The sequence below is a fragment of the Natator depressus genome, chromosome 13 (assembly GCF_965152275.1).
Source record: "Natator depressus isolate rNatDep1 chromosome 13, rNatDep2.hap1, whole genome shotgun sequence".
In the NCBI taxonomy this organism is placed as follows: Eukaryota; Metazoa; Chordata; order Testudines; family Cheloniidae; genus Natator; species Natator depressus.
In genome coordinates this window covers 1593690-1736548 of record NC_134246.1, presented here as the reverse complement: position 1 = coordinate 1736548, position 142859 = coordinate 1593690, and the positions used below count along the sequence as shown (strand labels likewise).

The 142859-nt window shown below is 48.0% G+C and overlaps 3 protein-coding genes and 1 long non-coding RNA gene across 4 annotated transcripts; 2 read left to right on the top strand and 2 right to left on the bottom strand.

Annotated features, from left to right (window-relative positions):
- Window positions 1-5376: 5376 nt before the first annotated feature.
- Window positions 5377-45232, top strand: TGM2 (transglutaminase 2). Its single transcript, XM_074969953.1, has 13 exons — window positions 5377-5502; window positions 18508-18687; window positions 27990-28232; window positions 29810-29928; window positions 33458-33586; window positions 34732-34909; window positions 36477-36612; window positions 36987-37090; window positions 37701-37940; window positions 38363-38635; window positions 41984-42144; window positions 43241-43377; window positions 44045-45232. The coding sequence occupies exons 1-13, from the start codon at window positions 5493-5495 to the stop codon at window positions 44199-44201; spliced, it is 2067 nt and encodes a 688-aa protein (XP_074826054.1). The 5' UTR covers window positions 5377-5492; the 3' UTR covers window positions 44202-45232.
- Window positions 45233-67818: 22586 nt separating this feature from the next.
- On the bottom strand, window positions 67819-111886 carry RPRD1B (regulation of nuclear pre-mRNA domain containing 1B). The gene is made up of 7 exons (XM_074969637.1): window positions 111699-111886; window positions 108717-108846; window positions 106939-107072; window positions 94227-94339; window positions 91202-91328; window positions 89628-89803; window positions 67819-70579 (listed from the first exon to the last, which is right to left on the bottom strand). The coding sequence occupies exons 1-7, from the start codon at window positions 111847-111849 to the stop codon at window positions 70430-70432; spliced, it is 981 nt and encodes a 326-aa protein (XP_074825738.1). The 5' UTR covers window positions 111850-111886; the 3' UTR covers window positions 67819-70429.
- Window positions 111887-112155: 269 nt separating this feature from the next.
- Window positions 112156-135164, top strand: TTI1 (TELO2 interacting protein 1). Its single transcript, XM_074969636.1, has 8 exons — window positions 112156-112371; window positions 115017-117373; window positions 122182-122385; window positions 123321-123469; window positions 123983-124123; window positions 125085-125289; window positions 126047-126134; window positions 132779-135164. The coding sequence occupies exons 2-8, from the start codon at window positions 115057-115059 to the stop codon at window positions 133038-133040; spliced, it is 3366 nt and encodes a 1121-aa protein (XP_074825737.1). The 5' UTR covers window positions 112156-112371; window positions 115017-115056; the 3' UTR covers window positions 133041-135164.
- Window positions 123475-131388, bottom strand: LOC141997330 (uncharacterized). Its single transcript, XR_012641712.1, has 3 exons — window positions 130776-131388; window positions 127201-127398; window positions 123475-123683 (listed from the first exon to the last, which is right to left on the bottom strand). It is a non-coding gene; the product is annotated as an uncharacterized LOC141997330 (long non-coding RNA).
- Window positions 135165-142859: the final 7695 nt, after the last annotated feature.

Below are 142859 nucleotides of genomic sequence, written 5' to 3'. Positions count from 1 at the left end.
AATAAAAAGATTAAATAAGATTGGTCCCAAAACCGATCCTTGAGGAACTCCACTGGTAACCTCCCTCCGGCGTGACAGTTTACCTTTCAGTAGGACCCGTTGTAGTCTCCCCTTTAACCAGTTCCTTATCCACCTTTCAATTTTCCTATTGATCCCCATCTTATCCAATTTAACTAATAATTCCCCATGTGGCACGGTATCAGATGCCTTACTAAAATCTAGGTAAATTAGATCCACTGCGTTTCCTTTGTCTAAAAAATCTGTTACGTTCTCAAAGAAGGAGATCAAGTTGGTTTGGCACGATCTACCTTTTGTAAAACCACATTGTATTTTGTCCCATTTACCATTTATCATTGACTTCAATGTCCTTAACTGCAGAGAGCTGTGCCCGGTGGGACGCAGGGGGAGGTCACATTGCTCACTCCCTCACTCCCTCCAAACCCGATTGTGTCACCCCAGTACAGCTCTGTGACCATCAGTGTCCCTTGGGAACTCTTCCCACACTCAATTTTTCACCCGTGTTGGAACGTAAGGCTGTCAAAACTTGCATTAGGTACTCAAAAAACTCAAGGAACATGGGCAAAGCCTCAGATGCCTCAAAACTGACATCGCTGGCTTTACACTCTCAATGCCTGGCGTCCTGTCAGTGAATTTAGTGTCCACAAATGTCCCTAAAAACTCAAGTCCTGATATGCCAAAATGAAAAGGCTACCCTACTAGGCATGAGAGAGTAGCTCAGAGTCCCACCCATGCAGTCCTTAGGTTGCCAATCCGCTGCTCATTTGTCTGAATCGGTGACAGTGGTTGATGGGGTGTGGACATGGACTGATGCTAGTAAACTCATTTCATATAGGCCACCAGTCGGCATCCAAACAGGAAGGAGGGCCCAGTGGTTAAGGCACTAGCATAGGAATTAGGAGCTAGGGGCTCAAGTCCCAGCCCTGCCACAGCCTTCCTGTGCAACCGGGGACAAGTCACTTGATCTCTCTGGGGCTCAGTTCCCCCTCTGTACAATGGTGATAATAGCTCTGTCATGCCTCACACAGGTGTGTGGGGACAAATCCAGTCTCGATTGTGAGGTGCTCAGATACCGCAATGATGATGACCATAGACGGCCAGAGGGTAGAGACTGCTGGGCATTGCTGACCGAGGCGATGTTTGACCCAACAATCGAAATAAAGATGAAATTCACTGTAGTCAGTGAATAGTCCTCACCACCATCCAGTCCTCCTAATTTGTTTTCCTTCAAGCAGATACACAAATACACACACATTATGGGGTAATGAACAGCTTGGGTTTCTGAGCAACATGAAAGCAGAGTGAGAAAAAGCCGTTCGATGTGTTTTAGATTTGCCTTGCTGAGATGCTCATTACTGGTCTATTTGCTGTACATGACAAAAAGCACATCCCGAGCACAGCATCTCAACGCGATGAGCATGAGTAAAGTTCAGAGACAGGGAGCAGGATTGAAATGCCGTGGCAGTACAGACTGCCTGTCATGCTCTGCAGCAGACAGGGCCAACTCCTGCCTCATGACTCTGGTAAAGGGGTAATCAATTATTTTTCATCAAGGTCCACATTTCTTGGTCAAGGTATAGTCAAAGTCCAGACTCCAGAGAACAATACAGAAATTAAATAATAATAAATCATAATAATAATAATAAAATATAAAGAGGTTGTGGTCTGTTCAAAAGCTCCTGGTGGTCCGGATTTGGCCTGTGGTCCACCAGTTGACTACCCCTGCTCTGATATTCCTTATATTCCCCTTGAGGCAAAACAGCGAAGTCAACAGGACTTTGCCTGAGAACAGACATGAAGCATGTGGGCTGCACCGATGCAACAGCCGTAGTGAGCTGCATTCTCAACCTGATTTGAAGAGACACATTTTCAAAAATGTGCCTAAAAACCTGGGGGGCGGGGGGGGGGAGGTGCCCCACGCCCTGGCAGGTGCAAAAGCCTGCATTGGTGTGTGCTCAAATCATCATGAACAAGAGAAGCTGGCCGCTTTCAGACACAAATGCTTTATGAACGGGTTCCACTTGCACGTGTGGGGGCGTATTTTTGGAGAAGGCTTTGAAAAGTTGGCCCGATGTTGTACTATGTGCAAGATCGAAGACCACGCAGGTGTGTGGATTCTCTTACCTAGGAGGGTAACTAAAAAAGGCTCAGCAACCAAGGAAAGTACAGAGGGGAGACAAAATGCGAGCCCTAGTGAAAAGATAAAGTGCAATGTGAGACATTTCAAACCTCTAGTAAATCCCATCAGCACTGTCTAGGCAGGTGCTCAAACAGGGAGGCAGTTGACCATCCAAAAATAGGATTTAATTATCAGTCTGGTCTCTAATCCCAACTGCGTCCCAGAAAACAGCCCCCACAATGGCCCTATGCTACCACCGTGCCCTAGGAGACGCTTGCCATATTTGCTCTTCTTTCTGCACTTCAGGATGGTTTGTTCCTGCACCCTCAATAAGGCTTCTTTAAAATACAGCCAGCTCTCCTGGCCCCCTCAGGACATCCTGTATTGTCATTCCATGTGCACTAAACGAGCTCTGCAGCCTAAGGGCTCCTGTATTGTTCTTATTTCACAGAGTCATAGAATCATAGAAGATCAGGGTTGGAAGGGACCTCAGGAGGTCATCTAGTCCAACCCCCTGCTCAATCCCCAATTTTTGCCCCAGATCCCTAAATGGCCCCCTCAAGGATTGAACTGACAACTATAGGTTTAGCAGGCCAGTGCTCAAGCCACTGAGCAATCCCTTGGTATGTTCCGAGATGGGAAGATAAGGCAAATATTCTCGAGGCAGCTGATTTACATTACACAGGATGAAAAGTGCAGACCATACGCCATGTGTTCCTCCTCAGGTCCATCAGCAGTGCAGCTCAAGACATGGCTCCCCCACTTGATTCACCAGGATGCTGGAACTAACCACATCAGGTCCTAACCACAAGGCTTCCACTCAGCCAGGATTTATTGCACATTTAACCTTGTTCCCTGCCTCCCCTCCTCCGGGTTATGATGAATGGCCTGGCTCTTCCCAGCCACAGCTGGGCAGCTGGAACATTAAATCAATGCTAGGCTCTGCTTGCCTGCTTCATTTCATGCGCTGGGAGATATTTCATTTCCAGAGAACCCAGCCGGCTCTCTGCTGTATGAGACAGAACAGTGCCATATCTCTAGGACAATCAACTGCAAAGCATTTGTGAATACGAAAAACTCAACTGGCTGAGCCCTAAATCCATCAGAGTTCATTTCCCAGTGGCTGCTCCTCCCTCCATTGCATGTGCCAGAACATGGTATTGACCACTAGAGCAAGGATTTCTTTTTGCAGAAAAAGAGAACTGGATAAATTCATGGAGGTTAAGTCCATTAATGGCTATTAGCCAGGATGGGTAAGGAATGGTGTCCCTAGCCTCTGTTTGTCAGAGGGTGGAGATGGATGGCAGGAGAGAGATCACTTGATCATTACCCGTTAGGTTCACTCCCTCTGGGACACCTGGCATTGGCCACTGTTGGTAGACAGGCTACTGGGCTGGATGGACCTTTGGTCTCACCCAGTATGGCCATTCTTGTGTTCTTATTTTTGCAGAATCCCGCACACGGACATGAAAACAACCCAGCTCCTTGTGTGTTACTGAATCACTCATTTTGTTTTCTCCCTGCTGGAGCGCTTTCCTCCCATCATCAACGGAGAGCATGCCCGGCCTCCGTCCACCTGGCGCCTAGCAGAGTAGCCATTTAGCGGGGAGAGACTGGATGCCAGTGCTGTAGCCAGGTCAATTCATGGGCCACAGGGGCTGCAACAAAGTCATTTTTCAGCTTTGCAGTGGCAATGCAATTAGCTGTCGGAAAAGGCCAGGGCACTGACTCAGCACAACTTTTGTGACGGGGGGTTCTTCCACCACTGGAGAATGAGGAAAATAGTCCCTCTATTGCATAGCTTCTGCAGGAGGCCCATGGCTATCTGCCATTCTGCTTGCAAAGGGGCCTATCAGCCTAGCGCACAGAGGAGCTGGTGGAAGTTACAGCGGAACTAGATGGCATTTTGGTCGGTTTCCATTGCAGGGCAGTTCAGACATTATGGACAATAGCAAAAGTGTCAAATGTCAAAACCTCTCAACTAAAAACATGGGACACATTTTTCATGAACATCTTCCAGTTCCAGTGGCATGGAGCAGGCCCCTTCCCGCTGGGCTCCCATGAACTGCCTCCCAGTGCTGGGATTGCCCAAATGAGAGGGAGACAACAATACATAAAATATGGTTGTCTGGTCCCAGGCGGCTTGTGAGCAAAATGCCCCAAAGCGCTGATTGGTTATGAATGATCCTGGACCCACGGAGCATGTTCATGAAGGGCCAGATCTGGAGAGGATTCAGAAAGGGGTGTAAATTACCCATCAGTGAGGGAATCCAACCATCTCATTTCATGGATGGATTCTGGAGCTGCCACTTGTGATTGACATTCAGCACCAAAGTGCAGGAGCGGCAACGCCTCCCATCCTGGGGAACCACCGAATGTTTAACCTTCACCCCCTCCTGGCGAGGACTCAACTCTGCGGGGAGTTCCCTCCCTTCCCCAAGAGCTCAGCACCATAGATTGGTCCCAAGCTCCCTTCCCTCCCCCCTCCCCGCAGATTTGCCCACTACTTGCAAATGGTTTTCCTGAGGTACCAAAAGCTGCCAATTCCCACAGTCAAAGGCCACAGCAACTGGCCCAAAGGATTCTGGGTTGTGGCTCGGGGGGAGAATGTGGGGTCGCAGTCTGAAAAGGGCACAACCCCAGCGCTTCACTCGCTGACCCATCCTCCCGGTTAGCCCGTGGGGTGGTGGGTGGAGCAGGGTCTGACGTGAGGCATACAAGGTGACCGCCATGGTTTTCCTGAGGAGAGCACATCTCCTCCCAGTGTGCTGACAAGAAGGGAGTTTCCAAGAACTCTGCCTTTCCCTTTAATGGCCTGTGCAGATTACGGGTGACACAATCTCCGGGCCAGCTAACTAAAAGAGAACGTCTCACCCACCCAGGTTTGTGACGAGCCTCCTCAAACACTGCACACCGAGCCCCGCTTTCAGAGGATGACATTAGAAATTCCCTTCCCTGAAACAGGGGAAGGAATTTCACAGTAGTGACCAGCTAGAGGGGTTATTCAACTGCAGTGTCCCTGCATTGGCCTTTTCTGTATGTGTCCCTTATTCATATATTTTTAGCATGTGTGGGGGGCACTGAGCTATTACAGACCTGCTTGTGTCACAGATCCAGGCTCAAAGTTGGTAAAAAAAAAAAAAAAAAGGTGGATTTAGTTTTTCCTGGAAACAGTGGGGTTTTTCCAGTTCTTGCTAAGGTTGCTCCATCCACCCAGATGAGGGGGTGTGTGCTGTGTCTGCCTGTATAAAGGGAGAGAACAACTAGTGAGGGTGGGAGGAGATAAACCATCAGCTCTTTTTTCGTAGCTGCAGGCACTCCAAGCAGAGTAAGAGGGATTCCAGGGCTGGACACCATGGCTGAAGGTAAAGCTGCAGAATGGCACATTGCTAGAGGCTGCATTTCAGCAAAACTTGACAACTTTTTTATATTCTTCTAAATCAGGAAGGTTTTGCTTGGTTACAGGGAACTTTGCAGCGTGTACATGGAAGGGGGGGGTCACGGTATGTCTCTGTGTGCGTGAGTTCTACTTTGAAAGTTGATTACAGTTGGTTCCTTTAGCTCAGGCTGGAACACGAAGCAAGCTTCCTTATCTCAGCTGCACTTGTTTGTATTTCTGGAATGTATTGAAACTGAATGGCAATCCCTTGACTCACGTGCAGAATAATCAGACACGCAGAAGATTAAAATAGAAGATAGTTTCCTCCTGATCAGAACTATTTTGAGTTAATTTTTTTCTTTACCATAGCTTCAGTAATTTGCTATTGTTGTAAGAACACCGATGCTGTAAAGAGTGAAATGTTAAAATACTGTTTTAAAATGCAAGCTCCCTTTCAGCAGGACTCAGCAGAGAGCTGCTCTAAAAATATTTGTTCTAAGTCTCGCTCTATTTTTAAAGAGAGTTATCCAAATAAAGCCATAAAAAAACCCTTTTAAGCCTTTAGAAATCCCTCTGACACATAGCTGGCTTTTCTGTGCAGTCTTTCACTGGGGAAAGAATACTTTCTTCTCTAGAAAAAACAACGAGGAGTCCTTGTGGCACCTTAGAGACTAACAAGTTTATTTGGGCATAAGCTTTTGTGGGCTAGAACCCACTTCATCAGATGCATGGAGTGGAAAATACAGGAGCAGGTATAAAAGATGGGAGTTGCCTTACCAAGTGCGAGGTCAGTCTAACGAGACAATTCAATTAAGAGTAGGATACCGAGGGAGGAAAAATAACTTTTGTAGTGGTAATGAGAGTGGCCCATTTCAAACAGTGGACAAGAAGGTATGAGTAACAGTAGGGGGAAATTAGTATGGGGGAAATTAGGTTTAGGTTTTGTAATGACCCAACCACTCTCAGTCTTCATTCAGGCCTAATCTGATGGTGTCCAGTTTGCAAATTAATTCTAGTTCTGCAGTTTCACTTTGTAGTCTGTTTTTGAAGGTTTTTTACTGAAGAATTGCCACTTTTAGGTCTGTAATCGAGTGACCAGGGAGATTGAAGTGTTCTCCGACTGGTTTTTGAATGTTATAATTCCTGATGTCAGATCTGTGTCCATCTATTCTTTTGAGTAGAGACTGTCCGGTTTGGCCAATGTACATGGCAGAGGGGCATTGCTGGCACATGATGGCATATATCACATTGGTAAATGTGCAGGTGAACGAGCCCCTGATGGTGTGGATCCTATGATGGTGTCCCTTGAATAGATATGTGGACAGAATTGGCACCGGGGTTTGTTGCAGGGTTTGGTTCCTGGGTTGGTGTTTTTGCTGTGTGGTGTATAGTTGCTGGTGAGTATTTGCTTCAGATTGGGGGGCTGTCTGTAAGCGAGGACTGGCCTGTCTCCCAAGGTGTGTGAGAGTGAGGGATTGTCCTTCAGGATAGGTTGTAGATCCTTGATGATGCACTGGAGAGGTTTTAATTGGGGGCTGCAGGTGATGGCTAGTGGTGTTCTGTTACTTTCTTTGTTGGGCCTGTCTTGTAGTAGGTGAATTCTGGGTACCCTTCTGGCTCTGTCAATCTGTTTCTTCATTTCACCAGGTGGGTACTGTAGTTTTAACAACGCTTGATAGAGATCTTGTAGGTGTTTGTCTCTGTCTGAGGGATCGGAGCAAATGTGGTTGTATCTTAGAGCTTGGCTGTAGACGATGGATCGTGTGGTGTGGTCTGGATGAAAGCTGGAGGCATGTAGGTAAGTATAGGGGTCAGTAGATTTCCGGTATACGGTGTTGTTTAGGTGACCATCGCTTATTAGCACTTCTCTAGATCTTTCACAGTGGAGAGAGGTAAATAGAGGCATCCCCCAAGGATCTAAACCAGTGCTGTTTAACCTATCCAAAAATGATCTGGAAAAGGGGGTAAACAGTGAGGTGGCAAAGTTTGCAGATGATACAAAATTATTCAAGATAGTGAAGCCCAAAGCTGACTGTGAAGAGTTACAAAGGAATCTCACTAAACTGGGTGACTGGGCAACAAAATGGCAGATGAAATTCAATGTTGATAAGTGCAAAGCAATACACATCGGAAAACATAATCCCAACTATACATACAAAATGATGGAGTCTAAATTAGCTGTTACCACTCAAGAAAGATCTTGGAGTCATTGTAGATAGTTCACTGATCAATGTGCAGCGGCAGTCAAAAAAGCAAACAGAATGTTAGGAACCACTGAGAAAGGGATAGAAGAAAACATCATATTATAGTACATCCCACCTTGAATACTGAGTGCCATTCTGGGCACCCCATCTCAACAAAGATATATTAGAATTGGAAAAAGTGCAGAGAAGGGCAACAAAAATGGTTAGGGGTACGGAACAGCTTCCATACACGGGGAGATTAAAACACTGGGACTGTTCAGTTCCGAAAAGAGATAACTGAGGGGAGATAGAGGTCGATAAAATCATGAATAGTGAGGAGAAAGTAGATAAGGACATGTTATTTACCCCTTTGCATAAGACAAGAACCAGGGGTCACCCAATGAAATTAATAAGCAGCAGGTTTAAAACTAATATAAGGAAGTACTTCTTTACACAACAGACAGTCAACCTGTGGAACTCACTGCCAGGGGATGTTGCGAAGGCCAAAAGTATAACTGGGCTCAAGAAAGAATTAGATAAGTTCATGGAGGATAGGTCCGTCAATGGCTATTAACCAAGATGGCCAGGGAGGTAGCCCCATGTTCTGGGTGTCCCTAAACCTCTGACAGCCAGAAGCTGGGACTGGACAACAGGGGATGGATCACTCGATAATTGTTCTGTTCATTCCCTCTGAAGCACCTGGCATCAGCCACTGTTGGAAGACAGGATGCTGGGCTAGATGGACCATTGGTCCGTTCTTATGTTCTTATGAAATAATATTTCCCATGTCAGATTCTGATCACTGTGTAGCCCTCTTTGTTCAGTCTATGGTCAGGGAGCCAAGGCAACACAGTCTCAGCATTATATGGCATCACAGCCCATCCTAAAGCAAGTGACTGTGCCCTATGGCTGCGTGTGGAGGTGCAGATAGGCAGTTGAGAGACATGCCAAATCCACAACAGTGACAAAAACAAACAGGGAAGTTAATTCAGTTCAGCCACCTGGGATCTCAGTGACAAGACCCGGTTTTATTCAATCAAATTCCAAGACAAAATCAACGTGAATGAAAGAGGAGGTGCCAGCAATGGCCTTGCAATGGCTGCATCCTCGAGAAAGCAGGGTCCCTCTGCTGGCTGCCAGGACGGACTGTGACGCTGAGCCTTCAGAGCACCCCTCCGACGGCTCATCGCTTTAGGGCAGCAGTGGGATGCTGGGAGGGTCGGAAGACCCTAACCCTTCATTTCCCCTCAGGGTGATAAAAAGCAGGATCCCTTACATCAGAGACTGGACCAAATTATATGCACACGTAAATGGGGAAAACTCCACTGAGGTCGATGCATGGTGCTCACTGCCATGGCCGGGGAATGCTGCTTCTGGCATTTCTCTTCCATGAGGGCCCTCACCTGGGCCTTTGGTTTGGGCTGTTCCTAGGAGAAGATGGAACTGAAGTTTTCCATGAGCTCCTCTTCCCCTGTCTTTGTTCTCACAGGGCCCTCCCATGCTGTGTCCAACTTCCAAGCACTCCAACATCTTTCAAAATAGAAACAAACACTGACAATCTCTCTCTGCGTCTCCTGCTGCTAGATGCCAGGAAGAGCTTAGTTCAGAGCTGGTTTGTGTATGTTTAAAGTGCAAGTATGTCTAGGGAAAGCAAGGGTGAAAAGGGGAGTTTTGTTGTGAATGCAGCAAGGCCTGTGGCCATTCTTATCTCTCGCAGGAGTGAGCACCAGAGTCTAGGTCTGACTCTCCAATGCACAAAGCAAAGACAACTCAAAAAACCAGAAGAGAAAAACCCTTCTAATCTCTTTCATGGCAGCTGTCCTAGGGGTTAGTTATAACAGTAGGAAATAGAAGTCTGGCAGACAGAAATGTGACAGTTAAACTGGTGTCCCTGTTACATTAAAGGATTTTAAAACACAGGGAAAATGGAAATGGAACGTTAAGATATTTCATTCCACTCGTGGCCTTGTGAACGTTGTAATACCTGCAGTGACTAGCATGCAGACTTCCAGGAAGAGCTCTGCAAACATCCTACTATATGTTTTCATCAATTTAATAACTAAGGAATAAACTGGTTGTTACTGATCAAAGAGGCCAACAGAATACAACAAGTTTGGAGTTACCAGCTCGGGCTGGTTTTTTGAGCCAAAAATCATTTTTTAGAATTCCTCTCTCAAACACACTTTTTCTGATTTGGCCCAAATTTTCTGGCAAAGTCTAGCTTGAAATAAGATCATACACATGTAATTGGGTGCAGTTTTTGCTAAATCAGGGGTGAGATGTGTAAAATGGCAGTCTCCCTTCAGTTTGTTATATGTTGGTCACACCCCTGCAGCTCGGCAGCCCAATGGAATCATTTTGATTATGGGTAAGCTATGCTTTCTCCATAACTCCATCTATCTAGATCTCTTAGGTCTTACCACAATAGCCTCTCACCAGTGAAAGCAATTATTTCTCTCTCACACATCCTTCCCTTCTGGCAAGCAACAGGGCTGACTTTGTGGTGAGGTTTTGGGGGCATATCCATAAGCACGAACGTGAGGGCACTATTGCAAGAAAGCCTTTTGCTCTGGATGCGGCAAGGTCAGTGGTCTTCCTTTTTTCACCTGGCATCATTCCTATAGCAACAGGTTTCTGCAGCTCCCTCCCTTCCTCCTTCTGGCCAGCATTCAGCCCCTTCCCTAGGGCAGTGGATCTCAACCCTTCTGGACTACTGTACCCCTTTCAGGGGGCTGATTTCTCTTGCGCACCCCCACGTTTCACCTCACTTAAAAACGACTTGCTCATAAAATCAGACATAAGAATACGAAAGGGTCACTGCGCACTAGTAGTGAAAAATGGCTGACTTTCTCATTGTTACCACGGAATTATAAAATAAATCAACTGGGCTATAAATACCGGTACTGTGCTTACATTTCAGAGTACAGTGTAGAGCGCTTGTGACAAGATAGCCGATGTTAGTATGGTGGGTCCTGCGCTTTTCTTGGCAGGGGGCTAAGACGTCACCCCATGCCCCTGCTCTTGGGCCGCCAAGGTCCCCACTAGTGGCCCGGGAAGGTGGTAGAGGAGGGAAGCGGGGGAGGGGTCAGGGTTTACTCCTCACTGAGCCCCAGCCCCTCTCAACCCCTGCGGGCTCTTCCCCCTTGGGTGGGGAGCCTTCAGTCCTTAGACGCGGGGGCAGGGTCTCCCTTACTTCGGTTCGCTGGTCTTTCAAATCTCACAACACACCTCCAAGCTCCAGTCCTCTCTCCTTCCTCCTCCTTCTCTGACTGCCTGAAGCAGGGGATTTTATTAGGTTCCTGTCAGGGCCTTAATTGACTACAGGTGCTTCAATTAACCTATAGCAGTGGGTCCCAAACTGGGGTTCGCGAACCCCTGGTGGTCGCAGAATGTTACAGGGAGTTCGCCAGAAAAATTTCACTAACGGCGGCCAGAGGACCCCGGGCACTGGAGGCAGCAGGTGGGACCCGGTTGCAGGGCAGACAGGCCGAGCCCCAGGGAGAGTGGGGCCGGGCAGTTGGGGCTGGCAGCCCGAGCCCTGCCCCCATCAGCGGGGGAGCCAGCAGCCCAAACCCCAGCGCTCCACGTGGGGCTGGCAGCCCAAGCCCCAGGGAGAGTGGGGCCGGGCAGTTGGGGCTGGGAGCCCGAGCCCTGCCCCCATCAGCGGGGGAGCCAGCAGCCCGAACCCCAGCGCTCCACGTGGGGCTGGCAGCCCGAGCCCCAGGGAGAGTGGGGCCGGGCAGTTGGGGCTGGCAGCCCGAGCCCTGCCCCCATCAGCGGGGGAGCCAGCAGCCCGAACCCCAGCGCTCCACGTGGGGCTGGCAGCCCAAGCCCCAGGGAGAGTGGGGCCGGGCAGTTGGGGCTGGGAGCCCGAGCCCTGCCCCCATCAGCGGGGGAGCCAGCAGCCCGAACCCCAGCGCTCCACGTGGGGCTGGCAGCCCGAGCCCCAGGGAGAGTGGGGCCGGGCAGTTGGGGCTGGCAGCCCGAGCCCTGCCCCCATCAGCGGGGGAGCCAGCAGCCCGAACCCCAGCGCTCCACGTGGGGCTGGCAGCCCAAGCCCCAGGGAGAGTGGGGCCGGGCAGTGGGGGCTGGGAGCCCGAGCCCTGCCCCCATCAGCGGGGGAGCCAGCAGCCCGAACCCCAGCGCTCCACGTGGGGCTGGCAGCCCAAGCCCCAGGGAGAGTGGGGCCGGGCAGTTGGGGCTGGGAGCCCGAGCCCTGCCCCCATCAGCGGGGGAGCCAGCAGCCCGAACCCCAGCGCTCCACGTGGGGCTGGCAGCCCGAGCCCCAGGGAGAGTGGGGCCGGGCAGTTGGGGCTGGCAGCCCGAGCCCTGCCCCCATCAGCGGGGGAGCCAGCAGCCCGAACCCCAGCGCTCCACGTGGGGCTGGCAGCCCAAGCCCCAGGGAGAGTGGGGCCGGGCAGTTGGGGCTGGGAGCCCGAGCCCTGCCCCCATCAGCGGGGGAGCCAGCAGCCCGAACCCCAGCGCTCCACGTGGGGCTGGCAGCCCGAGCCCCAGGGAGAGTGGGGCTGGGCAGTTGGGGCTGGCAGCCCGAGGCCCCGGCGGTCAGCTGGACCTGCAGCCCAAGCTCAGTGGAGCTCAGTTGACCGGGGCGGTCAACGGGGTCCAGCAGCAGGAGCCTCACGGAGTTCGGAGGAAATTTCATAGAATCATAGAAGATCAGGGTTGGAAGGGACCTCAGCAGGTCATCTAGTCCAAGTCCCTGCTCAAAGCAGGACCAATCCCCAATTTTTGCCCCGGATCCCTAAATGGCCCCCTCAAGGATTGAACTCACAACACTGAGTTTAGCAGGCCAATGCTCAAACCACTGAGCTATCCCTCCCCCCAGCTTAAACTTAAATCCCTGGAAATATTCATTTTTAGGAGGGGGTTCACGAGATTTCACAATTTAGTGAAAGGGGTTGGAGGGCTGTTAAAGTCTGGGAACCACTGACCTATAGCAACCCTCCCTAGTCTACAGGGAACCATGCCTTAATTAGCCTAAGGCTTATATATTTCCCCTCTCCCACTGCTCCCTGACCCTCCTGTATCACAAGGTGTATAAACAAGTCATTGTCTGTATGAAATTTTAGTTTGTTCTGACTTAGCTAGTGCTTCTTCTGGAGCCTGCTGTAAAACTAGGCAAATCTCTAGATGAGGGGATGTATACTCTCTGGAAGAGCTCTGCGTGCGTCCCCCCTGGGGTAGGCATACCCCCGGTTGAGAACCACAGCTCTAGGTGACCGATGGCTGAGAGAGGATGGGACCGAAGCAGCAGTGAGCTGAGCAGCCCCAGCCCTGTCAGCACTTGCTCCATAAATCAGGCCCTGGTTTTCCGGCTCAGGTACTCTGGCACTGAACTCGCTATGTGTTCTCCTACATTAAATACTTTCACTTATTCTGGCAACTAATCTGCCTGACTGCAATGCACTCACGGGTCGCTAGCCTTGAACAATGATGAATGATATCACATTGCCCCAGGAAACCATGCTGAAAGAACGGGTAATGGTGCTGTCTGATTATCACCGGCTGCCTACACAGGCCCTGCTTCCATCAGTGTCTCTCTGCCCTACTGCCACAAGAGCATGCCCCACAGAATGCCTCAGGCCACCCCATCCGACATCCCTTTTCTCAGCACGTTTATGGTCAGTCTCTCCGATTTGTCAAGGCATAGGAAATAGGAAACTTCCTGTCAGCCTGACGGAGGGCACAGGGAACATCCAAAGCCAAGCACTCCCCGAGCTCAGAAATGCTTCTCTCTCTTGGGAGGGAACAACCAAAACAACTTGGCAGCAGAAGCCTGAAGCCAAACTCCTCCAGAGGTAGGAAGGATGAGCACTGGCCTTCTCTGCTGCTGGCCCTCTGCAAGCCTCTCCTGCCCTTAAATCCTGATGGACCCAGCGCAGCTCTGCGACACACCTGAGGCCTGGCCTCAGGCCTCGCCGTCGTTGTATCATTAAGAGCAGAAGCCTAGTGCAAGGGGTCTGGCACAGAACTGAGCATGGGAAGCTCTACCGCTGCCTGGCTGCGTGACGTTAGGCACAGTGTTTTCTCTCTGTGCGCCTCAGTTTCCTCCCTGGTGGAACGGGGAACGTAACGGGCGTCAGCTCTGTAACGCTCTTTGAGATCGACGGTGCTACCAAACCGGGGCTGCCTTCAGCATTCAGAGCTACAGCGACTGTGTCACACTTGTCTGTGTCTTGGGAAAAGGGAGAGTGGGGAGGAGATTAGCACACGCATCCCCCGGCCCCAGTGATGATCCAAGAGAGATTTTAGCCCAGAGACAGCCAGGATGCTACTTCTCTCTCCCACACAAGCAGGTTGCTTAAAATATTAATTAGTTTCAGTTTGCTCCTGGGAGCTTTGGCCACGGTGAAAGAACAGTGGTGAAGGAACAGGTTAAGGACTGTCATAAATATAAAGGGAAGGGTAACCACCTTTCTGTATACAGAGCTATAAAATCCCTCCTGGCCAGAGGCAAAACCCCTTCACCTGTAAAAGGTTAAGAAGCTAAGACAGCCTTGCTGGCACCTGACCAAAATGACCAATGAGGAGACACGATACTTTCAAAGCTGGAGGGGTGGAGTGGAACAAAGGGTCTGTCTTTCAGTGTGATGCTTTTGCCGGGACCAGGTCAGGAATGCTCTCCAGAACTCCTGTAAAAAGTTAGTAAGCAATCTAGCAAGAAATGTGTTAGATTTTCTTTTGTTTAATGGCTGTAAAATAGCTGTGCTGAATGGAATGTATATGCCTGTTTTTGTGTCTTTTTGTAACTTAAGGTTTTGCCTAGAGGGATTCTCTATGTTTTGAATCTGATTATCCTGTAAGGTATTTACCATCCTGATTTTACAGAGGTGATTCTTTTACTTTTTCTTTAATTAAAATTCTTCTTTTAAGAACCTGATTGTTTTTTTCATTGTTCTTAAGATCCAAGGGTTTGGGTCTGGGTTCACCTATGCAAATTGGTGAGGATTTTTATCAAGCCTTCCCCAGGAAAGGGGGTGTAGGGCTTGGGGAGATATTTTGGGGGAAGACGTCTCCAAGTGGGCTCTTTCCCTGTTCTTTGTTTAAGATGCTTGGTGGTGGCAGCATAGGGTTCAAGGACAAGTCAAAGTTTGTACCTTGAGGAAGTTTTTAACCTAAGCTGGTAAAAATAAGCTTAGGGGGTCTTTCATGCAGGTCCCCACATCTGTACCCTAGAGTTCAGAGTGGGGAAGGAACCTTGACAAGGACTATTTAGAAAAGCTGGACATGCACAAGTCCATGGGGCCGGATCTAATGCATCCAAGAGTGCTGAGGGAGTTGGCAGATGTGATTGCAGAGCCATTGGCCACTATCTTTGAAAATTCGTGGCGATCGGGGAAGGTCCCGGACGATTGGAAAAAGGCAAATATAGTGTCCAGATTTTAAAAAGGGAAGAAAGAGAACCCGGGGAACTACAGACCAGTCAGCCTCACTTCAGTCTCTGGCAAAATCATGGAGCAGGTCCTCAAGGAATCCATTTTGAAGCACTTGGAGGAGAGGAAGGTGATCGGGAACAGTCAACATGGATTCACCAGGGGCAAGTCATGCCTGACCAAACTGATTGCCTTCTATGATGGGATAACTGGCTCTGTGGATATGAGGAAAGCGGTGGATGTGATATATCTTGACTTTAGCAAAGTTTTTGCTGCAGTCTCCCACAGTATTCTTGCCAGCAAGTTTAAAGAAGTATGGACTGGATGAATGGACTATAAGGTGGAGAGAAAGCTGGCTAGATTGTCAGGCTCAACGGGTAGTGATCAACGGCTCCATGTCTAGTTGGCAGCCGGTATCAAGCAGCGTGCCCCAGGGGTCAGTCCTGGGGCTGGTTTTGTTCAACATCTTTATTAATGATCTGGATGATGGGATTAATTGCACCCTCAGCAAGTTTGACACTAAACTGGGAGGAGAGGTAGATATGCTGGAGGGTAGGGATAGGGTCCAGAGTGACTTAGAAAAATTGGAGGATTGGGCCAAAAGAAATCTGATGAGGTTCAACAAGGACAAGTGTAGAGTCCTGCACTTAGGAAGGAAGAATCCCATTCACTGCTACAGGCTGGGGACTGACTGGCTAAGCAGCAGTTCTGCAGAAAAGGACCTGGGGATTACAGCGGACAAGAAGCTGGATATGAGTCAGCAGTGTGCCCTTGTTGCCAAGAAGGCCAACGACATATCGGGCTGTATTAATAGGAGCATTGCCAGCAGATCGAGGGAAGTGATTATTCCCCTCTATTCGGCGTTCGTGAGCCCACACTGGAGTATTGTGTCCAGTTTTGGTCCCCGCACTACAGAAGGGATGTGGACAAATTGGAGAGAGTCCAGCAGAGGGCAATGGAAATTATCAGGGGGCTGGGACACATGACTTATGAGGAGAGGCTGAGGGAACCGGGGTTATTTAGTCTGCAGAAGAGAAGAGTGGGGGCGGCGGGGATTAGATAGCAGACTTCCGCTACCTGAAGGGGGGTTCCAAAGAGGACGGAGCTAGGCTGTTCTCAATGGAGGCAGATGACAGAACAAGAAGCAATGGTCTCAAGTTGCAGTGGGAGAGGTCTAGGCTGGATATTAGGAAAAACTATTTCACGAGGAGGGTGGTGAAGCACTGGAATGGGTTACCTAGGGAGGTGGTGGAATCTCCATTCTTAGAGGTTTTTAAGGCCCGGCTTGACAAAGCCTTGGCTGGGATGATTTAGTTGGTGTTGGTCCTGCTTTGAGCAGGGGGTTGGGCTAGATACCTCCTGAGGTCCCTTCCAACCCTGATAATTCTATGATTCTATGATTCACGGTGGGAAGCTATTTTCCCAACCGCTGAGGCAATTGACCCTGGTTAGGCAGGCACCCTAAAAGGACAGATAACCCAGGACTTCAGACAGGTTTTACTGAAGCCATTTCCAGGCTAGAATGCAGGGGAGATGTGTGCACGCTGCGTGTGCATGTATGTACGCTGTGCGTGTGCACAGATTCACAGATTCCAAGGCCAGAACAGATCACTGCGATCAGCTCGTCTCACTTCCTGCACAGAGCAGGCCATAGAACTTCCCCAAAGTAATTCCTAGAGCAGGTCTTTTAGAAAAACGCCCCAAATGGTCAGTGATAGAGAAGTCACCGTGACTTGGTAAGTTGTTCCAATGGCAAATTACCCTCACTGTCAAACACGTACACACTATTTCCAGTCTGAATGTATCTAGCTTCAACTTTGTTCCCCATGTAGGTACTTACAGAAAGTAATCAAGCCACCCCTTAACTTTCTCTATGTTGAGCTAAATAGGTTGAGCTCCTTGAGTCTATCATTATACGGCTTGTTTTCTATTCATTCTCGTGGCTCTTCTCTGAATCCTCTCCAATTTATCAGCCTCCTTCTTGAATTATGGGCACCAGAACTGGACCCAGGATTCCAGCAGCCGTCGCACACGTGCCAAATACAGAGGGAAAATCACCTCTCTGCTCCTACTGGAGATTTCCCTGTTCATGCATCCCAGGATTGCATTGGCTCTTTTGGCCACAGCTTCCCACTGGGAGCACATGTTCATCTGATTATCCACCACGACTCCCAAATCTTTTTCAGAGTAACTGCTTCCCAGGATAGAGTCCTCCCATCCTGTAAGTATGGCCTGCATTCTTTGTTCCCAGATGTGTCTCCTTACATTTAGCCATATTAAAACATATATAGTTTGCTTTCACCCAGTTTACCAAGCAATTTAGAACGCTCTGAATCTGTGATCTGTCCTCTTCATTATTTACCACTCCTCAATTTTTTGTGTCATCTGCAGACTTTACCAAGGATGATTTTATGTTTTTTTCCAGGTCACTGATAAAAAGATTAAATAGTGTATGGCCAAGAACTGATCCCAACTTCCTTGATGAAGTTTCCCCATTTACAAGCTACTTTTTGAGACCTATCAGTTAGCCAGTTTTTAATCCATTTCATTGTGTGCCATGTTAATTTTATATCATTCTAGTATTTTCATCAAAATATCATGTGGTACCAAGTAAAATGCCTTACAGACGTCTATGTGTATTACATCAACAGTGTTACCTTTATCAACCAAACTTGTACTGAGTATTAGCAAATGACTATTCATGAGTGTGGGGTGTGGTGGGGGGAGAAGGGGGCTAGATCCAGTCCTGTGTTACACCGACATACACCAAGGTAAAGATTCCCACCTAGTGAATCCCCTGGGGCTCAGTGTTCCCTGCTCATGCACGGAGATGCAACCTGCATTCCCTAAACGCAGCAGAACAATGACCTGGCCGCGTGTGCGTGCACATGAGAAACACATGGTAGTGAAGCCAAATGCATGAGCTCTGTAGGAGTAAAACTGATCTCTTCTCAGTTGGAGCATCAGAGTTTGGTGCCTAGCCTCTGAATCACTAAATGGTCATTACACATATTGAATCTATTTCCCTAAGTTAAGTATCCTCACGCCTTCTTGTCAACTGTCTACATGGGCCATCTTGATTATCACCACAAACGTTTTTTCTCCTGCTGATAATAGCTCATCTTAACTAATTAGCCTCTCACAGTTTGTATGGCAACTTCCACCTTCTCTGTATGTGTGTGTGTATATATATATATATCTTCTTACTATATGTTCCATTCTGTGCATCCGATGAAGTGGGTTGTAGCCCACAAAAGCTTATGCTGTAATAAGTTTGTTAGTCTCTAAGGTGCCACAAGTCCTCCTGCTCTTTTTAAATGGATTCAAAGGAAGAGAGGGTGGAGTCTGGGTCAGTTTGTGCTCTGTCTTTGCTGCCTTCCTGAAAGAGAGCTTTAGATGCTGTTGGTTTTGCAGATCTGGTGCTGGAATCATGCAACCTGGAGTGTGAGAGCAACAATCTGAACCACATGACGGCTGACATGGGCAACCAGCAGCTCGTTGTGAGGAGGGGACAGTCTTTCACCATCACACTGCTCTTCACTGGAAGGGGTTATGAGGAAGGAGTGGATAAACTTGCTCTCAACGTAGAGACAGGTAAGTCCAGAGCTATTCACTAAACTCAGCTGTGGTCAGCTTGGAGAGGAGCCACCTCCATCCCCTCATTCAGAGACACACACAATATCCTCCCCTGTCACATCACCTCAGAGATGAGCCGTCCTACCCCTTCACCTCAGAGACAGACATATTCACCCACCCTCCCCTCAGAGAGAGGCCATGCCCAGCTAAGCCACCTCAGCGCCATCACATCCAGGAGGGGCACTTTCTACCCCAGGCATCACGGAGAGAGCCATCCCTGCCCCAGCCCATTCAAAAAAGCACTTTCCACACTTGTCACTCGTATACAGATTCCCCCTCTCCCTCCATCATTTTATAGGCAAGCAGTCCTCAATTTCCACCCCCATCACCCCACCTCCCCACCCCTCACCGCAGTAAGAGGCCAACCCCGCCCCATTCCCCGCAGACAGTCCCTCCGGGGTCTGTCACCATCCAGATAAGCAAGCACTACCACATGAATGGCCCTCACATTTTTGTTCAAGAAAACAAATTGCTTCCCCCGTGGCTTATCTTTGCTTGTTTTTACAACTCACAAAGTGAATCTAAAAGCCCTTGGTCCAAACTTTTTTTTCTTTGTTTTACATTGTGGGATCTGAGAGGACGGCTTCCTCTTCCTGTCAGGAGCCTGTTATCTCAGTCATGTTATTTCCAACATTAAAGTAAAATTTCCCTGGCACTGATCCTGATGTCATAGGTGGTTTTTCCTCACAGTCCCAGACAGAAAGATATAAAAACAGAGGCTCCACAATATAATAATAGTTGAAAGAAAGCCCCAGCACTTGTGAATGTTATTTGCTTGAGTGTAACACTAACTCCCCATAGCCAACAATGTTCATTGTTGCCACGTTCCACACGTCTTAAGTGTTTGGGCATGAAGACAAGTCAATCAGTCTGTGCGAAGGATTATTTCAGACGAGCTGACAGGGTTGGGCTTTGCCCAGCTATTACCTTGGAACGTCTGAGTTGGAATCCATAACATCTGTAGGCTCCTAATGCGGCATTCCAAAAATCCAAGCAGTCACTTTCACGCCTGGGATTTGCATTACCATAACTAGAAAAACAAACTACTACTAGGAATAATAACAGGTACTTTAGCCAGAAGGTTTCAGAAGCCAAATAAGAGTTTCATTCACAAGCTATTTTTATGGTACTCTAAGGTTCCAGCTCAAGGAATTCAGAATAAAATAATGATAGCAAGTATAAAATAGTCATATCCCTTAGTGGCATGGACCCTCTGTACATGCACATAGTACCTTCCACTTGAGAATCTTAAGTACCTAATAAATATTATTTAACTGAGCATCATGTCACCACCATGACAAAAGGCAGTAATATTATCCCCATTTTACAGATAGGAAACTGAAGCACAGAAGGGAGCTTAAGTGAGAGTCCAAAGTCACACAGAGAGTCTGTGGTAGAATCAGGAATGTAGCCCAAAATTCCCAATTCCTGGTCCCACTGTGCTTCCACCCTCCGTAGACTAAAGGCTTGTTTGCACACGGAAGCTGTAATTGTTTAATGTAAATCAGTTTAGTTAAATCCTACAACTTGTACGTGTGGACTCTCGTAAAATGATTTAAAACTGGTTCTATGCCTTTAGCTTGCACCTGTACATTTACCAGTGCAAGCCAAACTGATATAAGCCAGGTTCAAATTGATACAAGTGTGTCCGCACACAAAACTGTACCATTTTAACCAAATCGGTATAAAAATCACACCTTTAATTAAACCGGTCTAACTTTCTGTGTGGGCCAGGGCTGGTTCTGTGTAAAGATCCCAGTTCCCTTCTAGTGACTAGGTAAGGAGATACCCTCTGCTCAGGGTCAAGGTACAGCTATTCTCCATCTTGGGAGAAATCAGACATGCAGGAACAATAGTGGTGGACCCAGCCCAGAAAGATGTGGGTTTGGTTCTGAGGCTTTGGCTATGAACCATCTCAAAGTCTGGGCACATTTTTTCTCTTGGGGTTGGGCCAATGTCTGGGGAATTTCCATCTTTCAATTGCTGAGTAAAATTAGACCTCCAAAGAGAGGGACGTCACCAAGAGAGGCCAGGTGTGCTGGTGCAGTAGTGTTGGGTGGGTCAAGGTTAGCCAGACCAAACTCCTTTCCCAGCAGAGCAGAGCATGAGCCCCAGGCCTGTCCAGGGACAGAACACCATATGGAAGCCCAGCAAAGGGACAGCCTGACAGAAGGTTTATTTATCTCGGTCCTGCCCAGGTGACCGTATAACCCAGGAAGAAAGACCCAGCCCCACTGTCAGTGCTTGGGATGGGCCAACTCCACTACTCATCCCGCTACCCACATTGGATCGTACTTCCACCAGCTGTGTACGCCACTAATCCAGTCCTGCAGGGGCTACCGGGGAGAACGCAGCTAGGAGGCTGCTGTGACGGGTTAGATCACAGAAACCCCCCTGGGACTGCCACCTGATGTGCTGGGACTACCTCTGAGCCCATTTTCCCTGCCATCTTGGGACTTCAGTGCCCTGCCTGGTTGTGCCAGACATGCTAGCCTGCTACAAACACAGACCTAGGTCTGAACCACGTCTCCCAAAAGCTGCAGGTTTAACTGAAAACAGCTTAAGAAGTGCTCCTGTCTCCAACACCCAGATACCCAGTTTCCAATGGGGTCCAAACTCCAAATAAATCCGTTTTACTCTGTATAAAGCTTATACAGGGTAAACTCATAGATTGTTCGCCCTCTATAACACTGATAGAGAGGTATGCTCAGCTGTTCCCCCCCTCCCCCAGGTATTAATACTTACTCTGGGTTAATTAATAAGTAAAAAGCGGTTTCAGAGTAGTAGTCTGTATTCGGAAAAAGAACAGGAGGACTTGTGGCACCTTAGAGACTAACCAATTTATTTGAGCATGAGCTTTCGTGAGCTACATCGGATCCGATGAAGTGAGCTGTAGCTCACGAAAGCTTATGCTCAAATAAATTGGTTAGTCTCTAAGGTGCCACAAGTCCTCCTGTTCTTTTTAAGTAAAAAGCGATTTTATTAAATACAAAAAGTAGGATTTAAGGGATTCCAAGTAATAACAGACAGAACAAAGTGAACTACCAAGCAAAATAAAATAAAACACGCAAGTCTAAGCCTAATACAGTAAGAAAACTGAATACAGATAAAATCTCACCCTCAGAGATGTTTCAGTAAGCTTTTTTCCCAGACTGGACACCTTCCTAGTCTGGGCCCAATCCTTTCCCCTGGTACAGCTCTTATTCCAGCTCAGGTGGTAGTTAGGGGATTTCTCATGACTGCAACCCCCTCTGTTTTGTTCCACCCCCTTATATAGCTTTTGCACAAGGCGGGAATCCTTTGTCTCTCTCTGGGTTCCCACCCCTCCTTTTCAATGGAAAAGCACCAGGTTAAAGATGGATTCCAGTTCAGGTGACATGATCACATGTCCCTGTAAGACTTCATTACCCACTCGCTGGCGCACATGTATAAAGGAAGTCTTACAAGTAAACAGAGCCATTTACAACCAATTGTCCTGGTTAATGGGAGCCATCAAGATTCCAAGCCACCATTAATGGCCCACACTTCGCATAATTACAATCGGCCCTCAGAGTTATATTTCATATTTCTAGTTTCAGATACAAGAATACAAATAGGATGACCACACTCAATAGATTATAAGCTTTGTAAAGATACCTTACAAGAGACCTTTTGCATGAAGCATATTCCAGTTACATTATATTCACACGCTCGCAGAACAAAGCTAGGATGGAACGGAACTTCCCGCCACACAGGAACGGAACTTCCCGCCACCCCACAGCACTTCAGGGGCTGGAGGACTCCTTTAGCTGTCCGTGGTTATAGCAGCCTGCATGGATTGGGGGGCTTTAATTCATGCCTGATTATTCCCACCCAGGTTTATCTCAAACACTGCCCCGCCTTCAGTGTCACACTAGGGTTATTTATTCAAGACCTGGGCTGCTCCAGGCCTGGGTGGGTGAGGGGGAGAAAGATACTTAGATCTTGGCTCCCCGTGTTATCTCTGAACATCAGGCAGCTGTTTCCCGCCAAGGACAACCAAAGAGGGCTGGGGAGGGGAACAAAACCAGGAAGCTTGCAGGCGGGCCAACACCCACCTTCCTTAGCAATACAGTATCAAGGAAGAAAAGGTCCCATCCTCCCCAAGTATGTGCATGGAATTTCTCAGGAGTTAGTCACAATGGGTACATCCACACAGCACAAAAAGTCTCCGAGCCCAGGTCAAATGACTTGGACTCGCAAGGCTCGCGCTGCAGGGCTATAAATAGCCATGTAGACGTTCAGACTCGGGCTGGATCCCAGGCTCTGAGACCCACCCCCCTTGCCGAGTTTCAGAGCCCAGGCTCCAGCCTGTGCCCGAAGTGCTACGCTGCCATTTTTAGCCCGGCAGGACGAGCGCAAGCCAGGTGACCTGGGACCTAGACTCACTAGACTCACAAGGTATTTCTGACGTGCGGATGCAACCTGTGTGCCTTCCCTGACTCCCAGTCCCTCCCACCTCCAAGCAGAAAGCCATCCTCCGGCAGCCCAGAAGAGCTGCCAAGGGCAGGGAGGATGAGACAGCTCCCTGCAATGCAGCACAGATTCTATTAATAGTTTCAGCCACTTTATGTCTTTCCAATCCTTTTACTGACAAACTTTTACCCGGAGGGACACCAATTGGCCCATGGGATTGTGAATGAGCTCTGGGGCCTTCTGCTCCAGCTTCATACCTGCCCCAGAGGAGGAGGCATTACCACGCGCTGGCCTGGCTGGTTCGGTGAGACTCCATCCAGTCACTTGTGTCCACATCACAACGCCGTTGCGCTGTCTAGCATACGAGATTTGACTTGTCGGCAGCTTCCGAAGAGAGGCTGAACTCTCCGGGCACATTCGCTACCCTCTCCTGCACAGCGGGTCCCACCAGGACAGTGCAGAGGGACTTTGGTTGGAGGAATTGGGAAAATCTGCCCGGCAACTGGCTAAAGTGTGACACTTCTGGGAATAAATAATGCCTTTTCTCCAGCCTGGTCTTGTCTCAAGCAGTTTTACCAGCCTCCTGCAGGTCCTCCTCCATGGTGGAGGGTCCTAAACAGGGCCAGGGCCCAGGACAGGAGAGCTTATGACTGACATTCAAAATCATGAATCCTAGAGTTGGCCGGAATTTATTTTTCCCAATGAGAAGTTGCAACAAAAACATTAAAACTTGGTTTTGTTTAAAATTCTCCTAGACATTTTTCAGATTTGCAACAAAAAAAGTAAAACTAGAGACGGGGGTGAGGAGGGGAAGGGAAAAGGGGTTGGCACAAAAGCCAGAATGTTTCCATTCTGTTGAAAATGGAAATCTTTCATGAACATTTCCATTCTGTCAACAACAACAACAACAAAAAAACGTTTTGGTCAGAAAAAAAAGTTTCAACAAAAAATGTCAGTCATCTTGAATGAAAATGTAATGAATAAAAATGACCAGACTTTTTGTGTTTCCCCATCTTGGAATACAAGAACCAGGCATCCCCATGGGTGGATGCCTAGAGGACACATGACCCATTCTAGGTGTCTGACGAGTTAGATCCCAGAGCTGAGATGCAAAACTAGGGCGAGAGCCACACCTGTAAGTAATGGCATCTCCCTTGGGGGGGAAAACCCTAAATTCTCCAGAGAAGTCATTGAATCTAGAGCCTCCACAAGGAAGGGCTCGCTAGCAAGCCAGAATTAGCCCTGGAGTTAGGCACAGATGGTGGAATCCTGGCTCCTCTGAGGTCATTGGGATTTCTGCCCTTGGCTTTGATAGAACAAAGAACTCCCCAGGGAGTTTGTCTTCCTGCTGCATTTGGGAACAGATCCTTGGGGGAGGGTTTTTGTTTTTTGAGACACATCCTGAAATTCCAGGTGAGGAAGGTTAGTGTCCCTGGTTTTGCTGGGTTTCGTTTAGGGGAGAGCAGCCCTGGACAGAACATTTCTGAGCAGCGCTGGAGGAGGGGAGTTTGTGGTCTGTGACTTTCAGAGCAGTGCCCTAGTTACACCCACTGGGCCTCGTCAAAATCAAACAGCCGATCAGTGTAGAACAAATAAGAAACCCTACCCCAGTCAGCTTGTGCAGTCCAAGCATACAGGAGGCCACTGAGTCAGGTACAGGGGCTAGAAGCAATTTGTGATGGTGACTATGAGTTATGAGTGGATGGGCCGCACCTCTGTGTCCCATCGAACCAGGGCTGTGACTAACATTGTAGCTTTTAAGGGTGCCCCCACGGAGCAGGGGAAAGAGTGCAGCTTTGTCTCAGCCCTGGAGAGAGAAAGGCACCAGCTGCAAAGTTTGGATCCTGATGTACAGTTCCGGGGTGTTTGGAGCTGGGGCTTTGGTGCAGGCCTGTCTCAAAGATCCAGATAATCAACCATCAGGCTTCAGGGCACAAACTGACATTCTGCAGGGGCCAGGAGGGAATTCCCCCCTCCCCCCGAATTGCCCATCTGGGTCGATGCCTTTTAGCAGTTCTCGCCGTTCTCTGAAGCTCCAGGGATTTACTCAAGCCTGCCCTTAGAAACGTGCCCTTCCCTAGAAACGGTTTTTTGCCCTGGTGTTTCTTGCCTCTTTACAACATTTCTGTTTTGTATATCTTCAAATTCTACAAACTGACATAACAGGCTGAAAGCCCAGAATCAGTGACCCTAGCTTCATGCTAGGCACACTCACCCCCAAGACCAGCACTCGCACCTCCTGGGGCCCTCAGGTCTCCACCCGCTCCCTGCAGCCACACAGGTGATACACACCTGCTGCGTGCCGTCAGTAAATGTATGCGGAAAGACACGTTCCCTGTCAGAGTGACCCAGGCCATTCTGGACACAGACGCAGCAACCACTGACCTGCTGCTCGCTGCCTTCACCCCAAGTGATCCCAAAGGGTGTTCCAAGCGACAGTGTGTCCATAGAGCACAACCGAACGCAGTTACCTCTGGGGTGGAGGGTGGTGGGCAACTGACATTTTGGCCACAGGGACGAACATGTCTACTGTTGCAGAAAAGTGCTAGGGGTCCTTTAAAACCTGCACAGAGCAGGAAAGGGCTCAGCGTTTGGGGGCCTAAACTGCATGGACCTCAATTTACCTACCTGGCTAGCAGGACAGAGCTGTCTCTACCTTGCCAGCTTCAAACCTCGGGTTCCAGGCAGTCCATGTAGTCCAAACCTGAGCCTTTGCCACCAAGTCATCCCCACCCTGAGTTCTTGCTAATAGCCCTGTCCTGCAAGGAAGGGGAGTTATATCAGTGCAAACAGACAGTGTCTATTTTTAAAGCAGTTCCAGGCGGGTACCTTGTGTGGACAGATCCAATAACAGACCTACGTCCCCACCCCTCTGCTCTTCGCAACACTGAATTAGCATCTCTGTGGAGGGGAGGCAGAGCTTTCCCCTGGCTCTTTTCCGGAATGGTTTGGGGGCAGGGGAGAGCAAGGGAAGGAAGCAGTTTCCCTCCGCCTGTCTGGGGAGGGGGATTCCTTGGGAACATGAGTAAGGAGCAGGGCTGAAAAGGGAAACTGCTCAGCCAGCTGCGTCTGAACAAGCCAGGTCAGCTCTCCCCGGGCCTCGCAGATGGAGCAAGGAGGAGAAAGTGTGTCACTCTCATTAGTTCATGTGTATTTCTGGTCATGAAGTTCTACTCCCCAGCAAGGGCAGGGCGCTGGAGCGGTGGAGTGTGGGCCCAGGACCAGCATAACACAGAGTTCCCAGTGTGGGAGGGAAGCCTGCACACAGAACATCACTTGAAATGAAATCTGCCAGTCACTGCAGCTGCCTGGACACAGGGCGCAGTCACAGGGGAGGGCCAGGTCCGAGCTGTTCTCTCCGTTTCTGGGAGGAGCAGTGTTTGGCTCCAGGACGGCTCCTTGCACTAGGAGTAACGCTCTGAGCAGAGTGAAAGGACAGCTGTGTGCGCACTGCCGCGTGCTGTTCTGAGGCAGCACTGATGTCACTGCTAGACGCTGGAAGTGAAGAGTGCTAGGTGGGGCCCAGGCTCCGTGAAAGGGACACGGGCTGTCGTCTCACGGGGGTGTATTGTACGCCCAGGGACCCGCCTGCGGTTCCAGAGCGGCTGGCTTTGGAATGAGAGCTTGGATGGGCTTGGCCGTGAGTGGAAACGCAGCGTGACAGGGGCTTAGTGATGCTCAGCTGTGGAGCGCTGCTATGGGATGTTTGGCGGTAGCTGGCAGAGATGCTTTCACACAGTCCTGGATCTGGGTGCTGTACCTGGCACTTACTGCAGACCCAGAAATGGTTATTTGGGGAGCTGTTAGTTTGAGCTTACAAGGCCCCCAACTACACAGACAGCCTGGGGTGCCCCAGTCTGAACACTGGGCTCCCCAGGGTGCGTCCCTTAGGGTCTCCATTGGTGTGTCCACAGAAGGGTGGGGTGGGGGGCATGAACCAACCGTTCCCCCCATACACCACTCAGGAGCAGAAGCAGACTGAATCACAGACAGAATCACAGCCAAAGGGGCGTGCAGACCAGGGACAGGCTGATGGGCAGCGACTGGAAAGGACCCTGGGTCCCCAGCTGTTACTACTGCACATGCAGCCAATGCAAAGCACACAGGGCACCGCATAGCTTGGAAACTCCAGTCCCGTGCATCTCCTGGGGCCTGAATGTTACCCATGGCTACAGGCCCCTGCCCGCCAGGGTCTCGTGAGACATCCCCCCATGATAGCAGGCAGGGGATCAGCTCATCACATACCAATCCAGCCCACAGAGCAGTGGGGTCCCCATTGTCTGCCTGCCACACTGACAAGTCCCTCACGTGCATCAGCCGCATAGGAAAGAATCAGGAGAATTCTGTCCCCCCGTGAATCGCCCATCGAGTGGCTCCTCTGTCCTGGGAGCAGAGAATCTTCTGCAGGAGGTGCAGTCCCCCCCACACAGCACGCCAGCCACTTAGCCTCACCTGCCCTCCGCATGCTGGTCTGCTCAGGACACCACCGCCCCCAGCCTCTGCCCTGCTGTGGGGCCAGTGAAGGCAGACGCAGTGCCAACACTGGGCCTGAGCCTCAGCTGGTTCAATAAGGGGAGCTACCTACAGCCAATGCAGGGAGAACGGGGGCCAGCGGGACATGTCTGCAAAGGGTGGGGGGTGCTGCGCCACGGGAGGCTGGAATAGCCCCTGGTGCATCCTAGGGCTAGTGTCTCTCGAGCGGTGCTCACACAGGGTGAAGCTACAGAAGCATTGTCCTTCCCCTGGCCCCAGAGGCATTGTCCCCAGGACTATCCGAGCGAGAGGCCAGAGGCAGGGTGTGCTCATGAGGCTGTTTGCTCCGGCAGGGCCGTGCCCCATCGAGTCGTCGGGAACCAAGTCCCATTTCCCCGTCTCCGATGCCCTCCAGGCGTCAGAATGGAGCGCAGTCGTGGACCATCAGGACGGAACCTCTCTCTCCTTGTTGATTTACTCCCCTCCTGACGCCCGGATCGGCCGCTATACCCTGACTCTGGAGGCCTCTATGGGATACCAAGGCACCAGCTTCAGGCTCGGAGAGTTCATCTTGCTCTTTAACCCTTGGTGTCCAGGTGAGATTTTCATTCATCCATTTAAGTTGCAGGGATCTCTCCAAAATGGAGATGGGACAGACTCGGAACAACAGCCTCTGGCTGGGACTGCACAAGTCTGGAGCTGAACGGCCCACGCCAGCCTCTCTTGGATGGGCTGAACCAACACCAGCTCCAAACACCCAGTACTTTGGGGAGGTCTGACTCTGAGCTTCAGCAGCAGGCCCAGCTGTGCTCCAAGCCAGGATCCCTCTAACTTCACCCTAGAGCCAGCAGCCCTAGAGACCGCTGGTTCCCCTTCCCAGGCCATAGGAATGCACACATGGTTGGACGCCTGCGTCCCTCTCCAAAGGCTGAGCAGATCTGCTTCCTCCCTGGAAAATCCCTGACAGTGGGTGCAATCCGGTGCATGGGGAAGAGCGCGGACTGGAGGTAGGAGCCAGCCTTGCCGCTGAATCCAGAGGCGGGATGAACTCTGCCAGATGCAAGGGGACATCTCAATTCCCACCCCTTGCCCACTCGCTGCCCTGCTCCCAGCTACCATGGCCATCAGGACACAGGTTATGGGGCAAAACACACAGCTCTGAATGCCACTATGTTAACGAGCCAGCCAGGGTGCAAATAAAGCCACCACTATCCCTGCTGAGATCAGACAGCAGCATGTGGAGGGAGGGACCAATGTCTGGCCAGTGATCAACCAGGTTGCTTGCCCACCCCTTGTTCTTGTCTCCCACTGCTCTCCCCATCAGTACGAGGAATCTGTCCCCACCGACTCCCCCATCCAAGTGCAGCCTGATGTCACCCACGTGAAATACAAGGCCTAAAATTACAAACTTCCTGAATTCCAAAGCATTTTGTGCTGACTCTTCAGAGATAAGGAGTTTAGAAAGTTTCACTTGGCCACTGCCCCCATGGAACACCAGGGCTGGCAGGAAGTTTTTGCAATGAACAAATGACACAAAACATTTGGCCACGTTGTTCAATGTTTTTCACTGAAACAAGAAAAACCAAAAATCTCATCGACAGGAATATTTTTCAGTTTTCATTTTCTTGCGTTTCCCTCCCTCCTCCTCTCTTCTTTTTTCTTCCTCCCCCTTTCCAGTGGGAAAAAAGATGGGGGTGGGGGCGGAGAAGAGCACACAAGCAAAGCCAACCCCCCCACCCACCCAATGTTACATTTTAATTCAAATCTAATCGCATTGACATTTTACAGCAAATTCCATGAAAAATGTTGTCTGCAGCGCGCACGGTTTCATTTCCTTCAGCACTGCTCATGGGAAATCGTGGCCATTTTCCACAATGGCCCAGATACTCAGCAGCTGTGGGGCGATGCCAGTGCATGCCAGCTGAGGATCTGACCCAGTGGGGTCAGAGCATCACCACACAGGGCCTTTTCTCCTGCATCCCTGGGCCGTGAGTCCTAGGCTTGGTGCTGCTCCGGCAATGGCCCGAACTCTGTGTTATTGAGTTATTCCGTGGGTTTGCGGCCGCCCACCACTGCTTTTCCCAGAAGTCTCGGCTAGTTCGTGGGTGCTGGAATGAGAGGATCAAGGGGGGAGAGCGTCTCACCCTGTTCTCTCCCTCCCTTCTCCCCACAGACGACTCTGTCTTTCTCGAGTTTGAAGACCAGCGGTGTGAGTTCGTGCTGACGCAGCAGGGCCTCATCTACCAGGGATCTCTGAAGTTCATCGTCCCTATTCCCTGGAATTTCGGACAGGTGAGTCTCCAGCCCTGATCTTCTGCCCTGTATTGGCAACACGGTTACAGGGACTTGGGGCCCAGGCTGTAATCTCTGCCCAGGAACCTGCACATGGAGTTCCTCCAGGTGTAGCATCACAGTGCAGCTAGTCAGAGTCTATTATGCAGGATATCACCTCAAAGGGGCCTGCAGGATCCCTCTGGAAACACAGCAGAACCCACCCGCTACTGCCAGATAGCTTCATGAATGGCAAGGTACATCCCTCCCCCTGCTCCAAGTCACCATTCCCCCTTCAGGCTCACTTAACGGCCTGGAAGAATGGAGACAGCAATCCCGACCCAGTGACCGGGCAGTTCTGTCACACGTGGCCAAGCGGGACGGTGCATTTCCGGCGTCAGCCCTGGTCCCTCGCTGCTGGGGGCTGTGCTGTGCAGAGGCAGCATTCTCCACCCCAGCCGTCTGCCGTCCGCTCCTGCCGGCATTGAGAGTCCAAGGGGAGCAGTGCCCAGCACCCCTCCTTCCCCCGAAGGATGACGATCCGAGATGCTGGAGGGGCAGGAGGGGGAGGTCAGAGCGGGAGAGATGAGAAGATTCTGGGAAGAGTCGCTAGTGGGGAAACACATAGAACCCCCATGACCACACCAGGCTGGCTTCCTCACCGGGCCCAGGCTCTGCTCAGGCACAGTGGAGAGGGGAGAGCGCCGGGGGCTAATCACTGCTGACTGGGTCCTGCATAAACGAAAGCTTTAACTTACACCACTGGGCCCTTCTGCCAGCAGATAATCAGGCCCATCGGAGCCTCTCCTTAACACGTGCCCTCTGCTGGTGTCTCCGCTGGCACCGGGAGAGGGGTCCTAGAGCAGGAGGAGATGCGGCTAGGTGGTGGAGGTGGAGCGGCTTCATGCGGGTGGGGAGTCCCCCTACACAGGAGGAGGACCCCCAATGCAAAGCTGCAGCCTGTCTAATGTCCCTTTATCTCACGTGGGTGGCAGTAGGTAAACCTGGCGGTTCAGAGCTCCAGCCCCAACACACAGAACAGGGTTCGCTGCTCCCCCAGTGCGTCCCATCCCATGTGCCTGGCAGCAGGTGTCAATTTCTGTGTCCTCTGATAACACCTCAGTGGAAATCTCACTCCACCTGCCGCTGGAGGCAAATTAAAATCTCATTTCTGGAGGCGAAAATGCTGCGTTCAGATCCCAGGAGCAGCCCATAAATCCTTAACCAACGAGGCCTGGGAGAGGGGCCAGGACAGAACATTCCATAATAATGACAAAAACACCCTCTGTCTGGGAAACATATGGAGGGGCCTTTGTAAGATAACCAGCTCCCCTCCCAAGTTACAGTGCTGATAAGGGGACTGCCAGCGCCATGAGCTCTGCCCAGGTGTATTTTGGTCAAGAGCATGTCATGTCTGCATTTCACATGCCTTTGGTCATATTGGGCCTGGGGCTGCAAGTGGCTCCCAGCAACGTTCCCCCACCCGTGAGCTCGAGAGGGCTCCTCTCTCTTTGGGGCTGATTCTGAGTGGGGTGAGTGACCTGCAGTTCCCAAGGCAGACAACAGAGCTGCAGATTTCTGAGCACCTCCCAGGAGAGGGTCCTGTCTGGGGTGGAGCTGAATCAGGAACTTTCCAACCGCTTAGCATTCACCGCCACTGCACCCCTGAATGCAGCAAATTCCTCCTCCACCGTTACAAAAATCACCCTGGGTCACCAGAGTTCCCTGGCTCCTGGTCGGCTGTGCAGAACAGCAGCTGTCACTCAAGCCCAGCTCCTCCAAGGCACTTCCGCAGCGCAGGGCTCAGCATTACAGCGCCGGCTGCCTAGGGCAACCCTCAGCCCCAGGCTCCCTACACAACGCAGGGGGAGAGTTAGACGCTGGCTGAAAGGTTTGTCCACACAGCACGTTAGTGCACGGCAAGCTGGGGTGCGAGACGTTCACAGCCTGCCTTGCCAGGCACTGCCTTACCGTGCAGCCAAACCCTAAGTAAGGACTCTTCAGAAACCAGCGGGGTGGGGAGCTGCCTAAGCTAGCCAGGAGTGAAAGGCAGGGAACGTGGTGGGATTAGGCACCTAAGCAGCTGGTTGGCCAGAGACAGACACCTCCCTCCACTGGGGATCCTGAGCCAAGAGCCCTAAGCCCCATCTGCAGACAGAAAGAGACACCTTGCCCCCATATCCAGTGTTCTGGGGGGTAGGATGTTCCCCTGGGAAGCGGGACACTGACACTCAAGTTCCCATTGCAGACGAGGGACTTGAACCTGGTCCTCCCACCTCCCAGGTGAGTGCTGTCGCACTCGGCTGCGCTGGGGCAGGGGAGACACGCACTCATCCGGGGCGCTCAGGTGTGCTCTGGGCATACCTAAGGACGGGGCCCTGCTGGCGAGATGGGTGGGGACCCCCAGAGCTCGGACTCTGAGTGGCAGGGTGGGGCAGCACCAAGGGCGCTGTGTGCGCACCCAACGGTACAGTCAGGTGCCGAGAGCAAAACCGTGGGTGCCGAGGGAATTTGGGCAGCTGCTGCGGATGTCAGTAGGGCCCAAGTGGTGGATTCAGGCTCCTAAAGAGGCAAGAGGCAGCCAGGCCCATGGGAGGATCCGAGCCTCTTCAGGGAAGTCTTGTGACTCCTGTGAGGATGATGGGGCTAAGCAGCTGGGTTCCCACAGATGCGTGGGGCCCGGCGATGACCCGGCTTTCCAAGAGGCATCCCAGCTGCACGCCAGCAGTCTGCTCAGTGCTGAGGGTGGGAGGCTCAGTGATTTCATTTTCCATTCTTAGCCTTGAACTTTGCACACACCAGCTCCTTATCTGCACAAATGGACAAAAGCATCCAGACTCCCTGTCCCCCTCCCCCCTTTGTACAAGCCCCAAGCTGTCAGATAAAATTGCTCTGAAATGTCAATGCCGCCCCATCGCAGAACTGCTCTCACAGGTGCTTTGAGGACTGAGCCCGTCGGGCTCTCGCTTTCTCCTTCCAAGTCCCCCGAGCGGCCTCCCTAAGTAAACATGCCAAGCGTTTCTCAGAAGCCTTGGTACGGAGCTGGGTGCGAACACAGCAGAGCAACAGCCAGGAATGCGCATTCTCACTGACGTTTGAACCAGGGAGACAGTCAGTGCCTGATCCCCCTGGGCTGGTCCAAGCTCTTGTGGGTCCTGGCCGTGGCCCGCACACTAAGGGGCAAACTCCTGGGTAGCCCCCAGCTACCAAGACAGCTGCAGAGCCTCTGCCCCCTAAAGGGGTGGGTCTGGGGGCAGTCAGCTGTAGAGGATGCCCCCTCCCGCCTCCCCGGGCTCTCTCACACCCTCGCCATGTGTCCTCCTTGTTACACTGGAACAGTGAGACAGACCTAAGGCGAGGGAGGGGCTGGGTCCCCCTGCCACATCTCCCGCCCTGGGATGTAGCTATTTTCTATCCCTCCCAAACCTAGTCCCACTGCTGGGCACGCTCGCCCGCCCCGGGGGGACAAGTAGCCTGCTGTGCCAGCGCCAGCTCCCGGGCTTCACTGCGCTCTCTCCCTTTTCTCCTCTCTCTCTCTCCACCACACCAGTTTGAAGATGACATTGTGAACATCTGCCTTCAGCTGCTGGATACAAACCCCAAATTCCTTCGAGACCAAAACCGAGACTGCTCCCGCCGCAATGACCCCGTTTACATTGGCCGAGTCGTGAGCGCCATGGTGAGTCTGGGACACTTTCGGAGCCGGCCAACAGGCAGCTTTGTATCTGCTGGCTGGTCCACCCGTCCAGTGGCCCTTCCCCTCACCCACCCCCAGATCCCGTATGTGTTGCCATGTATTCCCTCAGCTGCCCCTGTTTAGCCAGCCAGCGGCAACCCCTGCGTATTATGGGCACCATCAGACAGCGGCGACACTGACCGCTCACCCCAGCTGACCCGACCGTGGTCTGCCTCGTTCTGTATATAGGGGCTACTAGACACCCCCGCAATTTTTCACATGGTCTGCACGATTGAACCACACTCACCCCACAGCAGTGGCTCTGCTCCACTCCGGGAGTTGTGGGGGTCACAGAGATGCTCAGGTTTGGGGGCCCTGTCAAACATGGGCCTGGGGCAAACTTTTGCTCCCCCCCGGCCAGGGGCCCTGCCCCCAACTGGCGCTCCTGCCAATGGTACACAGCTTGCATAATGTGAATACGGCTGGGGGCAACCTCATTGCAGTGGTAACGGTGAATGCCAAGGGCTGCAAACAGCCAGTGTTAGAGGCAGGCTGATTTTCCTGTTAAGAGGGTGATTGTCTGCAGCTGCCTGGGTGTTGGGAGATGGGCTAGCGGGCAGAGAGCAGGCAAGGGGAATAAAGGTGAGTGACCACGTGGCTCTCTCTTCCTCTCACGTATAAAAGCTCCACCCATCTGTCGATCCATCCACTCACTCTTCTACCTCTCTCCATCCCTAAACCCATCCATCCACCCTTCATTGGTCTGTTCTGTGATTCTATCCACCACTCCTCCAGTTATGAATCCGTTTCTCCACTGATCTCTGCATCCAGTCCAAACTCACACCCACAGCTTCCCTTCTGACTGCTTTTTCCATCAGCCTCGTTGGCTGATAGGCCATCAATTATCTTTTTACAAAGCCACTCTGGGAATGGGGCTCCCGTAGCTTGGAACCTGTGCCTTGTTCACCTTCTCAAGGTGGATACATGACAGAGACACAGTGCTGCTGAATTGGAGCTCCTAGAACTTCATACAGATGCTCTTCTTTCCTCTTCAGTCCAGTCCTTCCCCCTCCGGGGCCCAGAGGGCTCTGTCCCTGCACGGGCAGTCAACACTCTGCTCACCAGGAATCTCATCTATTGTGTTGCAGGTGAATTGCAATGATGATCAGGGAGTGCTCGCAGGGCGCTGGGACAATAAGTATGAGGATGGGATGAGCCCCATGTCCTGGATAGGGAGCGTGGACATTCTCAGGAGGTGGAGGAAGTATGGTTGCCAGCCAGTCCGATATGGCCAGTGCTGGGTCTTTGCGGCAGTGGCATGTACAGGTGAGGAGACCAGCTGACAGCTGCAGACGATTCCCCCTTCCTCACAGGACTGGGTCATTCCGATTCCCACGCGCTCCCCACATTCCAGGGCTCACAGTGACCCAGCTGACACTGGTGTGAGGCAGGAGTAACTCTGCTGAGGTCCACGGCATTAGACAAGGGAAACCAGACTTGCCCATCACAGGTCAGCAGGGGAGAGTCAGCTCCGTGCTGATTTCCTACCAATTACACTCTCTGTTAGTCTAATTAGTCAGGAAACTGCAAACACAATAAAAAACGCCTTGGTTTCTCAGTTACTTCTCTCTCATTCCCCCCAGCACGCAGAACACCCCCTGCCACAGGGCACAGCGTCATGTATTACATGACTGACAAAGAATAGTTTAAAAGAATGTAATTAATCCACACAGACCATTGAGAAATAGTATATGAATGACAGACAGAAAATTCCCCCATGTGCACACACAGGGACAAAGTCTCCAAATCAAAGGTAACCTTACCAGTGTGGGGGGCGTCAAACTGGTGCAAATCAGAACAGAATCAGGCCTTAAATTTTTCAAGACGCACATATACCTGCTCGCACTTATTTTTCTTGGGGACAAAGTGCATGAGGGTTTGGCCTCGTTCTCCTGGGTGCATAAACAGGAGGCAGAAAATAGCTAAAACGTATGTGGATTTCTGAGGCTGGCCCACCCCTACCGGTGGCCTTCAAAACTTTAAAACTACTGGTATATTCTGAAGGGTGCCCCATTTATAGTAAGCAGCAGCTAGGAGATTAAATAAAATTGTTGGATGCTGAATTCTACCTGGTCATGGAATCCCGGGACAGCACTTCCCCAGTCTCTTTTGTGCCCTGTTTCTAGTGAAGTATCAGAGCCTGACAGACTGTCAGTGTCACTGAACATCCTTCCACCGGCTGGAGCTCTGACGCCACCTCAGAGCGTGGAACAGACCTGTTGCTTTCAAGCACAAAGCCCCAAATCCTCTTCATGCAGGCAAAGAGGGCGATTCTCTGTCAAAGCTGAAGGCAGAGCCAGTGTTGTTTAAGGGGAAAACTCTTCCCTGGTGTTTTAGCTCCTGTAAATCAGGAGACCCACGTTTTCTATCCTTGGCTCCGTCACTGACTCACTGGTATGGCAGAGAACGTTAGTGACGATGCCTCCCCATCCCAGCCCCACCAGCGCAGTGCTGGGAGCACTTGTGTTCTGAGCGTCACGTCGGGCGAGACCTGCTCTGTGTATGGCCAGATGACATGGTGCTTAGGAAGCTGTTGGCCACCTGGCACCATCATTGCTGCCTCCCCTGGAGCATGTATGACATTTTGGCAAAAAAAATAAAATCGAGTTGTTGTGGCCACAACCACTGTCTGTGACATGGTCTCTCTGGGCTTCCGCACAGCAGCCTGGGCACCTGCTAGGACAATGCTTCCCTGCATTGCAGAGGGGTTGTGAGGCTCAGGGACTGGACAGCACTCTGAGAGCCTGGGATGGAAAGTGCAGTTCAAGGGATTCCAATAGCCAGCCACAAAATGCACCGGGCTTCACCTCTCCCCTTCTCACTCCCTCCCCAGTCCTGAGATGTTTGGGAATTCCCACCCGTGTGGTGACCAATTATAACTCCGCCCACGATACCAACAGCAACTTGGTCATTGACCGTTACCTAGACGAAATGGGAAACCTGCAGAAGACATCCAAAGACATGATATGGTGAGTAGCATCCACGACAAAGGACACTGCTTCAGGGTGAACTGCTCATCACAATATCCCAGGCTACATGAATATTGCTCAATACGGCATGCCAGGAGCTGGGCTATTCAGGAATGCAGGCCACATTCTCCCTGCAGTTACAGGCAGATCTCATGCAGGACTGAGGCCCCCTGTAAGATCAGTAATGGTACCTGGCAATGTCCACCTCAGCAAGCATTGAGCAAGTGGCAGAGGACAGCCCCTGAGTGTCCCTAGCAGACAGCGCTGGAAAGCTGGGACCCTCTCAGACAGGCTGCTGGACATCTCTTGTGTCAGGGATCCAGAAGACATGACCTTTCAACTCTCTCTCTCTCCTCTCTTTGCTTTCCTTACAGGAATTTCCATTGCTGGGTGGAGTCCTGGATGACCCGGCCTGACTTGCCCCCTGGCTGTGATGGATGGCAGGCTTTGGATCCAACTCCTCAGGAGAAGAGCGAAGGTAAGGAGATGTTATAGGCAGTGGGCCTGATCACAGCCTACGAAAGCAATCAGCCAAGCCTGGTTCTGTTCGTAGCCCTCACCTCAGGACCATTTTTATTCTCTAAAACAGAAAAATAGCACACTAGCCCTGCTTCCAACCTAGGTTGTGGGGCCCCCGGTCTCCAGCAGCGTAATGGTCAGGACCTTCCCCAGGCTTGGCAGGGGTTCACAGGGCTTGCTTGCCCTCTCATTGTCTTCTGGCGCAGCACTTGGAGAGCATCCTCCTGGCCTTTCAGCCCCTTGTGGAGCTAGGCTTTGTTTATATTCCCCCAGCTGGGAACCATCAGAGCCACTCACTAGATGCTGTGCAGCTGGGTCGGATGATTCCCAGCACTTGCCTGCTGGGCTCTTCTCCAGAACAGAGCTGGCCGCTCCCAGCCCTCCTGGCTTTTAAAGGGCAGGCTGCCCAGTTACAGAGGCCACATACTTCAGTGCAGTCCAGATGGTGTATGGCATACACCCACCATATCCAAGATCCTGACTGGCACAGTTCACCCAGCCCGCATTCCCATGTGCACTGACCGTGCTCGCTAAACATGGAAGACTAATGCAGATTCCTTTCTCCCCAGGGGCATACTGCTGCGGGCCAGCTCCAGTCAAAGCCATCAAGGAAGGTGAACTGAGGCTGAATTATGACATCCCATTTGTCTTTGCGGAGGTCAATGCGGATGTGGTTTATTGGGTGCTGCAGAAGGATGGCTCCAGAAAGAAGACCATCCACTCTTCTACCGTAGGAAAGAACATGAGCACAAAAAGCGTGGGCAAAGATACCAGAGAAGACATTACCCACAACTACAAGTACCCTGAGGGTATGTGCTGCTTGTCAGAGGATGTGCTGCGGGACGGGTGCCAGCTGGTGTTCATTTCTTCTGCCGATTTGTGGGCAGGAATCATGCTAGTTCCCACTGAGCGCATAGAATCAAAGAAATATAGGACTGGAAGGGATCTCAGTAGGTCATGATGAAATAGAGGCAGAAAGGAAGGGCAAAGCACGATGCAGCTTGGGAAGGTCTGGTCACTGCCCAGTGAAAGAAAAGCCAAGTGCTGGGGGATAAAATGGGGGGGACCCCAGGATTGGACAAGAATCATCTAATTAATAAAGCATCTGATTGGTCAAGCTGCAGCAGTCACATTCAGGATGGTTGTGGGGAGAAGGGCAAAGGCAGCTGGGGCTCCAGGGCCAGCATCTTGTTGACCTACCTGGTAACAATGATCTTTTCATGCACTGCAGGATCCGACCAAGAAAGGGAAGTGTTTGCAAAAGCAGAACTCCAGAAAAGTTACCTGACTGAGGAGGAGAAGGGGGTGAGCATCAAGATCAAGGTGTCCGAGGGCATGAACAATGGCTGCGATTTTGACGTCTACGCGGTCATCAGCAACAACACCGAGACCGAACGGCTCTACAGGCTCATGTTCTGTGCCCGGACCACCAGTTACAATGGAGTCATGGGCCCTGAGTGTGGGATGAAGGATCTTCTTAATGTCATTCTCCTACCCCATGCAGGTAAGAGACTGGCTCCAGGAACGACACTGGAAATAAAGCAGGGACAACAGAGCAGAGAAAATACTCTCTACTTCCTAGACCAGCCGAGCTCTTTTAAACCCAGCGGCACCGTAGTGATTTATACCAGCTGACAATGTGGCCCTCTGTAGCTGCCCATCTCTGGCTGTATCTGTTGCAAAGAGCAGCACAGCTCAGCATTCTGTGTGTATCCTACAGCCGGATCTGAGACAATAGGGGAGATCGCAGACAAACGTTGTAGAGAGTTTTCTCCATTGTGGTAGAACTGGCATTTTGTTGAGCTCATTCTCAGACAGCATTTTGTACTGTGGAGAGGGCAGTGTCTGTATGGTACAGAGGGACTGAGTTTGAAGTCAGGGCACAGAATGGGGCATGTCTACCTAGGAGTTTAGGTGCTCAGCACCAGGGCATCTAAGAACCGTGGAAGACTTAACGTTTGTTTTTTCAACGAAGATCTAATTTTTTTAATCCTTGTAACTCCCCCTGCCCAGCTGCTCAAGTTTTCCATTGATCAGTATTCTGGGAAAGCCAAGTCAAATGAGTGCGTTTTGCACTTTGACCGGAAGGCAGCGAAACTGTGGTCATTCCCATGTGTCCTGGGAAGGCCAGGACTGTCCGGTGGTGGGCCAGCTGCCAAGGCAGCTTTGCCCTCATGCTCACCCATCTCCTTCTTGTGGCTGGCAGTGCCATTGTTCCAGTACAGCTTAGCGCTGATGGGCAGTCTAGGGCAGAAATGCTATCTAAGAATACACTTCCAGGAAGAAGCTTGCCAATAGCATGATAGCTGTATCATCCCTTTTCTAGGCCACCATAGGCCAGAAAAACCTCACAGCCAGATCTAACCTGGATGTCATCCCAGCCGCTAAGTTTATATGCAAACTTTTGCACACAATTTGCACCCACAAATGGGATTTGTGGGTGCAAATCAAGCAGGCATCATGTTGCATGAACAAAATCCAATAATCCAGATGGCACCCACAAATCCCATCTGTTTATGCAAATTCTGGTTTTAGCTTGTTCAAAGTTGGAGACCGTTTTTGACAATTGGCCCAACATATTATCCTTATTGACTGCTGAGACTCAAATCAACACAGATTAACACAACCCTCATTCCAGACTGGCACTTTGCATTGAATTGCTAAACGAGCTGTGAGCTGAGGACAGATTTTCATTCTGAACTTCAGTTTCCTGGCTTTTTCAGTGTGTGCCACAGCCGTATGTGAGTCGACAGATGTTATTTTACTTAATTCAATTACATAACAAGCCACCTGGGTCCTCAGTTCAAACAAACCATGGGCTGGCGCAGCACAAGAATTCAGTATTTGTGTTTAATCCCATGTAATAATAAAGGCACCAATCATACCGGCGGGAGGGATAGCTCAGTGGTTTGAGCTTTGGCCTGCTACACCCAGGGTTGTGAGTTCAATCCTTGAGGGGGCTATTTAGGGATATGGGGCAAAAATCTGCCGGATGATTTAGTTGGGGATTGGTTCTGCTTTGAGCAGCGGGTTGGACTAGAACCTCCTGAGGTCCCTTCCAACCCTGGTATTCTATGATTCTACCCTGGAGGCAAACTACCAAGATAAATAGCACCTAGAGTCTGTTATTTCCTCTGGGTCGGCTCCCAGCTGAGACACGTAGGTGGTGTTTATCCTGGCGGGTAGCCGCCAAGCTGCATTAGCCACTTCCATGGTTGCCCAGAGAGGGTTTTGAAATGGCTGTGCTGCACTAAACCGCAGCCTGCCTCGACGTGCAAGCCCCCACGCAGGCAGATTGCTATTTTATAGGCTCTGGCTCTCTGGGCTTCTGCTTTATGGCCAAGGCAGCTTTCAGTGGTTTCCCGCTTATTTATTTACTGTTGTGGATTTGTAAATCTTTGCTGAAAGGATAAAGAACATTATTCAGAAATGGATTTGGAGATGGGCCAAAGCAGCGCCTGTCTGACTCTCTCCTTATTAAGCAAATGAGTTGGGCTTATCCACATTGGTCTCTCTTTCTGGGTCTTTATACCACACTCATCTGTCCCCTCTCAGAAGAGATTTCTCTCTCACTATTTCTGCATTCTATGTTCTCTCTCATGAATACATTGTTATTTTGAAAATTCTGACTCAAGCCACTCCACTCATTGATACAACCAGGCAACAGGTGTTCCCAAACCCATTTACAAATGCATGAAGTGTTAAAGCCGGGTTTCACAACTCCCAGAAACCATGCTCGGCTGCGTGGTCCAGACCTGGGTTTTACAGCTCCCAGACCCACTTGGCTGCCTGATCTGGACCTGGGTTTTACAGCTCTGGACCCATGCTTGGCTGCTAGATCTGAGATTTCCAGTTCAGATCCTTGAAAATTGGATCAAGTGGCCGGAGAGCCACTGGAGGCCATAGCTAGGTCTCCTAGGTCAGCCTGGACAGGCCTGGGGACCTGGATGGTGACCAGCCTGAGTGTGAAGCAGTCGTCCTGCTCCAGCAGGTCCAGACAAAGCCCGTGCCAGATGGGCGCATCCTGCCTGACAAACTAACGATGAACCAGATTTGCCTCAAGAGGAAAGCACTGAGTCTGGGCGTGATCAGAGTTCGCTGCAGCTAGAGTGGGGCTGAGAGCGCTGCCTATCATGCTGACCAGTTGCCTTGGACTCCTGCGTTCATCTGTAGCCATCTGGCTCCTCTTGCCTTCCACTGAGATGGTCGGCTCTCTGGGGCAGGGTCCCTCCTTTTGTCCTGTGTCCGAACAGCCCCTGGCACAGTGGGGTCCTGGCCCATGATGGGGGCTCCTCGGTGCTACGATAACACAAATAAATAATAACAACGTCCCTGTACAGAGTCACTGCGGAGGTGTCCTGACCTGTTAGCACTCCTCTGGAGAGTCGCTTATGGCCTCATTTTTCGGGGGTGCTGAGTCCCCCTCTAGGGTTGCCAGGAGTCTGGTTTTCGACCAAAATGCCCAGTCGAAAAGAGACCCTGGCGGCTCCGGTCAGCCTTCCTGCCTAGGTATTGCCACCAGACTTTGCCACTGTCGTGCTAGCTTGATTCTGGGGACAATCCCAGCCCTGGAAAACCAGACATTGCACCACGCTCAGAGCCAGGGTAGGGGGCGGCTCCTCCCCCTGACGTCAGTGTCTGTGGCACCTGCTTGAGCCAGACCTGAAATCACCCCCTTTTCTCTGTCATTTCCATTCCTGCCTGCTGACTGCAACAGCTGCAGGGGGACAGCTGGCCCCAGGCTAGGTGATGGCCCAGCCCCTGGCTCAGTGATCCTTGGGCATCAGGAAGCCAGAGGGAGTTGAGCTTTCGGGGGACAGCTAACCCGGATCTTTTTCACCTTTCTCTCCAGAAAAGACCGTGCCCCTGCGTATTCTGTATGAGAAGTACGGCAGCTGCCTGACACAAGACAACATGATCAAGCTGATGGCCCTCCTGATTGAATACCAGACCGGAGATATCATCCTTGGGGTCCGAGACATCTATATAAAGAACCCGGATATTAAGATTAGGGTAAGGGCTTCAGCACATCCCCATCCTGTCACTGCTGAGCACATGTATGGTCCCTGCTCAGCTCCGCAGATGCGGAGGGGACTGGGACACATTCTCCGCCCAGTATCCTTGGTGCTAGCCAGGCAGCAATCATGGAAATGATGCAGCTTGCAGCATACCCTCCTCCCCCAATGCATGGTATTGAACTGACATCCCTGCAATCAGACACGGAAACCAGCCTTGCTCTGCTACTGCACTGGGAGAGCGCATGCCTCTGGCAGTCTGCCTTGCCACCTGTGTCCCAGGGCACACGGGAGTTCGAGTGTAGTGCCATGTCAGAACTGAAAAGCATCAACACTGCACTGGGCCCCAACCCCGAGACCAAACTGCCAGCCACTTCCCACATCTCCCCGTGCCCAGTGCCTCCCGTTTCACCTCACTCAGCGCTAGAAAGGAGGGGGAAACCTGGCAGCCTCCAGCTCTCCCACAGGACCCTCTAAGGGGCTATTGGCTGAGCATCTCACAAACAATGCAAGGGGCCACTGCAGGGCTTGAGCCCGCAGAGGGGATGCTGCAGCATTGCTGAGCAATTCAGGGTGTGGCCCAGGGGTGTGGGATGAGGTCAGGTGCCAGCTGTGAGGGCAGAGAGGAGAGACCGTAGCTGAGGGCGGAAGGCAGGAGAGTTTTCCTTCATAAAGGGGAGCAGGTTGGTGTGGGCAGTGCTGTGAGGGGTTTGCGGCAGGTAGTCTATAGCTGCTGTCAGACAGGCAGGGTGCATTGCCACACCTCTTGGTGACTCCCACACAGCCAGAGACTAAGCGCAGAGCCAAGCCAAGCCATGTGGCCAGGCCGGGGGCCAGGAACGGGGTTTGTTTCACTAATGCAGACACCGGCCTGACATGACCAACGCAACATAACAGCTTCACGCCGGGCAGGGGCGGGGAGGGGTCGGGAACGTTACACACTCAGTCAACAGGTCAACAGTAACCAGAGCAATGGAAGGGAGCGTATGTGTGTGTACACACACACACACACACACACACACTCTCTCTCTCTCTCTCTCTCTAATGGCAAAAGGGACTTCACTGAGGAGCCAACTGATTTCTTTTAAAAACAGATTTTAGGGGAACCAATGCAGAAGCGGAAGCTGGTGGCAGATCTCACCCTGACTAACCCCCTCTCGACCCCTCTGAGCGGCTGCGTGTTCACCCTGGAGGGGGCTGGCCTGACCGAGGGACAGAAGATCCAGGAGCTGTAGGTGTTTTCTACTCCCACTGTGGGGTTGGGCTGCTGTGCGGGGGCAGGGGCCAAGTTTGACTTTTGAGACTCGGCGAGAACTTTGCACAGGGAAGGCGCTTGCCACTACCCCAGTCCCACCTCAGCTAGGGGGTGCCGTGGGGAATGAAGTGGGGATGCGAACTCTGAGAGAGATTGCAGCTACTCCCGCCCCAGTGAAAGCCACTGAAGGGACTGGCGGAGGGCTGGCGGGGGAAGCTCAGAGCACCCCCAGACCAGCTGCCCCCAGCAGGAGTTGCTGTGGGGGGATAGTGGAGGAGGACAGGCCCAGCAGAAGTAGCCGCACGGAACGGTCTGGGGGCATCTGGCTGTAAGCGTCCTGAGAGTCGATTTGCTGCAGTTCACTGTGGACGCTCAGTTTCATCTCAGTTATTAAAGGGAAAGCTCCCTCCCGCCCCCCAAACAGTTTGTTTTGCTGCTCCGCAAGGATCTCCCCCTCAGGCTGGTGCTGCCTATGAGGACCAAAGGGACAAGCCTGTCCAGTGTCCCCGGGGCTCCCGACAGGGCCATGCATGCGTCTGGCGAGGGTACTTGGTAGTGACCCCCTGCAGGACTGCAGGCAGTGGGGACTGAGTTACGCTGGCAGGTGGTACTGGGGTTTGCTGATTTTACCTCTCCCCCGCAGCGCCAGCCCCATTGAGCCGGGGCAGGAGGCCAAGTTCAGGGTGGACTTGGCCCCCCAGCAGTCCGGCCTGCACAAGCTTGTGGTGAATTTCGAGAGCGACAAGCTGAAGGGAGTGAAGGGCTATCGCAACGTGATTGTCGCCCCGCTGCCCAAGTGAAGCTGCCTGACCCGTGCTCACCTGGCCCTGCTGACTCCAAGATGAGCCTCTTCTCAAGAACTAAGGACGTTCCAGAGGCCTGGTCCAGAGTTCCCACCGAGGCCCACGGAGAGGTTCTGCAGCATCAGGCCCTGTATATGTTAACCTCACCACTCCACCCAGCCCAACATGCTAAACCCTCAGTTCCCTCCCCACAACCCCCCAAAAATCCCTTCCCCCAAACCCCTAAGGAATCCCTCCATCATCAGCAGAAGAAAAGGCACTTCGGTGGGCAGGGGGTTATTGCAAAAGGAGCATCTCATTGCTGTGGGATCAGCTCGCTGCTGGGGCTGTGGCAGGGGGCCTGGGCCTTGGCAGCAGTCCCCTCGGGAATGGCTGGGTGCACCTGGCACATCTCACCGTCCTGGCGGCGCACCGCCATGGGACATGTCCCCTACATCACTCAGCAGTGAAGCAGTTACTAAAAATTGCCTCGCCTCGTGATGTGGGGGAACATCATCTGATGATTCCCGCTGTGGCCGCTTACATTTGTAATGGGGTGTGGGAAGAGTTAACCCCTCCCAGTCCCAGGGCATTCCTAGCAGCCCAACCTCACATCTATGCAAATCAGGAGGCATTTTAACAGGTCTGAAAAGTTTGCAGTTCCAAAACCACCACTTCTTCTACAACTAGACACCACCGAGAACCCTCTCCTTTCCCCCAGCTTTACATACGCCACTGGGAAGCTGAGCAGAATTTATAAACTAACCCGCAGGAAGACAGACACTTTTCTAACAGGATTGCACAGGGTCAGCATTATTTTGTACTAGTTATCAATGCCGGGAAAGTGCTTTTGAAACCAACGAGGTGGAAAAAGGATTGTATAATGTGAGCAACACTGTGTTTGTTTTCTATGCATATTATATATACCCTCTTGTGTACAGACAGGGGAGTGTATGCGCTTTTCTAACCCTTTCCACTAATGTCCCGGCAAACACTGCGTGCCGAAGACCGGACGTAACACTGACATGAATTCACTCTGTAAGCACAGAATAAAGAGTTTATTTTTCACTTTCAAAATCAGACTGGCTGCGTTCTCAGCCTGATGCGTCTCAGGGGGCTCCCAGTAATCTCTCTGTCCGTCTTACAGCCTGCTGGGAGTAGGGGTGTTTTTCCACTAAATCAATATGAAATTGCGTTTTCTGTCCTCCCTAGGTGAATTAATGCCCCCAGTAAAATGCTGGGTCAGTGGATTTTTTTTTTTACATCAATTCATGCAGGAGTCCAAACAAGCCACTCTCTGATTCCCCTCTAAATAGCTCTCTCCCTGTTTCTATAGCTGCAAAGCCAATACATTCAATGGCAAAAAACTACTCTGACGGAGAGTCACTGTCGCTTGGTTGTCAGTCATCCCCTTGCAGAATGCTGAATTGAGCAAATCTCAAACTTTGGAAAACCAGGAAGTGCAGAGTTAAGGTTGCCCACACAACCTTAACTCTGCCCCGCTTCAGCTATGCCCCAACACGTCCCAGTAACACACATGCCTTTATTCTGCCCACCCCACAGGTGCTGAAATATACAAGCGCCTCCCCTCCTACACCACATTCAGCCCCCCACCCAGGAGTCCACCAAACATTATTGAAGGACAAAAGGGGAGAGGGATGGGAAGGTTGCTCACACCAGTTTCCTCTCTTCCTCGGGAGCTGGCAGCAGCCAATGAGGATTGCAGGCGTACACGCCAGGTGCAGTCGGGGGTTAGGTGTGCGGACACTAAACAGTGGAGGCACGAGCTGGGCCTGCTTGGTAGAGGTGTCTGAGAGGAGGAGACGTGGGGGTTACTTTGAGGCGTGTGCCAAAGCTGTGATTGTGATAGGAAAATCCAGGTTCTGCAATGGGTGAGAGCAAAGGACAGAGCAGCCCGTGCATCTTCCAGGCTAGGGCCGGCTCTACAGCTTTTGCCACCCCAAGCAGTGAAAAAAACTGCCATCGCGGACGGCAAAAGGGAGAAGCTGCCGCCAAATTGCCACCACCGTGGAAACTCTGCCGCCCCATTTCTAACCGCCGCCCCAAGCACCTGCTTGGAACGCTGGTGCCTGGAGCCAGCCCTGCTCCGGACCCAGCCCGTGCCATGTCAGTGCCAAAGTGTGCATGTTCGACAGGGAGCAGGGCCCGGGGGTTGTCGGCTGCGAGCCGAGCGAGGAGAGCAAGCGGAGCGTTTATTATCTCCACGCGCTCCTGGTAAAGCGAGTGGGGGCAGTCTCAGGGGTAGCTGAACTGGATGGCGACGGCAGTAGCTGGCTCTGCATGGTAGAGGTGTGTCTGCAGATCTGTGGCTCCCTTTGTGGGTGTGACAGAGCTGTGGGGAGATCTTTGCTTTGCAGCCTGTTGTTTGTGAGGAAAGGGAAGAGATGCCCGTGTCCCTTCAGGGGCAGCATTTCTGTGCAGAACTGCCCAGGGCAGGGCAGTAGCAGGGCACAGGGCTTTTATGACAAAGGCTCTTGGCATCAGTGAGCTGGAAGGGAAGAGGATCCTCAGGCTTTAGTGACGGTGAAAGGAAAATGGAGGGTGAGAAGGCAGCCTGGGGTAACAGTCCCTCTGCATTTGAGCTGGGAGGTGCCGGCCCCACACTAAAAACATGCCGTGCAACCGGCTAGCCATACACCCGCCCGGGCCCCTGGGTGTGTAACCTGGAGGCTAGGCCAAGCCACTGCCCATACAGGGAAACAGCCTCCACTCACGAATAGCTGCGTGGGACCCGCCCCACAAGCCAAGCGTGAGCATCTCTGAGCAAGCGTCAGCCCCGTGGCGACACCCAAAGCCCGTCAGCCGCACACAATCCCCTGCCCCACCGCAAGCCCACTCAGCCCTGCCCCTTGCAAACACTTACACAGCAGCCAGGCTAGATAGAAAACACCTGGTCCCCTACCTGGTGTTGTTTTCTGTGGGGACAGGACCAGCCCACTCGACACTGGAGGTGGGAACCAGGCCCCCTTCCTTCCTCTGGACCCTTCTCTCCTCCCAGCCCTGCCGGAGGAAGTTACCCAAAATGGCTTCCTCTGCTGAGCCCAGGATGGGGGCGGCTCAGCCAGTCAGGGGTCTTGTGCAAACGCCCCGGTGCTAGAACCCAGGTAGCCCAGCTCTAGCTCAGGAAAGCACCTCACAAAGCTGGGCCCACGTCACTGCTGCCACCCACAAAGTGGCCAAAGGCAGCAGCTGCAGAGCGGCAGGATAGCCAACAGCGTAAGGTGCTCACCTTGCACTGGGGAGACCTGGGTTCAAGGCCCTGTTCTGCCAGGTGTGTCCCTGGACAAGTTGTTTGGTCTTTCCATTCAAGGGGGATAACTGTGCTGCCCTGTCCCAGGGCCTTTTGGGAGGCTAAATACACTAATTGTGAGGTGCTCAGGCATTACATAAGAGTGCCCCAGAGATCTTCTGCTGCAGTCTCAGGGGAAATGTATTTTCATGGCGGCTCTAAAGAAATAAGTTCTGACAGTTGTTGACGTTTCTGTATTTCACCACCACTTCTACACCTTGTCGCTACACTAAGAAACTGGCAACCTGTAATTCTCACCGGTGCTGCTGCTCTGAACTCCAGAGGAGCAATAACTGAGGGACTTTGATCACCTGACAAAGGGGGCTGGAGCTTGTCAAAGAGGGTCTCTCACCAGCCATTTGAGAGAGTCGGTCAGTTTGGATGAGCTATTACCAGCAGGAGAGTGAGTTTGTGAGGGGGTGAGAAAACCTGGATTTGTGCTGGAAATGGCCCACTTTGATTATCATGCACATTGTAAGGAGAGTGGTCACTTTGGATAGGCTATTACTAGCAGGAGAGTGAGTTTGTGTGTGTGGTTTTTGGAAAAAAGGTGGTGGGGGTGAGAAAACCTGGATTTGAAATGGCCCAACTTGATTATCATACACATTGTAAAGAGAGTGGTCACTTTGGATGGGCTATTACCAGCAGGAGAGTGAGTTTGTGGGGGGGGGGGGGGTTGAGAAAACCTGGATTTGTGCTGGAAATGGCCCAACTTGATTATCATACACATTGTAAGGAGAGTGATCACTTTAGATAAGCTATTACCAGCAGGAGAGTGGGGTGGGAGGAGGTATTGTTTCATGGTCTCTGTGTATATAATGTCTTCTGCAGTTTCCACAGTATGCATCCGATGAAGTGAGCTGTAGCTCACGAAAGCTCATGCTCAAATAAATTGGTTAGTCTCTAAGGTGCCACAAGTACTCCTTTTCTTTTTGCGTGTCCTGGAGGAGGATCCTGAGCCTTATCCTGGCCTCCTTGGGGGACTCTGCCTTAGCCCACAGAACGCTCCAACGTGGTGAGGAGACTGATGCAGAGACATATGTGTAGGGTTTTATCATTTTGCCTAAATCTGTGTATTTCTCGCACTGTCTTAGTAAAGGGCAGTTATGTTTAGAAACCCCTCCAATGCCCATGTCTTTGCCTTTCACTCGCCCGGGTCCCTGGAGAGAATTGTAAACCTAGCGCCCACCCCTCGGGAGCTCTGGGAAAGGGTGCGCTTGCACTCCGAGGGAGGCTGGGGGGTCAGCCCTGGAGTGGGGGCCTAGGGCTGCTGGGGGCTATTTCTGACAGAACTCATGCCCAGGCAGCTTGCCATGGAGGCCAAGGGGAGAAACTGGGCTGCAGCCTACTGGGACCCAGGGATGCTCCAGAATGCATGGGCCCAGCAGGTTGGGACTTGGACCCAGCCACCTGGGGGGTGGCTAGCAGTGGCCTGCATGAGAGCATTCATTTAGGCTTTGAGAGGAAGCGTTGTCTAGTGGGGAAAGCACAGGCCCTGAGGGGAACATTCCCAGATGCTCGGGAGAAGAAAACAGCAGCTAAGCCTCAAGGAAACACAATTAATGAACTTTGCACTGTTAGGCCCCAACATAACAACCGTGGCCCTCTGGCGTCCAGGGTCAACGAGTGAAACTCTCCAGCAGCTGCACGAGCTGGGGCCCATACAGGGGTGTTCCCCTCTCACCATACTCCAGGGCTGGGTCTAGTCTCCCATCAAGCTATAGGACTTTTCTGTGGTCTAGAAGGGGGAAGGGGCAAAGACCCCAGGGAATTTCTTTTCTCTCATTTAGGCCAAACACGCACATTATGTTAAAAAAAATTAAATTTGCTTATAAGTAGAGTCAGGCGGGTGCTGATAGTTAGCCAGGCACATGACAGCGCCGTAGCTGAAGCTCCCAGTTACAGTTCAAAGTCGATCCCCATGCGGAAGGACAATGGCATGATGCAACTGAGAACAGGCAAGACACAGACCCCTAAAATGGAGTCAAGGTCCCATGTGGGGAATTTCACATCAGTAGTTCATGCACATGTGTCTGGAGCCCATGTACAGCCTCCTCCCCCTTCACAAACTTCCACACCAGACCTCCAAGACTCTCCTGCTCCTAAATCTTCCAGCCTGGCCTCTGGAACCCAAGGACCCCCGAATTCCATCATGTGAGCTCCTGTCTATCAGGGATGTTTGGGCCATGAGAAAACACATTCCTCTGGCTGCTGAGAAAAATCTGAGACAAAGCGGGGGAGGGAATATCTTTTATTGGACCAACTTCTGCTGGTGAGAGAGAGAAGCTTGCACAGGTCAGGCCAGGAGACAGAGAGAACCCCACACTCTGGCTCTAGGCTCCAGCTTTTTTCAGATTCTCCCCCTGGTACTCCAGCACCAGGGCAGCTCTACTGATGCCAGCAATGATGGGAGAGGACTGGTCTAGACAAGCTGCTGCCCTTTTCAGCTGTGCCATCCAGCGCTGCTCTGAGCACAGCCAGACACACAGTGGTAACATGCCAGCACCTTGGGGGCCTGTAGCTTTCTTCCCATTGCAAGCCTAAGGGCTGAACTGATGCTAGAGTAAGGCTGGTTTGTCTACACTGAGGATGTTGAGATCAGGGCTTCTGTCCCAGAATGAGGCCTTCACATTCCCTGACAGCTGATCCTGCCTCCTCTTTACAGGGATCTGCTCTAGCGATTGTTTTGGGGCAGGTCTCTGGCCTGGGTTTTGCAGGAAGTCAGACTAGGGGATCACAGTGGTCCCTTCTGTCCTCAGAATCCATGACTTTGTCAAGACGAGTCCATAAGAATGGCCAGACTGGGTCAGAGCAAAGGCCCATCTAGCCCAGTGTCCTGTCTGCCGACAGTGGCCACTGCCAGGTGCCCCAGAGGGAATGAACAGAACAGGGAATCACCAAGTGATCCATCCCCCGTCGCCCATTCCCAGCTTCTGGCAGGAGCTAGGGACACTTCAGAGCATGGAGTCACAGACCATGCTGTAAAATGCTGGAGGATGTTTAGTCTGAGCCGCATGGAGGTCCCTGCTGCTCTAGGGCTCTCTGGCCCTGGACTGGGGTAAAACCAATGCACTCTTCGAGGTCACCCTACCTGACAGGGGCTCCGTCGAGCTCTGTTTCAACATCGGCGGTTCTAAGAATGACAATAGGTACATATGCCAACGGCTCCAAGAGACACAGCTAGTCCACGGAAGAAAAATAATTAAATTTTCTCCAAGTTATCTACCTGTACTGAGAGCTGGCAGAACTGGTCTGTTAGAAAACGCTGTTTGGATTAAACTGAAGTTTGTCATGAGGATGTAGAGACTAAATTTCCCATATTTATTGAAATGATTTCTGGTTTGGAAAAAACTTTGAAATTTAGTTTCAAAATAAAATGTGTCCATTTTATTTTATTTTCATTTACAGTTTTGTTTTTTACATTATTTCATGACATGGCAGCAGTACTACGTTATGGCCTGGCATGTCAAGTCCTGTCATATTGTGACAACTAAATAATAATTGAAATATCTACTTAGTTACTTTTAACATCCTTAAAGGCAGCTGCTGCTCAGTACAGATTGAAACACTTCGTTTTCTTGCTGAAAACGTCTCCTGTGTGTGTTGTAATGAAACAGTCTGACACTGAAACTTTCAACAAGAAAATAAGATAAGTGCCCGGAGTACTAATTAGAGGAGCAGCTGTTTCCAATCTCCTTCTGTGATCCTGGAATCATTTTGCGAGGATATTAAATTCAGCAGCTCTTCTAATTAGCATATGGAAAGATTATCGTATTTTCATGTTGAATGTGTCAGTGTCAAACTATTTCATCAGAACAGAAACAGGAGTACCCATCCTCTAAAAACAGCACTGATTGAAACATCTCAAACAACAGCTGCCCTTAATGTTTTTGTTAAAAATATTAAAATAAAACAATCACTGAAATAGTTTACAGAGTAGCAGCCGTGTTAGTCTGTATTCGCAAAAAGAAAAGGAGGACTTGTGGCACCTTAGAGACTAACCAATTTATTTGAGCATAAGCTTTCGTGAGCTACAGCACACTTCATCGGATGCTGTAGCTCACGAAAGCTTATGCTCAAATAAATTGGTTAGTCTCTAAGGTGCCACAAGTCCTCCTTTTCTTTTTGCGAATACAGACTAACACGGCTGTTACTCTGAAACTTAGCGAACAATGGATCTTGGAATGCTCCAATCCACATAAGAAGTCTACCTGAGGATGCTCAAGGAAGCATGTGAACCATGGCTGCCACCTATAAGTTCTGAGTCATGCATGGACAGCTGACTTGCCCATGTGACTCCAAAACTCCATCTTGGAGCTGGACTTTGCATAGGGGAGAGAAGGGGGTCTCCACCCAGAAGGAAAAGTCTATTTAAACCCCTGGGAGACCCCTCCATTTTGTCTTCAGCTTGCTCAAGAGATAACCTCTCTACCCCCAAGGGTACCTGAAAGAAACTGGAACAAATGATAGTAACTACAGGGGGTGTGAGTGCTTGCTGGACCCAGACTAGAAGGAGGCTAGTCTGTAAAACATCTCTGAGGGTGAGATTTTATCTGTATTCAGCTTCTTACTGTATTAGCATAGATTTGCAGGTTTTATTTTGTTTTGCTTGGTAATTCATATTGTTCTGTCTTACTACTTGGAACACTTAATTCCTACTTTCTGTATTTAATAAAATCAATCACTTTTTATTTATTAATTAACCCAGAGTATGTATTAATACGGGGGGGGGGGAGAACAGCTGTGCATATCTCTCTATCAGTGTTATAGAGGGCGAACTATTTATGAGTTTACCTGTATAAGCTTTATAAAGGGTAAAACAGATTTATTTGGGGTTTGGACCCCATTGGGAGTCAGGCATCTGAGTGTTAAAGACAGGCTAAATACTTCTTAAATTGCTTTCAGTTAAGTCTGCAGCTTTGGGGCCCGTGGTTCAGACCATGAGTCTGTGCTGGAGCAGACGGGCGTGTCTGGCTCATCTGGCTCAGCCAGACAGGGTGCTGGACTCCCAAGCTGGCAGGGAAAGCAGCGGTAGAAGTAATCTTGGCACATCTGTTGGCAGCCCCAGGGGGTTTCTGCGATCCAAGCGTCACAGTGGCGTAGTCAGCAGGATCTGTGCACAGCTGATTGCTTTGAGATACGGGTAGTGACTTTAAGTGAGTTTTAAGTGTGGTGGCTGGAGAACAGAAAGTGGTTACTGGTTTATTATTTTCTGTTTGCTTATTTTGGGCAAGGGAAGTAGGGGCAGAAGTAGGGGCTTTCTGTGATCCAACCCGTCACAGTAGGTTTTTCTAGCACTCGGGAGTTAGAGCAGCTCATTATGCTGGCCAGTAACACAGTCACATTTGTAGCTACTCTAACCGGAGCCAGATTTGAACTAGCAGCCTAAAGGTGAAGGACCATGTCCCTTCACCAGTCCCTGGAACACTCAGTCCTCGTGTAGCTTCCCTTCTACTTCTAACATTTCCATCTGGCACTGACAGCCGCAAAGCCTCTTTGCCCATTAGGCTCCTAAAGAGCCAAGCCTATGGCCGCTGTTGAACTCTCTGCTGAGAGACAAGCTCTCAGCTGGACCCATAAAGGTCTTTGAGCTCTTTGGACGAGAGGTGCTCCGGAGACGCCGAGGATTCTCTCTGGGGCTAGCTGGTACAGCGATAAGCGTGCTAAGCCTAGAAAATAAATAGAAATACAAAGTGCTATGTGAAGATCAGCATTTCATGCAGAGCGGTGGGTCTTTCATTCTGGTCCCAGGAAACATCTTTTTAAAAAAACCGAATCCAGCTAAAGGGACCGAGGGAGGCGTGAGAGATGGAATTAAAGACCCAAATGTAACCAGGAAGAGCGAGACCATGGTGCAACCCCTATTAACGTGCGCCAGTAAATCAGTCACATGAAGGCCTTTGAAACAGATCTGAGAGCTTCCCCCGCCAGCCAATTCAACAGAAAGGTCTGTATCAGTCATGACTGTGTCCTGCTCTTCACAAGCGTTTGCACAGCAATTGCCAGTGACCTAGGCCCTCATCAAACCTTCAGCCAAGGTACCAAGAGCGTTTCCATTGTCTCGTGACACTGGCTCCAAGGCCCTTAGCTAGAGTTGAAGTAGCCCCTACAGGGATCATTACTGATCCTCAGGAGCCATCCAGCCCCAGGGAATGGAGCAGTTACTAAGGACACAGCCTGAGATCAGGAAGCTCTGACTGACTATCTGACAATCCAGAGGGCTGGTCAACAGTGACACTTAGCACCAGCTACCGAGACCCAAAACAAGCTCAAAGAGAAAATGGCCTAGTTCACACATTGAAGAGAAATATTAAAGAAACTGGAGGGTCTGTTCTCCCTTCCAGGCTTCTCTGTTTGATGGATTTGGGGCAGAGCCATTAACTGAACCAACCAAAAATGTGACCGAGTGCTCTATTAGCCAGTCTGCCCCCACTCCAGGGAGCTCTGCCAGGCACCGCAGGGTAGCTGTGGCAAGCCACAGTTTGCAGGACATGCCACGTGTATGCACAGTGCACCCAAAACCAGGACAGGGAGTGTAGGCATATGGGATCTTCCATCCTCCACTGGCACCACTGAACCCAGGCAAGCTACACTGGTGCAATTCCCAGTGCAGCTCTGGCTAACCAGGGCAGGTGATGTCCAGCCAGCAGCGCAGAGCCCTGATTGCATATTCCTCGCTCCAGGTAGAAAAGCGCTGGCTGATCTGTCCAAGAGAGAGGACAGGCTGAGCATATCTCACCTGTCAGTACGAGACCTCCGAGTCCAGTTTCTCACTCCCCCTTGCAGGAGGCACCTTAGCAGATTTGCCTCCTTCAGTACCACAAGCCTTTGGCTACCAGCTGAGGCAGAAGTTGGCTCCAAAGTTCAGCCAGTGTGATTTGTGTCAGGCTGCAGCTGTGTCTCTTCCAGCCCTCAAACACCAGGACCGGACTCGGGGGGAGCAGAGAAGAAATACCATGGAATGACAACAAACTCATTCCCAGAATGATAAATCAGAGTCTAACATCACCTTCAATCACGGAGGGAAACCATCCGGGACTTAAAGCATGAAGCTTTTTGCAAAGCCAGGAGGTTTGGCAGGCTAAGATGAAGTAGAGAAGGTGACTGGGAGGGGGAGTTCTGAGTATGCATTTCTCACCTAAACCCTGCGACAAAGTATCTGTCAGGCCTTTGAGGTCACTGACCAACAGGGTTGGTCGTGAAGGCCTCATTTATCACAGCTCTGCACGCTGCAGTTGAGCTCATTCAAGGACACAGGGAGAGAGCAGCAAAGTGCCAGCACCTGGAGCCTGCTGCCCAGTTCGGGTGCTGGAATTAGGAGCCAGGAGCAGGAGGGGAAAATGCACTAAATATTGAAAACGTTTTTATTTTATTAAAATAGCAGCTCCCCTACTGCCTGACTGGGAGTCCAGGCTCTGCTGGGCATTTGGCATCCAGTCCTGACCTTGTTTAAATGTGAAGAAGGCTCCTCTCTGATGTGAGAATGGCACCTTCTTGCTCAGAAGATTCACTGTCCAGGCACATTCTAAGTCTCATGTTTGACACTGAAGTCAGCAGATAAGAGTTCACTACTCTTGTGAGAATTGCTTATGAAGGTCCAATTCTAGGGCCAGTTATATACGTTCAAATCCACTGAAGGAAACTGGATTGCATGGGTGTTGTTAAAGGTATAAATCACAACAGTGTGGTTGTCCAGAAACCATAATGAAACTTTTGTAAGTAGCAATGATGTACAAGAAGGAAAGAGCCAAGCTTGACTCTCAGATCCCAGGCTGTGTGCCGGGTTGGCAGTTCAGAAGATATACTTGTATTACAAGGAAAAAAGGCATCTGATTTAAAAAAAAAAAAAAACACTGACACGAAAGCAGCATGGACCTTCACAATGCCCTTTGTGCAGTCATGTTTCAAAAAGCAGAGCAGAAACATGAGCATTTTTTGAGGATTAACCCCATCCCTCTCTTTGATGGCCAAGGCTGATCTTAGGCACACACTCTCAATCTGGGAGTTTTCATTCTCAAAAATTACATCTCCTCTTCCCAGGCAGATCCTGTTCTTACAGTCCAAGGAGTTACCTGCCTCCACCCTCTCCTCTCCTCCACTCCACTCCTGGAAACCATTGAGATTCAGCGTGGCTTAACTGATGAGTGCATTATAGCAGGTGGGGGGCAACGTAGGCTTTCACCATCTTCTGAAATATCATGCATGGGCCAATGACAGATAGCTGAAGGACAGCTGGTCACATTGCAGTGACACGTTATGGCCCTAGTTACAGACAAGTTCCCAGGCAGCTTCATAGCACGTGTATCACGTACCACCAGGACAATGTTGGACATGGCTATCATGCCTTTCCCTGCAGCACGTAGGCATGTTCCTAACTAGTGCTACCTGTCAGAACGTTGTGTCTCATGGAGAAGCCCAGCTGTTTAGGAGACATCACTTCAGCTGCACAAAATGACAGTGGGGCTGAGCTGTCAAATACAGTAACTCTCTTCTTGCAGTCTTGCTGACACTGTATTTGAACGGTCTTGAGGCCCGGGGGGAGTGGGGAGCATGGTTCCTGTGTCTTTAAACATCAGGAAAGACAAATGAGAGCACTGGTTCAGCCCACAAAATATCATTAGAAGGCCCCGCTGGGTCAGGAGGGGTTTCCAGCTGGTATGGTGTTATGAAGTGAGACACAAATTCCGGTTTCACCCATCTTTGTGCACTTCCAATGTGAGTTCATGTGGAGGGAGGATAACGAACTCTCCAGAGGATAATTCAGATTTGCTTTGTGCAGTGAATGCGCCATATCCAAGACAGATTAGATCTTCTGAAATACTCTCAACATGACACAGCAGCTTTCACTGTTCCCCTAAGTGACCCTTTGATCCCCTCCTGAACACTGCCAGGCTCATGTTTTCCACAATTGGTCATGTAAGCACGGACTGGCTGCAGGGCAGGAAAGTTTGGGTTTTGACAGATTTACTAGAAGCTGTAGGATGTGGTGGAAATAGGAGGATTGGATTTATTTTTTTCCAAAACAAAGGACAGTCCTTCAGAGTTCTGAAGACTCCCTGCTTGCGTTTCCCAGGAGCTCAGCCTGAAAGCCTCCAAGAGCAGAAATGGACACTAGAAACTGACAGGAACTCATTTTAATTCAGTCTTTTAAGAGTAAAGAACTCCTGGCAAGAGCCAATTCTCCAGCTGCAGGTTGGTTTCGTAGTGCATAACAGCAGCACGGGGTATTATGACATAGGATGTCTTATTTAAATTTCTCCCTCCTTGTGTATTACTTGCTAGTCTGAGTTATTTAAATGCTGATAAAGAAGGAAATAGTGAGTGTGATGACAAAAGGAGAACTAGAAGCCCAAGATTAACAGTGCTTGGAAATCTTCTTAGTTCTATTTGCAGATGGGGATCTGACTACAGAAAAAAGCTCCATAAAGTGTTTAGATTTCCCCCCACTCACCCAGCCATAAATGTGTTAATTTTCATAGAAGCCTACAAGTCGGTGATGGAAAAGACCTATTGCTATGAGGATCTTATGCCACCCCTCAGGGACCAATGGCCGTGTGAGCCTAGGCTGTAAGAGGCAGGCTTTCGGCATTCAGCTTCTATTTGCTGAAGTGACATGTCAAATCTTCCAGCGTACCGTATCCGCAAGGACATGTTCTCGGATAGACCTAGGAATGCCCCAGTGTCCCCTCGTCTGTCTGCTCCATCCAGGGCCTGGCCTAAAGAAACGTGGAGAGCAGAGCATGGCTGGCTGTTTGAAAAAGCAGGGGGCACTTGTGTTCCTGGGAAAAGGGAAGGCACCGTCAATCCTTTACACAGGAACGGTTTAGTCAGTTTCGTCCCTGACCAATCTCACTCCTGTGATCTGGTCCCTTAAGGAGGTGCAAGGGCTGGGTAGCCAGAGGATGTCCGTGCCTCTCTCTCACTAACAATGATGTTGAGGGATAAATCCCAGGGTGGGTCATGCTCTGTCCTTCCTAGCAAAGGCAATCTGTTCTGTGGCACATTCCGGAGTTTCTTGCTGTATCAAAGGGGTCTTAGTTCTCTCTATAATTCAGCAGAAGTGCCCCTGAACCTAACTGGATTTTAATGCTTCCCTCAGCCCTGGGTTTCTCATCCACACTGCTGCTGGTGGCTCTGAAATCTTGTCCTGCCCCAGCTCAGTGCACGTACCCGGTTACTCAGAGAACTTTGGCTGCTCCATAGGCATCTGGTTTATGTCTCCGAAGGCAGGAAAACAGCTATTGCTTGCCCAAGTCAGTCTTCCTGTTTGTTCTTGATTACTAAGGGATAAATTAAAAGTCTCCATGGGCAGCCAGCTAAAGCCAAACGAATGAGCTTGTGGGGGAGGGGAGAGGCTCATCCAACACATGTTAAGACACTTGCACATTGCCTCAGAGAACAGTTTCACTTGTCTTGGGCTAACCCTGGGGGTATTGGGGGGCAGGCAGGCGGGCTGGAGTTACCGCACCCTGAGTGGAGAGCGGCGCTTGGCCAGTGCACAGGCAGAGCTCACGTAGATCTGAGCGCCGAGTCGTCTACTGTTAGAGGGGGAATGGGCCCAGCTCCAGCTGGCCGTGTACCCACGGTGCCCAAACCATCGGCACTGCTGGGAGTGTGGGCAGCTGAATCTGGAGAGCGTCCAAATGCAACTGAATGGGTCAGGCCTGCACAAGGCAAGCTTCGCCTGCTGGTGCCCATATTGCTCATGCTCTGGCTAGGCTAGGGAGGACTCAAATGCAGCAGAGGGGTCAAGCTAGGCCCCAGCACTGCATTCTCTCCATTCGTTTAAAGACACGTTTTAAATGAATCCTCAGCTACTTCGACAAAGATGCTTTGCCCAGTGAGAAACCTGAGCCATGTCAGACAGGCAGCAGTGCCTGTGCTAGCCCGAAAGAGAGGAGCACGAGTGACACTTCCCCGTATCTGTACCCCAACTTCTCAGCATCCCATTGTCATGCTACAGAGAAAAACAGAGGTTTCCATGGGGGTAGGAGATGGTCAAGTCTTGGGGAGAACTGATGGTAACACCTGAAACTTGATAGTTTCTGCTGAGTTCAGCTTTGAGGGTTTCAGGATGTTTTTTTGTTAAGTTACATTAAAAGGGAGGGCTCCCTGCCCCCCTGCAAGTGATCTAACACACCACTAGAGATTTGACTAAGATTGTTAACCTAGGCTTTACCCTGTTCCCACTGCAGAGGACAAAACCTGGCACCTGCCCTGGGAGCACAACTCAGGCTCTCGCAGGGAGAGATGTGGCGCTTAAAGTGGGGGAGCCTGCTGGATAGCCCTGGTGAGGAATCTACATCAGACTGGAATTACTGCCTAGCCTTGGGAATCGGGGAGTGGTAAACTGGAGCCGGGGACCCATCGGAGCTGAAACCCTGGTTACTGTTCAGCAGGACAGTCTAAGGCAAGAGCTTGGCCCCACTGTGCTTTGCTGCCCAGATTTCTCAGTCTCACTCAAACAAACAATGTCCATGTTTAATCCTTCAGTCCCGTTCATTAGCGTCAGAGCAAAGGGCTTAGATGTCCTAGAAGAAGAGAAAATGCAGATCCTATTTCAGCCCGCGTTCAATACAACTGCACCCTCCCCCCGCCCAGTCCTCTGGCTACAATACTGTACTTTAAATGCTCTTTAAAAATCAGTAGAGAGGCATTAATACCAGTACAGGTCCGGTAATACAGATCTGCTTCCTGGAACGCATTGCCCCAAAAATTAGCCGCATAAACAGCCCTTCTTCATTCTCCTCTCGGCATATGTAACCTTACTGCTCAAGCCTGTTAATGGACAGGACCACCAAAAGCTACAGGCTGGCAAGGGGAGCAGTTTTCTTCCTTGCTGAACAGTTCCCCAGCAAGAAAGTTAAAGATGCCAAATCCCAATTTGTGCTGTCATCTCCTTAGCCCCACTCAGGGGACTAGCTGGCTTCTTGCTTTCCAGCACTGCACAGGACAGAGTAAATGATGGACCTAAGCCAAAAGTTCCCCAAGTCACAGGACAATCCAACCCAGGGCTTTGGTTCTGTCCATCATAGATGCAGGGACCAGCTGGGAAGTTCTGAACCAAATACTAATTTCTGGGGCTTTGGTTTGGGTTAAGACCCGAACATGAGCAGACAGTTCACATTTACCCAAAGAGATTTTTGGCCGGTTCAGGGTGCTCCAAACCTCAGCCTCTAAAGACACATGCACCAGGCCACCCTGATTCTCTCCCCCTCAGTCTGTGAGCTCCTGGCAGCTGTCCTTTCAAACTGCTGTGCTTTGCTGAATGTGGATTGTTCTCACATGTGCTAATACCACCCTCAACGCACAATGAAATGCAACACACACTTGGCTGGAGGGGTAGACAGGGGGCAGCCATTACCCTGGGCCTGTTTGCTGGAACACCTGCTGCTACATGGATATGATGGAAGGCGTAGTTTCAGTCCTGGCATTTTAGCTGCAGTGCAGCAGACATTTAACTTTTAGCCTCTTCACTGCTTCTCAGGCTGGCTGGGGTTCTCCAGGTTCTCTCAGCAAACCATGGCTAGGATGGACAACCAACCGCCTGAGAGGGTGTTTCTGCAGATCTGAAGGGCTGGCCTTGGGAATCCATGGGACAGAGTTTAGTATCAGGCGACCAAACAGCCCTTTAGAGGGGTGGATATGCTCCTTTCCCCGAAAGGCGTTGTCCCTTGTGCCTGCTTCTTTTGAAGTGTTCTGGTATCCCTGCAGCAGCTAGCCTAGGAAAGCCATGCCTGGGGTCTGTGGTGGCTCTCCTAGGCATAGGACAGAGGGTCTTGAAGCCATGGAATAAGGAACTGATTATGGCTCTTCGAAAGGAGCAGGAAGAGGAGGGAGGTGCTAGTGACCAGCACATGAACCCAGCTCCCAGGCTGGGCAAAGAGGAGACAGGCTTCCTCCACCAGAGCTTGGAAGCTGGGGAGCTCACAAAAAAAACTCTTTTTGAAGGAATGAAGGAAGAAGAGTGGGGGCCATCAAGATTTCCTCCAGGACTGCCTGGCGAGGCCAGAGACTGCACTGTGCAAACACGAATACAGACATTACACAAGAGCCATTGAGGGAGAGGTCCTGGAGGGGTTAACAACTCAAGACTCTCCCCCTTTGTCTGAAGCATTCTTCAGAGCAGGAAACAATGCACAAGCACCCTTTAAAGAGCATGTGTCACACACAGCTCTGCGGAGGCAGGCTTCAAGCTGCTCAATGCCTGGTTTAAAAATAACCTGCAGCTCCTCTGGTTCAAAGTGGAGTCCTGATAAAATAAGCCTTAGCCCAGCTATTTCTGAAGGTCAGTCACATCTGTCCGAACCACACTTGGCCGCAGTGCTGCTTTGGCAAAAACTGCACTTAGGAAACCGGTTGTTGAATTCCTGGCTCAAAGCTGGGCTTTAGCTCTCGTTAGGTCAGGATTCCCCCACCCTGACCCCTACGATTTCCAGGAGTTGATGTTAAACAATGCAGAGCACTTCACTCAACGCCCAGGGCCATTCTGCCCCAAGTCTTTAGTGCTCTCCCAAAGACTGCTGGTTTGAGGAGTGAGACAGCAGGGAGAGGCGTCTGTCTCAGGATAGCAGAGATGTTCACTTAGAGGCTGGAGTGGGGCAGCCAAAGTCTGACTACATCTCTAGGTCACAGAACGCTCCGGTACAGCTATTGGGCTGTGATGACAGGGGAAGTCAGTAATTTGACACTGACCGGCATGCCAAGGCAATGCGACATCTGTGTATGTGGAAAACACAGATAAATACATCTTAGCCAACTGAGGGGTCAGACACTGGTACCCAGGAAATGACTGTCAGTTCATTCTGGTCTTAAAACCTTGATTTGCCTTGACCAAGGGAGTGGAGACCAGCAGTAGTACAAACAATGCTTTGCATTTCTGTAGGATTTTCCCTTGCACCCTCTCCAAGACCCTGGCAAACATCAGCCTTCCACCATCTGTCCAAGGCAGGAAAGTATTTATACTGATCAAACAAAGGAGGAAACCAAGGCAGAGACATGTAGCATAAGCAGAGCAAGGAACAGAACCCACAAGTCCTGTTAAGTCATTGCTTTCCCAACCCCCCCACCCCCCACCCCACCTTTATGAAAACAGTATTCCACAGGAAGCAGGGTCAGCTTACAGCCTGGCCATTAGAGTCACTTTGGGAGAACAGGATTTCCAGGCCCACCAGAAAAAAAAATAGTCATACAGTGCCAGGAAGGAGAAAACAGTGAACAGGATTTTGGTGCCGGCTTTAATTTGATAGTGGGTGCTGCATGTAACAGACCAGCATTGTTTCTGGGCCTAGCACTGTATTTGCCATGGCTGGACTCATGTATATATAAAAATCCACCAGATCCATGAAAGCAGGTGCCTTGCTTATCGTCATGAGCCTTCTCATTTTCAAACTGTATCACGCAACTGTCTGCTAGATCCCTACAAACGAAAAAGGTCTGTTCCCAAGAAACTTCCACACGGGCTCTTCTTTCTGATGCCAGCACTAAGTAGAAACCAGTGAAATGGAATTGACCATAAAACACTTAAGTTTCTAGATACCCATTAAATCCCTGGAGTAGGGGAGAATGCTGGGAAAAGACATGTACTTACAACCAGATTTTCAAGGCTCATGGTATAGTTGTACCCACAAAACGTATGTGTCCAAATCTGGCATTTACTTGTGCAGTGGGTATGTGTGTGTGCATGAGTCAGCCATTTACCCCCGAGCAAACCACTTTATGCGCTCAAATGCGGAATAAACAGCATATGCACAAATCCTGAAGGTATGTTTTAATGCTAGTCTTTTTCTTGGTGTTGTAAGAATGTACAAACACACACACACAAACAAACAAGACCAGCCCCTGGTGCAGTATAGAGAAGAGAATGGAGATGACAGAGGGTAAGTACTCAAGGGGCTACGAGAAAGGCAGGCGAGCAGAACGAGGCGTAGCAGTCACCCACCACAGTTTCTACAACCTTGGATACAAAGTGTCCATAGGCCTCGGAAGAATCTTTGTACCCTGGAAGTTACTATTTTAGCACTTGTTTGTAGTTGGTTGTGACCAGGTTGGTCCCAGGATATTAGAGACAAAAGTGAGTGAGGCCATAGCTCTTAGTGCTTGGTGGAGCTCAAAAGGGTCTCTTTCACCAACAGAAGTTGGCCCAATAAAAGATATTCTCTCCCCAGTCCTTGTCTATTTTAAGCACTAGTGAACTGATATTTTCACTGCTTTGAAGTTAGACTTTTTAAGCCTCAACCGAAGTGTTCATCCCTTCCAAGGCTTGTTATTTTATTGCAGTGTTGATGGACAATTGTGGTAGGTGCTGTACAAACAAAACAAGATGGTCCCTCAGCTGCTTACAGTCAAAGTATAACCCAAGAGACAACAGATTGATACAGACAGATGGGGAAGCACAAGGAAACAATAAGAATCAGCATCACAGCTCAGGACACTTTGAAGTGGGGATCTCAAGGACGATGAGGTGACTGTGGCATATTCTCCAAGAAGGGAGAACAAATCAGGTGATTTATTTATTAGTAAGAGAAACAGATCAAATGCTGGTCTGCCAGGCATGTGTGTGTAGTCCGTTGTCAGATACAAGGTCAGAGCAGCAGAGGGAAATGACTCTGATGTGGCTCCAGCAATGTGGTATTAAGGTAAGAGTTCTCAAAGTTAAAGTAGATCAACCTATAGTCAACTAGCTCTGCTCGCACCTCACATGCAATTGGAGGATTCATCTACCTGAACATCTAGGAGTGCCCCAATTATCACAAACCATTCCGATTAGAAAGGCTGTGCTTCCTTAAAGTCCTTCCTTCTGCCCCCACCCCTTGACTAGCACTGTTCAAACGTGCGAGCTGCCAAAGCATTTCCATATCCAGAATCTGAACTACTTCTTCTCCAACTCAACCAGGGGCCAAGCACGGAGGGCATAGGAAAGAGAAGAATGAAAATGGTAGGAATGGACTCTGGAGCTGGTGATTAGCCCTCAAAAGCTCATTTGTTATTAAGCGGATATGCTTCCATAATCTCTGCTTCAAAGTAGCACCTGGTCTTGAACAGTTAACATCAGCAAAAGGATCGTTGCACTTACCAGAGAGGATGATAGGACATGAACTAAAATATAACAAGGTGGCCCAATCAACTGATGAGAGGCATAAAAGGAGCCAGAAAAAGTACATAGAGGGTCTGGCCAATAAAGCATCCACCTATGTAGAATTAGTGGGGTCTTTAGAAGAGAGTTTCTTGGACATGGCTGCAGTCTTTCACTATCCAAAATTTGTTCAACCTGGCTGTTTTGTTTGATTTTAAAGTTGCTGTGTGGCCCCAAAGCAACGAGGGAGGAAAATCTCCTGCCAGAAACCAGAGAAAGGCCTAGGGCACAAAGGTCAGTATCAGTGAAATCTGCTTTTCCTATGGTCTCACTCCAAGCTCCGCTGATTTGAATTTGTCTCTCTGCTGTCTCAAAAATGAAAGAGAAATGTACTTAACTGCAGGTGGCACAGCTGGCCAGCATTGTTTGCAACTCCTTAATCCCAGGTATATCCATAAAAATCCTGAGTAGCCACAACAATGCAAACAGATGGAAGCCAACCAAGAGTTTGGTTTTTTAACAACTGCTGTGGCTACTAGTGTAGAGAATCAAGAGGAAACAGAAGACCCATCTGAAGCCATTCATCCTTCTGAAGTAGTCACCCCTCCAGGACCACTGACAACAGGGATGCACCAAATGGCTGCTAATGCAGGTTCCACTGAAGCAAGACCCTCTGCAGTTGAACTCCACTAGAAATGAGATGCAAGGAGAATGCAGTAGAAAGTTCTACATCAATGCACACTGTACCCCAAAATCCATGGACAAAAACCCCAAATGTCTCAAACCATCTTTAACTTTATTCCAGCAGTCTAGATCATCATCATCCACCATCACAGTTAATAGCAGGTGTCCCATAGTCTTATTGAAACAGCTGCTTCACAGAAGCTTCTGATAGAGTTGTGTGGGTCAGCTGTTAAGACAAAGGGAACACAAATAATGAGACCCAGGTCATATTCCCAGCTCTGCCCTGTACTTGTTGGGAAAGCTTGGCCTGTCTCTCAGCTTCCCATCTGTAAAATGAAAGTATTGAATTGTATAATTATGCATGGTATTTTACAAATAATAAAGTACTCTTATGCAAAGCCCTATACACATTTTGCAGTTACATAACTACACCTGAAAGAACTGAAACCTGTTGTAAGGAGAGGCTTCTTATGGTATTCTAACAATGTTTATTATATTAGCTTCTTAAATGCTGTGGTGTTAAAACGAGTACTGAAAATGTGGCTAAAGATAAGCCCCTCATGATTTCATTAAAAGGCAGAGTTTGCTCGTAAAGGTTAGTAGAAGCAATTGACATGCATGGCAGAGAAAACTGCAAGGAAAGTTGTACCAATAACCAACAGCAGTATTGGGTCTTGTGCCACTTCCCTTTACAGAATCATCGGAGAGATGGAGGAAATCTATTTAGGTCATCCACAAGGGAGTCAGCTTTGATTGTAAACAATGGAATAGGACCTTCTCTCTCCTAAAGAAAAAAGAAATTGAATGATGACTCTCCGATTAAGTGAAATTTGCAGTCTTGGAGACCACAGCGCCCCCCCCCCAAAAAGTTGGTTTATCAAATCATAAATCCTCCAACCACTGAACTATTTTGAAGGAGACACTTCCGGAGCTTGTGGGGCAAAGTTTGGCTTATTTAATATTTAGCTTGTCAGACAAGAAGGGAAAATGTGTTCTCTGAAAACTGACTTGGTAAAGTTAGATCCACCACTATCTCTGGAGGTACCCAAGCATGCAGTTCTACTCCACAAACGTGCCTAGAGATGTCACTGTGGGGGCTCCATGCTCATTGCATCTCTAGGATTTCCACATCAAATCTGCTCCATATAAAAAAAATAGAAAAGGTTTTTCTAAGCATCATCTAATTTCTGAAAGTCTAGATGTATTTTTTGGGTTTCCCAACATCAGAAGTAGAGAGATCAGGCAGCCAAAATTCTGCCTTCCAAGCTAGATGAATAATGAAAACAAGTTGTTTTGTGATATTTTTCAAACAACATTAACGCATTGGATCAATTAGATGAATAGTATTCAGGCAACTCCAGCTGTCAGTTACACTTGCGCTAGGAATAACTGGTGGGGTTCAAATGGTACACAAATTGGCCTGGAATTCAGTAAACAGTTTTGTTAATACCCAGACCAGACCTTCCCACCCATGTTGCTATAGGGCTGGCAGAGAAAGTACTAGTAACAACTTATTTTTGTCACTAAAATAAGCAAATGTGACTGAATACACAGATGGATTGAAAATGACAGTTTTACCAAGTCATTTTTCAGAGAATTGTACTTTCATTAAACCTCCCTGTTTATCCTTCCATGGCAGGGGCAATAGGCTACACAGTTACTCATGGAGGTGCAGTGATACTGGCACACAAATCAGGGAAAATACATTTTAGCTCCCATACAGAAGAGGTCACATTTGTCAAAACTGATCAAACATATTTAGGCTTTTAAGGTGGATTAAACACACAAGAAAGATTTTAGCACTACACAGAAGTCTTAACTATATCCTTTCAAAATCACTTGAGAGGTCTGGCATTCTGGGACGATGTTTTTAAAAAGGTTACAACATGTATTTTTTCCCCCAGCTTGAAAGGAGATTTGCTTCTAAGATCTGAAGTCTTATTCGTGACTTCAAAACCAGATGGAGGATCCTACTCTACAATGCTGCACTTCCAAGGTTTGCTATTGGCAGGAATAGTGACGACAGTGGTTGCTGTTAATTTTAACATGCTAAATAGCTAGGCTTTCATTCAATTGTAAAACATAGAATCGGTGTGATCCTCAAAATATCAAGATTTCAGAGTGTGTGTGGCAGCAGCCTAGTGCACTTATAAATGTATCTGGCTCTTGCAGAAAAGTCAGATTTAATCGAGCATCTTAAGCAGATGATTGCAAGATGCAAGCTGAACTGTATATACCACGCTACAATGAAGAAGTAGAGAATAGAAGCGTGGAGGACCTGCTCATGGAGCACAAGAACACCATATATGAGCTCCTGGACGGTAAAGTACTTAGGTTATTTATTTCTCCTAGCATCAGAATACTTTTTAAACATATTAATGCTCTCATGTAGCACAAGGGGCAAACACAAAGCTTCTAGAGTCTACTTCATCTCTGAACTCCTGTGTGGAAGCTAAAAGTTGTTTTAATTTTATTGACACCATGATCACGTGTTATCTGAGCACTTCACAAAATTACATAAATCCTTGAGCAGTCAACACCCAAGTTTCTTTTTCCCCCCCTCCACCGTTCCAGAGAAGGTGTGAAATATTGGTATTAGCCTGTTAACTAGCATTATCTGATGGTTATGTTTTGGGCGAAGGGCACAGAGTGTTCTGAAGTAGAGAACAGCATGAAAGTTGTGAACAAGCCAAAATCTTTTTTGGAGAACTGTAAGAGGAAAATCTCCAGAGGTGTGTCTGGCAGGTGGCACCTACCTGCAATCTGTGCCTTTGAAAAAAAATCTTCCTTCTAGTTCCTAAGATCACCAGAAGATGAAGAATTTTCAAGTGGGTAGGGAAATGAAGTAGGTCTCCTCTTATTCACAGGAAGGATGTCCACCTTGAATGCCTTTCATGGTAATGAAAGTAGCATTGAATTTTAAATATGCCACAGGACTTCTCAAAAATGGTATATAATCTGAGAGGCGGGAGAATATTTATGACTACTCTCCAACCTCTAAGCCTTAACTGCAATGTAGATGCACCCCTTGCTAATTAAATTTGTCTAAAGACATCCTTAAACTCAGAAGTCAACTAGGCTGAAGAACCTTGCCATAAGCATCTCACACACTCTGGTCAACATTATGCAAGAACTAATCTCACTACTTCTATGTTTTCTCTTTCATACCACTTTCTCTAAAGCTAAAGTGCCTCAACTACCCAGTATCAAACTCTTATCACCACAGTTCTTGATATAGCATTCTAGTTAGTTACACGATTCCTGGTGCAACCAGGATTACTTGGTGATTGAATTGGTCTCCCAAACCTTCTGTCCCTCTAAGCAGAAGTTAGTCCATTGAAGTAGAGGGTCTTTGGTGTGGTGATGATCTAAGACAATCATACACAAGTGTGGCCTGTAAGCAGTTAAAGGGCAACTGTCAATTTGCCAAGTTCAAAAGATACTTCACAGCTGCAGAACTCCTCAAAATGGGAATTCTCTAGTAGCCACTGCACATTGATCTCACTGCTTTAAACAAAGCAAAACCTGGGGTGTGCAAGTGCAAAATGGAAGCTCTGAATAAAATAAACCCAATACCATTCAACAACACCCTCTTTATTCAAAAATAGATATCTATGAGACATTTCAGAATATACTGCTGCCAAAATGGCAGCCTATACTTCTAAATTAATTCCTAGATCAATTCATATACAGATTTAAGCTTTTTTTGTTTTTTTTTTGTTTTTTTAAAGAGACTTTGGGGAAACTGTTGGAGGAAGCTGTACCCAGTTCACCAGGCATCCTTTGCCCTCCCCCACTCAATAAAAACCACAAGACTATTTAAATTATGCAAAATAAAGTAAAACATTTTTTGGAAAAATCAAAGCATTTCAATTTAAAAAACAAACATACAACTTTCTCACAGAAAATCCGCCCAAAATAGCAGTTTGAGATGCCAACACTCATTAGTCTACATAATTTCTAGGATAGTTTTGCTTCATTTCTGTCCTGTAATGGTTATGCAATCAATCACTGGTCAAGAACAGTTACTGTTTAAATAAAATACAGCCTGGGGTTAACTCCACTGAGCTGGGACAGGATAGAAATGCATCTTTTGGTTTGTGTTTAAGAGTTTGGGGTTCTCTTTTGTTTTTTGGCAAAAGCAGAGAGAGTGTACAACACTTTATGGTCCAAACACTCAGATAAAGGGCTCTCCAATCATGTCAATTCATGGAAGAGTGCAGTTCTGCCCCCAGGAATTCTCCTCTACAACAAGGGGAAAAACAGACTCCACAGCTGGGCAGTAAGGAGGCAAGAATAAAGGGCCAAAATGAAGTGCATGAACTTTTCACAAACTAAATGACCAGAAATGCTAGTTTATTCAGTTTCACTGAATGCTGAATTAGCCATTAAATTCTCTGTAAAATAAGTTAATGAGCACACAGAACAAGCTTCATATTTCTATAGGTTTCCTCTCAGGTCTTTGAAAAGAGCAGCTTAAGACCACAGTGAGGCACAAACAAAGCACGTCATCTGCCTTACGGGTTTCAACCTCTGTATTACAGAACCTATAATATTATCCGATTAAGTGTTTCCAGCAGCTTGTGAAGTCTTAGGTCTGGTCTACACTGCCACGTTACAGCGCTGCAACTTTCTTGCTCAGGGGTGTGACAAAACACCCCAGAGCGCTGCAGGTTTCAGTGCTATAACGTGGCAGTGTAGACAGTGCACCGGCGCTGGGAGCTATTCCCCTTGCGGAGGTGGGTTTTTTATAGCACCGGGTGAGCTCTCTCCCAGCGCTGGTGCCGCGACTACACAGCTGCTGCAGCACTTTAACATTGCTAGTGATGACATGCCCATAGCAAGAAGTATTTAAATTAAAACAAAATGGCCAGATTGGAATGGTCTGCAATGAGCAGGCAGGCCTGCTTGCTAAAACTAATACATAAATTTAAACCTAACTATATCCATGGTAGTTATACCATTAGCTAGCATGACAATGGAATTAGACTTAGTATTTTTTAAATTTGTTTTTCGATTTTTACTGGAAAAAATCGACTCATTAATGTGTGATATGAAATTACATACATCCTTCCAATATATACATGCACATGTATATTGATGTATGGCATACAGGATGTGTGTATACATATACACACAGGTCTGTATAGCGTATCAACATATATAAATAAAATATTTATACCACATTTAACTTCAGTCCATCAAATAAATTCACTTATTTAACCTAAGGAGACAAATTTCCAATATAGCCATTCTCAAGTTCACAAAGAAAGTTACACAGTACCTATCTGAGATATCACTAGTTTTATTCCACCAATCCAACCTCTTGGCTAGTTAAACTTCTGTAGATTTATGCTTATATAATACAGAGGGAAAATGTGGTATAAATATAATACAAGGGAGTTAGAATAAAATTCACTTCTACTCATGTCTAATAACCAGTTCTGCATTGCTCAGCAGAGTGTAAGTTATGAAGTTATCCCTAAGTCACAAAAAGAAGCTGTTAATTTCTATTGCCCAAAGTGCGAGTCTCAGTGTATATACACATATGCACCATACCAAATAGGAACCACCTTGAGGTAATTCCTACAACAGTAACCGCAACTACAGATTTAACAAAAGGTTAACTGTACGGTTGCTCTTTGGACATGCCCCCTGATCCCAGTATGGTACAGCACACACATGCATATGCCCCCATAAAGCACACTAGCCACTCTACTGCTTATAGATTTGAACGTCAGAAACCCAACTAACACAGACAAAACAGATTCAGAAATAATCAGACACTTTTAGAGAGAGAGAGAAAAAACACAACATTTCTTTGAAAACTTTCAAGGTATATGTACATGATTCTTACGACTTCTGTGGGAGTAACAAGTGCTAAGAGCAAACGGAAACTAATCTGAGTACAGAAAAGGTGAGAAAAGTTTCTTTTCAAAATATATATGGACTCTATACCCACTCCCTTCAGAACATGGACATACACACTCTCCATCGTCCCCTCAACGTGAGACACTGTACACAGAGCGTGCGCATGTGCAGCTGGTAGGCTGAAAGTAGGGTCTGTATGTTCATTCCTATGGTAGATCATTGGAAGACTGTATTTCCAGTCAACACAAGACTTTTCTTACTTCTGCTGGTACTAAGGGGAATTAGTAAATACGGGCACCATTAGTCCTAGTCAGTTGAAAACAGATCACCAGCAGATGGCAAAGGTGCCAAGCCTCCTGTAACGTTGGGCAGCAGGGAGAGATCTGGAAGGCTCTGGATGTGAGATTTCAACTCCTTGCGGACCTGGGTTACCCGAGCAAGCTTCTGTTTATACTCCTGAGGGGAAGAGACAAGGGAATAAGATTAGAAACAGATTTTTTTTTTTTTTTTTTTTAAACGTGATCAGTGTGTATTATGAGAGTTTTCTAGGACGGGTTTCCTGGAGAAGATTGATTACTAACTCTGAGAATAATAATTACAGTGTTGTTGTAACCATGGTCAGTCCCAGGATATGAGAGAGACAAGGTCGGTGAGGTAATCACTAGATTTATGGGTTACCAGGGGCGGCTCGACCAATTTTGCTGCCCCACCCAAGCAGTCGCTGCCGAATTGCTGCTGCCGCTGAACTGCCGCCCCACCCAGAAGAGCGGCGGAGCTGCCGCCGAATGGCCGCCCCGCTCTGAATGCCGCCCCAAGCACCTGCCTGGAAAGCTGGTGCCTGGAGCCGGCGCTGTGGGTTACTACAAAAATCTGTAACAGATTAACCGCCTTTTTGTCCTATGACTGCAGAGGTGTTAACAGGCCACTCTACCTTGAATGGTCCCTTAGAATACAGTGCTAGCTACTTATGCTAAACAATCTGTTCCCACTTGTATTTAGCTGTGATGCTCAGAGGACCTTTTGCCAGACCCAAACAGCTCTGTGTGGCTCAAAAGCTGGTCTCTCTCACCAACAGAAGTTGGTCCAATAATGGATATTGCCTCACCCACCTTATCTCAACAATAATTACAAAGTCTAGTAGTTCCCCATCACCTGAGTCCATGTTCCCAGCATGCGACTGGCAGGAATGCCACACGCTTTAGCATTCCAGAGCCATTCATTCTCCTCCTCCTGTTGAGGTGCGGGGTGGAGTCCCCTAGTGCCTCTGTCAATTATGTCACAGAGTTAGAGTTTAAGGCCAGAAGACACCATTATATCTTCTAATCTGACCTCCTGCATATCAGAGGCCACCACCACCCTAAACCCAACCATGGAAATGAGACCCACAGGAGACTAGACTATTGCGTGTCACAGGCGGAGAACAGGAGGAACTGAGGTGCACCAGTGCTCGAGGCCCCTGCAATGGCAGGAAAATTATTTCTCACTGACAACTAATAGGGTTCTCATCAGCTGCTACAGATGTCACCACAGAAGACACTTTCTTCAAACGTCATCTAAAAATTCAAACTGAGAATCTGGATTTCCCTTCAGATTTTTATCCTTTCCCCTGATTGGTCAAACAGACCTATGGTGGTTTTGTGGCTTCCACAAGGCTCAAGACCTTATGAAAATTTCCTACATTTGCCTCCTATACTGACACAGCAGTTCCTGCTCCATCTAGCCTTGTGTGCGTGTTTGCCATCTTTCTGGAAGACAGAGGCAGTACAGGGGTTCAGCCACACTGGAGTGCAGTCATGAAGTAACAGACCCCCTAGGCCTGTGACTGCTATTACTGGTAAGAGGGGTAATAAGCTCCCAAATAGAAATTATGGCTCTGAAATTTTACCATCTCCTGCATGATTTTTATGTGTAAGTCTGGTCCAGTTACCTTTTTAACATGCTGTAGTATGATGGTAGGTTTACAGAAAGCATGTCCCTCCTCAGGTACAACTGAAGGGATTAAAATTATTAACAACTAGTTATTTGCTGAAGGTCAATAGTGTCTCTTCCTAGAGGTAAATGAGATCAATCCCTACAAAGCATATTATATATGCATGTGAGAGGCAAGCCCATCACTTCCCAGCGCACAGTACTACAATAGTCTTTACTCCACATACATTTAAAGAATGACATTATGAACAATCTATGTAGATACTCCCTTGTGAGCTATAAAAGTAGCCAAGGATAAAGAGAAATTACTACTAGCCAGTCTGTTATTAGTTGGCTAATATGGTTAATAATCAGCACTTATCCATAACATAACAGCTGTAGCATTATATTGGGCGCATTATATTATATATATTATATTAGCAGTGACTCAATTATGCACATAATCACAAAATGTGAGTGAAAAATCAGAGGGTCAGAGACTGAAACCACCAGCATAGTCTCTGTTAACTTCAGAAATGTGCAGAAGCAACGGAAGAAAGGCTGTATGTAGAAGGAACAGATACTGAAGAGAGAATCTGAAAAGATTCCTTCCAAGAACTAGGAAGCCAGGACTGTTAACTCAGAAGCCCAGTAAGTGAATATTTTAGAGCTCCAAGGGAAGTCATCCTTGAATTCCACAGCCTGAAGATAACCTGAAATAAGGCCAACTCTTCATTGTGGGAAGTCTGGGGGGCGGTGGGGAGAAGAAAGGGTTGGTCAGAAGCTCAAAAGCCCAGGAAACCACCTATCATCATGCATCACATTATCCTGTCTAGTAATGACTTTTAGAGACTGTCAAAAGCAGGCTAACACGTTCACATCCAAATACAAGTAAACTATCCAATTCAAAAGCTCAGTTAAGATTGAACACATTAACTTTGTAACATGATTCCCATCAGAGCACTTTGCCTACATACAATAGGTTAATAGCATTAAGATATCTAATAGTCCAATATGATAAATACTAAATCATTTCATTGAGATCCATCCCCATAGAATGTCATACTTTTAAACCATATTCAAGGGTCTCTACCCAACTGCTTATCCTGTATTTTTCAAGTCATCTCTGAAATGTGGTATAAATCTATGAGAAACCATGTAACTGAGTTAAAAAACCTCAGAATGCCAAACAGATTTCCATATAGTCAACTGCAATACTAATTTACTTCTGATTTCTTGTTTAATTAGTAGTAAGAGTAGAACTGTTTACTACAGAATCCTCTCTTTGAAGAGCAAGACAAACTGGGCATTTAATGGTGAATCAGCTTTCTGAAGAGTTTACAACTTTATAAGGACTAAATGGGGAACTGGATTCAGATTAATGATGGAAAACTCTCCCCACCTTCCCCAAATATCAAAGTAAAGCAAAATATTTCCCACATGACCATGAATGATGGGTTTACATTCTTATCGGTTTATTGCTTTGTACTGGAATAGTGAGAACAGAACTGATCGCAATAATGCAAAATATTCCTACACTTGAAGTGGGTGTATAAATGTATACTGTAAATTTCCAGTAGACACACACACATGGATTTCCTTTAACACCCTATTTCAAATCTATGCAGATTCACCAGGCTAAGGCAGTAACAGATCATCATATCAAACATCTACATGTACACACAGGATAATAGATTGGAAGGATGGAATACAAATGAGGCTCTGGTGGCTCAAACTGTTTGTGTGCTGCTTAAGAAGCTAAAGAACCACAGAGGCCAGGAGGAAATGCACTTTTCAATTTATGGGGGGCGGAGGGGTTGGTGGGAGGCAAAGGACAGAAATAAGAATGCGTCCAACATCCCCAACTGTCAGTTTTTGAGAAATGCTTCTGCAATCCCAGGACTCATTATGCCATCCAGATGTACTGGTGAATACCAAGGACCTTTCAGTTCCTCCTGAGCTACGTCTCTCAAAAGCCCTGGTCTACACTGTGGGGGAGGGAGGGAAATCAATTTAAGTTACGCGACTTCAGCTAGGTGAACAATGTAGCTGAAGTTGATGTACTTAAATCAAACTTAATGTGGGGTCTCCACCGCGGTGAGTCGACTGCTGCCGCACCCCCGTCGACTCTGCCTGCACCTCTCGCGGCGCTGGGGTACAGGAGTTGACGGGAGAGCACTCGGGGGGGGGGGGGGGGGAGGGGGTCAATTTATCGCATCTAGATTTTGATCCGGCGGGCAGCGAAGACATACCCTAAGGGTATGTCTAAACCATCCACAGAAATGAGCCTCCCAGCCCAGGTCAACAGATCTGGGCTAGCGGGGCTCACACTAGCACTCTAAAAAATAGCTGTGTGGACAGCACTTTGGAGTTGTGGCTCAGGCTCTGAAGCCCACCCTTCTCCCAAGGCTTCAGAGCCCAAGCTGCCACTTCCAAGTCCTGTCTACACAGACATCTTTGGTTAGCGGGGCTCGCACTCTAAAGGCTATCAGTTCAGGCCAGGAGGCTCACTGCCGCTGGCTGTGCGCATAGTCTATGTGAAAACAAGAGCAGTTCACAGGGAAAACAAGAGACTCTGCAAGAGTGCCAAGTGGGAAAGGTGCTGAAGGACTTTAGAACCATGGCCTAGGAGTCCACACAGGATCATAAGCAGCCAAGGAAGCTGAGAAATTGATCCACTGAAGACCCTGTACTGAACTAGTGCCCTGAACTAGGCCAGCACGTGAGCAGCTACAATTGGTGGCCAAGGCTGTTAGAAAGAGCAGAGAGATTGGGAAGCAAGGAGGTGGAAAAAGTGGACAATGTGGGGAAGGGACTTCATATGGGGAAAGTGAGGCAAAAGGGAGGGGGGGACACTGAATGCATAACAGAGGAAGAGAAAAATGAGAACATGGTATGAAGTTAAAGGCATGAAATAAGAGAATAAGAGATGGGAACAAAAAGTGAAAGAGGCAACAAAGCTCTAAGGATAGATTTATCAATATATTCATGGTTCTAGATGTTACGGCATTTCTCCGGTAGAATACGAAAACCAACACAGAAGAAAGGGAGTTGTAGCGCAACCAAAAGAGTTCTCCTCCCATCTCCTCCTTAAGTCTCAGCAAATACAATCCCAAAAGAAATTCCAAGGTTTACTGTATGTTTAGTCCTCGGGGAATTTTGAGCCAAAAATTATAAGTTCTGCACACAATATTTTAAAATTCTGCAAATTTTGTCAAACAGTATATAATCATGCCAGTTTCAATTATTTTGGTAATTTATTTCAAAATACCTGTCAGCAAGTATGTCTGTAATACAGACACACAAAAACACTCCCCTGGAGTAGAGTGTATGACAACCCAGTTCCTGTCTCTATGCCCGTCCCTCCACCTCCCCAAGCCCAACTGGGGGGCCAGACACTCCCACCCGCTATCCCCCAGAGGCTACCCTCCAGTCCCAGACACTCACACCCCCTTCCCCCTAGAGTCCAGCCATGGCTCCACATAGCCCAGACACTCACATCCCCTACCCCCTGAAGCCAGGGATACAGAGGGAGACATTGCCTGATGCTGAGTGCCAGGCTTGCATAGAGTTTCTTGCACACCGCCATCTCCTTCCTTCAGGGCATGCTGGGAACCCTCCAATTCCCTCCCTCTCTTCCCCCCCAGCCTTGTCTTCTACTTGTGAGCTGGGCTCTACTGGGTCCAGTGGCCCCTTGTGTCAGCCAACAGCTCTTCAGCCCATTTCTGTAGGGGGAGGGGGGAAAAAAAAAAGGAAATTCTGTGTGCACATTAATTTCTGCAAAACTCTGCATTGCACAGAATTCCCTCAGGAGTATATGTTGTACCATCCACCCAGAGTTACGGCAAGCTGAGTGCTGTGCTCTGCTTAAGCACGACAAGTTAATTGTTAACATGCAGTAAGAAGAGGACAGAGCATAAGTTCTCATATACCTAGAATACAGAGAGCAAAGGGGCTTATTGAACTGTATCTGCTCACAGATAGAAGGTGGATACTGCTGCATCTACAGATGGCTTTCTGCAAAGAAGCTGTAGTACATGAATCAGCCAGACAATGACGGATGCCAAGCTAGAAAAGAGGGAGGAAAAGGCTGCGCTCTCTCAAGAATGCGGAGGTCCACCAACACAGACAGGGGAGGGCAACAAGAAAGCTTGCCACACACTCAACAGGCAGGAAAGAAATAAAAATGGGCAAGAGGCTAGCAAAACCGAACGGTATGATTATACAGAGGGGTTGCAAATTCCATGTGAGGACCAAGGGATGAAGTTAACTACTCGTAAGAAATGAAGACGTGTGCATGCACGATAGAACTAAATCCAAGCGTGCAAACTACTTTTGCCCAGTTGGGAAGAGCATAGCCCCTCCCCAGTCTTTCAGATGCAGGACTAAGCAAGAGGGAACAGGAAGAGCATGCCTTAATATTAATGAGAGAGATAAAAAAAACCTTATTCCAATTAACTGAAAACCAAAACAATCTCATTCCTCCCTTCCCAGAAAGATTCTCAGGCCTGTAAATCTTTGGAACGCCTGAAGTCTTATGACAGCATACTTCCACATTAATAGCACATTTTGCAAACATTTTTGTGGGTATGTGCATCTGTCCTGTATGTTGGTGCTGCAGACAAGTGTGCACACTGAGATAGAGATAGAGTTTCTTCTAAGGGCTGAAGAGCTATTTGTTCCCAAATATATGGTGCACAGCTTCAAACATTTAAACTACATGATGGGGAACGTTATTCTTAAGTTTATCCTTATTTGTAGGTGTGCACTATTTTGAGATATCCCTCCAACACCCAGCCACATGGGGCAAGTGTTCCTATCTGAAAAGGAACTGGATTTTGAACACATATCAATGGCAAAATAATTCAGGTCACCCCAACCACCACATCTGTACAATCCGTAGAACATTCTTTGTCTGGAGGCTACAGGGAGCGTGATCTACCCCCAAACCAACATTACTGCACCTCAGAGCCCTAGCCATGGAGCAGAACCCCACTGTGTTGGGCACTGGACAGACAGAAAACGGTTCCTACCCTGAAGAACTTACAAAGAGGGCTCAGAAACCGATCACAGCCATGAGAAAGACACTGAGCCAGAGCAGGTTGAGAAAGAGACCCAGGTATCCAAAAGCTTTGCTAGATGATTGAAAGCAAAAGAAGGTGCCTCAGGATGCCAGGCAAAACATTGTGCTGTGTATCAAATCCCTCCAGTTAAAGAGCTACCACCCGATTTGGTTGCTGACTGCACTACAGAGACTGTATTACCTACTTTCTACTGAACAGCCAAGCTCTGTTCTGGTGCCAAGGAGACAGTGCGCGGATGCAGAAAATGGCAACAAGGGAGAAGAAAGATTGGAAACCACTGCTGGAGCAGGAACAGCTAGCAGGGTTGAAGCAACTGACAGGTACAACAGAAGAACAGACCACACCAGCCTTGAAGCTAGGGTCTCAAGAGAGTATGTAAATACTTCACTGATTAATCCTTCAAGGCGAGGATGGTGCTCAGTCAGGGCAGGGTGATCCCTTTAACCCTAGTTAAAAGACCCCTTAGTGTAGGTCTACATTGCAGGTGGGAACATGCACCTGAGCACAGACAGAGATGCTAGTTCTGCTTGAGCTAGCACACCTCAAATAGCAGTGTGAACATTGCAGCAAGGGCAGCCACCCAAGTTCAGACAGAGGGAGTCGCACAGGCTTGCACTGCACCACCCACACTGCTATTTTTAACACACTGGCTTAAGAAGAGCTAGCATGAGTCTGTTTACCCAGGATGGGAGGCATGCTCCCAGCTGCAGTGTAAACATACCCTCAATATCTACCCCTAAGCGCAATATTAAAGTTAAGGCTCCTGTAGCCAGCTTCAGGAGCCTACACTCCCTGCTCCAGTCAGTGGCTGGAATGCTCAGTCCTATTTCAAACAGGATGTCACGCAGGAAAATGTCACCCCAAGTCACATTAGCCTGGACTACAGGGCACACTGTGTATATTGACAGACTTCCAAACCCGGTCCTTGGCAATACTGGATCATTAACAAGCCTTAAAAATAAAATCTATTAAAAACAGTGACTAACTTCAAATAAAATGTCCAAACTGTGCTTGAAAAAAGTTAGATAAACAAAAAGGAGAATGTTCCATTTGGAGAGACACCAGAGATTCAGAGACCTCAGCATGCAGAAGAAAAAGAGGAGCCCAAAAGGGACTGTTTTCTCCCTGCAGAGATGAGCATAAGCAGTGGCAACAAACCCTCCTAAGGATAGTGGTGTTAGCTATTCTGAATGCAACCGCACAGGCAACTTGCTGTGGAGAACTCTGGAAAAAGCTTTTAAGAAGAATATGATAGTCTTAAAGTAGCCCCCATGCTGAGGCATGGTTTGAAAATACAGCCTGAAGGTTACTGCCTAAAGTCCTTCTATCCCAAAAACCCCACAACTCTTGAAATGTGCTTAAAAGAAGCTGCTACTTTCTGTGGTCCCAATCTACACTCTTTGCACACAGCCGACTGCCACTGCTGCATAGGATGGGTTCATTAAGACTGACAGCATTTGGATGTTATTTGCCTTTTATGGTCAAAGTAACGAGAACTGACTCAATATTTGCTGTAGCTGGGCTTTGAGGATGATGCTGGAAAAAACTGGCAGCGTGCATCGCGAGTGCCCTTCCTAATCAATGTTCACTTTCAGAATAAAAAAAGTTAAAATTCTAACTCAGTGGCAAAGCAAGTCCAGAATCACACTAACACCATTAAACAGTGTGATCTGACAGGAAAATTAAGAGAAAACGTTTGACCATTAAACTGACAAGACAGGAAAGTCAGAGCTATAGCACAGGGAATTGCAAACTTTTTTATAGTTTGAACTTCACTTTAGTATAGAGATTACACTGGCAACTTCTGACCCAATTTATAGTCATATAAGATCCCTGTATGCAATTACAACAATTGCTTAGCTGTTACCACTCAAGAAAGATATTGCAGCCATTGTGGAGAGTTCTCTGAAAACATCCACTCAATGTGCAGTGGCAGTCACAAAACCAAACAGGATGCTGGGAATCATTAAGAAAGGGAGAGATAATAAGACAGAAAATATCAAATTGCCGCTATATACATGATACGCCCAGATCTTGAATACTGCGCACAGACGTGGTCGCCCCATCTCAAAAAAAGATATTAGAATTGGAAAAGGTTCAGAAAAGGGCAACAAAAATGATTAGGGGTATAGAACAGCTGCCATATGAGGCGAGATCAATAAGACTGGACTTTTCAGCTTGGAAAAGGGGGGGGATATAGAGGTCTATAAAATCATGACTGGTGTGGAGAAAGTAGATAAGGAAGTGTTATTTACTCCTTCTCATAACACAAGAACTAGGGGCTATCAAATGAAATTAACAGGCAGCAGATTTAAAACAAACAAAGGAAGTATTTCTTCACACAACACACAGTCAACCTGTGGAACTCCTTGCCAGAGGATGTTGTGAAGGCCAAGATGACAACAGGGTTCAAAAGAGAATTAGATAAATTCATGGGAGGATAGGTCCGTCAATGGCTAGTAGCCAGGATGGGCAGGAACGGTGTTCTTAGCCTCTGTTTGCCAGAAGCTGGGAATGAGCGACAGGGGATGGATCACTTGTTCTGTTCATTCCCACTGGGACACCTGGCATTGGCCACTGTCAGAAGACAGGATACTGGGCTAGATAGACCTTCGGTCTGAGCCAGTATGGCTGTTCTTATGCTTACACTACAAAACATGTGTTTATTTTAGCTTTAACATAATTTAGTAGGTGAATTGGAGAAGGAGCTAAATCTCTTCAGATACTCATTTCAAGCACCTCTGTTATAGCATGTCATATGTACAAACACCCTCTGCTTGACTCTGCTGATTAAAGGACATATATTACACACAGTGATGGAAGATAAAGTGGAAAGTTTCAGTATTAAAAAGGGATCTGCACGTTTAAATGGCACTGACCCTTCAGTTTGTGTTGAATGCCTGAAATAAGAGGGATAATTAAAAAAACGAAAAAAGTTCTAAGATTCCCCCCTCCCACCACCAGTTTGTTTAGCTCCTCCGAAGTCACACCAGATGGCCCAGAATTCAACGTTCTGTATCATCACAGCTCCCACTAACCCGCACCAGGGTTAATTCTCTCTTTTAAAATAAACCTTTGAAAGACCCTTTTTAGGTTGCCCTCTTATGCGTAACTTAACTAGGCTTTCATATTCAGGAAATCAGAACAGTGGGTAATTTTTATCTACATTATATGTGCTACAGTGCAAGAATGAACTGAGGACAGTTGCAGTCTGAGCTGTGAATATCGTCTGTTTTGTTAGTTAACAAATCAGATCCTTGGAAATTTACATTAAAAATTACGTTTTTATTACTGTATAAAGGGAAGTAGAAGGGCTCACTCAGAATTTCTAAAACATGCACCATTGGCTCAAGAGTAATTTTAAAACCATGGAACTTGTATAAATAGCTTAATATTTAGAGTTTAAATAGTTTGGCATAAGCTTGTTAGGTTTACATTTTAACAGGCTAATTAAAATCATGTAAATATGCATCAGGGATACTCAAAATGTACAGTATTTACAAAGCAATCCAGTCAATCATTCCTTGGCTATTCTAGCTTGCCACTCAAGTTTGTGTTTAAACAAGCTTTTAGAAAGTGGACTCATTAAAATGTAAGTCACAATGTGACAGTTGGAGACATTGTTCCTGTAGAAAAAAGCCAATGAAGTTTTGTTGAAAAACAGTTACTGCAACTGATCAATAGCTATTTAAACAGCATATATTTATTAGCTAAACCCTCCCCTTAATGTTTCTACAGCTTTTCAAAAAGTCAAAACATATTGAAGTATATGACCATAAGATTTTCCATGAGCAGCCGGTTATTATTCATTAGTGTGGATTAATAGGTACAGCTGCTAGATGGGTAACTACTGGACTCAACATTTTTAGCATATACCCTTTTATTATTATTTGTATTACAAAGAACACCTCCTAGAGCTTAATCCTGGCTATTCTGTGCTCAACATGAACCTCTTTCAGGATAACTTCACTGCCACTTAACCAGCCGAGGATCATCCCTTTGGATACAGGATGGAGCAGGTCCTCAAGGAATCAATTCTGAAGCACTTAGAGGAGAGGAAAGTGATCAGGAAGAGTCAGCATGGATTCACCAAGGGCAAGTCATACCTAACTAATCTAATTGCCTTCTGTGACGAGATAAGTGGCTCTGCGGATGAAGGGAAAGCAGTGGACGTGTTGTTCCTTGACTGTACCAAAGCTTTTGACACGGTCTCCCACAGTATTCTTGCCAGCAAGTTAAAGAAGTATGGGCTGGATGAATGGACCATAAGGTGGAGAGAAAGTTGGTTAGATTGTCTGGCTCAACGGGTAGTGATCAATGGCTCCATGTCTAGTTGGCAGCCGGTATCAAGTGGAGTGCCCCAAGGGTCAGTCCTGGGGCCGGTTTTGTTCAATATCTTCATAAATGATCTGGAGGATGGTGTGGATTGCACCCTCAGCAAGTTTGCAGATGACACTAAACTGGGAGGAGTGGTAGATACGCTGGAGGGTGGGGATAGGATACAGAGGGACCTATACAAATTGGAGGATTGGAGCAAAAGAAATCTGATGAGGTTCAACAAGGACAAGTGCAGAGTCCTGCACTTAGGACGGAAGAATCCAATGCACCGCTACAAACTAGGGACCGAATGGTTTCGCAGCAGTTTTGCAGAGAAGGACCTAGGGGTTACAGTGGATGAGAAGTTGGATATGAGTCAACAGTGTGCCCTTGTTGCCAAGAAGGCCAATGGCATTTTGGGATGTATAAGTAGGGGCATTGCCAGCAGATCGAGGGACGTGATTGTTCCCCTCTATTCAACATTGGTGAGGCCTCATCTGGAGTACTGTGTCCAGTTTTGGGCCCCACACTACAAGGATGTGGAAAAATTGGAAAATGTCCAGTGGAGGGCAACAAAAATGATTAGGGGACTGGAACACATGACTTATGAGGAGAGGCTGAGGAAACTGGGGATGTTTAGTCTTCGGAAGAGAAGAATGAGGGGGGATTTGGTAGCTGCTTTCAACTACCTGAAAGGGGGTTCCAAAGAGGATACTCTAGACTGTTCTCAGTGGTAGCAGATGACAGAACAAGGAATAATGGTCTCAAGTTGCAGTGGGGGAGATTTAGGTTGGATATTAGGAAAAACTTGTTCACGAGGAGGGTGGTGAAACACTGGAATGCGTTACCTAGGGAGGTGGTGGAATCTCCTTCCCTAGAAGTTTTTAAGGTCAGGCTTGACAAAGCCCTGGCTGGGATGATTTAGTCGGGGATCGGTCCTGCTTTGAGCAGGGGGTTGGACTAGATGACCTCCTGAGGTCCCTTCCAACCCTGATATTTTATGATTCTATGGTACAGCATTCATTCCCCTTTGAAATCCAGCCATTTAACTGTTCCCTGCTTTTAACACAGCTAAAGATTTTCCAATTTTGAGGTGTTTGGTATTATCACTGTCTTCCCTTTCCTCTGCCCACAATCCCACCTACCCCCACATCCTCAGTTGTCCTGTCTGTAGTTTTTAAAAATTGTATTTATTCCCATTCTGTATAGCACCCCTATTGTTTTATAAACAAGTCATTTCCCCCACACTTTTGTGCCGGTCATTGTTCAAGAGTGCCAAATAAAATTACTAACAGTCAAACAAGGTTGGGGGAAGAGTTCCCCACATCAGCTGTAACACCCGACTTACTACAAAGATGACTGCGAGAGAGCCCGGCTGCATGCAAAAGAGACAACTTAGCCTAATAAGGAAACATCTCAACCCCAGGAATGAAAAAGTTACTTGGTCCCAATAAAGGAGGCCCCCACGCATGTGTACAAATCAAGCCGGAAAAGAACAAACTAAATATTTAGTGTGCATAATTTATATTTAATTTTCATCCAAACTCAGCTGAACAGTAGGTGAGAAAGTTAGATACACTTAGGGCCTGATCCAGAGACCAGAGTAACTTGAAAGACACCCATTAACTTCAGGGGGCTTTGAATCAAGCCCTAAAAGTTTTCTCCCTTGAAAAGAAGCTCCTCTGGAGTTGCTACAAAAAAAAAAAAAGTTTAGAGGTGACCTTTCCCACTTCGGGGTCCTACTTCTGATCTCAAGGCTCCAAAGATCACATGGAGCAGAGGGGGCATGCAGACTCAGTGTAAAGAAGGAACAGAGTACTCTCAGATAAGTTGTGGGTGAGGTCTGACACCAAGTTAACATTTGAATAGATTATACGTTATTTTGAGTATTTCTTTAAAAAGGCCATGCAATTTCCCCCATGCAGAAAGGTAGATAATATAGCAGAGAGGGAACCAGCCTCCATCTGTCAGATTCTGTGCAACAGAAGAATTCATCTTAATAAAACGAAAACACCACACACATACACACACCAAAAATACTAGAGTCACACAGCAAAGCTGTGTCTCGAGTGGGTTCTCATGTCCCACAGGTTTCTGAACAGAACAAGCATTTCTGAATAGATATTCTCTACAGTCTAATCTGGGAAGAGCAGACAGAACCAAGGAGCCAGTTTCCCCTCTCTCATTTCACAGCAGCAAGAGAGCAACAAACTTGACTTTGCAGACAAGTTTCTCTCAAAGAAACAACGCACTACTCAGAACCTGAAGGGTAACGATAGCTCCTTTCAGAGCTAAAGCTTATATTTGGTAGATCAGGTCTGCTGGCAGGTTGGCTTTTTCCTCTCCCACTCTTTAAATAAGGAGATACAGTTTCTTCTTTCCCTCACAGCATCATTCACCTTCAATTTACTAAGCATGTTGTTTGCGCTTTTGGCAGCATTTCATGCTCCACAAACTACTCCTCCTGCTCACCTTTTACTACGATGCCAGGTTAAGAAGAACACAAGCACACTTCCAGTCATACATTCACTTTTGTTCAAATATTTTATTGATTTTCATTGCCAGGTGGAAGCGTAGCAATGCATGCATCTCTCTGAAAAATACAGCAACATTACATGAAAATAATTTCATGATCTCTAGATAATTTTTTTTTATTACTATTTCACTTAACATTTATATTGCGGGAGCGCCTAGAAGTGCCAATCAGGCCAGGGTCCCATTGCGCTGAACGCTGTGTAAGCGGCATAGAGTCATGGCTCACGTGTGCTCTATGGCACAACAGGACCAAACTCTGCTGCAAACATTTTATTCCCCGCCACCTCCAATAGCTCATAGTTGGAAACACTCACTGACGTACAGTCAGTCAATGATTGATTTCTTCACTGCATTCTCCAGACAGCCCAGTCCTATGGCAGCAATGACTACATTATCTCGGTGGCCCAGCTCAGAGACGTCTTACTCCACTCAGCATGTGCTGGAGACGGAGAGAACTTGCAGTCTGCTTCAGTGGTTCACCTAGTGCTCTAGTCACTAGGCAGCCTAGCTATCTGTGCCTACACGCTTCCTGGATCCGAACAGGGCTCCAGCTCTTGCTCTATGGAACGGTGAAGAGAGCATGCACCGTAACCCAAATAATTCCCCATTGTGGCGAAAGTGGCAGCTACAGGCAAGTTCGTGCAGGGCACGGGTAGCTTGGGAAAATGGCAAATTCCATGGCCACACAATCAGAGTCCACTGAACATTTAGTGAGATGACGGGGGCAGTTCACACCTCTGAATTATTCTTTGAGGCTCTTGGCAGACTCAGACAGCTATTGGTTTATACTCAGGTCACATCGCCAAAAGTTATCTTCACAACTGTAAGGTCACAAAACTTTTAATTAAAAGTGGAGATAATGGATCTCAATGTTCAGCAACAGGTGAATTCTGCAGAAAAATTTCTTGATTGCAGAATCATGGAATATATAGGGGCCTGGATATAAGCAGCAACATAACTTGTCCCAAAGAGCATACCAAAAACAAACAAAAAAAACCAAACAAAAGCATACAGAGATGACAACTGGGGAGAAAAGAACAGTCCATAGTATTGACTTTATAAACCAAAGTTACAGCCGTGAACACAATTCGCCCCTCCTCCAGGTTAGACTGACTCTTCTTGCAGAAGAGTCATTCTGCCGTTTTGTTCCACCTTGTCCTGATCTACTGCAGATATCACATACTTTAGGTATCCATTCTTCCATAGGATCAGAGATATTCTGGTAGTACTTTCACTTATGTTGCCCCATCTATTCAGCTACCTTCATTTTACAATCATTTGGCAACTTGAACATGGAGGCTGTCTCCTCCATTGAATATCTTCCCTATAGTCCTCAGTGTCCAGTTTTATACAGTATAACTGATTTGCTTTTTTTTTTTTTCTTAGCTAGCTATTGTCATTTATTTCAACAGGCACAGTGTGCACTTGGCTTCACAGTAGCTAGCCTGTTACATTTAACTTTGCAGGTTTTGGCACAGTTTTTATTCTCAATATGCTTTTATTTGATCAGCATTTCAGTGGGATCTTAGGTGGTCAAAAAAATGTCAGTATCAAAAGATAAGGAACTTAGATTTGAGTCACCTATTCATCAGCAGTAGGAAGCCACCTTCTCCGAGAAGAATGTTTATACATGCTAAGGTATTGAAATACTGATTCTTGCGTCCATTACTTAATTTAATAGATTTTACTGCCTGAAGGGACCATTTTAATACTGTAACCTGACCTCCTGCATAAAACAGACCATAGAATTTCACTCCATAATTCCTGCATCAAGCCCATAAGTTCTGGTTGAGCTAGAGCATATCTTTTCAGAAAGGAATCCACAACTCCAGGTAATGGTAAACCCACCTCATCCCTTGGTAAATTGTTCCAATGCTACCCTCAAATATTTGAGCATAATTTCCAGTTCGCATTTGTATAGCTTCAGCTTCTAGCCAATGGATCTTGTTAAACCTTTCTTAAATTAAAAAGAGTCTTCTACTATCAGACATCTTCTCCCCATGTACATACAGACTGTGATCAAGTCACCTCTTATTCTTTGGTAAACTACACAGATTTAAGAAACAGTCACTCACTGTAAAGCGAAGTGGGTGAGGTAATAGCTTTTATTGAACCAATTTCTGTTGGCAGGTTTTTCAGACCATGAATCTTTTTTGTAGCTCCATGAAGCATTTCCAGTTTTTCCAACATTCTTTTGGAAGCATTGACAATGGAACTGGACACAGTGTTCTATTAATGGTCTCACCAATGCTGAAGACAGAAGTAATACCACCTCCCTACTCCTATTTGATATTCGCGTTTACACCTCCAAGAACCTCACTAACTCTCTTCACTGAAGCACTGCACTCAGAGCTACTATTCAGCTGGTTATCCAGCCATGACCCCCAACTCCTTTTCACAGTTACTGTTTAAGAGAGAGTCCCACAGCATGTGGGGCCTACATTCTCTTCCCCTAGATGTCTGACCCTGATGTCTTTTCTCTCAGACTCAATATCCAGTACCACCTTTCCCCGCAAACCATCAGTTTGTGGGTTTCTTAGTACTATAGCAGCCTTTGAATTCACCCATGCAAATCTTTGCCACTGCTCACTCATGAATTGTAGTTCACTTCTCCAACCTCATCTTTTCTAATATATCCTGTCTTGATGAAAGGATTGTGTGTGACTGAGGACAATAAGAGCTTTTGGCACCCTGGACTTTTCAAAATCTCTTGAGTAACAGCCTACTATGAGTAAATACTCCCACTCAGCCTAAATGTTTGTTTGTAGAATTTGCCATGGTTGATGAAAGGCAGTAGTATTGGACTATTTAAATTAAATAAGAACTCCAGTGTTTAGACAGAAAAGTTCCCTTCCCAGACACGGGGCTTAGCTATTTTTATTACTATCTCAGAGAAAGAGTTACTTGTGTGTGCAACCCCAGTACCTTGAAGATCCACAATGATTTACAATTTTTGATCAGACAGACACTGGCACTTCTCATGACTCAACATAATGAAATCCTGATTCATATTACCAACAAAGAGCCTACTTTCTCTCCTCTAGTCACTTTGACCAGAAAAGTGAATGAAGTAAACAGTCCAAAACAGAACTTTGCTTCTAAATGCATCTCAGCTGAAAGCAAGGTTTGTTTTTGTAAACACATACAGCTAGCAATTGAAATATTTGGAAAAAAGATCATGATGGAGCACAACATGTCATGGAGAAGTACTAAGAACGGGATAGATTAAAAAAACATGATTTTTTTAAATTTAAATCAGAGTATTTACATGTTGCTAGTTCTTTACTTTCTTCTTATTTTATAGACTTAAATTCTAGAGTGGATGTTTTGTCCTTGTTTCTTTAGTATTCTATTAGAATTTCAACTTTTTCTGTTAAGGGATTACACACTTAAAACGCCCATCTATGCTGAATGAGATAAACCCAGGGTCTCATTAACATTGTTACTTGAGAACACCAGAAACTCAAACACAAAACTGATAAGCATATAGCCTGGGCTGCATTTGCAACCAACAAAATCCTCCAATATGTTAAACTTCCACAAGTCAGGAAAGCTGAAATGCTTGTTGACTATACCCCAAAGCGTTTGCAGTACAACGTCAACGTGACTTGTACTTCTATGTCACTTAACTGCTTTTGAAAATTCCACACTTAGGTGCTTAATTTAAGACTCCTGGGGTTTTTTAAGTTTTGGCCTGGTGGTATACTGTGAGAGTATGCTAGAAGTCTAATTTTTCATTGTTAATGAGGTGACTGTTCTGAACTGACAAAGATTTCATGCCATTAAGAGACATTTTTAATAAAATACAGGTTTAGTCCATAATGTGTCAAGCACTTTTGCACACGCTGAAGTCAAGCATATGACTAGTCCCACTGAAGTCAATGGGACTATTTATGTGAATTAAATTACATACCGGCTTCCCTGTTTGAAGGCTCAGTGCTTGAACTTTCATTATTTTGGCCTATAGCAGTTTGCTAACTTTCACATAAGAGACCTTATCAGAAGTGTCATTTCAAAAGCAAACAAAACCCACAGCATTTATAATTTAGTTTATTATAAACTTTAGACTAAAGTTGCTATAGCACAAGTTTCCAAATTAGTTTTACGACAACTCAAGCTGATTCAAAATCTAGGATTTTTAAAATGCACGCTGAGGCATTCTGCTTTTTACTGTAGGTGCCATTAAAGCAGTTAAGAGATGGGAGGGGCTCACAATCCCCTTCCTGCAGAACTGAACTGGAGTTTTATCACTGACTTCATTGAAAGATGAATCTGACCCAAGGTTTCTATTGTTATTTTCCGAAAATAAAGTAACGGATGCCAGAAAGCCGTTTTTATGGCTTCTTTTGTACTCATGATATCTAAAGTGCTTTATAAATGAACCAACTATAGGAAAACCACCATAAACTCAACTCTCAAATCAGCTTCCGGAGATTAAATAAATTTGCTAGATAGATAGTTAAAGCCTAACAATCTTTAGATTTTTTGAATGCAACAGTCCTAAATCTTCTAGTTGATTTTTAAACTCTGGATGGATAATGTACAGTATGTACTCAAGTTACTATGTGTAGACATAGGAGGAAAACCCATGGCCAAAACAGAGTACAAGTTAAAGAGTACTGCCTAACATTCCAGGACAGAAGACAAGTTGTGATGGAAAGAGGGCACACAAAGGGTTGAACTGCTCTACAATCCAGTCTCCTTCTAGAAGACTACGTCCTCTGTAACTCATGTCCCACCCAACAGCAGCTGCTCATAATAATCAGCATCCGACAGTGTAGAGGAAGCCCATAATGTGTCGCCAAGGGGCAGTTCAACAGATGGCAAAGTGACATACAACCAGAATCATTAATTAAACTGCCATATTAGTCCTACGACATGGTGCTGAAAACACTTCCTCAGTGAAAGAAGAACATTTCAGATAAACGACCGTCTGCTGTTCCCCATGTACTCACTCTAGGGTTTCTGGTCACTACTGAGTTCCAGTCAGACAGTATTATTTTTACAGCAGTTTCTTGCCCTCCAAGTTCAAGCTGGCTACGGCATGAAGCCTGAGTTGTCATCTTTCTACATCACCACTACCTGTTCCTTCATGTAAGCACTGCACGTAAATCCAATTAAAAGCATCACCATTTTTTGGTTAAGCAGGGTTGGCAGTACTAAAACACACATTTGACAAGTCAGCTCAGCAAATAGGACCTTCAAGCCAGACAAGCAGCAACCAACTACACACAAAATATACAAAAAGCATCAGTTACTTGCAGGAAGGAGTAACATAGACACTTGATTTTTGGGGGGGGATAGGGATTTCATTCCAGAACAAACCCTGACATGAACCTGGACTGAACATCAAAAATGTCTGATGATAAAACAGTCTCTTCCAAAAAATATATTTAAGTTCTAGTGCTTCCTTCTCCATCTACTTTTGTGCTGGACATCTGAGTTCAGCAGTTCACAGTTTTTAATTTATTTATTCACAGAAAATATTTTTTCCTCAGTCCTGTTTTCTTTCAACAGCAGAGTGCTCCAGGGAAAACTAAATTGCTACATTACCTTACATCATTCTCATTTAAAAAGAAAAAAAATGTTTAAATTTTGAAGGCAAGTATGTGTGTTTGGTAGGAGGATAAGATTTCAGCATTGTTCTGAGCAGTACTCACTTCTAACTTTTTCTCTTTCTCTGTCAATACATCCTTCTGGTTCTGGGTGTACTCAATCAGCATGCGTGCCAGCTGGCGTCGGTCTTCCAACTCTGCTGCCAGCCGCCCATTATACTCGGCTAGTAACAAACATGCTTCATCCACCGTTTTCGAAAGACGTTCTGCTGCCTCTTTGTCTACATGCAAAGGTGGTAAAAATGTACATGGACTCAGCTAAAACCCTTTTATGCTTTGAAAAAAGGCTCTAATCCAACAACCACATGCACAACATTTTATTCACAAGAGTTATCCAGGGGTTAAAAGAAAATAGTTGTAATCAAGAGATTTAAGGGGCACCCAAAAACTGCTAAGACTAACAACCTGAAAACGGAAGATTTTAAACACAGAACCAGATGGTCACATTTTTAGTCTTGCAGATCCAACAGTGAGGTCTGAGCTACACTTAAACTAGCTCAACCTAGCTACGTCACTCAGGAATGCAAAACAATTCATACCCTGAGTGCCACAGTTAGGTTGACCTAACCCCCTGTAGATGCAGTCAGGTTGAGAGAAGATTTTTTTCTGTCAACTACACTACTGCCTCCTGGAGAGGAGGATTAACTACGCTGATGGGAAAAACCCCTTCTGTTGCTGAAGGAAGAATCTATACTACAGAGCCATGCTGGTACAGCTGCAGCGCCACAACTGTGCCACTGTTGCAATTGTGCTCACACTCCCTTAGAAGTTGTTTCTGTGGATCTTTTATGAGCTATTATACTAGAATATTAGCTTACATTAACAGAATGTGTTCTGTCACATCATGGGGCCCAAGCATTTATGCAAGATGTGCACTGTATGATGGACCTTATGCCTGTGAATATTTATCAACACACAGAACACAAGCTTACACATAAATACACACTTGTCCTTCTCACAGCTGGCCATGATGAGCACACACTACAAAGAGCTGAATAAGTGGTAGTCCTCATAGAATTCTAAAATTAAAAGTTAGGAATACTTTCAAAAACAAGAGTCAAAATCAATTCTGTTTGTATGTGCTCCCAGGTTCTTAAGCAAATATTGTTCAAACATGGGTGCATACATTTATATGCACCCTCATATACATGGTCAGCACATCTGAGCACCCACTTCCTATTGCAGTCAAAGGGAGTTGCAGGTACTCAGCTCGGGGGGGGGGGGGGGGGGAGGAAGGAGAGAGAGAAATCAGGCCACTTAAAATACATAAATATATATTTAATGCTTAACTTTCAGCACCCGAGTTTGAATATTCTGGCTCTAGTTTCTTTTCAGAACTACAAAATGAAGCCGTCAGAAGTTGGTTGAGGAAAGGACAGTGAATACAGGCTCTCCAAGTATAAAAATCCTTGTAAACACATTTTGGTTTGGGCCCAAGGAATGGAAGGAGAGATGTAAATCTTACCTCCAACCGCATGCCAGAAGATTTTTACCTGCTAACTGTTAGGGAGCTATAAAGCTGGCAGGCATAAAGGGCATGAGGTGCATCCATCCTGCTCATTATAGTCTTGAAAGTAAATCCCTCTACGCTCATTTTCATTCATCTTCTATCTTCTTACCTGTAATTTTCTCCAGCAGTGACACATCTTGAACTTCTTGTGGCAGCGAGGCAATTTTCTGCCGCACTGTGGCATCTCCTGATGCTGCATTTTCCAGGTCCTGCAGGGCTTTGATCAAGTCCTCAGTCTGCAGGATGGAAAGACAAAAAACAGACAGTTTTCAAATGGAGTCGCAGGTAACTGCAGCACTGCCAAGTTCTAAACAGGACTACTGCTAAGCCATTTTCTCTCGCTATTGTCATTGCACCACAGGCTGAATCACTTACCTTTTAAAGTGCTCTTTAGTGTCCTACTTTCTCCTTACACTCAGTACTGCAGCAAGTAGCTGTCCACAGTATCCACAAAACTCTAAAATAACCAAAAAACTATGGACTTTTGCATAAGTCCAATACAATTATCTTAACTGGTACATTGCAGTGGACATTCATCCAATTAAGAGAAGAGGACATTTAAAAACAAGTCTGAAAAGATGGAGGACAACACTATGCAGATTAGAGGAATAAAAATATTCTTTACATTTCACTTCCGCATTTCGTCTATTTCTTTTCCTCTCAATATTTTGCCTTAGAGGATTGTTTTTATTTTGCCTTGACCAAGAGGCAAATTTACATGCAAATTTATCCAACAGCGTACATGCACCTTGGGATAATGTGGAGGGGGCACATTTTATAAATCCAAAAGGTTCAGAAAGTCTAGTTTATTTAACAACACCAGTTAAGCACCACATACTCACTTGGCCCCAGCTAAAGAGCATCCCTTTTAAAGCAGACTTTAAAGCCATTGCCATTCCTTCACTAGCTCAACTGATTCTTTGGGAATATAATTGCAATACAATTGACTGCTATTGTACTCCATGAATCCTGTTCTGCCAGTTTTATTTAGTTCTTTGCAATAAAAGTGAGTGACTGGGCAACAGAATGGCAGATGAAATTCAGTGTTGATAAATGCAAAGTAATGCACATTAGAAAACATCATCCAAACTATACATATTAAATGATGGGGTCTAAATTAGCTGTTACCACTCAAAGATCTTACAGTCACTGTGGACAGTTCTCTGAAAACATCCACTCAATGTGCAGCAGCAGTCAAAATAGCTAACAATGTTGGGAATCATGAAGAAAGGGATAGGTAAGACAGAAAATATCATATTACCTCTATATAAATCTATGGTACACCCACATCTTGAATACTGTGTGCTGATGTGGTCGCCCCATCTCAAAAGATATATTGGACTTGGAAAAGGTTCAGAAATCATCCTAAAATTATTAGGAGTATGGAACAGCTTCTGTGTGAGGAGAGATGAATAAGCCTAGGACTTTTCAGCTTGGTAAAGAGATGACCCAGGAAGGATATGATAGAGGTCTATAAAATCATGACTGGGGCGGAGAAAGTAAATAAGGAAGAGTTATTTACTCCTTCTCATACACAAGAACTAGGGGCCACCAAATGAAATTAATAGGCAGCAGGTTTAAAACAAGGAAGTATTTCTTCACACAACACAGTCAACCTGTGGAACTCCTTGCCAGAGGATATTGTGAAGGCCAAAAGAGAATTAGATAAATTCCTGGAGGATAGGTCCATCAATGGCTATTAGCCAGGATGACAGGGATAACGTCCCTAGCCTCTGTTTACCAGAAGCTAGGAATGGGCAACAGGGGATGGATCACTTGATGATTCCCTGTTCTGTTCATTCCCTCTGGGGCACCTGGCATTGGCCGCAGTCAGCAGACAGGATACTGGGCTAGACTGACCTTTGGTCTGACCCAGTATAGCCATTCTGATGTTAACAATCAGCAAGTGGAATGGCCACTGAGAAAGACCCACCAGTGCAACTGACCATACCCACATTGCTTTTTACTAACCTAGTCAAAAGGAGAATCTGAGTGATAGCATTAATAGGAGCGAGACGTTAAGCAGGAAAACCTCAAATATTCAGTTTTATTTTGTTTTAAAAAGCATTCAAGGATTTGATGATTTTGCTGGCATTAGCTAGGCTAACTTTGTAGTGCTGATTTTTATCCTCCACTTTCAGTAATTAATTTTTTAGGCACACATTCAAAACTTTCATTATAAAAATACACAAATTTCTTAATACACGCCCTTTCAGTGTTTATGCTGGTTTGAAGAACCAGAAGATGTTCACTGTCTGCTTGACATACATACTTCCTTGTAAGCTACATAATGATTTCCAATAAGTGACAAATTAAACGTGTGTTAAAACAAGCCAAAAGCTGTAAGCAATCTGCAGTAAAAGCTCTCATTTCCTCGGCTCATGTAATTTGGTAGTATTTACGCCACCCATCTGGCAGACTGTTTAACTCTTCACCTTCCTTCAAATAGCCACAGATTTAACAAAAGGCCAATTGTAGCCTTAAAGAGAAGAGTTTTGATTATAGTGTCTATTTCATTTCTGTTATCTCCGTGTCATTAATGCTACACTCCAGCCAGTCTCAAACTAAGGTTCAAATCTTCAACTGACTTTAGTTTCCAACTCCATATAAATCTATTTAATGCTGATCTTTTGCAGCTACAGGGTATATAAAACTTGCTGTTGGTTTCTTTGTCAAGCTGTACTCTACCTGAAACCCAAATGAAATTTCTTGAGTCAATGTTCGTGCACTGGATTTGAGAGTTCATGAGTCAATATATAAAAAGCTTTTTATATATCTTCTGTTTTTTCCTTTAAAAAAAAAAAAGGAAACAAAAACAAGACACACTGGCAGTAGTGCAAGGGCCTTGGCTCGGTCTAGATTAAGTCACACCTACCCAGGTTTTTATTGTTAAGGATAACTTTTGGAATGGCATTCACACCTGAATGCATCTATGATCCCTTCCTCTTGCCCACTACAAAACAGACAACCCAGTGGTTTAATAAAAAACTGTTCTGTTACACATTGGCTTCCCAAGCGTAAATTGTATTTCTCCATTAATTACATTTTACTTGTTAATGGCTCCACCTTGTGGCTGTGTCTTTATAAGAGGTCACCTTTCACAATTTCTCAGATCCTTAGCCCTCCAAACATACCAGTAATGGCCCAGTGCTGGGGTCCTGGGGCGAGTAGCTCCCAGGGTAATCCTCATCTTCTTCCTCTTGTATTTGCTGAAACGTCCGCTTCAAGGACTTTTTCTCCTCTGTAACTGTAGACACACACAGTCTCAATACAAGCCATTCAAGCCTGATGTCATTTGTGCATTCACAGAATCTTAACTATCTACATTTTCAAAAGTTATACCAGATTCTTTCATGATCTCTACAGAGGGTCAATCTACAATTTAATGTTCTTTACAGAGGGCTAATCTATGTATCACTTTCAGAATGATCAGCAGCATAAGGGCAAAAGAATGATCACTTACAGTAACTGAAGTTCTTTGAGATTGTAGTGAGATCTATGAACAAAAGCAGATGTACGCACAAGCCTGGAATATTCTGGACAGCAGTGTCCCTTGGGGCTGTGCATTCACCTGTGTGCTCTTATGCACCCTATAAAGGACAAAGCACCCCAACCACCACTTAATTTCTTCACTAATACAGAATATCCAGGCAAGAGAGGCAAGTCACAAGATGTGTGGACAAAACCATCTCAGAGAATTCCAGTTACTGAAAGTTAAGTAACCTCTTTCTTCACGCATTTGTCTATGCAGATTCCATTGTAGATGAGTGACTAGCAGTTAGCACTTCTACTGTCATTATTTAGATACCCCTCAAGGTGGGCAGTAGGAGAGCCCTTCCAAACCATGAATCTGAGCTGGAAGCTGTCACAGTGAGTAGTAATAGATAAATATATGTACCGAACTCCATAGAGTTGCCTTACAAGTCTCAAATGGGGGGGGGGGGGGGTCACCTTAGCAACTATGGAGGTTGACTGAGCCTAGCAGAGTGTGCCCTAACTCAAGAAGGAAGTAGTTTATCTAATGGAGTAGGAAAATCTTACTGCAGTCTGTAACCCATTTAGAGATCTTTAAGAGAAACAGCCTGCCCTTGAGACTTATCACAAAAGCACAAAGAGCCTGGATGCTTTGTGAAATGGCTTTGTACTGGAAAGAAAGAGAATAGCCCTAAGAAGGTCTAGTTTGTGGAGTTTAGCCTCAGCAGAAGAATCATGTGGTTTACGGAAAATGTGTAAATTGATTTATATGAAAATCCAAAACCACTTTCCATAAAAATGTTGGATATGGCCTGAGTCTAACTGTCTTTATGAAAATGAACTAATGGAGGACTTGACATCATAGTCTGAAATTTCACTCACCCTCTGAGCCAAGCTGATGCCATTTTAACAGAAAAGGGACATAGTAAATATTACAACCTGGGTTCAAAGGGTGGGTACATCTACGATTGGGGCTTGAATGTGGTGCTCCTGACAGGTAACTATGCCTCACTGATGGAAATGTATGAATTAGGACCTTTAAAATAAAAATAAAAAAAATAAAATCTCCAGATACCATTATGTGGGGGGGAGGAAACTGATGCGATTCATTATGGAAAAAAATCTTTTAAGGTATGCTCCTGCTAAGTGGAAGTGGAGAACAGCCCCTATAAATTCTATGGATGAATGGGGAGAGGAGACTTTTCTCAATTGACCCTGAGGCCCAGTGTGGAAAATGGCTGTAGAACTGTGAGAACATCCTTGCTGATCTGCTGCAATGAGGGGCCTCAAATCAGCCAATCGTCAAGATAGAAATATATATGGAGGACTTCTCTGCCTGGCTGAGCTGCTCCCAGAGCCAAGTATTTGGTAAACACCCTCAGAGCTGTTGAAGGGCTAAACAGTAGGACTCTGAACTGGTAGTGGAGTCCACTGACCATGAAACACATACTTTTGGTGAGCAGGATAGATTCATGCACAGAAGTAGGTGTCCTGCCAGTAGAGTTGCAAACCAATTCATGGGCTGTAAGGAGGGGGGAGGGAGGGGTGGCACGGGGCGGGTGGGGAACGTTATAAGAAAGGGTGATCTGAAACTTGACATGAATTTGCTGAGACAACTGATCTAAAACTGGACACCATCCATCCTTCTCTTTTCTTTGGGGTGAGGAAGTAGTGGGAATAGAACTCCCTGCTGCAGAACTCTGGAGGCATCTTCTCTATAGCTCCCAGCTAAAGGAGAGTATCAATGCCAACAGTAGCAAGAAAGCAGTCAGTCACCGAAGACAGAGGACGTGGTATAGCAGCTGAAAAATGGGATCTCACAGTCTTTGAAAACTCAAAGTACAGCTGCAACTTCAAAGGAGCATGCTTGGGTATGTTGGAGACATGATGAAATTGAGCCTCCCTCTGAGCCAGGACTAGGGACAGCCATCGGTGCCAAGGCCCATCCAGAGATTTTTTTGTCCCTTCTACCTTGGGCAGTAGCAGCCACTGACTGAGCTGAAGAGGACTGATGAAAAGGCTCAGAGAGTGTTTCAAGGAAGAATGACACCTTTTAGAGCTCTTGGCACCCCAAGTAGCGTCTCTTGTAGCCAGAGCATTAGCTGAACCCAGCTTCGAGGCAGGAGCAGACTGCTTCTGAGGAGGATCCTCGGAGTCAGAGAGACTTCTCATTCTCTTTTCCATCAGAAACAACTTCAAGCAGACATCATGAGCCTTCTGAATGCACTTCAAAAAAAGTTACAAATAGAGCGCTTGTTTAAGGTAGGAAACGCCCCAAAACAAGAGGCATTTCATAGGCATAGCTGTCTCACAGGCAGGGAGATTTTAAAAGCCAGGAGACCTATTCTCAGCCACCACACCTACTCCTCGATACCAAGATGAGACTCAGAAGAAACAAGAAAAAAGTATTTTTTAAAAATCCAATGTACTTTAATTAAAAACTTAACAAGACTAACCAACTATAAAATCCTAATCCTATCCAAAAGTAAGAGGACACAGAGACTCTGACTAGCTACTATGGGTGGCAGGAAATGGTGGGGGCTGCTTCGCCCTTTATACCCTTATTCTGGGGTGCCAGGGTGTACAGGGCACACGCACAGCCCCAACGGACACTGCTGGCTAAAAGACTCTGGGCTTGCATGCATGGGAGCACACATCCTACAATGGGATCTGTGTGGACAAATGCTCAAAGACCCACCTGGTGTTTTAAACTTTGCTTATTTATAAAAGAACCCGAGAACAAGAAAATAAAAATATTAAATACACAGCTTGCCACCTGTGTAGGACAAGTGAACATTAAGTAGGCTTTAGCTTATTAATTACAGCAATTTAGCAACTTGGGCCATGTCCAAGGAAACTCAGTTTGAGAAATTCATTTCCGGAAAAAGACTGAGGTCTGTTTGTTTTACCATCAAATTACACATCTGAACTAAAAGACATCTTTTGGGACTGGACAGAAGGAGAACATCAGAAAAATCAGAGGCTGGGGGCATGACTAAATATGAGAGCCCTCCCAAAATATTACAGATTATGGCCATAAGCTCCAGTGCATCTTCCGATACCTAACCCTTTCTTTGGTTTCTGGGATGGGGGAAGATCATCCATTTCCGTTTACACGGACATCAGCTGGTAGCCTATCCAGGATGGACATGAGCAATGCTGCTCTGCTCCAAACTGCCTCCTTCTCCTCTACTGTCACCTGGCTGCCTCATTAGTCACTGCTGGAGCCATCCCTCCCTGCTTTTCTCTCTTTGCTGGTGCTCTTCTCCTTCTCTGCTCCCTCAGCTTCAGCACTGGTCTTGCCCCTCACATTCCAATCCTACACTAGATCCATCCTCTGCTACTGAGCTCAACAGGTCAGTTCCTTGTTAAGTTATTAACCCACTAGCTGCATGGGGGCATAACAGATTTTTCAGTTTGTTGGCAATTAAAATAAATTGTTTGGGGTCAAACCAAAAAGAATGGTTCTTGACATTTTTCAACAAAAAAAATCAAAAAGTTGAATAAATTTCAAGTCAGAACATTTTGATCAGAAAGATTTTGCTTACATCTTCAATAGGGCTGTCAATCGCAGTTAACTCATGCAATTAACTCAAAAAAATTAATCACACTGTTCAACAATACCAATTGAAATGAAATATTTTGGATATTTATACATTTTCATATATATTGTGTGTGTTGTGATTGAAATCAAAATGCATATTATTACAAATATTGCACTAAAATAATAGTATTTTTCAATTCACCTCATTCAAGTATTGTAGTGCAATCTCTTTGCCGTGAAAGTGCAACTTACAAATGTATTTTGTTGTGGTTACATAACTGCACTCAAAAACAAAACAATGTAAAATTTTAGAGACTACAAATCCACTCAGTCCTACTTCTTGTTCAGCCAATCGCTAAGAGAAACAAGTTTGTTTACATTTACAGGCAATAATGCTGCCCTCTTCTTGTTTACAATGTCACCAGAAAGTGAGAACAGGCATTTGCATGGCACTTTTGTAGCTGGCACTGCAAGGTATTTATGTGCCAGATACGCTAAACATTCATATGCCCCTTCATGCTTCAGCCACCATTCCAGAGGACACGCTTCCATGCTCATGACGCACATTAAAAAAATGCATTAATTAAAGTGAGTTGTACTCACGAAAGCTTGTTCTCAAATAAATCTGTTAGTCTCTAAGGTGCCACAAGTACTCCTTTTTAAAAAAGATAACTACAGCACTCGACCCAAGGTTTAAGAATCTGAAGTGCCTTCCAAACTCAGAGGGACAAGGTGTAGAGTATGCTTTCACAAGTCTTAAAAGAGCAACACTGCAATGTGGAAAATACAGAACCCGAACTACGCTAAAAGAAAATCAACCTTCTGCTGGTGGCATCTGACTCAGATAATTAAAATGATTATGCATCAGTCTGCACTGCTTTGGATTGTTAACGAACAAAACCCGCCATCAGCATGGACGCATGTCCCCTGGACTGGTAGTTGAAGCATGAAGGGACATATGAATCTTTAGCCTATCTGGCACATAAATATCTTGCGACACCGGTTACAACAGTGCCATGTAAATGCCTGTTCTCACTTTCTGGTGACACTGAAAATAAGAAGAGGGCAGCATTATCACCTGTAAATGTAAACAAACTTGTTAGTCCTACTTCTTGTTCAGCCAATCGCTCAGACAGAGTGGACTTGTAGGTTCTACAATTTTACATTGTTTTGTTTTTGAGTGCAGTTTTTTGTACATAATTCTATATTTGTAAGTTCAAATTTCATGAAAGAGATTGCACTACAGTACTTGTATTAGGTGAATTGTAAAATACTATTTGTTTTTTTACAGTGCAAATACTTGTAATCAAAAATATAAAGTGAGCACTGTACACTTTGTATTCTGTGTTGTAATTAAAATCAATATATTTGAAAATGTAAACATCCAAAAATATTTCAATAAATGGTATTCTATTCATTTTTTTAAATCGTGCTTCACAAATGGAAAGGGAAGGATTTACAAAGTGGCTAGAGGAGGAGAAGATTCCCTTAACCCTAACCCAGTGGAGTTATGGTTCTCATCCGAGATGTGGGAGACCGAGGTTCAATTCCTCTGTCTCTGATATGCAGAAAGGATTTGTTTCCCACATGGAAGGAGAGTGCCTAGATACTGGGATATTCTGGAATGGGGTTTTCTCAATCTCAACCAGGCTGTAGAATCACTCACTCTTTCCTTAGCCCAGGGATCCCAAAGTCCCAGCCTGCGGGCCATCTGTGGTCCAAGAACCTCTCCACTGCAGCCCGTGGAGGAGAGAGACATGCAGCCACGGGGCCGGCAATGTCTCCTGCAGGCGCTCCCCTCCCTCCCCCGCAGCTCCTATTGGCTGGGGGAGAGGGACAGAGATACCATCATTAGTTGCCTGGCAGAGTCAGACATGGAGACAGCATCACTTTTTCCCCCACAATGGAATATAAACCAGTCAAAATACTGATCACAGCTGTCTGATGCACACCTTACTGCAATCCTGAAGGTTTCAACTGCTCAGTCACTGAGGCCAAACATCAACAAATGGACAGAACTGAAGTGTTGCCAGGTGTCTGGCAAACATTATAAACTCTCTGGCAGGCGAAGAATTGTGTAAAGTTGTATGACAATTATTATCTCTAAGAAATTCAAAATAAAACGTTTTCTTTTCTGAACACCATCTTCAGTGACATCATCGGCCCGCTGGGAGGATTTGAGGACTGGCTCTGGCGCTTTGGTAAATTGAGTTTGAGACCCCTGCCTTAGCCCAAGGACTATCCACTGCCATCACGACTAGGAGTTGTAACAGTAACAATGACTGACCTGAAACTGCATTTTCCCCACAAATAAACTTGTCCAAAAATGTTTTGCTCAGCCTCTAATTGTGACAGAGCTCGCTCAAGCACTTCTCCCCTAGTTCACTTGCAAACCAGTCACATGGAAATAATCTATAACGCTGGTATGTTTTAATAGTTAGACAAAGAATTTTACAACTAAAGTCTGCCCGGACCTAGTTTTTTTTTTATTTTTTATGTACTTAAAAAGTAAGTTAGCTGAAACTAGGTAGGATATATAAAATTCATTTCTTGCTAAAGGAATGGGCTATTCAAAGTCTACTACTAACAAATAGGAAATTAATTAGAAACTAGCTACAAGAATATCTTATTGGATACATTTAGGTTTGAAAGACATAGAAACAAAATATAGATGTCCACGTATGTTTGCATGTATGTGTGAGAGAAGTATGCCACATATTTCCTTGAGGAAACGGAAAGGCTTCCAGTGTGGAAATAGCTTATAACTCATAAGAAGTGAAAGCTAAATAACAAATCTGCTGCAAGATTTCTCTTCCTACCCTCATGGGATTGTCTCCTTATAGATTCCAAGGCCAGAAAGTACCATTGTGATCATCTAGTCTGACCTCCTGTGTAACGCCGGCCAGAGAACTTCCCCAAAATAATTCCGAGAGCAGATCTTAAATATAAAAAAAGAATCTAATCTTGATTTAAAAATTGCCAGTGATGGAGAATCTGCCGCCCCGACCGGGAAAACCAAGAAGTCTGCTGCTTGCCAGGAGCTAAGATTTGCGATTTGACGGAGAGACTGCCGAGACTCATCAAGCCCTCAGATCGCTACCCCTTCCTGCTTCTTCACGTGGGCATCAATGATACTGCCAAGAATGACCTTGAGCGGATCACTGCGGACTACATGGCTCTGGGAAGAAGGATAAAGGAGTTTGAGGTGCAAGTGGTGTTCTCGTCCATCCTCCCCGTGGAAGGAAAAGGCCTGGGTAGAGACCGTTGAATCGTGGAAGTCAGCGAATGGCTATGCAGGTGGTGTCGGAGAGAAGGCTTTGGATTCTTTGACCATGGGATGGTGTTCCAAGAAGGAATGCTAGGCAGAGACGGGCTCCACCTAACAAAGAGAGGGAAGAGCATCTTCGCAAGCAGGCTGGCTAACCTAGTTAGGAGGGCTTTAAACTAGGTTCACTGGGGGAAGGAGACCAAAGCCCTGAGGTAAGTGGGGAAGTGGGATACCGGAAGAAAGCACGAGCGGGAAGGGCTCCTGCCTCATACTGAGAAAGAGGGGCGATCAGCAGGTTACCTCAAGTGCCTATATACAAATGCACGAAGCCTGGGAAACAAGCAGGGAGAACTGGAAGTCCTGGCACAGTCAAGGAATTATGATGTGATTGGAATAACACAGACTTGGTGGGATAACTCACATGACTGGAGTACTGTCATGGATGGATATAAGCTGTTCAGGAAGGACAGGCAGGGCAGAAAAGGTGGGGGAGTTGCACTGTATGTAAGAGAGCAGTATGACTGCTCAGAGATCAAGTATGAAACTGCAGAAAAACCTGAGAGTCTCTGGATTAAGTTTAGAAATGTGAGCAACAAGGGTGATGTTGTGGTGGGAGTCTACTATAGACCACCAGACCGGGGGATGAGGTGGACGAGGCTTTCTTCTGGCAACTCGCAGAAGTTCACTAGATCGCAGGCCCTGGTTCTCATAGGAGACTTCAATCACCCTGGTATCTGCTGGGAGAGCAATACAGCGGTGCACAGGCGATCCAGGAAGTTTTTGGAAAATGTAGGGGACAATTTCCTGGTGCAAGTACTGGAGGAACCAACTAGGGGCAGAGCTCTTCTTGACCTGCTGCTCACAAACCGGGAAGAATTAGTAGGGGAAGCAAAAGTGGATGGGAACCTGGGAGGCAGTAACCATGAAATGGTCGAGTTCAGGATCCTAACACAAGGAAGAAAGGAGAGCAGCAGAATACAGACCCTGGACTTCAGAAAAGCAGACTTTGACTCCCTCAGGGAACTGATGGGCAAGATCCCCTGGGAGAATAACATGAGGGGGAAAGGAGTCCAGGAGAGCTGGCTGTATTTTAAAGAATCCTTATTGAGGTTACAGGGACAAACCATCCCGATGTGTACAAAGAATAGTAAATATGGCAGGCGACCAGCTTGGCTTAACAGTGAAATCCCTGCTGCTCTTAAATACAAAAAAGAAGAAGCTTATAAGAAGCGGAAGATTGGCCAAATGACCAGGGATGAGTATAAAAATATTGCTCGGGCATGCAGGAGTGAAATCAGGAAGGCCAAATCACACCTGGAGTTGCAGCTAGCAAGAGATGTTAAGAGTAACAAGAAGGATTTCTTCAGGTATGTTAGCAACAAGAAGAAAGTCAAGGAAAGGGTGGGCCCCTTACTGAATGAGGGAGGCAACCGAGTGACAGAGGATGTGGAAAAAGCTAATGTACTCAATGCTTTTTTTGCCTTGGTCTTCACGAAGAAGGTCAGCTCCCAGACTACTGCACTGGGCAGCACAGAATGGGGAGAAGGTGACCAGCCCTCTGTAGAGAAAGAAGTGGTTCGGGACTATTTAGAAAAGCTGGACGAGCACAAGTCCATGGGGCTGGATGCGTTGCATCCGAGAGTGCTAAAGGAGTTGGCGGATGTGATTGCAGAGCCATTGGCCATTATCTTTGAAACCTCATGGCAATCAGGGGAGGTCCCAGATGACTGAAAAAAGGCTAATGTAGTGTCCATCTTTAAAAAAGGGAAGGAGGATGATCCTGGGAACTACAGGCCAGTCAGCCTCACCTCAGTCCCTGGAAAAATCATGGAGCAAGTCCTCAAGGAATCAATTCTGAAGCACTTAGAGGAGAGGAAGGTGATCAGGAAGAGTCAGCATGGATTCACCAAGGGCAAGTCATGCCTGACTAATCTAATTGCCTTCTATGATGAAATAACTGGCTCTGTGGACGTGTTGTTCCTTGACTTTACCAAAGCTTTTGACACTGTCTCCCACAGAATTCTTGCCAGCAAGTTAAAGAAGTATGGGCTGGATGAATGGACTATAAGGTGGAGAGAAAGCTGGCTAGATTGTCGGGCTCAACGGGTAGTGATCAATGGCTCCATGTCTAGTTGGCAGCCGGTATCAAGTGGAGTGCCCCAAGGGTCAGTTCTGGGGCCGGTTTTCTTCAGTATCTTCATAAATGACCTGGAGGATGGTGTGGATTGCACCCTCAGCAAGTTTGCAGATGACACTAAACTGGGAGGAGAGGTAAATACGCTGGAGGGTAGGGATAGGATACAGAGGGACCTAGACAAATTGGAGGATTGGAGCAAAAGAAATCTGATGAGGTTCAACAAGGGCAAGTGCAGAGTCCTGCACTTAGGACGGAAGAATCCAATGCACCACTACAGACTAGGGACCAAATGGCTCGGCAGCAGTTCTGCAGAAAAGGACCTAGGGGTTACAGTGGACTAGAAGCTGGATATGAGTCAACAGTGTGCCCTTGTTGCCAAGAAGGCCAATGGCATTTTGGGATGTATAAGTAGGGGCATTGCCAGCAGATCGAGGGACATGATTGTTCCCCTCTATTCGACATTGGTGAGGTCTCATCTGGAGTACTGTGTCCAGTTTTGGGCCCCACACTACAAGAAGGATGTGGAAAAATTGGAAAGAGTCCAGCGGAGGGCAACAAAAATGATTAGGGGACTGGAGCACATGACTTATGAGGAGAGGCTGAGGGAACTGGGGATGTTTAGTCTTCGGAAGAGAAGAATGAGGGGGGGTTTGATAGCTGCTTTCAACTACCTGAAAGGGGGTTCCAAAGAGGATGGCTCTAGACTGTTCTCAGTGGTAGCAGATGACAGAACAAGGAGTAATGGTCTCAAGTTGCAGTGGGGGAGGTTTAGGTTAGATATTAGGAAAAACTCTCTCTATGAGGGTGGTGAAATCTCCTTCCCTAGAAGTTTAAGGTCAGGCTTGACAAAGCCCTGGCTGGGATGATTTAGTCGGGGATCGGTCCTGCTTTGAGCAGGGGGCTGGACTAGATGACCTCCTGAGGTCCCTTCCAACCCTGATATTCTATGATTCTATGAACCACAGCACTTAGTAAACTGTTCTAATGGTTAATTACCCTCACTGTTAAAAATGTACACCTTGTTTCCAGTCTGAATTTGGCGAGAGTCAACTACTTTCAGCATTAGATTGCGTTATACCTTTTTCTGCGAGACTGAAAAGCCCATTATATATTTGTTCCCTATGTAGGCACATTACAGACCATGATCAAGTCACCCCTTAACCTTCCCTTTAGCAAACTAAGTAGATTGATCCCTGAAGTTAACACCATAAGGCAGGTTTTCTAATCCTTTAATCATTCTCATGGCTCTTCTCTGAGCTCTTTCCAAGTTAGATTGCGGACACCATATTACAGCCATGGTGGCAGCAGGGCTAAATACAGAGGTGATAACCTCTCTACTCCTACTCGAACTTCCCGTTTATGCCTCCAAGGATTGCATTAGCCCTTGTAGCCACAGCATCACATTGGGAGCTCATGTTCACCTGATTATCCACCATGACCACCAAATCTCTCTCAGAGTCACTGCTTCGCAGGATAAGTGTTAAGCTTTGATACTTTCCCTACTCAGTCTTTTATGGTGTCACCACATTTGGGCAAGTATCACAGGCTCCTAAGCATACTGAATGTGTTGGAATTTATTCAGAGCCATCCTGTTCAACAAGTCACATCTATTCAACCATATCTTATCAAACACTGTGGCTTTGCACAAAAGTGTACATTGGCATAACCCCACAGAATTTTCTGCTTTGAGTTACCGCACAGCTTTAGACTAAAAAAAAGTATATTCATTATCAGAGTCTCAAATATCCTCAGGCGTGCCAAGAGTTTTAACAGAACCACCTTTTGCCAATCTAAAGATATTTATACTAGATTCCAAACCTACTGTTTCCATGGTAGTTTGCAAATTCAGAAGTTACTGAAGTCAGTTACTGCTATCATACTTGTGTTTGAAAAGCCACAAGGAAAATAAGCAAGAAGGCTCAGTGTTTTACTTTATGATCCACTCAATCTTTGACCCGACTACCAGCTATAATGGTGGCTTTTGTGATATAGATGCCCACCAGGAATTGGACTGAAATCAATTTATGTCAGGAAGCCACTGAAAATCCATCACACAAACGCCAGTTTCAGTTGCTACGAACTTGAGTTAAAAAGAAACCAGCCAAACCAACTGCAACGTCATTTTCTAGCCTTCCACTTCCATGTGCCAAAAAGTCACTGTTGGTCACTCGATTAGAGACCTAAAAGTGGCAATTCTTCAACAAAAAAAACTTCAAAAACAGACTCCAACGAAAGACTGCTGAATTGGAATTAATTTGCAAACTGGATACAATTAACTTAGGCTTGAATAGAGACTGGGAGTGGATGAGTCATTACACAAAGTAAAACTCTTTCCCCATGTTTATTCCCCACCCCCCACTGTTCCTCAGAAGTTCTTGTCAACTACTGAAATGGCCCACCTTGATCATCACTACAAAAGGTTCCCTCCCCCCAGCTCTCCTGCTGGTAATAGCTCACCTTAAGTGATCACTCTCATTACAGTGTGTATGGTAACACCCATTGTTTCATGTTCTCTATGTATATAAATCTCCCCACTGTATTTTCCACTGAATGCACCCGATGAAGTGAGCTGTAGCTCACGAAAGCTTATGCTCAAATAAATTTGTTAGTCTCTAAGGTGCCACAAGTACTCCTTTGCTTTTTGTTAAATCACAGTGATCTGTAAGGATGATGCAGAATGAGGAAGGGCATCCGAGGGCCAATGACCCACCTAGCCCCCATCCAGACTCATGTCTGGAGGCAGAACAATTTTAACTGTCAGAGTGCTCTGGAAACCAACGAGTTACATTGTCTCCTTGGTTGGACCATCAGTGCAGTTGCCTATTTCTACAGGAGAGCGGAAGAGTCCTAGTCTCATCCTGGAGGTAGTAACCATGGTCACCATAGGGATATTGTTCCCTATATGCCCAAAATCTACACTCATGTCTATCAAGATAGATCCAGAGTGTATCCACTTGCATGTGTAGAGTCAAATGATGTGGTGCAGGCCCATGAGGTCTCAGGCTAACAAACCAGATCTGTCATCTCTACAAATGCAAAATCTCTTCAAGACATTTTGTCTAGGGGTATGCCTAAATGGCCAGCAGAAACCCAGAGGAGCAAATCTCAGAGCACGGCTCTACACACTGGCTTGAAAGCCTACGGAGAGGGGTGGGCTTCAGAGGCCAAGCTCAGACATCTACACAGCTGTTTTAGCACCAGAGTGTCTGCCCAAGTCTTTAAGACTCCTGTGTTTTAAAATGCAGTGGACTTACCCATAGTGACTCCAGTGTCAGCTCTGACAGCAATTCTCCTAACCTTCTATGCGCATGATGCCAGGAACTGGCCTGTTTACCACCATAGTTCTAATGTCAGTTAGTGACACATTAACTTTTCAATGGGGTATGTGTTACTGCTTTTTTTTTTTTTAAGCTATGCTTTTACCTTTTGGTGGAGGGCTACTGGTGTCCTCCATAGAAAGTTTCAGCTGTTGTATGAACTCGCTGCCATACACGCTCCTTTCTTGCCAGATGTTAAGCAATCGCTCCAAGGGCTTTTTGCAGCCCTCATCTGCCTCTCTGTTCAAATATTAAAAAATAGTTAAAACTTTGGTTAAACATGAGTATGATTTTTAAAAAATGTCGTACAAATTAGAAGCTGCAACCATCAAAGGAAGATGCAAACTTGGGGACAGGCTTTCTTGTACTGTCTGGAGTACACTGTGCAAAATACTTAGGTAACATTTTTCCCTTAAGCTGGAACCCAACAGTGTGTAGAAGTACCCCCAGTCTTTTCTGCCCGCCCACTTCCTGGATACCAACAGGACATAAGAACTTTTGCAGGGACGGAAAAAAAATTGTATCTTTCTGCTGTTATAGAAAGAACTATGAAAATCCTACAAAGTTACCAGGTTTATAGTTTAAAATGTTCACTTCTAATGATTGTTTCAGTCAATGACATCCTAATTAAAAAGGAAACTGTTTGGGTCATTAGGCATCCAAATGAGAATTTACTTATTAAACATCGACCAAATGAGCAAGACTTGTAAGGAATAAGATAAGAAACAGTGCCAAACGTTATGTAGTTATCCAGAACACACTGTCATTAGATGCTCTTTAATTCCCCTGTGCATTATAACTGTTTGGTTCAGAGACTAAGCTCGTCTTTAAATAGTAAAACAATCCTTAACTAGCTATAGACCATCCTATGACAGGAATAATATGCAGCTGCTCCCCTTTGCACCTCCTGTCTCCTCCTCTGGATTATACAAGTCACCCTTTCAGCCCAATGAGGAGGCCAATCATTTGATAACAGTTGATAGGAGCCAGTAAAGCTCACACAATTTGGACCTACCGGATATATAGATTCTGAGACATAATTTAACTCTATAATCAGATCTCACCTAGTAGCATATTAAAATGTCTACACAAAGGCAAGACATACAAGAACTGTACCCTAAGCCCACTGAAGAGATGGTATAGAAGAAGGAAGCTTAAATTAAGTTTTCTATTGGGAATATTCTAGCTAGTAACATGTTTCAGACCTATCAAAAAAGATTTATTAGCTTAAACATGAAGATAATTTTCAAACTGCACATCTTTTAGAAAAACCAAATATAGCAGCTGATTAGCAGCACAGCCGCAGAAAACAAAAGCAGGAATGGTGTGTGTGTTCATATTAATAAAGCACTTTGAAATTGTGTAATTTCAAAGCTCATAGGAAAAACTGGTCTAGTGGACTGACCAGATAGCTAGTAGTCAGGAAACCCGAGTTCTGTTTCAAACTCTCCCACTAAGGGGAAGAGTCACTCATTATGTGACACTCTCCTAGTGACAAATTATGTGACTTTGGACAAATCTTTAGACCAGAGATAATTTCCAACTTTGTACAGAGCTTTGAGATTTATGGATAAATGTAAAGTATTTAACCTGCATAGGAGTTATGCACAAAAACCCACAAACCAATTGTCACCGCACAGAACCAAAGCTAGAACCAGCCTCCCACAACTTTACTTCTGTTTCTCAAGAGCAAGGCATAACTGACAATTTCTTAAAGGAAAGGAGTTGAGTTCAATTTCTAGTAAAGACAAGTTAACCTTCCTGAGCATACATATTCCTAGAACTGAAAAGCACTTGAATTTAGACTTGTGGAATATTTAACACAAAAGCTGTGGACAGAAAAATTGGTGAAGGAAAGCGGAATGGATTAATGTGCAAACTTACCTGGCAACATGAGAAAAAGCATCCACAAGAACAGATTCAAACTCCCTTGTGAATTCAGGACCCTTCCTTTTACTGTTCTGGATGACATCGTTCGCCAAATATAGAAATGTAAGCTTCCTACTTGATTTTGCTGGGAAAGAAGAGAAGAAAACTTAACTTGCATTCTTGATTTCTCATTTCATGTTTTATTCTGAGGCTACTTGTTATACATTCCAAAAGTGCTCAGTTTCTCAGCTTAAAATATGGCTGAGTTTCCTGCATTTCAATTTTACCAAAGTAGCAAAAGCAGCTAGAAGCTTTCAAGTCAAGCAGTTCTTGATCCTCTTTGGTTTGTAATTAATTTATAAGACAAGAAGGGAAATAATCCTAATATTACTGTGCATCTTTCATCTGATGATCTCATTGTTGCATAAACATTAAACCTCACCACAAGTGCAGGTTAAGTTGTAACAGTTCTTTTCATTTTAACACCAAATCAGTGTGACAATAGACTTATTTTTCATTAATCAAATATATTGAAACAGTGTTATTTTAGCCTTATACTTAAGCTGTTTAATACTGAACATCCCTGGATGGAAGAGCTTGAACTTGGGACCTTTTATTTTTCAGAATCAGTTTTTCTAATCCATGCTATGTGGAAATAGCTATTAGCTGTGTGTTTCTTCTCAATCCCACAAAAGTTAGTTATTTCCATTCATCACCCACCATTAGTAAATGCCAATAGACCCTACACTCCGAAGAGCAGAATCTACAGGAGACAAACTCTCTAGATTCTATAGTCTCTATGTTCTAGAGCCTAAAACATATGCAAAAGCTATATTATACAACATAAAAACTGAGAATTTACAGACACAAGAGTCAGGAAATTCAGCTACGGTTCCCACAGCAAGCCTACCTCAGCTCTTTCAAATACATAGTTTTTTCTATTACCATATATGGTGACACCTAATATCTTATATAAGTGCAGGACTAACAAAATCTTGCCAAGTAAAGGGCATGCAGCCAGACTATCAATTTCTGCAGTTTCTAAGCTTTTGTTTTTAAAAACTTCCAAACGTGACTCCATACAGCCCCATCTACCTCAACTGGCCAAAAAAAACCCCTACCATATCTACAACAAGCAGCAAAATGAAATTAACAAAACTCTGGTCAGTTTCACACCTATTCACAGGGTTGTGAACCCCAAGAGTGAAACTAAGTCTTGTTAAAGTCACTCTAGTTCTCTTTGAGGAAACTATAAAGTATATGGGATATGTCTACACAGCATTTTGGAGCAGGCAGAATCAAGCCTCCCAGATTGGGATGACAAACTGGCTAGCAGGGCTTGTACTAGTGCTCTAAAAATTGCTGTATAGACAGCACTTTGAAGTTGCATCTGGGGCTGGAGCTCTGAGTCTGAAGCCTAGGGAGTAGAATGGGCTTCAGAATCTGAACTTCAGCCCCAGATGCAACTTCAAAGTAATTTTTAGAGCACTTGCACAAGCCCCACCAGCCCAAGTCAGTACATCCAGGCAGGGAGGCTCACTGCAAAATGCTGTGTAGACATTAGAAAGGTAGACACTGGATGTATTCCCAGGAAAAGAAAGCCCCAAAAATGTCCGTGTAAGGCCACAACCTACTTCTACCATGTAGCAGTCCCCAAAGTATATTGGAAAATTATTATGACTTCAAGACAAAACAGCTGATAGAAATAACTGTGAAAGTAGTCTATGATTTTAAAGAAAAATGTATTCATAAATGTTAAGATCTGGGTCTCTGATTCTGCAAAATGCTGAGGACTTTAACAGATTAAGAGAGCCAACTACTACAATTCCCCCCCCCCCCCCCAGCAAATAAACCAGTTATTTCTTAACAACATTTCTGGGTTCCACACATCAAGGAACCTGTATTAATAGTACGCATCTATATCTATACACACACACACGCGCGCGCGATGTAATATAGTATACTCCAGGAACACAGTTTACAATTAAACAATTCAATTATTTCCAGGCATTTCTCAGTAATCCCTTTTCCATTTGGCATTCCATTCAAATTTAATTGAAATGCCTTTTGCAAGTAACAATGGGATATTTAAGAGAGTGAATAAAAGGATCTAAGAGCACAAACTAAACAGTCACAAGCTCACTAAAACCTAGAAAAAAACCATTCCTATCCAACACACTGAAGGCAATGGGGTTCCACAGGTATCGCTATGGGTCCCATTTTAAGACAACGGGACCACACAGGCATAACTGAGCCGGATACTCAAAATGGAAATACAGTAAATCCTGCCTCAGAGACCACCTCTGAAGAGAGACCACCTGTCACGAGCGACTACCTGCAGAGGTCATGAGAGAGAGAGAGAGAGACCACCTCTTACAAGTGACCACTTTTGCCGACTTCCATGAGTGGTGGCTCTTGGCAGGTTTTACTCTACCACGGCTGACTCTCAGGGCTGGTCTACAGAGAGTTTTTGCACAAGGTTAACTAAGTCAGCGCAGCCCTCCAGTATGGATGCAGTTACACGGCTCTTAAAGAGTTCGTTCACATCAACGATACATACGCGCGCTTTTAAAGCCTAGGTATAGCTCATCCCGCCTCAGCACAGGGCGTCCTACAGACCCACATGTCTCTGAGTCCGCACTAAGGCTACACCAGGGGCTTGCCCCCATCTAGTAAACGAGGTTTTCGAAGGCCCCTTTCAGGCGGGAAGTGCGCCGGAAAGGAAACAAGGGAGCCGGCAGCAGGGATGAGAGACGAGGGCCCAGCCCAGGGGCCGCACGCAGGGAGGAGGGGAGCGCTCCAGCCCCGCCACCTGCGAGCGCGATGGGGCGGGAGGAGCCGGGCGGCTCCGGAGCAGGACAGCGCCCGAGCGTGCAGGGCGCAAGGGACCGACTCGGGCCGGCCTGGGAAGCCACGGGTCCGGAGCTCCGGTCCCGGCTGACTTCCGGCGGCGGGGCGGGCGCTGGTGAGGGTGCCCGGGCGCCCCCCCCCCGCTACCTTTGCGGAGCTCCCGGTGCCACACGGAGACGATGGGCCCCGCGTGCTTGCGGTGGTGGATGAGCCACAGCGACAGGGTCTGGACGCTCTGCTGAGAGTTGCTCAGCTCCGAGAGCTTCTTCTCCAGCGCCGACTCCGAGAAGGAGGACATGGCGCCGCCCGGCGCGGCGCGGCCCGGCCCCGGGGCCTGCTCAGCCCGCGGGGAGGGGGCGCGGCGGGGCCTCACCAACAACAAACCGCCACCGCTGCCACAAGATGGCCACCCGACCTCTCACCCCGCCGCGGCGGGTCAAAGGGCCCCATGCTACGGGTCGCCGGCGGGGAAGAGAGCCCACCCGTGTGTCCAGTTATAGCTCGCACATCACAGGGGGCCCGAGGCAGGCGCGGGAAAGCGGCGCATGCGCAGCGACTCCAGCTGAGGCGTCTCTAGCCTTTGCCCGGCGCCAGCCGAGGACGCATGCGCTGTATGCCTAACTGAGCCCTATTTCAAAACCCCGGCACGGGCCAGCTCCGCATGCGCAGTGCGCTCACCTGAGACTTTTCTTGTTTCCCCTTCCTGCCTAGACCGGCTGGGGAGTTTTTTCGCTTTACTCCTGAGTTAGGTGCTCGGGGGTTGTCCACGTTCCTTCCGGCATGTGCCGCGCACCCCGTGGCGGGAGTGTGACTGGAGCAGGTAGGAGGCGCGGTCCTGGAGGGTCCCCTGCGCCTCTGCCTCCGAGCTGGGGCTGGGGCTCACGTAGGGGGGGCTCTGCCCCCCCCGAGCTCTGTGCAGGGGACAGGGACTTATGGGGGGGGAACAGGGGCTCCTCCCCCCCAGCTCTGTGCAGGGGGCAGGGACTTATGGGGGGGGAATAGGGACTCCTCCCCCCCAGCTCTGTGCAGGGGGCAGGGATTCACAGGGGGGACAGGGGCTCTAGGCCCCCCCCAGCTCTGTGCAGGGGGCAGGGATTCACGGGGAGGGGGAACAGGGGCTCTGGGCCCCCCCCCAGCTCTGTGCAGGGGGCAGGGATTCACGCGGGGGGGGAGGACAGGGGCTCCCCCAAGGCAGAACAGGCCTGGGGCTCTTGAATTGCGGGGTGAGGCAGAGGCTTCAGGGCTGCTGCAAGTGCCACAGGGGTAGGGGGGACGGCAGAGGGGGTGGGGGGAGTCTTGTTGTTTATTACCCTGCTCGGCATCCTGGACCCGCCTGGCGGGATGCCCCCCACCCACCCCTCCAACCTTACATATAGATGGTGTAAGCCGAGAGATTCAGCCCGTGGCCATGGTTACCAGGTCGGGCCAGTTGTGCAGAGACAGCCTGAGGCATGGCCTTCACCTCCTGGACCATGCACCTGTGAATTTAATGGGTTCCTCAGGAGCATCCTCAGTGTCACTGAGTGGTCCCACCCACTCAGGCTTTTTGGAGTGGTCAGGGTCAGAGGTTTACCTGTCAACTTCTCATTAGGGAGACAAGGTAGGTGCAGTAATATATTGCACCAACTTCTGTTGGTGAAAGAGACCAGCTGTTAAGCTTATGTGGAGCTCTTCTTCAGGTCTGGGGAAGGTACACAGGGCGTCACAGCTAAATACAAGGTGGAACAGATTGTTTAGCATAAGTAGTTCGCACATAGTTTAAGGGCTCCTTCAAGGTGAACTGGCTGGTTGACACCCCTTCAGTCAAAGGGGGGAAGCTGGAGAGGGGGTAGTGGGTTATAAAATGATGTAATAAGCCATAAATCCAGTGTCTCTATTCAGCCCATGATTTTTAGAGTCTAACAAAGTTGTAAATTTAAGCTCCCAGGCTCATCTTTTGAAGGCGTTGTGCAGGTTTCCTTTGGGGATGGGGAGTAAGAGGTCATATACAGAGTGATCGCTTTACAAAAGAGGGGGTGATGGGGTGGTGGTGTCTTTTACCATTTTCCTGCATGACTTCGTTCGAACGCATAGTGATTGTCTGGTTTCACCCACATAGTTGTTGTTGGGGCATTTAGTGCACTGCACGAGGTACACCACGTATTGTGACAGGCCTGTGTAAGAACCGTGAATCTTGAAAGGGTGGGCATGGGGGGTATTGATCATCAGAGCCGTGGAGATGTGTGTACAGGTTTTGCATCAGTTGTTTTGGCAAGGTCTAGTTCTGGTTTGAGATGCTGGGTCCTGGTCACTAGGGAGCTTGCTTCTGTTGATGAGGTTGGGGGTTGTTTGAAGGCTAGAAGAGAAGGTTCAGAAAAGATTTCTTTCAGGCTGTGGTCCCCATGACGTATGGGTTGTAACTGTTTGATGATACCCTGTATGGGTTCCAGTGTGGAATAACCTACATACTAATGCTCATTAGTGTGCTCTGGTGTCTAATCAATCAGCCGAGTCCTACCACTACCCTATCACATGCACGTCCAGTATATCAACCCACCTTTGTTCTGCACTCTAGCTCAGCAGACTCAAGCTGGGGCCTACAAGCATATGCTCTGCCATAACCCTACCTATGCTAGAATATGGCTTTTGTTTTAAAGAGTTTGCCCCCATGGCCCCTGACCAAAGACCAGATTTTTAAGATACTTAGGCACCTCCAGATGCAGATAAATACCCAATAGGATTTTTAGAAGGGCCTAGGTCCTGTTGATGCTTTTGAAAATCCCACTAGGCCCCTGTCTGCATCTGGAAATGTCTAGGTACCTTTAAAAATCTGTCCTCACAATTAAAATCCTATTTGGTTACACTCATGCTTAAAGTGTTTTTAAAAACCAAAAGTTAAACGCTACTGTAAATCTGGTTGAGATGGAGCCAAACACTAGAGAAACAGGGCTCAACCCATCCTGCCAGAAACTAAAGAGAAATGTTGAACAAAACAAACATTCACTGTACATGAGCTAAGAAACTGCCCTCTTCCCCTGGGTCTATAGCGGCTGTGTTGTACCTTCATTGGTTAAAAACCAATCCTCAGTAATGATTTATTTTTCTTAGAGTCAGACGTGACTAACACAGAGTAGACCATTTTCACGTAAACACATTAAATTATAGATTTCTATAGGTAAGGGTGGATGGGAGGGGAGTATACACTTTTAATTCTAATAATTAAAAACTCCAAGCTCTTATATACTGCTTTTCATCCGTAGGACTCAAAGCACTTCTAGAGTGGAAGCCTAAAGAGCTTCTGTATAATAATCTGAATGCTTTTTATACCACTTAGAGAGAAATGAATTGAATTACCTTTTGCTTTGCAGCAGGCACGGTCACACTTTTCTGAGCACCGTAGGTCTGGCTAATCAGTAAGGAACAGATGGCAATTGTTTTAATGCTGCTTTCACTGAAGTAAGTATGGCTTTTCGTTCTTTCCTGCAGGAGGATACCTACAGGCACATAAGAAGAGGCTCGTTGGACAATGGCAGTGTTTGATACCCCAAAAGAAGCGTTCGGGATCTTGCGCCCAGCTTGTGTACAGCTAACAAAGGTGCAGACTACTGAAAACGTGGAACGCTTGCAGGCTCAGCTGCAGGTGGTCAGTGACTCTGCCCTGCAGGAACTGCAGGAGTACGTCCTTTTCCCATTGAGGTTCACCCTGAAGACCCCAGGGCCCAAACGGGAGAGTCTTGTCCAGAGTGTGGTGCAGTGCATCACATCCATCCTTTCAACAACATGTGTGAAGAAGCAGGACCTCCTCCAGGAGCTTTTTTCTGAGCTCTGCCTGTGTCTATCTTCTCCATCTGGTTTGCAGCCGCCAGCCCCACTATCAGAGGAATTAAAACTGACTGTAATCCAAGCACTCCATGTCCTGATGCATTCAGCTTATGGTGACATTATCCTGACTTTGTATCAGCCTTCTACCCTTCCTCACTTAGGATTTGCTGTATCTTTGCTTTTGGCCTTGGCAGAACAAGAAAAAGCAAAGCAAATTAAGCTGGCTGCCTTAAAGTGTTTACAGGTCCTAATTCTGCAGTGTGACTGCCCGGAGCATCATAGACTCTTAGACACGGTTGAAACAAGACAATGTGGGAATTTGTTTGCTTCTTTTCTACCTGGGATCTCTATTGCCCTGTCCCGGGTTATTACTGGAGACATCAAACAAGGTCATATGGTCACTGTTTCTGCGATCAAGCTCTTTTATCACACAGTCAGCTTGGTAATGGCAGATGAACAACTAGCCACAATCACAAAGGACGAAGAGAAACCTTCAGTGGAACAAAGCAGACTATCTGAGCTTGTGGTACATAGAGGACCAGATTGGGTAAAAATCACTGCAGACAAATTGTCTCTCCTTATCCACAAGATAGTTGAATTTGCTTCTCTTCACCCTCACTGGAAGGTCAGGATGGAATTGGTGGAGCTGGTCCATCACCTTATGTTGAAGTGCAGTCTGTCACTGGTGGAATCAGTTGGTCACCTGTTAAAAGCCTTGGTTGGGCTTGTTAATGATGAAAGCAATGAGGTTCAAAGCAAGTGTCATGAGATTCTCAGGAGCATTGCGGAGCTGAGAACAGTAGCTGAGAACAGGGCTCTTGCTGATATTCTGTCAGAGAATCTGCATTCCCTTGCCACAGCCCTTCCACGTCTGATGAACTCCCAGGATGATCAAGGCAAGTTCTCTACCTTGAGCTTATTACTTGGCTCCCTGAAGTTGCTGGGCCCCAAGGTTAACATTGTCCTCAACTCTGCAGCCCACCTCCAGCGTCTCTCCAAAGCCCTGATGCAAGTTCTGGAGCTGGATGTGGCTGATGTGAAGATTGTTGAAGAAAGACGTTGGGGCCCTGAAGGCTCTCTAGGTGAGCCCTCTGATTCCTTGCAGCATGGTTTGCGGGAGGGCAAATGTCAGAAGAAACACTTCCGGTTCTTCATCGATGAGCGGATTTTCTTGCTTATTCAGCAGGTTTGCCGGGTACTTGGCTACTACGGGAACCTCTACTTGCTAGTGGATCATTTCATGGGGCTATACAGCGAATCTGTTGTGTACCGGAAGCAGGCTGCCATGGTCCTCAATGAGTTGATCACAGGAGCTGCTGGACTGGGGGTTGATGTTCTTCACAAAAGGGAAACTACAGTGAGCACGGAAGACCTTAAACGGACCATAACATCCATCCTCGAAGAATATACTGACCAGGCAAACTGGTATCTGACCACCAGCATTGACACTGAGGGAACCAGCGACGAGTTGACTGTGAAATATTCAAGAGCACATGCTATCCCAGGAGGTGCACACAGCAGTTCTCTGATTTCATCCTTCTCCCCTTCTTCAGACCCATGCCCAACCATCCGCTCCATGAACAGCAATATCTGGCAGATCTGCATCCAGCTGGAGGGGGTTGGCTGCTTTGCATATGTGCTGGGGAAAGAGTTCCGCTTGCTTCTAGCATCAGTCCTCTACCCTGTGCTTGAAAAGGCTGGGGACAGCACTCTGCTCATTAGTCAGACGGCAATTGGCACCATGGTGGATGTCTGCCATGCCTGTGGCTATGACTCCGTGCAAAATCTGATTAATGCTAACTCGGACTATCTGGTGAATGGGATTTCCCTAAACCTGCGTCGGGTGGCACATCAGCCTCACGCCTCGCGGGTCCTGGAGGCCATGCTCAGGCATTCGGATGCCAGCTTGCTCCCACTGGTGGAGGATGTGATCAGAGATGTCCTATCTGCCCTTGATCAGTTTTATGATGACCGAGCTTCCTCCTTCCTTGGGGTCCTGTCCACGTTAGTGGCAGCTTTAGGTATCCAAATAACCTGCCTTTTTAATAATTTTGTCTTACTGTCACTTAAAGAATTTCCCTCTTTAACCCCTTGAGCACTGATGAAATGTTCCTGTAGCCCAGCAGCAGCTTCCAGAAAGCACAACCATTGCCATGTGTTGAGTGTGTTGGGCTGGTGAGCCAGCGGTGCTGGAACTGTGCTCGGCCCGAAGACATTCCCGACAGATTCAGCACAGACACACAGGATCATGTCCCACATGCCAGTGGGTTTAGTATTGAAGGCTGGGTACTGCTGAGTGTAGCTGACCCAGGGAGGGGTAGCTGTGGGAAATAAGATTATCCAGGAGCCAGGCATGAGAAAGTCCAGTCACCAGTGGCAGGTAGGAAGCCTTTCCTGGCAAGTTTGAGGGAGGGGAAGAAGAGGGGGACTGAACCATCAGTTTCTGCAGTTTGTTTTTTTTAAAAAAAATAAAAAACAAACAACACAAACTTTTCCCTGCTCTTCCTGCAAGGAAAATGGGAGCTGTGGAGGCCCACAGCAAAACAGTGTCTGGGGCCTTCCATTCCGGCAGTCAGAGGAGAGTCTAGAATCTCCGACATGGATAACAAGCATATCCAGAGTTACAATACGTAATGCCAAAAAACCAATATTGGGGAGAGAAACACCTCCCATGTCACGTTTAGGCCAGTCTCTAATTATGGGAGATCACTGAGACCTTCCCGAGGAGGGGCGGGGGGAAGACAATTATCCCCAGGGTTCTTGCCCCTTCCTCTGAAGCACCATCAGAGACAGGACACTAAGCTAGACAGACCTTGGCTCTGAACCAGTCTGGCAGTTTCTGTGTACCATCTTTTTGCTTTCTTGCCTGGTCAAAAAAGTGTATTTTCAAATGTCTCCTCTGAGTTTCAGTATTTAATCCTCCATTTGCAAGGAGCCTAGGTAATAACATGGAGGAACTAGAGCTACTGGTGCAGGAAGTGAAACCAGATATTATAGGGATAACAGAAACATGGTGGAATAGGAGTCATGACTGGAGTACAGGCATTGAAGGGTATGTGCTGTTTAGGAAAGACAGAAATAAAGGTAAAGGTGGTGGAGTAGCATTGTATATCAAGGATGAGGTAGAATGTAAAGAAATAAGAAGCGATGGAATGGATAAGACAGAGTCCGTCTGGGCAAAAATCACATTGGGGAAGAAAACTACTAGAGCCTGCCCTGGGATAGCGCTTGAGGTGTGCTATAGACCACCAGGATCCAATGTGGATATGGATAGAGCCCTCTTTAATGTTTTTAAAGAAGTAAATACTAATGGGAATTGTGTGATCATGGGAGACTTTAACTTCCCAGATATAGACTGGAGGATGAGTGCTAGTAATAATAATAGGGCTCTGATTTTCCTAGAGGTGATAGCTGATGGATTCCTTCACCAAGTAGTTGCTGAACCAACAAGAGAGGATGCCATTTTAGATTTGGTTTTGGTGAGCAGTGAGGACCTCATAGAAGAAATGATTGTAGGGGACAACCTTGGTTAGAGCGATCATGAGCTAATTCAGTTCAAACTAAATGGAAGGATAAACAAAAATAGATCTGTAACTAGGGTTTATTTCAAAAAAGCTAACTTTAAAAAATTAAGGAAATTAGTTAGGGAAGTGGATTGGACTGAAGAACTTATGGATCTGAAGGTGGAGGAGGCCTGGGATTACTTCAAGTCAAAGTTGCAGAAACAGAAGCCTGCATCCCAAGAAAGAGGAAAAAATTCATAGACAGGAGTTGTAGACCAAGCTGGATGAGCAAGCATCACAGAGGGGTGATGAAGAAAAAGCAGAAAGCCTACAGGGAGTGGAAGATGGGAGGGATTAGCAAGGAAAAAACTCATCTTACTGAGGTCAGAACATGTAGAGATAAAGTGAAGAAAGGCCAAAAGCCATGTAGAGTTGGACCTTGCAAAGGGAATTAAAAGCAATAGTAAAAAGGTTCTTTCGCCATATAAATAAGAAGAAAGCAAAGAAAGAAGTGGGACCGCTTAACACTGAGGATGGAGTGGAGGTGAAGGATAATCTAGGCATGGCCCAATATCTAAAATACTTTAGCCTCGTTAAAGACTGAGGCAATGAGGAGCTTAGGGATAATGGTAGGATGACAAATGGGAATGAGGATATGGAGGCAGATATTACCACATCTGAGGCAGAAGCCAAACTCGAACAGCTTAGTGGGACTAAATTGGGGGGCCCAGATAATCTTCATCCAAGAATATTAAAGGAACTGGCACATGAAATTGCAAGCCCATTAGTAAGAATTTTTAATGAATCTGTAAACTCAGGGGTTGTACCGTATGACTGGATAATTGCTAACATAGTTCCTATTTTTAAGAAAGGTTAGAAAAAAGCAATCCGGGTAACTACAGGACTGTTAGTTTGACATCTGTAGTATGCAAGATCTTGGAAAAAATTTTGGAGAAAGTAGTTAAGGACATTGAGGTCAATGGTAATTGGGACAAAATACAACATGGCTTTACAAAAGGTAGATCGTGTCAAACCAACCTGATCTCCTTCTTTGAGAAGGTAACAGATTTTTTAGACAAAGGGAACGCAGTAGGTCTAATTTACCTCTATTTCAGTAAGGCATTTGATACAGCTCCACATGGAGAATTATTAGCTAAATTAGAAAAGATGGGGATCAATATGAAAATTGAAAAGTGGATAGGGAACTGGTTAAAGGGGAGACTACAGTGGGTGACACTGAAAGGTGAACTGTCAGACTGGAAGGAGGTTACTAGTGGAGTTCCTCAGGGATTGGTTTTGGGACCAATCTTATTTAATCTTTTTATTACTGACCTTGGCACAAAAAGTGGGAATGTGCTAATAAAGTTTGTGGATGACACAAAGCTGGGAGGTATTGCCAATACAGAGAAGGACCGGGATATCATACAGGAAGATCTGGATGACCTTGTAAACTGGAGTAACAGTAATAGGATGAAATTTAATAGTGAAAAGTGAAAGGTCATGCATTTAGGGATTAATAAGAATTTCTGTTATAAACTGGGAACGCATTACTTGAAAATAACAGAGGAGGAGAAGGATCTCAGAGTACTGGTCGATCACAGGATGACTATGAGCCACCAATGTGACGTGGCCATCAAAAAAGCTAATGCAGTCTTGGGTTGCATCAGGTGAGGTATTTCCAGTAGAGATAAGGAGGTGTTAGTACCGTTATACAAGGCACTGGTGAGACCTCACCTGGAATACTGGGTGCAGTTCTGGTCTCCCATGTTTAAGAAGGATGAATTCAAACTGGAACAGGTACAGAGAAAGGCTACTAGGATGATCTGAGGAATGGAAAACCTGTCTTATGAAATGAGACTCAATGAGCTTGGCTTGTTTAGCCTAACCAAAAGAAGGCTGAGGGGAGATATGATTGCTCTCTATAAATATATCAGAGGGGTATATACCATGGAGGGAAAAGAATTATTTAAGCTCAGTATCAATGTGGACACAAGAACAAATGGATATAAATTGGCCATCAGGAAGTTTAGACTTGAAATTAGACGAAGGTTTCTAACCATCAGAGGAGTGAAGTTCTGGAACAGCCTTCCAAGGGAAGCAGTGGGGGCAAACAACATATCTGGCTTCAAGACAAAGCTTGATAAGTTTATGGAGGAGATGATATGATGGGATAGCCTAATTTTGGCAACTGATTGATCTTCGACTACTAGCGGTAGATAGGCCCAATGGCCTGTGATGGGATGTTAGATGGGGTGCGATCTGAGTTACTACAGAGAATTCTTTCCTGGGTGTCTTGCTGGTGAGTCTTGCCCACGTGCTCAGGGTTTAGCTGATTCCTTCCTGAACCCAAATATGGCAGTTTTCCCCAGGGCAGATTGGAAGAGGCCCTGGGGGGTTTTCAACTTCCTCTGCAGCATGGGGCACGGGTCACTTGCTGGAGGATTCTCTGCACCTTGAAGTCTTTAAACCACGATTTGAGGACTTCAATAGCTCAGACATAAGTTAGGGGTTTGTTACAGGAGTTGGTGGGTGAGATTCTGGGGCCTGTGTTGTGCAGGAAGTCAGACTAGGTGATTATAATGATCCCTTCTGACCTTAGTCTATGATTTGGAGAGGCCTGTCTGGTGCTGGAGAATATTCTGAAGCTCAGTTTTATAGCCGATTTTTGAGGGTATGTTTCTGTTACACATTTCCTGCCAAACTTCTCTTGCTGTACTACCCCACTCCTCCTCTTTCAGTTCACATCTGCACTATGGATTTTAACCAAACAGGAACCCTCTCTACACCCCCAGCTGGGGCAGATGGGGCCACACCATTCTTGGCACCCATTGCAGCAAGACCATGGAACAGATGGTCCCAAGCTCGCGGTCTGTAATGAGTGTTGAAAAAGGCTTGGCCTTCTCTACATAAGCCACAAAACAGTTTTCAGCCCCACTTGAGGGACTGAAAGGACACAATTGGTGCCACCAAGAGGACATTTTCCTAGTGTAGACGGACTCTCCGGGGCTGAGGCAGCAGAGCCTGGCACCCTTTTTGGAAGAGGCGGGACAGAGGGTCAGATTTACTTCTTGCATTAGCATTCTCTTGAAGCTAATGGGGATTGCCCTCTATTATGCCAGGCCTGGATTTGAGCCAGTTCCTCTGTAGTCCGGCTGTGTGATTGCAAGGGCCTAGTTCCAAGACTCACCTCTTTCAGGTAGCTTTTGCGTCTCTGCCTCATGCTTTGTAGACAGTCTCTGTTCCCAATGTCCAGGCTGCTGTTGTACAAAGCTGACGTGGGTAGGGATCCTGGGTTCTCAGTGATACTTCCTGCCTCTCTTCTGCAGTCCAGTGGTTCGTGGTGGTGAAGGGTAAGGAGCACCCACAGGAGCAGAATATAGAGCAGCAGAGCAGCACTTCATGCCAGAAGCAGGGGAAAGGTTCTGTAATTACCCCCATGGTGCAAGAAGTGGAACAGTTCTTCCTGGACTACATCAAACAGAAGCAGATTGCAGAGGGCAACCTTCCAGCCATGGAGGAGGAGGAAGAGGGTCAGTACTGGTTGTGTAACTGTGTGTGGGGGGGGTGGGGGCGTTGCCAGCTTGGTAAAGCCACTAATCTCTGGAGGGAAGTGGGGGCTCAAAGCCAGGCTGGGACTCAGAATCATGAGTTCTGAGGTCTCCACGCCATTTTGAGTGGGATTAAATCCACAGAGGACACTGCTGGGAACATACAGTGCATTGTCCGGTGATCTGTGTTCAGTGAGGCCCAGGAAAACCAGCCACGTAGCTGTAGACCGAATGCTGATCTAGTAGCAGATAACCAGGGGCCAGATCCCAGTGGTCACAGCCACAAGCCAGTCATATACAAAGTCCACAAGTCTAACTAGAGCAGGACACTAATTTTGGTAGCAGGACACATGGTGCATGGTATTCAGCATCCAAAATAACAACAATTTTTCCAGGATTTTGCTGCTTTTTCCTCCCACCCCTACTGGAAATCTGTGCTGTCTCTTCCCTGGCTCAGGCCCTCAGCACCTCTTCTCTTCTCCTCTCCCTCCCCCTTCCCCTCCCCCCCAGCATTGGCTCCAGCCAAGGCCCTTTAGAAACTTGCCAGGAGGGAGCATTTGCCTTCTCGTTACTCTACCATGCTGCAATTCTGACCTTTAAACACCCAGGTCTTTCATTTTTAATCAAAACCAATTGGAAATAAAGGGGTCTGTGAGGGAGGACAGACTGCAAATGTCAGTTCAAGAAAGGAGACAAAATCTTCCTTTCTCCCATAACACACACACTGCTCCTGCTGCTGAATTTCACAAGCAGGCATTTAGCCCTTGAGAGCACAGACTTTGCAGTCACAAATGCCCCAGGTCTCCTTTGGGACGCTGGAGAAGAGCCTTGAAGTGGGGGTCCGCCAGTTGCCATGAGGCACGTGCCTGTGGCTCCCAGCTCATTCCCACCACTGCGAACTGTGCCCTGTTTTCCAGAGGTGCAGGTCCCCCCTCCTGAGCCTGAGATGAATGACACCGGTGCGGAGAGCGAGACTCCATTGCCAGCCCATGCCCAGATAGCAAAGGATGTGATGGAGAGATGTATCCATTTACTGTCTGACAAGAGTCTGTGGGTGCGGCTGAAGGTTAGCACAGCGCGTGCACTGCACCGGAGCGACAGGGAACACCAAAGGGCCCAGCCTTGTAGAGGCTGAGGGTGCCTGTTCTGGGGATTGTTACTTTGTGCGTGTGGTGGGGGGATCACAGGATGTGCCAGACGTGCCGCTAGGATGAGGCCAGTCCCACCTTGACGTCTCACCGCTGCCAGGGCAGAGCCTTCAAGTGCTGGCAAGCCTTAGCCTAGATACAAAGAGAGGCTGTTTCTGAGAGAGAGGGATAGAGGAGGCTGCCTTGTGCCAAGGACACTGAATTCAGCCTCACAAACAGCTTAGTGTCAGGCATCAGAACTTGCTAGCTTGTCCCGTGACAGCTAGAGCCCACCCATTCCCGCCCCTGCAGCTTTCTTCCCCAGCTCCCCACCCCCAGTTCAGGGAGAGGCAGAGGCGGATCCCATTGCTTTAGACTCTTCTGTCCTCCACTCTCCGGAGAGGCAGGGGGACTGTAGCAGCCTGTCAGAGCTGTGCCTTCTCCTGGTGCAGGTCCTGGACGTGCTGGAGTTCTGCGTGACTGTGTTGCATCTTCATGAAAACCATCTGCTTCCCATGGCTCATCGCGCCTGGCCGGTGCTCGTCACCCGGCTGATTAACGACGACCCGCTGGCCGTGCTCAGAGCCTTCAAGGTACGACAATGAATCCTGGCCAACGGCCTTCAAGCCTTGCACAGAGCGCAAGCCACAGAGCTGGCGCCCTGCCATGTGCAGAGCTTGGGGGATGTAGAAAAGCTCACTGTCCAGAATGAATTTTAAACACACGGTGCAGAGCAAAGGGGCTCCAAAAAAACCAACAGAGCCAGCACCCTGGAATTTCAGAGCTGCCCTATGATAAACTCCCAGGGTGTGCCTGGGGTAAAGGAAGAGACAAATCACTGATTTCCCTTTCAGATATTCAAGGGATGATTATAAGCGGGGGGGGGGGGGGATTAAAAGGGTGAAAAACCCTTTGAAAGGACAGAAGATGGAAAATGCTGCTGTGTGGCATAACTAGACCATGCCCAATGCAGGACCCCGGTTCTACAAGCTGACCCCATGCTGAGGGCCTCAGCACGGATATGCTTTCCACTCCACTCTCCAGGGATGAGTTTCGTCATCTTCCTGTTCTTACCTTGCAGACTAGTCAGTTCACTGCCTGTATGCAGCTGGCCTTCACTCCCCTTTGCTTACTCGCAGTGCGGACTGTTTTCGTGATGATGGCAGTTTGCGTTACTGTGGCAGCTGTTATCTGATCTCCCAATTCCTTAGTTTTGAATTAAGCCTCGCGACCCACTTTGCGCGCTAAGGCAGCGATCGCCCAACTGCGGATGAGGAGACAGGCATGGAGCGGTTATGTGACTTACCCAAAGTAACAGGGACTCCAGGGGTAGAACCTGGCTCTCCCAGCCCCACGTTTGAAGCACAAATCCCTCCTTTCTCCCCTATCTGTTCTGCACTGGAATACAGCCAACGACAGGCTGCAATCCAGGGAGGAACTCCCCTTTCCCCTGCTCGCAGAGGATGTTGCTGAGTTGTGCATTCCCACTCTGCCCCTAAGCACCACTGAGCTCACCTCCCAGTAACCACAGGCTCGGTGGGGTTTCTTTGCTAGGTGCTCTGTACCCTGGCCGAGAAGTGTGGCGATTTCCTGAGGCGACGATTCTCCAAAGACGTCCTGCCCAAACTGGCTGGTTCCCTTGTCACCCAGGCACCAGTCAGTGCCAGAGCTGGGCCCGTGTACAGCCATACTCTTGCCTTCAAGTTACAGCTGGCTGTGCTGCAGGGGCTGGGCTCGCTGTGTGAGAAGCTGGACTTGGGTGAGTACCAGGGAAGGATGAGGTCGGCTGTTTGAGATCTCTGCCCAGCCTTGCCCTCTTGTCTCTGATCTTTGTCCATCTGCTCAGCAGGCCTCCTCCCTCACTCTTCACAGTGGCTAGGACGTGGGATTAACTTTCTGCCCCACCCCCAGCCTTACTCCAGCTCTGCCCATTCCAGTCATGTCTCAGCATCCACCTCCCCCCATCAGAGCCCAACACGGAGTGCCCTCGACTCCCTGGGAGACAAAGGGGTGAGGAGGGCTCCTAAGACCCGGCTCAGGATCTGATTGCTGACCCTCCTTCCCCCTTGTCAGCCGGTCTGTCTCTGACCCGGCGAGAAGGTGTCACAAGGGGATTAGAACCCCTGAGGCCTACAGCCAGGCCTGGGGCCAAGCCATGCTGCTCTGTGAACTAACCAAAATGAAGAGCTGGAATCCAGACATCCTTCCCAAACTCAACAAGCTGCTCTCGTTTTGGGACGACTCCATGGCTAACCCTTCTATTCTGGCCGATTTCTGGAGCATGCTGCAGTTCACTGGGCGTCCCCTGGCCTTGTGGGGGAGGAGAGGCAAGTTTGCAGGGCTGAGAGCTCCTTTGCTGTCTTGATGCCCTTGATGTTTTCCTCGCTATACAGCAGGCCTCTCTAGGGGATGGGTAGGAAGAGCTCTGGGTTAGACTGCGAGAGGTGCAGAAGCTCCGAATCCCATTAGCCAGTGTCCGTTATCTCCTGCCATTCCTTTCTGTCCCATTTCTGCAGGCGAGAGTGACCTGAATAAAGTAGCGGATACCTGTGTGATTTACCTCAGTGCCAAACAACCGGTGAAACTGCAAGAGGCTGCCCGGAGGTAACACTACACACACACGGGGTGTATTCTGAATGAGGGGAGGGAGTTAGGTGTCCCCTTCTCTTCTCCCCCTGCCCAGCATATTCGCACTGAAGCCTGCAGAGGAGGGTGTCCATGAGAGGTACCTTCCACCACTGGTGAAATATGAGTCCCCACCCAACGGTGGAAGCTGAAGAGGCCAGCCCATCTGCAGTGTGGAGTTTATTTTCTAAGTTTCTCTCCACTTGCAGGGAGGAGAATGTGCCTCACTTGCTTTCCCCAGCCCCCTTTTAAACTAGAATGCACAGGGCTCTTAGCATGCTGGGGATCTGGATTTACACATTAGAATGTACTTTGTGGAGTTGCTGGTTGTTTACCTGACTTCTCTTACTGGAGGGCTGCGCTTTTCCTTGCTTCTGTCAGCCAAGCACATTGCACATGCCAGGGGCTCCTTGCATCCCTCCATTCCCCCACCAGCTCCCTCCCCATCTTCAGGGGCTCCTGGCAACCCCACCCCCGTGAGCTTCCTAGTGGCTCAGGTGCACATATACTAACATCTACAAAGTGTTCACAAAAGTTATACTTTGGGATAGACTAGATCCTGCCCTCCGGTGAGTCGCAAGCTTGTTGCTGCAGTGAAAAATCTGTGCTGCTCTATTGTGCCACCTGGAGAGCAGACAAGAGATCTCAGTCAATGAGATATGCCCAGCTACAGAATACACAGGGTGAGTAAGAACTGGGGTTCATTTTTCTGCCAGAGGAAAGGGGCAGAGGCTTCCTTCTCCCTGTGGAACTAGCCCCTTCCTCCCTCCCTCCCCAGTGTTAGCCTGAGTCTCTCACAACAGGCAGAAAGCAGCCAGCGTTGGGAGTCTGTAGGGTCAAACGTTCCTAAAAGGGAAAAAACTAGCAGGCACTTTTCCCCGAGTATAGGGCTCCTGGAGAGCAGGCACAGCATGAGAAGCTTTTGTGCAGTTGGCCAACATCTCTGCCAGAAAGGGAAGCTGTGCAGATTTAAGCTCTCTCAGAAACTGCAGCCTTCCCCTCTTAATTTGTACTAGTGGGCTAGGGAATGGAGGTTTATTTTTACCTTGATGGCTCTTGTCCTTTTCAGCAGGCTCCAGTCCCTGTCTCCAGTGGGTTTCTCATCTGTTGGCCAGCTCCCATGAGTTAGCATGAGCCCCTTTCCTCTCTGTAAGCTGTGCTGGGGCAGAAAGTTTAGCTCCAAGTCTTACCAGTATGTTTGGCGCTTTAAGCCCTTTAATCATTCCCGGAGCACCTTAAAACGCTGTGGAATAAAACAGAGATATATTGAATTAGTGACCTAAGTTGGGATCAGGTCATTAGCGCCTGCTGTACGGCATGCACAGAGGTGAGCGGAATTAAGGGCACATGTAGCCTTTAACTCCAACAGTGCCTGACTTGACGGTTGGCCATGTAGCCTTTGTGTTCCCCTGGTACTGCCATTTTAGTTTTCTTTTGAAGATAAAAGTGCCCACTCCTGGGCACCATCTGGAATGGCCCATGCCCCCAAGGAGCTCCAGCTCGGCAATCATTCAGTACACACCTGTATTGAAGAAGGCCAGGCCTGCAGCGGGAGGCTGGCTCCTTGAGTGTACACCTAGCTCTGGTAGCCAGATGGAGGTTAGCATCATGGAAAACGTCATGCCTGGGCATGTGACTATTTTAACTGTGCACATCTCAGCCCTTGAAGGTTTCATGAGTCTCGTTCAATGCACACGTCTTGGCAGGCTTTTTCTAAGAAACGTTTTAGCTCAGTTCTGTGTAGTGCTGCCTGCCGTGCTTTGGGGGAGAGGGGGTTCGCAGTTAACTAGACCACTAGCCTTAGAAACCATTAGCCATGCGTGACGTACTGTTTTCAAAGGGACATAACCTGGGTAAGTCAAAACAGGGTTCCCCCAGAACGATGGGAGGCACTGTTCCCTCGGTACAAGGCTCAGCCAAACCTCAGCTTCCTGTCCCCACCGGCTTCAGCACGAGAGCTCTTTTAAAATCAAAAATAGATTTATTTTTTTTTAAAGTAACGAGGAAAGTATTTTCCCTTATTCCCTCGTGCTTGAAAATAGCCCCAGCGGCCATCCGACTCAGCCTTTCCCACCAGCTCCCTTCACATTTAGGCAGGGAGCAAGTCTGAAAATTACCAGCCGATTGGATCAAAAATTCAAAATGTTACGGTGCAGCTGAAAAGCAGGGTTATAACTAGAACGCCCAGGCAGCCATAACCCTGGGTGCTGACAAGAACTAGATGGGGCAGGGGCATGTCCCAGCTCCAAGTGGTCACTACTGATTGAGTTATTGGATTTGTACTCCTATCACATGATTTATGACCTGCCAAGATCAGAGGGTCAGATTTATAGTATCACAGGGTTACAAGGACTGCAGGAGTCATGGTGCAATCAGGTACAATTCCTCTGACATCCTGCATACTAGTTGGGAGTGCTTACACCCCGCCCCCAAGAGAAGAGCGCAGGGGTCGGTGGGGTGGGAGAGGGAAGGGTTAAGCGGAGCTCTGGCCAAGCTGCTGCAGCTGCACAAAGCAAGTGAAGGACTATCCATCAGGAACATCACCCTCCCACTGTTTGAGCCTATGGTGGGAGCCGGTAGTTGAACTAGTGGGATAAAGGGAGTTTGGTGACTGCGTTTTAGCACAGTGCCCAGCAGGCAGAAATAGCGTCTGGCAAAAAGTGAGTGGAGGGGATCCAGGGCAGCCAACAGTATGACAAGGTGGCTGTCAGCTAGTGACCATGCCCAGGCAGGGGTTATTGTCCTTGTAATACCCGTGGGAACAGAGGGGGGGGAAGCTGCATGGCTCTGGATCCACCTTGGCCTGCTACAACTGTGGGTAAAGCGTCTGGAGACTCCTGGAAGGCCTCCTTTCCCTGTTCCTTCTCGGGTAGGGCCCTTGCAGCAGCGCAGGGCAGGGCTCTTTTTAATTGGACATTCAACAGAGGCCAGGCAAGGAACCACAGAGGAGTCCTCCGCTTGGCCAGCCTTGATCACGTTTGCCCTGGTGCTTGGCAGGGCTACGCTCAGCACGTGGGGAAAGGCAAACCAGCAGAGTGGCCTAGCTCTGCTCTGCACCCCTTTGAGAAATTGTTCAGTGCCACTGCCACAAGCTATTTTGGGACCTTTTCTCTCCTCAAGTGGATGACTGAGCAGTGAAGCCCCCCCCCTCGCCTTGGCTTGGTGGCTGCAGTTTATGGGATACGTATTGACAGCTGTCAGTCGCAGGCTGGGCTGACGTGCATTAAAACAGCCACGTGTGCCAAGCACAATTCAATAAAATCACATTTCAGTTTACAAAAAACCCAGCCCCCTGGATTAACCCCAGGATTCTTTGCCATAGAAACAGAGGCCGTTTCTAAGCAACCTCAGAGTAAGTTTTAAAATGTAAACGTCAAGTTGTTGTTTAAACTGCACAGAACTGCAGGTTATCCGGAGATAATCACTGGCCTTGGGCCATTATGGGCGCCCCGGGAGCTGAGTGCCTCTTGTCCCCTGGGAGCCAGAGAACGGTCGTGCTAGCTGCTCTCTCTGGAGCTGCTGATTGGGAAGTGGGGAGGAGAGTGGGACGTCTTTGTTGTGTACATAAGAGGTGTGCGCGGGCGAACGCGGGGTGGAAAAGCTGACACTGGCTGGGTGATATTCCAGACAGCGGCTTCTGTGCTTCTCCCTGTTCCCCACTGTATTACCGATCCATCCTGTCAGCACAGGCAGGGGATAGTGGGGATGTTTTGTATACAGCTTCAGCCCATCGTTAAGCTAAGGGTAAGGCCCAGTGGACTCCGCGGTGCACCCCAGGATTTGTGGATTCTAGTCACTGCTGGGCCTGGCTAAGACAGCCCCTAGACAGGAGTGATGGCACCGAATCCCATCAGAGAGCAGAGACTGCTCAAGTGTCTGCCCTAGCAAACCTGCCGCATCCTTACAATCTAACTTCTGGTTGTGTGATTCATCCAGAAGGCTAGTGCCAGATTCTGCTCTTGCCCTAGTGTAAATCAGGAGCAATTTAGTTTAAGCCAGTGGGGTTGCACCAATCTAAAGCTGGGATGACTGAGATCAGCACCAGGTGGCCAGTATTTGGCTGTCCCCAATGCGTGTTCCCAGAGCACCATGCACTGGTGCTGATGCAGTGAGTCCCAGACCAGTCCGTGGTTTGGAAGTCAAGGTCACGGTGCATTCCGGAAGTACCATGCTGAGGGTGAGGGAGCGGTGTGGGGCGTTCAGTGTAGGTAATACTGATGTTACACCTTTTGGAGCCCCAGATGGGTTATAATTTAGTGAGACAGATTGATTCTTTGGCGGTTTGTAGGGTAACGGGGGTTACGCAGCAACAGGAGGATTACTTTGAAGTCTTCCTAGCATCTCCAGCTTATTCCTACGCTTGTTTTAAATTACCCAGGAAACGGCTACCCCTTCAGAGCACAGGGGGCGTCGGCAAATGGAGCTTTTCCAAAGCACTTCTGTCGGATTTAATTGCATAGGAAGTGCACTGACTTCAGGCATAAAAGCCCAAGCAGGGGACGTTTCTGATAGAAGTGGGGCTCGTGTTTGTGTGAATCACTTAGCACAGAATCTTGGGTTTGCATTTCAGATGACAGGAACAGTGTCTGTTGGTTTCTGTTTCACTGTGAAGCTACTTACCTCTCTGTGTGCTTTCTCACAATTTCATTCTCCATTCCAATTATCACAGATACTGCTCTCCTCCCACACAACCCAGCTTCTTTCCGCACCTTCCCATGGCGAGGTAGAAATGATGAATTTGGGCATGCCAGTCTTTTCCTTGGCTATATCGTAAATACACGATGCTCCCCCTGCAAAACAACTGTTAAATCCAGATCAGGCTAGGAAGGCTTTAAGCTGTGTTTATTTTTTATTTAATATTTATCTAGCGTGTGCACAGGGTGCTTCACAGAAAGCAAAGATGAGAGTCCCTAAAGAGCTTATGATCAAAGGCCCTGATCCTGCCGTCAGATCCTCACGGGAGGAGGGGTCCGTGTCTGCAGCTCTCATTACAGGATCAGGCCTAAGAGCTGAGGGCCAGATTTTTAAGGTATTGGAATGGCCTAAAGAAGCATGTAGTCATCTAGTGTGATTTTCAGAAGTGTCTAATTCCCTTTGGTTCCAATGGGAATTTGGCACAGAGGCGCTTTGGAAAATCCTCATTAGGTGTCTCTCTGCATCTTTAGCCACTAAAACCTTGGCCTTAACCCTGCCAGATGCTGGGCACCCTCAGCTGCCATGGATTCTCCTAGGAATAGATCATGCTTAGCCCCTCGCAGGAGGAGGGCCTTAAACAGTGCTGCCGATGTGGCATGTATATTCCCGTTTCCTTTAGCCTAGCCTGTGGCCCAGGTATGGAGATTCGTGCCAATTAAACCAAACCTGCCTCCCATGCATCAAAATCCTGACACAAACCATGTCAAACCCAAGGTGAGTGACAGCAGGAGAATTAACAGAATAAATAAATACAAGGACTCACACAAATGAAGACTTACCCGCTTCACGCCCCAGCAGCTCTTGCTCTCCAACAAGATCACGCTCAGCCTCTCCTTCCCATGTCAGAGCCTCTGACATTGAACCCACAAGAAATTTTCATGCAAGGTTCCCACACCAAACTTAACTCCCCTGCCTCACCTTTCATATTAAAATTCAAGAGGGAAGCCAGGCATAAAGCGGCAAGAGCAATACAGAAAATTACTACTTTTCTGTAAAATGAAGTTTGTTACAGTTTTCTGCCCCATGAAATGTGGGAGGCAGCTGGAGAAATTCAGAGGCAGCCAGCAAGGTCTCTGCCTTGGGGGAGAATGTAGCAAAAAACATTCACCTGCTCTGCAGCGCTCCCTTCCCGAGCAGCCACTCTTCTCACCTTGCTCCTAAGCACCTGTGCAAGGGGAGGGGGCAGCTGAGCTGGGGTTAACCCCTTGCTCTCCAGGGACCAGCTAGTACCTTTGCACCTGATCTCACATGCTTTCTTTAAACTGACAAGAGACCAGGCCCAGGACGTACCCAACACATAACCCGTGTCCAGGACTCTAGGCTAAACTCAGCAGCGTTTGTGCCCCATCTAAGTGGGCTTATTTATAAAGTCTCTCCAGCAGCACATTTCCTCTTGGAAACTCAACGTGCTGTTTGGCTTAATCCACGGTGTCCTCTGTGTTACCATGTGCTCGTTGTATCAGCTCAGCAACCTCCCTCCACTTGTGCCTGCTGACACCGGGGCGGGGATTGGCCTTCCCAAGGGGCCAGATGCTCAGCTGGTGTAACTTGCCATAGCTCCATTGACTTCAATTGAACTGCAACAATTCACACCAGCTGAGGAGCTGGTGCTGTGTGGTTAGCACCTCCCCTTGTAATGCTGTGAGCTCTCCGGCCCTGAGACCAATGATTCACCGACCGCTTGTTCGTTAATATCGTTTTGCTTAGAATAGGGACGTGGTTTCTTGCCAATAACCGTGAAACTGTTGAACTATGTTTCTGTCGGGCTTAGCAGCCATCTTGTGGCCCTGCTTATTGCTGAGCTTGGGAGGGCTGGTTCTGCTGCCCGCAGAGCTTTGCAGAGCTACCGGTTACCTGCCCTGGTGGGGGAAGATCAGGCAGCCCCTCCTCTGACGCTGCTTTCCTTTCTTCCCACTCCCTCCCTGAAGCGTTTTCCTCCATTTGATGTGTGTGGACCCTGACGCCACCTGGCTCTTTCTGAACGAGATCTGCCCTCTCCCGTGTGAGCCCCCCCACCCCAGCCTCCACCCGGTGAAGCTAGGCAGGATGGGGAGGCAACGGACCGAGTTCACGGACAACGTGCTGGGCCTGCTGGGTGAGCTGCAGCGACGGGAGACAGCAGCCTTTCAAGCCGGTCCCCAAGAGGCACCTGAGCCGCAACCCCCCTCCCTGACCGAGGCACTGGGATAGCAGCTGGGGGAAGCGAGAAACCGCTGGTGTAAATGCAATGCTGTCTGGGAACAGCCCATCGCCTCAGACGGAATCGCTGTGGAGGAAGATGAGAGCTGCTCCTGGACTGAGCCACAGCCCCCGGAAGGCAGCGTTTCCAAAGGCATTTGAGGGTGAGTGAGCTGTAGCACACGGCCGGGCCTACACTCCCCTGCACACACGTGGGGCCGAAGGGGCACGTGCATCTCAGGCTCTTTTGTGGCTAAAGAAGATTGTTAAGACGCTCCTGTCCCTATTATCAAAACGCTTGGCTGCTGCCTGGGGTCCCTGGCAGAATGGCCCTGCCAGGGCTGCGCCAGACCAGAGAATGCAACTGCATCCCTCCCTGCTCACAAGGCAGCAGCAGAGAAGTAGGTTCCTCCCCTCCCCATATCATACACTCACATCCCCGTCTTCACTGGTTATAAATGATCGCCTGAAAACTTCAATTTAAATTTCCTCCCCTCGCTGACCTTAAACTTTTTCAGTATGGCAGAAACTCTGCCCCTAGCAGCGCTTCGTATTAAAGAAACAATGTAAAAAAAAAAAAAAAAAAAAATCGTGTTTCAAAGGAAATCCCTCACCTGCGCTTCTGATAAGAGCTGAGATGATCAAACCAGCAGGGATTTTCCTGAAGCCCCTTTTAGCAGCATTGGGGTCGTTTATACTTTGCAGTTCACTCACTTAGGGCAATAAAATGAGACTGGCAGGTTTTACTTCCCAGGTCTCTTCCGAGATTTTTCAGGGCAGAAGGGACCATTCTGATCATCCAGTCCCGTGGTTTTCAACCTGTGGTCTGTGGAAGCCTGGGGCTATGTCTAAGATTTCCAAAGGGGTCCACATTTCCAGTCGAAATTTTTTATGGGTCCGCAAATGAAAAAAGGTTGAAAACCACTGATCTAATCTGACCTCCTGCATCACAGGCCAGAGAACATCACCCACCAATTTCTGCATCAAACCCATAGCTTGTGCTTGAGCTAGAGCAGATGTGTTAGAAAAATATCCCGTCTCTGCAAGTGTTTCAGGATCCCCCACAGCCCAAGGTGAGTTGCTCCGAGGGTTAATCACCCTGCCCTTTGAAACATTGTGGGATATTTCTAGTCTGAATTTGTCTGACTTCAGCTTCCAGCCCTTGAATGTTGTTAGGCCTTTTTCTGCTAAATAGCCATCGCTTAGTAGCAGTCTCTTTCCCAGGTAGACTATGTGTAGACTGTGATCAAGTCACTGTTTAGCCTTCCCTTGGATAAACTAGCGTGAGCGTCTTAAGGCGCTCACCATAAGTCCTGTTTTCAGGCTTCAAATCATTCTTGTAGTTCTTTTGTGCACCCCTTTAAATAGTTCAGCATTCTAAGCCAATGGGTCCTAGGTAAGCTCTTAGTAGTTCAAGTACAGTGGTGCACACTATTTTATAGCACTCGGACGTGCTGTTTGTGCCACGAGGGTTGTACTATTTCTGCACCGCTGTTGTGTGCTTGCACGGGTGCCTGGGGGCAGCAGCTAGACTGCAGAAATTATTCTTAATCAGAAAGACTGAGGCCTTTCAAGGGAAAAAATTGAACATTACTGATACAAACTGCATCACAGCTGACACTGAGCATTCAGAAACAGCGTGCAGATTCCCTGCAAGCATTGTACTACATCCCACATTCTGTTACCATGAAAGGAGGAGGAGAGATGTAAGATTCAAAGAAGCAAAAACAGATGTAGTTTAAGGAGGAAAGGAACCTGGCCAAGGCCTTGTTATGTTTCCCTAGGGCCTACACTACTGCACTAGCCCAGTGATGCAGTGTTTAGGTTCACAGCGTTGCAGGCAAACGTTAAAATAAGAGGAAAGATCTGTTGCATTAATGAAACCTGAACAAAACGTTTTGGATTCATGTTGGGTTTTGGTCACTGGTTTTTCTTAGCCCTAGGTTTGGCAGCTAGACTAGCGAGTGGAAGGTAACCCAGTAGCGTGGCCTAATACCACTCGCAGCCTAGTCGGAACCTCACTTTTACTGTTCTCTGCACAAGTCTGACAGATTTGTTTGCTCATGATGTTGCCTGGGGGAGGCTCCAAACTACACCTGGCATTAGCTCGTTTTTCTGCACCGTTAATTTGTTAGGAAATAAAATGCTATAAAATGCTTGTGCCTTTTATTTCTTTTCTCTTTTAATCCACATCCCAGCCCTTGGTTTTGTTCAATTTCTCAAGGACAGTCTTCTGCATTTTTTTACATCCAGCTGTTTAGAATTCCTGCCAGCTGTTTCTATTCTAAATAGGTCACACTCTGAAGCTATGCAGCTTGGCCATGTTGTAGGTCACATTTGGGTAGTGACACCTCAGAGCTCACTCTAAATCCCATATTGAGGTGTTGGGTGCTGTTGGCCCTACCCTTTTGCATGTATTAGACTGGAGCCATGAGGACTGATTCTCCACTGCTTTGCAGCTTGTGCAGTAACTTACCACCTGTGCAAAGTGGCTGGAAACACTCGTGAATTCAACACACACGCACACACTAGAGGTAGCAGCAGCATTGGTGGTGTCTACATGACGTAAACACAAGGTGCAAGGAATCGTTTCCTCCGGCAAGTCTCATGACCAAGTTGTGCACACATCTAAAACAGAAAATACAAGTTTAAGCCCAGAAGTGACGGACTGACTGTACATACAGCACAGATAAAGTGCAGTCAGATCCTACCGCCTGAGAGGTCTGTAGCCCTGCAGATGATTAGTGTGGCTCCTGCTGAGACCTGTCTGCACTCCAAACAATACATGGCATGCTTTCCAATTCTGTACCTTTCTACAGCCCTCTGGGCCATGTGATTGGACTGGAAGCGGAGTGTCAGCACCGCCCCATTCCCGAGGAATGCAGAAAAGAGGCTGCATTGCAGGTGATAATGCAGAGAGGTGTTGGGAGTCCAGCGGCAGGCTGATTACTTTATAAATGACACTTTTTTCCCTTCCCTGTTGGGTGAGAAGGTTCTGAAAGGTTCTTAGGGGAGCCTTCATGGCTCCCAGGTCCTGCCAGGGGCACTTTACAAGAACAAAGGCCGGGCGTTGCATTTGTAGCCGTCATTTCCCTTTCCTTTGGCCAGTTCTCTTGATTAGCAACTTATCTCCTGACACCCCACCCCCCCCATGCTTTGCCATGCTTTGCCTTCTGCAGAGCCTTTGAGCGTTGGAAAGCCAGGGCATGTGCTAACACACCAGGCCCAAGTGTCCTCTCGCAGGGTGAGAATCAGGCACTGGGGCGAGTGGGAGAATGGGGCCCCTTGGCCCTAAGTGTAAGCCATGGCCAGCACTGCGCCAAACGCCAGGCTCTGTGGGCAGAGTCAATGCAGAGTCTGGCCCGGGCTCCTGTAGATGGTGCTGCAAGCAAAGAATTCTTCTGGGGTTAAAGCGCCTGGGGCCTTAGCACTCGCTAAGTGTCAGAAACAGCATGAGCCAGGCACCAGGTCCATGGTCTGGGCTGACCGGCTGCCGCAGGGGAAGCCTGAACCAGCAGTAAATCTTCCCTTCCCGGGGGGCGAGCTTGGGGGAGGGAGGAAGGTGCGGCGTTGATGCACTGGGGTTGAAGTGAGACAAAAGGAACTGGAAAAGTTCTGGTAATTGCCGTCTGCCTTCCCTAGGGGCTAATGCTGCTGACAGAGGAACAGCCAAAACCCAGACCCACTGCACCAAGCAGGTCCGGAAGCCTGAGGCTGTAATTTTAGTGAGGGCTTCCCGGTGACCTAATGAAACAGCCTTCTGGTTTGTAGGTCGAACTCACATTTACCACTGGAAACCCACTGAGCTGCGCGAAGGCACAGAGGCTGTGCGACACGCGTTTGACATGGAAACGCTGCCGTTGGTTTGGAGCGGCGCCTATCCTCTGCATCCCTAGCTGTCGGGAGAGCATCGCTCCTCGACTAGGATTTCTCCCCCAGGAACCAAATTCAGCAGTGACCTATCTTACACGCATGGAGCAAAGTCAGAGCCATGTCCCATAGGTGCTGCTCATGGGCAGGGTGGCTAAAGGCCATTGGGCTGCCACAAATCACTGTCCAAAGCAGCAGCCCAGTGGCCCATCACACGCAGCCAAACCCGGCGGTTGCGTCAGTCTAACGGAGACCCACCGCAGCAGCCTCTTTGCTGGGCGCGGGTGTTCATGGCCAGGCCTGGCTTGGTTGGGGAAGAGCAGGAATTTGGTTTTGCCAGCTCATCAACCCACCTCCCTGCTCTGCTCCTGTCCCTGAACAGCTCCCCAGCCGCTCGCCTTGTGAAGAATTCAGCAGACACGTCTGAGCAGCAAACGGGCTGCAGTCGTCTCTACATCCGGGAGCAATGGCCCAGCCAGCGCGGGGCCACAGGAGGTCAAGAAGCTTTAAACACAGCTGCAACCATGATCATCAAATTAGACTATTGCCTTAGGTTGGCAATGCTGACTACAACTAACCCCCCCCACTCCCCCCCCCGAGAGGAGGGGCTGCTGCAAACCCCAGGCTCTGTGGTGGGGTGGAGCAGGCGGGTTGGGGCCAGGGTAGAGGCTCATTAGTAAAGTAGCAGGCGGGGGGGGGGTACAAACTCTTGCTATATCAGCGTAAGCAACAATATCAGAGGGTGGGACCCCTGGCTCTAGGGCCCTGACAGCCTCCCGCTAGCAGAATACAAGTGCTGTCTCCTTCACTGTCTATGGAACCGAGCCACTGAGCGTCATTCCCTGGCCCCTCGCCCGAGCTACAGCACTTGTCCGGAGATGCATGCAGGCTGTCTGAATTAGTGGCCTCTCCCCACTTGTTGCCCTGTCAAAGTCCCATGCACCTTTCGCTGCATTAAAGCCCTAAACTGGCAAGCAGTTAAACTTACAAAGGTTATAAATAACTCAGGGCATTAGAACCAGCTCTGTCCCACCTCCGCTAGGCAAGGCCCTGAGCTTACGTGGCCACTTTAAGGTCTCCCCAAGGCTTCCAGTACAATTTTCTTTGACCTTTAGTTAAAGACCAGCTGTACCAGGCAAGTGATTCTTGCTGGTCCTCAGGTGGCCACTTTCGAAAGGTTTAACTTTATATTGCCATTAACAATAATGCCTCAGGCCCCCCACAGGGGACGACCAGCAGCATGAGCAGTGCCAGGCTCAGAGGGGGTTCTCTGGATCACGGGCCTTATGCTGCTCTGACACTTTCAATAGAAACCAACAAGAGTTTTTAATAATCCCTAATATCCGCCCACTGTGGGTAGACGCAGCTAGTGGCAGAGATGGGGGACAGCTCAGCACAACCCACAGGGCTGCAAACGGTGCTGTGGTTTAAAATTACGACTAGGGCCATTGGGGCAGAAACCGGGAACAGCGTAGAACTGCGCTGGAGTCAATGGGGAAATGGTCTTTGAAAAGCAGACAGCAAACACCGACTGCCAAACCTGAACGGGGCTGTTAATTTACACCCTGCCTTGATTCATCACCTGTATACACATAGATACGCACCTTTGCACACACACACGATTCCACAGGCAAAGAGGCAGTTGCATAAAGGACCAAGCAGTTCGGTGCCCAACTTCCAAAGTGTCACGCACAAATGCCAGAGCTGTGCACCCAAGTTCACTGCATGTGCAAAAGGGCGGGTGCAGATTTGGTGGTTGGCTCCAGCCAGTTTGACTGGTTGGGCCACAGTCTCCGAGGTCTGGGTGAATGGAGCAGCGCCCTTAGCTGAGGGCAGCAGGGCTGCTTTTACACATATTCGCCAATGCCTCGGAGGCTCTTTGTTCTGCAGAAGTGTCTCCTGACAGGGGATTGCATTTTCATAGCCAGCTTCTCCATCCAGGTCGCTGGTGTATGTGACGCAAGGGGGTTTCTCTGGGCTTTATGGATCTATTGGAAATTCTGAGTGGCCGCATAGAATCCGGGACCTCAGGAGGTCATCTAGTCCCACCCCTGCTCAAAGCAGGACCAATCCCCAATTTTTGCCCCAGATCCCTACATGGCCCCCTCAAGGATTGAACTCACACGCCTGGGTGTAGCAGGCCAGTGCTCAAGCCACCGAGCTCTCCCTCTCGCTCGCAGTCTCTGCCCAGCCTCCTGTGTTTCTTTGGAAGTGGCTGCCGGGCAGGGAGGCTGGCCGTTCTCTGGAGCAGAGCCCTGCAGCTCTTCTCAGGTTCGCTATCACCCCTGCTTTATTACCGGCAGAGTAAATTGCTTTTGTTTGCAGTGGGATAATGGTCAGAAATGTGACTCTGTGGAAATGACATTTTCATGGTGCCTATTTATTCCCCACCAGTGACTTGCATATTAAGTTTGTTCAGTTTACCAGCCAAACGAAGGGGGGAAGGGGGGTGTGTTTTTTATCTAACTGCTGGCACTTAAGCTCAGCCCTTTTGCTAGTACCTGACATGAGCTCTTTCTGCTTCATACAGTGGCAGCAGCCGGCACCAGGGAGCATAACTCTGCAGCTAGAACTCGGCTGGTCGTTTTGATGCTAATGCACAAGGCAGAATAGCAATGAGCAGGCAGAAGGGGAAAGGCTAGTGGGGCTGGATCACAGGATGGGGACTCAAGAGACTGGATTTCATTCCTGATCACAGGCAAGTTACCGAACCCCTCTGCTGCAGTCTCCCCAGCTGTAAAATGGATTTAACTCCTCCTAGCGCCCGGGGCTGTTGTGACCTTTGTACATGCCAGCTGGTGGGGCTCAGCAATGCCAGCTCTCGGGGGGGGACAACTCTGCTCTGACTCCTGAGGTGCAGCGGGGGCACCGGGAGGATGCCATGCTTTAGAGCCCCTTCCCTGAGCATGCCCGTTGTCACGTGCAGCTCCTGAGCTTGCTGGCCCATTGGCCGGCCAGGAGAAGAAGTAGCAAGGGAGAGCGGGAGGGAGGAACGAAAGCCCTGGGGGTATCAGGGGGGCTCCAGAGCCCTAAAGCAGCATCACAGAGAGTCCCATGTCTGGAAACAGCACCAGCTCCAGATGGGCTGATTTCACTGGAAGTCCATCCACAGACAGAGACCTCTCCCACCTCCAGGGGCACCTCATGTCCGTGGAGCCCTGTGCAGACACACCATTTGGATCCGCCAACAAAAGGCGGGTGTGGACACCCAGGGATATGACGCGGAGACCTGCAGACTTGTCGGGAGCTCCCTTTCCAGCTGGGTGTCTCAGGGGTGTGGCAAAGGCACTGAGGAGCCCCCCGTGGCGAGCCGCAGGAGAGCTCCTCCCCCTCCCCCCCAGCATTGCAGTGGGTTCCAGGTTGGCCTGGGCGAAGCACGGGCAGTGCCCTCAGGTCGGGAGCTGCAGGGGCTGGGTGTGCTAGTCCCAGGACCCCCCCACGCCAGTCAGTGCACAGGCCTACGGACGGTGCCCCCGGCGAGCGATACGGCAGGCAGCTCCTGCACCCGCTTGTCCCCCAGAGACTCTAAACCAGGCAAGGAGGAAAATCCGTCCTGCTCTGCTCCTTCGCCAAAGCCCAGCAGCAGGTGCAGGGAGTTTCCCACCAGCCCAGTTTCAGACACAGCCCTGATTTAAGGCTGGCTGGCAGCCGGCCTGGGGCATCTCTCTGCTCTGGGACCTCTGCGATGCATGTGGCAGGCATGCCAGGGTTACCAGGTGCTGGTAGACCTGCCCAGCCATTGGCCAACAGGAGTTTGGTCCTATGTTCTAGGGGTTGTACTGTGCTCTCCTGCCTCAGCGACCTGGGGGGCAGCGGGTCCGGGAGCTGGCACGCTCTCTCCTGCTCCTGCAGGTTCAATTAAACCCAGGGAAATGAATCTCTCCTAACACAACCAGTTGTTGGTTTTACTAACTCACCTCCAGGTTCTCAGGCGATTACTCCAGACACCACCATTTATTTATTCTCATTTGTTCTGCGGGAATTCGCAGCCCTGGGTCGCTCTTGAGGCTGCTCCGATTGGCTTTCTTTTCCAGCCTTGGTCAATTAGTTTCACTATTGGTGGGGGGATGTGCTTCCCCCCCCACGGGATAGACGTCTGCCTCTGACCAGAGGTATCAGAGCAACACGAGCACACCAGGGGCTGCTCAGGGAGAGACAGACTGGCGATTCTTATTGCTAGTGGGAGAGCTGGATTTCCTGCAAAAACTACCAGTCCTGGGAGCTAGTTAATATTTCTTTCCTGACAAAGTATCCTGTGTATTTGTAGGGTTCTGCACAGTTTCCTCCTGTGTTATTGTGGACCATGCCAAACTTGATTGGGTGGTGGGAGGGAGGGAGGAGGAGGGAAGGCATAGCTTTTATTACTGTCCTTGACTGCGGGCCGGGTGCTCTTCCTCTCTGTCTGGCTTTAACTGACTGACACTGGCCCTGGGGGATTTTTTAATGTATTATATACTTTGCTAAGCCATGGCCCTAGCGCGCTGGAGAGGTGCAGTTATGTGACCCTGTTAGCAGGGCCATCAGGACACCGGGGGCCCTGCAGTTTGCCTTTCAGGTGGTTGTGAGGTCGCCCGCAGCCTTTGACATTCGCCAACACCTGCTGCTGCAATGGCTTCTTCTCAGGCGGCTGCTTCAGCCCCAGCAGGGCTCAGAGCTGCTCTTCGGTCATTACAAAAAGCTCCGAGTCTGGAGAACGCCGGGAAATCCGCGGATCCAGACGGCTCCTACAGGAGCCTGCCCTGGTGCCGAAGGCAGAGACGGCCCCTCCAGGCAGTTAAGTTTCATGCAGCTGGATTTCTGTAGCCACCTGGCACAGTCCAGGGCCAACCCCTCATCTGACCTCCCTGGCCACGAGGCCTTGAAGAGTTGCTCCACTTTGAGGTAAGGACATTTGTTGTGCGCCTGGAGGGAGCTCCCAAAGCCCAGGGTCTGGCTGCAGGACGCAGCATGGCGAGGCTGCGGGGTCCCATCAGCAGGGACCCAACGGAAACCTCTCCAGACGCAGCAGAAAATTAAGTGGCAAGAGAAGTAATCTGAGCCTCTTACTTTGTCCTGTGAGCAGCGGCGCAGGGCTCTGTGTGGCAGCTGGTCCCAGCAGCCGGTCAGGTTTTAAGGGTAGCGGCTGGGTCTCTCCACAACGGCTCCAAATTCTGCCCTTTGCGGTGGTTCCCGTTACCCAGCACCGCTCAGCACTACTCCCCGGCCAGCAACAGCAGTGCCCTTCGCAGAGCCTTAAGCCAGGGCCTCTCTGCCCTGGGGACTGAAGAGCCCACGGGGCACAGCTAGAAGTGCAGCAGAGAACCCTGGTGTCCTGGCCTCCCCTCCCTCCCTTCTGCTCTAAGGCAAGTGCTACGAGCACGCGTGAGGACGCAGAGCTCCACGGCTGGGTCGCGCTGGGCTCAGGGGCTCAAAGACCCTGGGCAATGACCCCCGCGTCAGGCTGGTGGGGCAGGTCACCCTGGCTAGGCGCTGAAGTGGGGGGGAGGAGCACGTTTTGGCAGAGCGGGATCTGGAGGAGTTTGTTGTTACCAATAGGGCCAAGCCCTGAAATGGGGGCAGGGCAGGAGTTCGGACACGAGGCGCTAGCTGAGGGTCCGTGGCCTCAGCCCCTTTCACAGCGCGCACGTGATGGGGGACCTCCCAGCGCCGCCCTCTCAGTCTAAGCTCCGGGGCGCCAGGCAGTACGGGGACAGGGCTGGGGTCTGCACAGCTCAGGAGGCATTTCCCGGCAGGCCTAGGCTGAGCAGAAACCCCTCCCGAGGGCTCTGGTGACGTCAGAACAACCCCCAGACTCACCCTGCTTCCAGCTGCAGTCCCTGCCCGCAGCTTACAGCCAAACACCCCAAGCCGGCCCGGAGAGAGCAGCTCTTCTCTCCCCAAGCGCCCTGCACCGGATCAGGGCCTCCTGGTGAGGCTCTGAGCCTAAGGACTGGCAGCTGCCGCTGATCGCCCAGCTGGGGC

What these genes read in the sequence shown, in the direction of transcription:
- TGM2 (XM_074969953.1), top strand. An exon ending in TTCCCTGGAATTTCGGACAG is followed by an intron (nt 29,929 to 33,457) that starts GTGAGTCTCCAG and finishes CCACCACACCAG; the next exon opens with TTTGAAGATGACATTGTGAA. An exon ending in ACCCGGATATTAAGATTAGG is followed by an intron (nt 42,145 to 43,240) that starts GTAAGGGCTTCA and finishes TTTTAAAAACAG; the next exon opens with ATTTTAGGGGAACCAATGCA.
- TTI1 (XM_074969636.1), top strand. Translation starts at nt 115,057, where the DNA reads ATGGCAGTGTTTGATACCCCAAAAGAAGCGTTCGGGATCTTGCGCCCA. An exon ending in CACGTTAGTGGCAGCTTTAG is followed by an intron (nt 117,374 to 122,181) that starts GTATCCAAATAA and finishes TCTCTTCTGCAG; the next exon opens with TCCAGTGGTTCGTGGTGGTG. An exon ending in CCGTGCTCAGAGCCTTCAAG is followed by an intron (nt 124,124 to 125,084) that starts GTACGACAATGA and finishes TTTCTTTGCTAG; the next exon opens with GTGCTCTGTACCCTGGCCGA.
- RPRD1B (XM_074969637.1), bottom strand. Translation starts at nt 111,849, where the DNA reads ATGTCCTCCTTCTCGGAGTCGGCGCTGGAGAAGAAGCTCTCGGAGCTG. An exon ending in CCAGCACTGGGCCATTACTG is followed by an intron (nt 91,329 to 94,226) that starts GTATGTTTGGAG and finishes TCCATCCTGCAG; the next exon opens with ACTGAGGACTTGATCAAAGC. An exon ending in ACTGCTGGAGAAAATTACAG is followed by an intron (nt 89,804 to 91,201) that starts GTAAGAAGATAG and finishes CTTTGCATGTAG; the next exon opens with ACAAAGAGGCAGCAGAACGT.